The sequence below is a fragment of the Cibotium barometz genome, chromosome 32 (genome assembly GCF_041138505.1).
Source record: "Cibotium barometz isolate CiBa-2024 chromosome 32, ASM4113850v1, whole genome shotgun sequence".
Taxonomy (NCBI): domain Eukaryota; kingdom Viridiplantae; phylum Streptophyta; class Polypodiopsida; order Cyatheales; family Cibotiaceae; genus Cibotium; species Cibotium barometz.
Genome location: NC_141077.1, coordinates 9,539,863 through 9,684,041, shown reverse-complemented (window position 1 = coordinate 9,684,041; position 144,179 = coordinate 9,539,863). Strand labels below are relative to the sequence as shown.

Below are 144,179 nucleotides of genomic sequence, written 5' to 3'. Positions count from 1 at the left end.
TCCCTCATCCTTCAAGAGATTCCAAACACCGGGAAGTTCTTCCAACCTTCCGCCTCCAAAGAGACACCAAGGTCCCAAACAGAATCTAGACATAGGAAGTTTCAATCAAATAAAGGAAGACCTTTTCCTCAAAGCTCTTTCTTAGGAACTCTGGCTCTTTCAAGAATGCAGAGGGAAGAGCTTTGAAGTGAGAACAAGTGTTTTGGTTGTCAAGGGATTGGGCACCAGCTCAAGGATTTCCCATCTCCTTCTATGGGACAAGGAATCCAGGGTCCCAGAGTTTAGAGACAGACTCCTTCGTATCAATCCAATTAGGGTCCCCCGCGCCAAAATCAGGATAGCCCTAGAAGAGTGCCAGCTCAGCCTCCTGTAGCCTCCATGCAAAGTAGTCTCCAAACTCCCTCCCAGAATTGGGGAAACCAAAGAGAAAGAGTTCCACCTCAGACTGCAGGCAACTAGAGCCATCACTATAGCTAAGGAAGTGGAGGAAGAAAAAGGATAGATTTATGCCGCGATTGAGCATCAGGGGCAGAATCGTCAATTCTCAGTCCTCCAAACCCCAGCAGAGTACCAGGGTAAGCAATTCAAGCTTTTGATTGATTCAAGCAGTACTCATTCTTTTATTTTCCTAGAATGTCTGCGTAAGTTAGTCCTAAATCAAAAGTCAGGGAAACCTATGCAAGTGGAATTGGCCAGTGGAAAGATTCTTTTTACCCACCTTGAGATAGACCCTGTTCAGTTTAGTCTAGATGGGAACGTAACAGATTGCTAGTTTAGAGTCCTGCCCTTGGGAATCTATGATGGAATCCTTGGAATGGATTGGCTCCATAAGAATCAAGTTGACATTCATTGTCACAATGGAACCATCTCTTTCCTTGACCTTCACGGGAATAAAGTTCAAGGAACTGGAATTTTCGGATCCCCAGTGCTGCAATTAGTCAAGGCTTCTAAATTGTTAAAAGGGCTCAGAAAGAGGCAAGTTGTTTACGTCGTTAAGATGAACCTGGTAGACATAAAATGCAAGGCTAAAGAACCATAGTGGTTAAGTGAGTATGCAGATGTGTTCCCAGAAGAGCTGACTGAGATGCCTCCGACTCACGAAGTAGATCATGAGATCAAGTTAACCCCCGGAGCTCAGCCAGTAGCCCAGCGTGCATACAAAATGCCAGTCCTTGAAGCCATAAAACTTAAAGAGCAGTTAATACAACTGTTAGAGCAGGGATTCGTCAGACCTAGTGTTTCACCTTGGGGTGCGCTCATTCTCTTTCAGAAGAAAAAAGATGGAACGTTAAGACTATGTATTGATTATAGAGGATTGAATCAGTTCACAATTAAGAATAAGTATCCTATCCCTAGGATTGATGAACTTTTGGATTGGTTAAGTGGGACCCAAATATTCACAAAGATAGATCTCAAATCTGGGTAGTACCAGATCAGAATCAAAGAGCAGGACATCCCAAAGATAGCATTCAACATTCGCTATGGGCATTATGAGTTCATAGTCATGCCGTTTGGATTGACTAATGCCCCAGTGACATTTAATCGTCTTATGCAAGATATTCTCAGAGAATACTTGGATGATTTTGTTCTTGTCTTCTTTGATGACATCTTGGTGTACTCGAAGAATGCAGCTGATCATGAAGATCATGTGCGCAAGGTCCTGGAGATCCTAAGGAAGCACCAACTCTTTGCAAAAAAGAGCAAGTGTTCTTTCTCTATTGACCAGGTGGAATACTTGGGATTCATAGTGTCTAAAGATGTGATATCTCCTAACCTTGCAAAAATCCAAGTAGTCGTAGATTGGTCAGAGCCCAAGATGATAAAAGAAGTCAAAGGATTCGTAGGATTAACCAGATGGTATAGAATCTTTATACCTAGGTATGCTCAGATAACATCCCCTTTAACTAACCTTCTCAAGAAGAGTACCCTATTTCAGTGGACTGCTATGTGTCAGAGTGCCTTTGATAAGCTGAAGAAAGCCTTAGTAACCAACCCTATCCTTAAATTGCCAGATTTTACCAAACCTTTTGAGGTAGTTACTGATGCCAGTGGTTTCACCTTAGGCAGTGCTCTTATGCAGGAAGGTCATGCAGTGGCCTATGAATCCAGAAAGCTCAGAACACATGAGAGAAATTATGCCATCCATGACTTGGAGTTACTCTCAGTAGTTTATGCTCTGAAGTTGTGGAGACATTATCTTTTGGGACAGAGGTTCACCTTGATGACAGATCATCAAAGTCTGAAGTGGATCTTCACCCAAAGGGATCTCAACATGCGTCAAAGGAGATGGATGCAGAACTTGCAGGAATTCGATTTTGAAATTAAGTATCGACCAGGGAAAGAAAATGTGGTAGCAGATGCGCTCAGCAGAAAAGCCTCCTTGCTTTTGCAATTACATTGGTGTTAAATCCATTGATCAGTGAAGCAAGGGAGAGAATCATACAGGACAAATTCTTTGCCCCTATTGCTACCCTTCTGATGTAGGAAAGCAAGACTCCTCAAGAAATGGGTCAAGTTCTTGGGTACAAATTGGATGAAGGATGCATGTATTATAATAATCGGCTATGCATTCCCAATGATGAGGGAATAAAGGGAAGGATTCTAAGAGAAGTCCATGATAGTCTGATAGCTGGACATCCAGGGTTTATAAAAACCTATATGTCTGTGAAGAAAAGCTTCTTTTGTCCAGGACTCAAAAAGGATGTACTTGATCATGTGCGCCAATGCTTAATGATGTCAGAGAGTCAAGGCAGAGAGAGTCAAGATGCCAGGAAAACTACAGCCCCTAGACATTCCACAAATGAAGTGGGAATGTATCAGTATGGATTTTGTCACTGGACTACCTTCAGTGCAATCAGGTTACAACTCCATTTTTGTGGTAGTTGACAGACTAACCAAAGTTGCCCATCTGATTCCAGTGAAAGAAACCTACACTGCAGTGAATGTTGCCAGAGTTTTCCTTAAAGAGATTGCATGGCTTACCCCCAGGAGGATAGTAAGTGACAGAGATTCCAAGTTTACATTGAAATTCTGGACTGCATTCTTCAAAGCAGTAGGAACTTTCTTGGATCTCAAGACAACCTATCACCCCAAAACAGATGGCCAGACTAAAAGAGTGAATCAGGTAATAGTAGAAGATATCCTTTGGTCATGCTATGTCGGTAAGGAATCCAAGAAGTGGTTAAGCCATTTGCACCTGGTTGACTTTGCTTACAATGCTTCTTATCATCAAAGCATTTGGATGAGCCCTTTCAAAGCTCTGTATAGACAAGATTGCCTTACACCATTGACTTGGTCTGACCCATTGATAAGAGTCGAGATGTCTAGACAGATGCTTGATGACATGGACCAACAATGCAATCAATCCATAAATATATTAAGGCAGCCCAATGCTATGTCGGTAAGGAATCCAAGAAGTGGTTAAGCCATTTGCACCTAGTTGACTTTGCTTACAATGCTTCTTATCATCAAAGCATTTGGATGAGCCCTTTCAAAGCTCTGTATAGACAAGATTGCCTTACACCATTGACTTGGTCTGACCCATTGATAAGAGTCGAGATGTCTAGACAGATGCTTGATGACATGGACCAACAATGCAATCAATCCATAAATATATTAAGGCAGCCCAAGATAGGCAAAAGCAGTATGCAGATAAAAAGAGATCAGAGAGAGTGTTTGAAGAATCAGATATGGTCTTCATTCGAGTACGACCCAAAAGAAGTTCCTTATCTTTAGGGAAGTACAAGAAGCTCTCTCCCAAACATTGTGGACCGTATGTTGTTATAAAGAAAGTAGGCGATCTAGCTTATAAACTTCTTCTGCCTCCCCATCTCAAGGTACATAATGTATTCCGTGTCAGTTTGCTTAAGAAATATGTACCCAGCTTGAGTCACGTGCTTGATGAGACGAACAATTGATTTCTCTGACTCAAGGCAGATGGTACTCCAACTTGAAGAAATCCTGGACGTTCAGGAGAAGGTTCTCAGGATTAGAGTCCTCAGAGAGTTTTTAGTCAAGTGGAAGTTCTTCCCTCTAGAAGACGCCACCTGGGAGGAGAGAGAAGAAGAGTTGGTAAAAGATTACACCCACTTTGCGAGATGAGGACATCTCGCGTTTCTCAAGTGGGAGAGGATGTAAGATTCCTCCTCAGCCTGAATAATGAATAATCTTTTACCTCAATCCCTTGTAATCATTCCCTATTTCAGAATGCAAGAAAATATTATTTTTCCTTGTTTTTGCCTAGAGAGAAGAAAAATTCTAGAGAGAGGTAATTCAATATTGAGATATTTTTGAATATATGAATTCTCCTAATAACTAAAATATATTTCCCTGAAACAGAAGTTCAAAATAAATTATCCAATGTGAATTAGGAATCAATTAAAAATGGTATAAGGAACCTTAGCCTAAGGGTCCAGATTTTTAGAAATTTTTGGATTATGGTCCAATTAAGGTTCCAATGGACCAATAGGATTAACCCAAGTGTTGGGATGAGATAAATCCAAAGTATAAAATAAAAATACCCAAAAATGAGTAAATGCTCACATAAGATGAAGAGTTGACTAAGTATAAGTTTTATTAGTTAAAAATTAAAAGATATTAGTAAAAAAAAATGAGATATTTAGGAGAAATGATGCATTTTGACACCTCAGTAAGGAGGGAATGCCACATCAAGGAGGTGCCTTTTTCTTCATGATTACTTGAGTTTTTTAATCCAAAAATGGGATATTTTTCTCTCTCCTCTCTCCTAGACCAAACTAGATAAAAAAGGGAGCCAAACTGGTCCAAATCTTGTCCAAATTGAGTCAAATTGAAGCTTGAAAATTCTAGAACCTAGTTGGACCTGGTTAGTGGCCTCCCTCACCTATAAAGAAACCCGCATTTCATTGTATTATTCACATCTTTGAGCTATACCATGCCAGTATTACATTAAAATAATCATGTTTCTATTATCCCTTAATTTTTCTCTTCTTTTGGGGAGCTTGGAGCTTCTCTCTCTCTTCAACAACTCTTGGAGTTCTCTTCTCCTCTTGCTAACAAATTGATTGGTTGGGGACTTCACTATTAAAGAAAGAATCAAGCCAATCTTAGAGGTAAGATGGATTTTATGGTTTTTTCTCAATTTCCTCAATGACTTCTTCTTCTCAACCCCTCTCAAGCTTGAGAAGCTTTCAAAATGAGTGTTTTAATTCAAATCAAGATTCCCCTAGGATTCTTAATGTTTAATTAAGAGAAAGTTAATCTTTATGTTTAATTGTAATGCTTTCTTTAAGTAAATCTCTCTCTAAAAAAGAATAGTCATCTCTATGGCTAATTCTTTAACAAAAGAATGTTTCTCAAGGATAATCTCCTATTTCAAAACTAAACTCTAGGCTTGATGAGCTAGAGATTAAGAAAATGATATTTTCATGATTTTGTGCTATTAAAATAATGGTTAATTCTTTTAGATTGTTTATGGGTAGTTAAAAAACTACTTTAACTCATTCTAAATGAGAAATGAATTATCCTAACAAATTGGGAAAAGAGGAATGTTGAAATTAGCTTAATCGAGTGGGATAATTATAATTATGATTTAAATTATGATTTAAATTCAAAGTTTAAATTTAAGCTTAAAAGTAGAACTTCTATCATATTTTCATTACAAGCTTTTATTCTTTTAGGAAATTTAAAAATTATCAGAAATAGACTGAAGCTATGGTAATTTTTTTTTCAAAAAAAATACATATCTTATTTTTATGCATAATACTAAAAGAGAAACCCCTACCATATTGTAGGTTTAGAAATTTTAAGTAAAAAGAATGATTTTGACCATATTCATGAAAGAATACTTTTTGTATTTATGCATAATTATTTAATTAAGAAAAAAAATAAATTTATGATAAATTTATTTTATGCATAAGAATTTTTAAATGATAAAAGAGGAATTCCCATGACATTTAGAATTAAATCATTTAAATGCAAGAAGAGGAATTTTTGGCATATTCAAAATAATGGATATTTTTATTTAATTTAAAAAGAGAAATTTTTGATAAATTTATTTTATGCATAAGAATTTTTAAATGATAAAAGAGAAATTCCCATGACATTCGAAATTCAATCATTTAAATGCAAAAAGAGGAATTTTTGGCATATTCAAAAAAATGGATATTTGTATTTAATTAAAAAGATGAATTTTCATGGTATTTTAAGTAGAAAAAGGTTTAAATTAATTTTGATATTAAAAGAGGAATTTTCACCATAATTCCACCTAGAAAATTAGGGTATATTAAAGTTGATAATTAAATTGGTGGAAAGAATATTCTTAGACATTTATGTGGATAAATCACCAAATTGATATATACCCAAAATTGGATTAGTGGAAGAAGAGTATTTTTATAAAATTTTGATATTCTCGTATAGAACTATTTTTTTAATTCTATTGTGGATAGGAAGGAAAGAAACTCATGAAGTTAAAATTTTTCTTACGGTTAGAAGTTCAGTAGATTTTTATCTGAAGAAAATCCTTAGGAATCAAAGTTAGAAGTAAACTGAATAATTTTGGTTAGACTAGGATTGTGAGAATGGCGGCCAGTAAATTACTTGCCCATCTCTCAAATCTGAATCAAGCAAAAACCTCATGAGTGACCAATTCCAAATCTTGACACAAAGAATAGATTACCGTTGAATTAGAATAGTTTTCCCTTAGCCGAAATCACTAAGAATCAAGTTGAAAATTCAGTCAAATGATGGGTGGATTACCCTAATGTGAGATCAATGATTCTCATTAAGAAGATCTGGATTACACGAAAAAAGGGTTTTGTGAAATCAAATTCAAACCGGGAATACTACTTGCATAGAACCTCTGTTTTTAAAGGACTGTTTTACGCTAGAATGCTGGAGGAAGCATTTGGTTTGTGATTTAACTAAGGAGAGACTCGTTGTAATAGCTGGCGGGGAGTCGTGAGACGAGGGACGTCGCTTGTGGGAACGCCTGCCAAGGTCTTGACCAGCCTCGGTATTATTAAAATGGTGTGCTTCCAGTACAATGGGCAAGGATTGACGAAGCGGTCCCTGAGTGAAGTTCTAGGACACCTAAGTAGGATCCTGGAGGGTTCTGACCAGGTGATACACAGGCTCGCGGTTGTTAGGACACCCATGCGTATGTCGAGGAAGATACGGATGAACTGGAAGGAATTACTTTTGTGAACTGAATTTTGATATTGGACCTCGTTGTTGGTTGACCAGCTGGTCTTCAATGGAGAGTCCGGATGATATATTTTTGTAAAACAATGGGCTCAATATTTTGGAGGATTATGATCAGTAATACTATGACTTCATTGAAAGGTTGTTTTAAAGATAGCCAAATCTGTTAAAATGATAATTTCATATTGGGTGTGTAAGTGGTATGACTACCTTGAATTTTGCTTGAAGCGTCGGCTAGGGGGCCTGGGAACTCTTTTCCTCGGCACCCGAGCAAAATATAACCAAATTTTTCTAAAGTAATCCCACCAATACAGTGGTTGGGCGGTTGGCTAACCCATGGGCTGCTAGTTGGGGTTAGGCTGGATTGGGGGATTCCTGCGATACAAATAGTTACGATTAAGTTACGTTAGTTAGATTAAGTCCTAGGAAGACCTTGTTCTGTGGGAGGGAATCAGCGGCGGCGGCTGTGCCTCAGTAAAGGGGGAGAAAAGCGGTGATTCTATGGACCAAGTGCAAGTCTCTTCCTTGATTCGGCCATGTGACTTTTGGGTTCGGTCGGATCAGTTTGGTTAGTTAAGACTTTGACTCGTTAGATCAATTCTCCCGTTATATGATTTTCCAGGTGGAATCGCCTGTGCCTTCCGAGTGGGAAGTTTTTTCGGGTTCGGTTTCGGAGAGGAACCGCCAAGCTAGTCCCTTGTCCGGATATCCATGGGCGAGGCCCCGAGTGTGGATCCCTGCCCCGCGCGAGAGGCTAATGCTGCTTCCACCGCCAGTGCCCTTGGGGCATCGCAGAGGGGCGAGGGTCTCACTGGTGACAATTGTTTCTATACGGGAGAAATGCAATCTACAACAGCTAAGGAAGGATATTGTCAAAGAATCCTTGTGCAAGACATGTCGGCACACTTTACTTTCATTCACAATGGAAGAAAGGTCCTCCTTATAAGGGAGCGACTAATACAATGTAAAGAATTGGGTAACACAGTCAAGATCATTCCTACTTGACACTACCCATTTCAATGTACTCTTTTGACATAATTAATCAAGTCTATCTTGTTAATGACACTCCTACTTGACATTACCCATTTGAATGTACTCTTTTAACATAATTAATCAAGAGCCTTTTGTTTGACTTTTATTTTCAAAAAACAAGACAATATATACTATTTTCTAGGACACATTACTTCAGTGAGAATAGGACAGTTGAAGACATTACATTATAAAAATGGGTTTCTCATTACATAATCTTGTACAGAGTCTTTTGATTTGTACAATCCATCTAAATATGGAATCAATTATTCTTCCAAATAAACATCATCTGCATTACCTCCGAAAGGAAGGGGTGATATCCATGTTCCAATGGGATTATACATTGCTTCTCAGGGGTATCATCAATTAAGAATGTATTTGTGGGATCATAGGGATGTTGGATATCCTCATAGCGCTTTATATGCAATAGTACGGGTCCCAGGTTTGTCGGGACGACAAACACCTGGGTCAAGATAACAGTGCCTTTGGTCATATACAAAATACAATTATGTCTCCTCAATCTTAGATTCTCTCAAAACTAGCGTGACAAGAGGCCTCAAATTATGCGTCATCATCGAGGACCAGATGGATAATCTAAAGTGTTTAGTTACAAAGTTGATGAATTGATACAGTTTGGGCCTTAGGCATGACATGCATATCCCCAACTTTGTAATTCCTTGCAACACTTGGTCCAAAGCTCTTGGGTTGTCTTTTGATGAGTAGCAATCCATAAACATCCAAGAGATGATAAGCCTCCTCAATGTCTGGAACCATTATTAGCATGGTTCTCATACTTCTAATCAGTCTAAATATGATTGAAACTTATAATCATTGTTAAGGGACAAAAAGCACCTAATAGAAACAATTCTTAAAATTGAGTTGGTTACATTATATCAGGTACATTAGTCTTGGGATCTTCATCAGGCTTGGGATCCTCACTAGCCTTGGGATCCTCATCAGCCTTAGGTTCTTCATTGTTTGCCTCCTGATCAACTTGGCTTGGTCTCTGCAGTCTGCTTCACCTCTGTATTCTCTTCAAGCTTTGGCTCTGCCTAGGATGAAGTCCCAAGTGATGTACTTCATGGATATATTATGAGAGTAGTCATTGTAATAGCATTAGGCCAATTATAAACCTAAAGTGCCCGGTCGGCCCCACAGTTTAAGTGAGTGTAAACACTTATGGCCATGTATAAGTGAAAATCTCTCATAATATGAAAAACTCTCCCATTGTGCAATAGATTCTTGCTCTTGCTAATCTCTCTCTAATCGACACTATGAGTGTGTGTGAGTGAAGTGAGGTGAGAGGAGGGACGAGTACACGTAGTGTAACGCGAAGGTGTGACAACGCTACGAGAGGCGCGGTGGAATAGTTTCTCAAGAGGTTGTGGAGCTTGGAGACCTCAAGGGTTATGAGCTCGACCAATGGAAAGATGCCCACATAGTTGCGGTTCACCATGTAATCTTCTTGTTGGATGTGTTTCGAAGGAGGTTTCACTAAGCCATATCACATACACACATACACACACACACACACAATGATATATGCATGTGTGTGTATGTATATTCATTTTGTGTGTGTGTGTGTGTGTGTGTGTGTGTGTGTGTGTGTGTACATAATGCACACAATGAATATATGTTCGCCTCTCTCTCTCTCTCTCTCTCTCTCTCTCTCTCTCTCTCTCTCACACACACACACACACACACACACACAAATTTATCTCTCTTTTTATCTTTTAAAAAAAAACATAAGTGCAATTATGAAAACATGTTTCACTCACTCTCTCTCTCTCTCTCTCTCTCTCTCTCTCTCTCTCTCTCTTAAATTTATTGCTTTTTACCTTTAAAAAAAACAACATAAATACACACAATGAAGATGTATAGTTCTCTCTCTCTCTCTCTCTCTCTCTCTCTCTCTCTCTCTCTCTCTCTCTCTCTCTCTCTCTATCTCTCTCGTAATAGAAGATATATTACCAAAAATTAATATACAAGTGGCCACATGGCCACCATGTGATGTACTAGCTTTCCCTCACTAATTACTCCAAACCACACGTGTAGCATGGAGTACCCTCATCCAATATATAGCCATGTCATTCTCCACCAAATGAGGTGATGCCGACCAGCCTCCTTCCCTCCATATTCACCTCTGATCAATCTCTACCTTTTAGCCTGATCTCTAGGCTCTAGCTCTAGCCCTCCACCCTCAAACTTCTCTGCATCTTTTGTTGAGACATGTGCCTCTACAAAATCTATATCTATGGTTCTCTGACTTATTTCCACTACTCAACACCGAAAATTATTGCTTCCACCAAAGGAAGAAGAAGAGTTATGTTTCAACCCTACAAACAAAGAGGAGAATATCCATTGCTCGGATGGAAAATTTATCTGCAGCACGAATGGCTCCAAAGGGGGGTAAAACCCTAGCACAGCTGTTAGAACTGCCTTAGGCTCACCCACAGAGACATTAGGGCAAACACAAACACTGTGCAGGCTATAAATCTGTGTGCAATCGTGATTGCAAATTCCTCTTAACCTCGTAGTTTTATTCAGAAAGGTCAAGAATCAAAAGTATACATATTGAAAAAAGCTTTGTATGGTCTTAAGCAAGCTCCTAGAGCATGGTATGAGAAGATACGTGTGTACTCGGTTGCACAAGGTTTTTGCAACAGTCCTACTGACAATACCCTACATTAAGAGGACTAAAGATGAATTTTTGATCATCGTGCTATACATAGGCCTTGATGATGATTATATTTCAGCTTTTATTCTAATTTATAGAGGTCTTTTGAAATGTCAGATCTTGGCATGTTACACTATTATTTGGGCATTGAGTTTCGACAACGTAATGATTGCATTCTTATGCTGTAGACATAATAAATAGAGACATTGTTGAAGAGGTTCAATCTTAGAGACTGCAAACCTATATACCTTTGAAACCTAGTTTTTGCGACTTAGTCTTGAAGATACAGGTAACCCTTTTAATGTTGGCTTGTATCAAGAACTTGTTGGATGCCTTATCTTATTATGTAACACCAAGCTTAACATTCAGTATGAGGTCCCACTATTGAGCAGATTTAAGCAGCATAACCTAGCTACAAACCCTAGGTATAAAGCAGTGGTAGTCTGTCAAACAGGTGTTCCATTACCTAAAGGACACCAAGCACTTTGGTTGTTTTATCCCAAGGGGATGTCATAGCTACATGTATTTACAAACTTAGACTGAGCTAGATGTTATGACACACGATCCACAAGTGGTTTTTGCTTTCGCCTTGGTGATTCATGTATATCATGGCTCAGCAAGAGGCAACCCACTGTGGCCACTTCTAGCAGAGGGCAGCTGAGTATAGGGTAGTGTTTACAGCTATAGTTGACTGTGTTTGTCTTAGAATCCTTATTGTTGATTTAGGTATTAGTGGTGACTAACAATCATGGCACTATGGCAGTTGGAGGAATCCATTTTTTCATAAAATCACACAAAGCACATTGAGGTGCATTATCATTATGTCAAGAAGAGATGCTCTATAGGAGAAATTAGCTTGGCTTATGTGCCAACACAAGACAACATGGGTAGAGTTATTCATAAAGACTCTCTCACAAGAGAAGTTCAAGGCTTTTTTTGCAAAGCTTTGAACTTACTTCTCTTTGGGGATTAATTTGGGCTCCCTCTCATAGTCCAAAGAGCCAGACATATCTCTGTACTTTTATTGCCAGCTCATCCCTTGTTCACATCATCACTCCCAAGGGAAATTTGTAGCCATATTTAGTAGTGATGTGTGAATGTGAAGAGATTCACAATGGTGGTTAAGCACTTGCTTGTGCTCTTGTGTGGAGGACAAGAAGAGTAGGTACTGAATGACACACATAATCACAAAGAGAAAGGACTCAATGTGTACAAGAAGATAATCTTACTCAAATACAAATGGGATCACACTCATATGTGAGATTGAAGCATAATGTGCCTTTATATAGGCATAGTCACCTAGGTTTAGGGTTTGCATCCCTAGGGTGACTTCACACACACACCCACTTTTTCAACACCCTTGTTCACATGCCAAGCTAATATTCTAACACCCTCCTCAATGCTAGCCTCCTCAATGCGCATGGCATAGATTGGGTGTCATTGGTTTACATGGCAAGATCCCCCCTCCCCCCCAATCTATCAATGGAATGCATTTATAACATAGGCTTACAAGGAAGTTTTTGGTGATGTAAGGTTAGAAGAGATTATGTGATGGAGGCTCAGAGTCATAGTTGGCCTCTTGGCCCATAGACGAAGTTGCATTTAGAAGTGATGTGGCCAATTTTCTTACATTTTTTGAATTTCATCTTGTTGGGGCACTTAGATCCAACAATTTTCTTACATTTTTTGAATTTCATCTTGTTGGGGCACTTAGATCCAACAATTATTTGCCTCATTATTTGCATGGTGCCCATGATACATGACCAAAAAGACCTTGGACATAATCTTGTATTTAACCAAGAATTGCCACGTATGGAAGCCCTCACCATTGAACTTCTTGATTTGCACCTTGGTGTCCTCTTTTTCCATTAGAGAGATGGAGAAGGTCTTACCACTTGTGTGTGCACAAGGGCAATGTCTAGTCTCCTTACAATAAGGTGGCTATGAGGATACACCTTACAATAAACCAAGTATGGTGAAGGTGTGAGAAGTACAACGAGGCCCAATGGGAATGATTAAGAACATGATGAATTCAAATGAAAAACCTGCAAAAAATAACAAACCTCAACCAAGTACAGTAAGGGGTGAGAGGATAGGAGGAATAAGGCTTGAGAAAATTACACTTACGGTTGATGTCCCACCTCCAAAGATGATGAAGAAGCGTCTCCTAGGTGTCAACAGACACTTACATTGAGGTTAAAGGTCACAATTAGTGTTTAATAACACCATTAGTGCTTATGAACACTCTGGGGAGTGTTGATACATGGACTAGTTGATGAAGCCTTGAAAAAAATGACCCTTCAAACTCACCCTTACTCGGAGAAGCACAAGTCACTTCCAGATATCTAAGCAAAGGGGCCCCACTCCCACAATCTTGGCTTGATGAAGTCCACCACTTATTATGCTAAAAATAGAAAACGCCTAAGGTGGGTGAGGCAGACGCGAGCTCCAGGAGAGTATTGGGGAGATACATCCAGCCAACAAACTACGTAATGCTATGGCCGCATATGTTAGATATGCCGAGATGGAACCCTCGAGATGATTTGACCTTAAGGAGTTCTCTAAACTGGGTCGGTTCACATCTTATTTTTTAGGGCCTAAATGCAACCAACAAACGTGATTAATAGAAAGCAATTTCGATATCCAACTTACGTACATCCCAACCTTTATGTGTTGCTAATGTAATGATACTACGCATGGTAGTCATATGACATATGGGTGAAAATGTTTCACCATAGTCAATGCCTTTCTCTTATGCATAACTGCAAGAGACTAGGGTTGGCCACTCAAATCATGGAGTGACAACATGTGTGTGGGTCACCATCCTAGGGCAATAGCCAGGCCATGAAAGCTTGGGCAAGAGCACCAAGAAGACATGAATGTCTATAGAGTGAATATGATCAAAAGGGTACAATGTCCATGAGCCCTATGCCTAATTTAGCCCAAGGCCCCCAAAAGTACACATGTAAATGTCCCTAAGCCCAAGTGCCTAGGCCCCATTCCCCATGTGCATGTGCACCCAAACCTACTTCATTATAAACCATCCCCTCTTACAATGATTTCATCCTTGAAATCGAAAGGTGGTCGTGCCCAAAAAAGACATGTATAAGTGGCTATGTACGAAAGCCAAAAATCACATCCATGACTGAATGTTGATGTAGCGAAAGACCCACACATGAATCATATGACCCCCTAGGTCAAATGGAAAGGATAAAGGGATCCCGTTTTGATGATGAGGCTATCTATGCAACCACCTGGATCAAAAGGAAATCCAAGGCATGCAAAATTCAAGGCAATGGTCCCATGATAATTCGGTTCAAGTGGAGAGGATAAGGAACCACATTGTCGATGATGAAGCTAGTCGAGTATCCTCTAGGATCAAAGGGATATGTATGATATACATCCTGAACCATCGAAGCTGAAATGGTAATAGCTCCTGGGTCAAAAGGAAAGCTCAACTCCAAAGAGATAGTAGCTCCAGGATCAAAAGGAAAACTCATAAACCTATCCTCATGACCACAGTGTGAATCTGACACAAAAGGAATCCGCCGAAGAAGCTCGAAACTCTTAGCTAGAATGTCAAATGGTCCTAGCACAAAAGAATCATCATGTAGGCCAAGACTGGACTATGACATAGATGCATTTGAATATCGAGCGACATATCCAAAAACTGTACTCCTCCTCAAATGGCAAAGAATGCATCCAAAGGAAAATGTCCTGGCTCCAAAGAACATAGGTTCCTGTCGACATCCGTAGGAGCCAAAAGAACATATCTCAAGGTCGGCCTCATGTAGAGTCAAATGCGAACTCATGCCACCGTCACATGTAGCACCACTCAAAAAGTCAAAGGCATGATCCACCATATCAATGTATGTATGAGTATGATCCGACCCATTCACAATATCTCCATGTACAAAACACTCTATATGTGTGTGTCCCTCTAAAATAAAAGCTCGATCATCATAAAGATCATCATCACTAAGTATTGACAAAGTGTCTACACAAGAGAGATAAGTGGCATCAGCCAACTCACTATCAATGGAATCTCCAAGGCCACCCCCAAAGTTATAAACAAACTCTATCACTGGTGTCCCTATATGACCTAAATCCCATGATAGATCAATCTCCATAAGAAAATACCTAGATCAAATGTAAAGCTCTTAAGGTCAATGTTATAGGATATGCTAAAAAATATGATCGATATGCATACTCCTATGACAACTCTAGAGTGGAGTAGCCCAACACATCGAATACTGAGAACCCCAGGTCTATGCTCCTCATGGTCTATGATGTGCTCAACATGTGAGGTGTCATCCCCATGTGTAACTAGGGATGTATGACTAGCCAAATGATCATGACTAGTCAAATGCCAACAAGATCATGGAATGCATCACTATGGTCATCTAATGTATCCCTATGATCACTAGGAATAGAGATAGGTAGCTCTATGATGCTCGTAATGCTCGTTGCCATCTCTGCCCTCAAGATCATGCCCACATGATCTAACTCACACATATCACGCTCGCTATCACTATCACATACATCATCATGATGTGCATATGTGTCAATGGCATCAAGTGCACATGTATCACTATCATCATGTGTATGTGTGTGTGATACATCAATATGATCATGTGCGTGTGATACATCAATATCATCATGTGTGTATGTGTGTGCAATGCATCAATATCATCATGTGTGTGTGTGTACAATACATCATCCTCATCATCCCCATCATAATACAATGAATGAGTCGGTCTAAGTAAATGAGAATCAATGAGATGATAGCTAGTCAATGTCGTGGATGAGTTGTACAAGCTCTCAAGGCCCATGCGAACACCACTGTGATAGCGACAAAAGTGGCAGCATGCTTGATCCTTGTCCTCCAAGGATCCAAACCTGTCATGTCATAACTCAAAAAATATATCCCATGAATGATCACTACGACCATCATCACCCATATAATCATCTGTAGTCATAGCATGGTCATCATCACCACTATCCACATCATCACCCACCACTATATGCATGTCATAATAATACTTATCCTCAGGTATATAGTCATCTCTGCTCACAAATGTAGAGCACTCAATCAAGTCCCCACATACATCATCCCATACAACAAGCAATGCTGAACCTTCCCTATAAAGATAACCACATAGATCCTCAACAAAATCACCATATGTAGAACGTCTGGACCATCTGCACGGACATCCCCCTCATCAAATAAGTGTCTAAACTGGCTAGGCAACAACATCTCAAGCTCAAACATCCATAAGTGACATGAATATGATGTGTCATCATAGCATGATGTCAGTAAAGAAGGATCTAGAGGTCGAAGCCGTGATGTGCCAAATGTATGTATGAACTTGGCAAATGATATACATCTCCTCACCTAAAATGGTAAATCAAGATGATGGGCATAAAGCCATAGTGATAGGGTATGAGCGGATGTCGCACGATCAACGCCTGGGATGGAGTCATAGTGATGTCGACGATAATGATGGTGGGTATAGCACGGCGATCGTAGGCGAGGTAAAGGTAGTAATGGATCCCCATGTCATCTCGCCAATGCCTAAAAGTATGGAAACACCCCCAAATGTGCTCAAGAATGCCACACCGTGCGTGGAAAAAAAGGCACCAATATGCTCAAATGGCTGAAAATTTACGTGTGAACGTCCAAAAATAAACCAAACGGCCAAAAGTGTGCACGTTAACGCCCAAAATGCACCAAATCAACCACATGGCACACTAACCACCTCGCTGAAGCTCAAACTATGTGAACTAGCCCCAAATACATGTGAACATATCCAAACAAATCCACAAGCATGTGAATAATACTGACAATGTATGTGAACTACCCACATAGTATGTGATCAATGTGAAAGAAACCCCAAACTAGCGTGTGAACACCCAAAAATATCCACCATGCACCAAAATCTCACACAACGTGTGAAAAATCTGAAAAAGATTTAAGGGTGAGAAGGAGTATGGAATATGGGCAAGGGTAAGTGGTCAAAAGCACTAGAATGTGGGCTGGACCAAACGTGAGAAAAAGAATGGTGAAAAGAAGTGTGAATGGACAAAATGTGAAAAAGGAGGTGAAAACCCTACGTCTTGAAAAAATATTTTTCACGTCACTTTTCTTCCCTCTGGATGACTAGCGACAACAGTCTTCCTGGAGAGCTGAGAGCTTTCAAGCTCTCTGTGATGCTTGTGTCTCTGCTTGCCAACAAAACCTTGTTGCTCTCTGTCGTCTCGCTGAGGCCCACAACACACCACATAGCTGCACAGTTTACTTTTGACGCTAAACAACACGGCGACAATCCGTCCCAGTAGCTGAGCTTCCCACTCTCACTCCTAGAGACTGAGCCAAAATCAAAGGTGATGAAGTGCTTGATGGTCTTGAAAACGCGCTAAGTTGTTTGTTTCCACTTTAAGCGAGTCGCTGACCGTCTATTTACCACCAACTCAGGCAATTTTCTTGGCTTAAAAAAATAAAATAAAATCTATATTGCTGAATGTTGATGATTCTAAAGCCTCCACTGCGGTGGTTAATGATGATCCCTAGGGTATGTGTCTAGGGTTCTGTTAACCTTACTGGTACCGAGAGCTTATGTGAAAGAGCTCGATGATGACCCTCAAGTGATGCTCACTATGTCTTGTGGCTATGGCATCCTGTGAATCTGCAAGAGCTTTGATGATATGAACTTGCTAGGTTGAGTCTTGAATGATCAAGGCTATGAAGCTTTACATTGAAGCTCTAGTCTACAAATTTTTACCCTACTGCATTTAAATGGTTCTCTGCACACTGTCTGAGAGTTGCTAAAGCACAATGAAGAAACTGTGTGAGCTTGCTGCAAATCCTTAAAGGAAACTAGAAACTCATGGCTTAATGATGTCAAAATCCAAACTGCAAACTGTTTGCTTTCTCAATCATCTATGCACTAGTTCTTGGAGATCTTCACATTCAAGAAACCTTGTATGCAGGTTAGGAGAACCATGTGGTGTATGGGGCACACTAGCTCACACCAGTGGATTGAGTTCAATTCCCAGAAGGGCCATACTTGCAAATAGTATAAATTAACAAACTTTTTGAATCTTTTCACTCAAAATTGTAAAGCTTATACACTTTTGTATTAACTAGTTATCAACGTGCTCTCTGCATAATACTACTAATGTTCATATCTATAGTAGAACATTCTATACATCTTCTTGATAACAATGTGCTAAAAATGTTGTAAACTAGGGTATGTGCTTTGTAAACAGTGTTTTCTCACCACTTTTCTTTCTTTCTTTACTTGTAATACATCAAGATTTATACTAATCTGTGTAGATTTGTACTACTCCAACAGATTTGTAATCTTTGTCTATTTTCTTTGCAAGAAAGTATCAAGATTAAAAATATTTGATCAAGAATCACTTAATGTCTTGTTTTTGCATCAAGATTTGATCTCAGCACAATAAACTTTGCATAATTTATAAATTGCTTTGTTTTGCATTGTAGATTTGTACCAATCCTTGGAAATCTGTATCAATTGCACATAATCTTGAGTTTGTACCAAGATTTTGCACACGTTCTTGAAATTGTATCAAATTTTTGCACACTTCTGTGAAAATACACCTTTTTGGATAGCAATCTGAAAACTCTGCACACAGAAATCTGTAATACTCTGCACAATAAGCTTAATTTTTGCACAGCAACTTGCTTCTTGCAATGTTTCTTCCTCCAAGAACTCAAGAATTGGGAATCTAAGATTTGTTCTTGAAGAAATAAGAGCTTAAAGAATTAAGATTTGAAACTGTAAGCTCTCTAAGCAAAATAACGCAAGAAAATCACTCAATATTGGTTGCTAAATTCTCTACAAACTCTAATTTTGAAAATCAAGAAATTTTTTTTAAGAAAATCAAGATCAAGAAGATCAAGAAGTTCAAGACATAAAATAGTAAAGTGGATTAGGATTTTGAAAACAGTGCTTAATACAAATTTGAAAATGATTAATAAAAATTTCATTGTTAATCTTGTTAAATAAAAAATTAGTAAATTTAAAAATTATATAAAAATTAATTTCGAAGATGATTAATATTAATCAAAATTAAGAAAATGTATTTTAAAAAATTGAATTAATAGTAATCCAGAAATGATTATCATTAACCAAGATCAAGAAAAAGCATTCTAAAACTTGGATTAAGCATAATCTAAAAATGATTCACTAAAATAATCACTCTCTAAGCAAGGATCTAAGCCAAGGACTCTAATCCTAGGGATCTAAGCCAAGAGCTCTGATACCAATGTAAGAGACTAGGGTTGGCCACTCAAAGCATGGAGTGACAACATCGGTGTGGGTCACCATCCTAGGGTAATAGCCAAGAAAGTGGGTAAGAGCACCAAGAAGACATGAATGTCTATAGAGAGTGAATATGATCAAAAGGGTACAATGTCCATGATCCCTATGGTTAATATAGCCCAAGGCTCCCAAAAGTACACATGTACGTGTCCCTAAGCCCAAGTGCCTAGGTCCCATTCCCCATGTGCATGTACACCCAAACCGACTTCATCAATAACCCTTTGCAAACAAGCCTAGCTTTGTATCACTCAACACTGTTGTCCGCTCTACGTTTGAGCTTGTAAACCCATTTCGTACCAATGGCCTTCTTGCCAAGAGGTACGTCCACCAAATCCCATGTATCATTTTTAAGTATTGAATCATACTCGGATTGCATAGTACTCATCCAATTTTCAGATTCCGTTGCTTCATTAAAGGAGACATATTCCTCTTCCTTACATTGGCAATAAGAGCATGTTCTACATCAACATGAGATGCGTGATGAGAACCTGCACATGTTCTACTAGGCAAATGAGTGGCCAATTTGCTATCACATGTTTTTTGCACCAGCCATTTTGGAGAAATTTTTGACTTCTCAATTTCTCTTCTTTCCACATCAACTGCATCATCCATAATTTACTCATCGATAGGCTTTTCTATGGAGTGAAAAACATGCTAATTTGTAACTTGTGTGGGTTGATTTTCAGCATTCCTTTGATTACCCAAATGCTCTACATCAATGTATCTTACATTGAACTATGGAAGGAGAGTATTGAATATGTCTTATAAACATACATTTTGTTATATTTTACGTGAAAGTAAGGGTTGAATTGCATCTTCCACAAATACACATCTCTACTTATCACAAGAATCCGCTTGGTAGCAGGATGATAAAGACGGTAACCTTTACTTTTTGACATGTACTCCATAAAAATACATTTAACAACCTTATTATCAAGCTTACTGTTGTGAATTTACTTAGGTAGCAAGACAACCAATATTTGTGAGTGAGCCACAGAGGGCTTTCTACCATTCGAAGCTTCAAAAGGCATAATTGTATACAAAGCTTTTGTAGGACACCTGTTGAAAATATATGTTGCACACGACTGCTTCTAGCCAGAAATCATAAGGTAACTCTTGAATTTTGACCATACAACATGCCATCTCCATGAGAGACCTATTTTTGTGTTCAGCTACACAGTTTTATTGAGGTGTATAGAGCATAGTATATTGGTGTTTTACCCCATGATCAGCCATGTATACAAGAACATATGCTCCCCGCCTTGATCAGTATACAGTGTACCAATCTTACATATAGAAACATTTTCAATCATAGAAACAAGGTGCTTAAAGCACATAAAAATTTTGATTTTTGTTTCAATGGATATACCCAAGTATGTATGGAGTAATCATCAAAATTAATGTGATAAAATAGAGGTAGCCCCCAATAGATGGTGTCCTCATAGGACCACATACATCATTGTGTATAAGCTACAATTTTCGGATAGCTCTAGTTGAACCATCTTTGGCATTTTTCTACGATTACATCCCTCACAAACATGTTTGATAGGGGCTTCAAGATGTGGAAGCTCAGACACCATGTCATGCTTATGTAAATGTAGAAAACTGCCAAAGTTCAAGTGACCAAAGCATGTGTGTCATAGCTTAGCATCACCCATCATTGCCTTTGTGATAGAGACTATACATACAACATGCTTTTGTCTTTCATATACATCTAGCCTATAAAGGCCATGAGACAAAGTACCAAAAGTAACAATTTTGTTGCTATCTTCATTGTGATCATGAACAATTCATCCACAAACTGAACCATTAAGCCAACCTTAGTAATTACAGAGACAGATAACAAGTTCTTCTTAATCCTTGGTACATATAATACATCTGAGAATATGATTGTTTCACCATTTGCAAAGGAGTGAGAACAATTTTACCAACTCCTTTTACATGATATGAGGAGTTTTTTGCACATGTAACAGTGTTTCCCATGTGGAGTAGATTCAAGTGTGTGATGAGAAGTAATGTGCTTACTAGCACCATTGTGGAGCAGATTCAAGTGTGTGATGAGAAGTAATGTGCTTACTAGCACCATTGTGAAAAATACCATACATGTACATTTGTAACAAACAACCATCCATAGATCCTTATGTGAAGGGTCAAAACTGCATTGCATAATGAAAGCCCAATCAACACATGTGCATAGTTTGCAAATTCTTTATTTTTTGCATTAGATGTTGACACATCAGCTACAACCTGTTGAAATGAGTGATGCTAGAGTGCCAAGTCACCTAGCCAAGTTTATCCCATATAAGCTATCATAGCTTTGTTGTACTTTCCTCATATAAAAGGAGCACATTTGAAGCATTGGAATACAAGCACAACATCTCAAGTCTTTCTATGAGAGTACAAGTTTCCATCTTGTAACCTAACTGAACTTGAGTCTAAACTTAATTAGCTCACACTCATCACCATGAGTATTGTTCATTTTTATCCACCTTAGATTAGTATTGTCATTAGTGTAGGATTAGATTAAGATTAAGATCTAATTAGGTAGTTGATTAGGGAGCTTGATCCATGATTACAACATGGTATCAGAGCTTGGTTTAAGCTCCCTATAGCTTAGCATTCATCTTCCCTAACCCCACATTAATCTAATCTCTTTACAAATCATCTCATTAGTCGCACGAATCACATCCTTATCTTCTTCTTCTACTTGTGGCCCAAACTTGCTCAAGCTTGTTCTCCTCAATCTCTCCACCATTGGCCAATCCTTTCAAGAGGCATCTCACACAAGCCTAGGCAAACCTCCAACTCCTGCCATTCATGCCAATTCGATGCCAGTAGCCCGCGAATCGCGAATTAACGCCGATTGGTTTTCTACACCATTCCTCGCATGTACTTCAAATTGGGGCAAGCCCCTTTAGGAGCTTGTTAGCAATATCAAGAGAAGTCTACAACTTGAATTTGGTAGCGTATTATCCACTGAGCTGGTCACGGCAAGTAGAAAACCAGTCACCGTGTTTAGGGCAAATAAGCTTGTTTGTTGGGGTTTAAGCTAAGGTTTCCTACATAGGCATCTTCCACACTTCAAGCACAATATCCTCATGCAAAAATCCCCTTCAATGATAGCTTCCACAAGCTCAATTGAAGCCTCCAAAAATCAAGCTACTAATTATTATGATTAAGCACTAATTACCATCATTAGTGTTGCAGTACCAGAAATTGAGCTGAACCAAAGGCAAAATTGAAAAATTAGAGTGCTATTCCATTGTGGGAAACTTTTGTTGCATCAAAATTCATCTCAATCACTTTAATTGCTCAACTTAAGTGAAATTTCACCGCATTGGGTTTATCTCTAGTTTGCAAATCGCTTGTAAAAAGGTAAGACACTGCCTGAGCACTAAAATCAAGGCTCAAGGTAAGACCTTCTTCCAATCATGGAGCATGTAGAAGTCATCTCAAGATTTAATGGTGATGGTTTTTTTATATGGCAAAGCAAGACCATGTACTTGCTTATGCATAAGGGGCTTTGGCAACTTATTGAGGATGAAGAAGTGGAGGTTGAGTCACTTCAAAACAACAAAGCATTGGGCCTCATCGCTCAAAGTCTTGGTGATGATGTGATTAGTCACATTGCTAGCATCAAGGATGCCAACTTGGCATGGCAGGAACTTAACAAGATTTTCGGCACTGACTCAAAGAGCTCAAAGATCAACCTTCTCATGCAGTTCTACAAGCTCGACAAGAAGGAGACAGAGACCATGGCACAACACATCAGTAAATTCAAAAGTATCAAACAACAACTTAGTGCATTAAAGAAAGTCATTAAGGAAGATGAATCTATTGCTGTATTGCTAAAAAGTGTTGACAAAGAACCTTATGAATCAATTGTTGCTACACTAAACTTCAAGATGTAGAATAATCTCTACTTGAACAAGAATCCAAATTCAAAAATAAAGAGTCATTCAAATCACATTCAAGTGAGCAAGCACTGTATACAAAGGATGGGAGATTTCAAAGGACAAATCAATCAACATCTCGACTTCCAAGATGCTATCACTATGGAAAGCCTGGTCATACCAAGAATGAATGTCACTAAACCAAAGCCTGTTTGTGACTATTGTGGAAAAATTGGTGACCTAGAAGAAGATTGCTATCACAAAAGAAGCAGGCAAACTACATCAAGGTCAACCCCAATTGAAGACGCACTCTTCTAGAGAAAGAACCATTGTACTTTTCACCCCTCTTGTCTCTACAAAAAGTGTGATGTAATCAACCTCTGAGGCCATATGATGCACTCAAGGTGAAATTCATAGCCAAAGTAGCTATAATGCCAAAGTAGCATTAAGGCCAAAGCAGCGTAGCACAAGGGGAGAGAGAGGAAGAGTGAAAGCCTAAAAACTATACCCAATCTAGCATCAAGGGGGGGGTGTTGAAATGAGTGATGCTAGAGTGCCAAGTCACCTAGCCAAGTTTATCCCACATGAGCTATCATAGATTTATTGTACTTTCCTCATATAAAAGGAGGACATTTGAAGCATTAGAATACAAGCACAACATCTCAAGTCTTTCTATGAGTACAAGTTTCCATCTTGTAACCGAACTGCAACGCTTTTTTCCTCATTGAGAGGCACAGCCGTTGATTCTTTTCCATAGAACAATTTTTATCCAGGATTTACCTCATCTATCGTACTATACAGAAATTGGGTCTCGATTTACGGATCCATCAGCCAGCCATCCAGTCCCATGGGTTAGCCAACCACTGTAGTGATGGGATCTAATTAGGAATTTGGTTAGGTTTTGTCCCGGGTACTAGGGAAAAGAGTTCCCAGGCCCCCTAGCCGGATATTCATGCAAACATAAAACTAGTCACACCACTTACATACCCAATATGAACTTGCCTTTTTCACAGATTCAACAATCTTTAATGAAACCATAGTGTTACTGATCATAATACTCTAATTATCCAGTTGAATCCTAATTTCCAATTCCTTCCTTCATCGGTGTACCTATGCAACCAGAACGCTCACTCAGGGGCCTTTTCAATAGTTCCTAGCTCATAGTACCCGACAATATAATCACATAAAAATATCCAGATGGAATCTTCATTGAAGATCAGCAAGATCAACCAACATCCATATAAAAGAGCCATGGACTCATCCGTTGGTCAATCAACCAGATCCATGCCCGAATTCAGAAAACAACTCTTACTTCTTGTTCCAATATCTTCCCCGACGTACTCGTGGGTATCTTCGACGACCCAGAGCCCGAGCATCGTATGGTCAGCACCCTCTAGGATCCTTCACAGTTCACCTAGCGCTTCACTCATAGGCCGCTTTCTTGGTCCCTCATCCATCGTACCGGAAGCTCCATTGTACCGGAAGCTCACCATTTAATGGTCAAGACCTAACCTTGCTACACGAGACGTCCTCTGATGACTCTCCGTCAAACAGCAGTTGCAACTTTAATAGATAGGTCTCCACGACCTCATTCACAAGACGGTCAAAATGCTTCCCCAACATTCTTGACATAAAACAGTCATTTAAAGACAGATTGCACAAACAAATACAGTTCCAACAATATTTCTATCTTTTCTCATTACTCCGCATCCTTTCACATTAGACCCCATCTTTTTTTCATCTTACCACAATTTTATTTTCATCATCGATCCCTATCACATCACATCATTCCTACATCAAATCACATCCAATCGCATCACCCACACATCAATCCACATCATCCATACATCCATCCACATCAATCCACACGTCAATCCACATCATTCAAACATCCATGCACATCAATCCACATTATCCACACATCAATCCACCTCATCCATACATCCATCCACATCATCCACATCAATCCACATCATTCACTCATCATACACACACCAATCCACATCAATACACATTATCCACACATCCATCCATATCTTCCATATATCCATCCACATCAATCCACACGTCAGTCCACATCATTCAAACATCCATGCACATCAATCCACCTCATTTCATAAGTATTCCCATTCTCATCTAATCACATCTTTTTCTATCTCATTACTTATTTCCTCATCAAATCTCACCCACTTGCATCTACCCATATATCTCATCACTTCACATACATTAACATCTATCCCGTTTACATCGCATCTTATCACATTCATTTCACATCACATCTCATTCATTCACATCCTGATTCACATGCTAACACATTCATTCATGTCCCTTATCGTTCATTCACATTTCGATTCACATCACATCACATCCATTCACATCCCTTATCATTCATTCACATCCAAATTCACATCACATCACATCCATTCACATCCCTTATCATTCATTCATATCCTATATCATTCAATCACATCCCGATTCACATCACATCACATCCATTCACATCCCTTATCATTCATTCACATCCTATATCATTCATTCACATCCCTTATCATTCATATCTATCCAATTTACTTCACATATCATCACTTCAATTCTCATTCATATCCATCACATTTACATCCACATATATTCTCCCACATACATCCACATCCATGCTTATCACATACACATCCACATCTATCCTTTCACATACATCCACATCCATACTTATCACATACACATCTATTAGAAGTCATCTCCTATCTATTTTTATACACCAGGGCCTTTGATGTGGGTGTGCCAGCCCCCCTTATGAGGTGTTTTCTCATTTCTCCCCACTCTCCATATTTTTTCCCTTTCTTTCCATGGTGTGGATGGATGCCAGATGGTTGGCAGGAGCACATGGTGCTGGCCGACTGCACCTCATGGCTAAAGACCTGTTTTACACTGTTGTGGAGGTGCTGATGGCTGGCCGACCTGTTTTACACTATCATGGAGGTGCTGATGGTTGGCCGACTTGGTTCCTACAGTCGTGGAGGTATTTACTGCTGGGGCCAACTGCTTCATGTAGTCGTGGAGAGCCGCTAGCGCTGGCCAACTGCATGCATGGGGCATATAAATAGGTCCCATGCTCCCCACCACTTTCTCATTCAGTTTTCTGCGGGATCTTGTGTATAGAGACGAGTTTACATGCCTATTTCTCTGTGTCTCTTGTGCTGTCTATTTTTTGCATTCTACTTGCTCTTGTCAACCCAAGTTTGGTTATCATTTCCGCTACATATTCTGACATGGTATTAGAGCCCTAGGCTTGTGATAGATCTTGGGAGTTTTTTGAGCAAGAGGGGGATAGTTAGGCTACTGTTTGGTGGACTGTTTTGGGCTATTTGGGAAGAGAAGGTGCAAGAGGAAGGTGGGCTAAGGTGCTGGACAGCCACTTGCAGGTTTTAGAGATTTTTTTTCCCACCCACCCACCCTTTTCAGTTTATTCCCCATGATGGCAGATTTACTAGAGATGGCTGAGAAGCACGTGAAGATCCCGACTCTCCCCACGTTCCCAGTGGACCGTTAGTTGGACGGGTCCAATTACGGCATCTGGAAGGTTATGATGGAGTCTGTGCTGGAGTCATATGACCTTGCTGATTTCATCATCATCGGGGTTCCACGGTTTGGAAGCAAAGGAAGGGGAGTTACTGTCGATGAGGAAGGACCGAGAGGCACAGGCACACATGTGGGATCGTGTCAACGCTAGGGTCCGTTCGTTTATCTTTCTCAGCTGCACAGCGCAGGTAATCAATCATGTAAAGCATATGATGCTAGCCAGAGGTATATGGCAGCATTTGGCCTCTCTTTACAACAAGGTATCGCCCATGAAGAGAATTTCCTTGGAAGTACAGATATATGCGGGTTATGAGCCCTGCAAAGTCGACGACGATGAGGGAGCATATTAACAAGCTACAGGCTCTTCAGAGCGCTCTTCAGAGCAGGAAGTTCTTCAGGGTGGGAAGGAGATTGTCAGAGGACATGCCCATAACGTTGCTGTCACACTTGCCCTCTCAGTACTCAGCATTTTACTCGTCTTTGATTACCAGTGGTGGCAGGCTCAGCACCATCACGTGGGAGGAGCTTGTGCCCATGGTCCTGGACCAGGAGGAACGATTCACGAACCCTCCTCATCAGGGTGTAGGTTCGGAGGCCTTAACTGGCCAACGGTCGAAAGGCCGTAACATGGGCAAAGGGAAGGCTTCGTCGAAGAAGCCTTCTGAGAAGAAGTCCATTTTACTGACCGCGAGAGACTAAAGGCAGAGAGGACCTGTAATGATTGTGGCGAGAAAGGCCACTATTGAAGGCAGTGTCCCAAGCGAAAGACCGAGAAGGGTGAAGATTCCTCAGCAGCAATCATGAAGACTCCGGCTTTTGTGCACCTGGAGGTGGTGGACACCGATGTTTCATTTTCTTCAGGCAAGGAGGAGATTGGAGGACTCTCTGCAAAACGGATACGCGGGAGTGGATTCTAGATAGTGGTGCTTCCAAGCACATGACTCCTTCCCGTTCCGGTTTACAGGATCTCTGCAGGCTTTCTGGTCACATTCTTACTGGGGATACATCCACTATCCCAGTTCACAGTGAGGAAGTGGTTTGGGAAGGCGGAGTGGAGAATGGAGTTTACAAGCTTTCAGCACTCTCTCTCCCAGGTCCTCAGGTTTGTGATGAGTGGCAGTCTGGTAATGGCCACTTAAGTGTGGATACATTGCAGGTGCAGGCTTTCCGAGACTTGCAGGCTTTCCGAGACTAGATGGTGGATAGCTTACCAGTAGTAGATGGAAGCAGTTGGCAGGAACTCTCCAGTACTGATGTTGGTAGTTCTTGTGTTAGTCAGTCAGAGGAAACTGAACAAGTAACTTATGCTCTGATGTCTTGTAGTATTCGGGACAAAGAACCTCCTGTAGATGAGGATGTTCTTTCCACGGGGACCTTTCGGAAAGCCAGGCAGGTGGCAGTTGATTACTTGCAGAAGGAGGTGCATACTCCAGGCTTTGTGGTTCTGGATTTAGAGGGGGTGGTTGACAGGTTTCAGAAGGCCTTGCTTGGTCTTCATAAGGTTTCCACCAGGACTTGTTTTTGCACCGTAACAGGTGTTGATCCTTGTGAGCAGTGTGATGCCTCTTTGACTCAGAAGAAAAATGGTTCATTGATTTGGTTGATGGACACCAGATTGGAGAGGAGCTTCCTGATGAGGCAGTTGAGCTCATGGTTTGCGGATGACTCTTTGGGAGGCAAAATTGCATTTCCTGTGGTTTCTGCGGCATACGAAGGATCATGGACTCTTGTACTACACAGGAGGAGGGGGATTGATTGATGGAGTCCGACTCCACGGTTGGAGCGACTCAATTTGGGGAGGAGATCCGGACATGAGGAGATCTACTTCAGGCCCAGGAGCAGTAAGAGGCAGTCATCTTTTACCTTGTCGCGCAGACAGAGGCAAAGTACCGGGCTATTTGTGATGCTGCTTGTGAGGTGGTGAGGATGCAGAGGTTGCATTGCAATTTTGGGTTTCCACTGGAGAAACCCATGGTCATCCAGAGGCACTTTGTTCGTGAACAGATCGTTGTTGATGACATCTTGCTAGAGTTCTGTTCGACGGAGGACAGTACAGTGGACCTCTTCACAAAGTTGCTATCTCAGGATTTGCTCACGCGGCACCCCAGCTCCCTGTGGTTGGTTTCACAGCCAAGCGCTGAGAGGGGGTGTTAGAAGTCATCTCCTATCTATTTTTATACACCAGGGCCTTTGTTGTGGGTGTGCCCACCCTTATGAGGTGTTTTCTCATTTTTCCCCACTCTCCGTATTTTTTCCTTATTTTTTTTCCTTTCTTTCCATGGTGTGGATTGATGCCAGATGATTGGCAGGAGCACATGGTGCTGGCCGACTGCACCTCATGGCTGGCTGACGTGTTTTACATTGTCGTTGAGGTGCTGATGGCTGGCCGACTTGGTTCCTATAGTCGTGGGGGTATTTACTGCTGGCCGACTGCTTCATGCAATCATGGAGAGCCACTAGGGCTGGGCCGACTGCATGCATGGGGCATATAAATAGGCCCCATGCTCCCCACCACTTTCTCATTCAGTTTTCTGTGCGGGATCTTGTGTATAGAGAAGAGTTTACACGCCTATTTCTCTGTGTCTCTTGTGCTGTCTATTTTCTGCATTCTACTTGCTCTTGTCAACCCAAGTTTGGTTATCATTTCCGCTACATATTCTGACATGATATAAGAGCACCGAGTTGAGGCTCTTCTATAGAAGGTGTTCTGCGTTTTTTTTAGAGAGAAGGATTTCTGCGTTTTTCTATACTGCTGGTTGCAGAGGAGGAGGGAGCATTTTGGCCTTGTCTAGGCGGCTGAAGTAGGTACATGGCAATCCCTACTGGCTGCGTTTTCTGTAGATATGGAGCAGCAAGCAGGGCAAACAGCCTGGCTGCGTTTTCTACAGATATGGGGCAGCAAGCAGGGGAGACACCATGGCTGCGTTTTCTGTAGATATGGGGCAGCAAGCAGGGCAGACAGCCTGGCTGCGTTTTCTGCAGATATGGGGCAGCAAGCAGGGGAGACACCTTGGCTGCGTTTTCTGCAGATATGGGGCAGCCAGAGGAGGTGCTGAAGTTGTTGTTTTTTTCTCTTCCCTCTCTTCTTCTTGGTACACGTGCTACTGGTTGTTTACAGCAGCATTTTTTGCATTATCTCATTTGCGTTCTTGGAGGCAGTGGAGGCAGGTGTTCTTTTTTCAGGAATGGTGCCTTCCCAATATTGGCCTTGAGCCCTTGCTCGGCCAATATTTGCTTTGTCAGAGTTTTCAGACTCATGGGTGCACACTTGGATTCTCATCCTCGAGGTGTGTGTGGAAGACAGTTAGCCTTTCTCAACAGCAGAGGGGGTCTATGAGTTTGTGCCAGTTCAGTATATTTTTGCTGGTGTACAGGTGTTTCCTTTAGGTTCTCAGGGTGTTCACCTTGAGAGGGGGATGTGGTTACTTGGCAGTGAGCCACTCCTATTCCCTAGGTAGATGGCCTTCTGGATTACAGGGTACAGGCACAAGAGTCTTCATCCCTAGGATAAGCATTGATTTGGGAGCTTGGTGTACATGGTGATATGGGCATTCATGCAAAGGTAGGCTAGGTCACTTGGTGAGACGAAAGCTGTTGTCGAGGTTCATAGGTACTTGCTTAGTTGCAGGATGGGTACAGGATGCATGGCATGTGTACAGGTTCATTGGATGCAAGTAGGTACCAGTGAAGCAGCAGCTTGGAGAAGATGATTGACATCAGATTGTGCTTTGGGATGATGAGTTGTGGATGGTTGGTTCCACATGGACACGTGACTAGTTGGTTGGGAGCTTGCCAGCTGGGGGTGTCAGGTTTTGGCAAGAGAGCTTTCTTGAGCTCAATGCCATAGTTAAAACACCAAAGAGCTCAAGTGGTGTTGCCATCTGATTGGGTGACTCATAGGGGTGTGTGAGTAGTAGTCCCATCACGCGACGGTGAGTTATGGATACAGGTTTTAAAGGCCAGGTGCCAACAGGATTGTCAGCTGCAGTGTTGGAGGTATGTTTTCTTCCACTTGGAGTGTTAGTATTAGCAGGACAGAGAGGCATTCTTGGACCGAGGGATACATGGAGATCCGGAAACCTTGTATTTGGAGATTGGTGCTCAACAAGCTCAGAGTTGGAGGCTTGAGTACTAGGGTTGATGTAGACATTGTGGGCCTCTAGGGTGTCTAGAGGGGGTGCCAACAGGGAGACAGTTTGGCGGTGTTCTCTAAGGAGCAGGTATTTTTTCTTGGAGGTAGAGTCAGACGACATCCTTTCTTGGGCTAAAGAGGGAGCACATTGTGTGACAGGTGTGATATAGATTGGGTTGGAGATATGGACATCTGGTGGTTCATTCTTTGGATTTTGTTGGCCTTCTGGATTGGGAGCAGTTTCTTGGAGAAAGTGGCAGAGGCGGGAATAGATCGACTTTTCGCTTTGGAGGTTTCCTTTTCCAGCTCCTTGGACCGGTTTCACTCCCAGGATCTGAGAGGGGGTGTTAGCATTATTCATCTCCTAGCAGTGTGCCCAAGTTGTGTATCAAGGGTGCCCAGATTTGTCCCGGGTAGCACCTTATTTTTTCCTCATGTTTAGGCCCTTGGTTGTAGGGTTGGCCACCCATTATCACATGTTTATTTTTGTCTAGTCGTGAGACTTATCTTGGGGCTATATAAGGCTTGCCTCCTCCTCATATGTACTCACTCTGACAGGGGCTTCCAGGCCCGGGTCCTCCCTTAGGGGAGTAGTTCATCATGCCCACACATACGGGACCACCCCTTGCACAGGGCTGATTGTATCATTGCTTCTTCATCATTATGCATTCATCATTATGCAGATTTGTTTTCCTTCTCTCTGTGCCTATGTCTCACGCTTTTCGCTGCGCACTTTTGACATGGTATCAGAGCCCTAGGCTCGTGATAGATCTTGGGAGTTTTCTGAGCAAGAGGGGGATCGTTAGGTTGCTGATTGGTGGACTGTTTTAGACTGTTTGGGAAGAGAAGGTGCAAGAGAAAGGCGGGCTAAGGTGTTGGACAGCCACTTGCAGGTTTTAGAGATTTTTTTTTCCCACCCACCCACCCTTTTTCAGTTTAATCCCCGCGATGGCAGATTTACCAGAGATGGCTGAGAAGCACGTGAAGATCCCGACTCTCCCCACGTTCCCAATGGACCGTCAGTTGGACGGGTCCAATTACGGCATCTGGAAGGTTATGATGGAGTCTGTGCTGGAGTCATATGACCTTGCTGATTTCATCATCATCGGGGTTCCACGGTCGGAAGCAGAGGAAGGGGAGTTACTGTCGATGAGGGAGGACCGAGAGGCACAGGCACACATGTGGGATCGTGTCAACGCCAAGGTCCAGTCATTTATTTTCCTCAACTACACACCACAAGTGATCAGTCATGCAAAGCACATGACGCTTGGCGAGAGGCATATGGGAGCACTTGGCTTCTCTTTATAACAGGGTATCACCCCTTGGAAGTGCAGATGCGGGTTATGAGCCCTGCAAAGTCGGCGATTATGCAGGAGCATATTAACAAGCTGCACGCTCTTCAGCAGGAAGTTCTTCAGGTTGGGAAGGAGATATCGTCAGAGGACATGGCCATAACATTGCTGTCGCACTTGCCCTCTCAATACTCAGCATTTTACTCATCTTTGATTACCAGTGGCAGGCTCAGCACCATCACGTGGGAGGAGCTTGTGCCCATGGTCCTGGACCAGGAGGAACGATTCACGAACCCTCCTCATCAGGGTGTAGGTTCGGAGGCCTTAACTGGCCAACGGTCGAAAGGCCGTAACATGGGCAAAGGGAAGGCTTCGTCGAAGAAGCCTTCTGAGAAGAAGTCCATTTTAGTGACCGCGAGAGACTAAAGGCAGAGAGGACCTGTAATGATTGTGGGGCGAGAAAGGCCACTATTGAAGGCAGTGTCCCAAGCGGAAGACCGAGAAGGGTGAAGATTCCTCAGCAGCAATCATGAAGACTCCGGCTTTTGTGCACCTGGAGGTGGTGGACACCGATGTTTCATTTTCTTCAGGCGGCAGGGAGAAGATTGGAGGACTCTCCGCAATGGATACTCGGGAGTGGATTCTAGATAGTGGTGCTTCCACACATGACTCCTTCCCGTTCCGATTTACAGGATCTCTGCAGGCTTTCTGGTCACATTCTTACTGGGGATACATCCACTATCCCAGTCCACAGAGTGAGGAGATAGTTCCTGATATGGCAGGGGGGGAAGCATTCCTCCCAGGTGTTGTATGTTTCGTCACTTGGTTTTCATCTGTTGTCAGTGCATCAGGTTTACAAGACTGGCATACGGGTGGAGTTTGTGAGCATTTTTTTGCTCTCTGGGACAAACCAACAGGCCAAGTGGTTTGGGAAGGTGGAGTGGAGAATGGAGTTTACAAGCTTTCAGCACTCTCTCTCCCATGTCCTCAGGATTGTGATGAGTGGCAGTTTGGTAATGGCCACTTAAGTGTGAATACGCTGCAGGTGCAGGCTTTCCGGGACCAGATGGTGGATAGCTTGCCAGTAGATGCTTGCCAGTAGATGGCAGCAGTTGGCAGGAACTCTCTAGTACTGATGTTGGTAGTTCTTGTGTTAGTAGTCAGTTAGAGGAAACTGAACAGGTAACATATGCTCTGATGTCTCGTATTATTTGGGACAAAGAACCTCCTATAGATGAGGATGTTCTTTCCACAGGGACCTTTCGGAAAGCCAGGCAGGTGGCAGTTGATTACTTGCAGAAGGAGGTGCATACTCCAGGCTTTGCGATTCCAGATTCAGAGGGGGTGGTTGATAGGTTTCAGAAGGCCTTGCTTGGTCTTCATCAGGTTTCCAGGACTTGTTTTTGCACCGTAACACGTGTTGATCCTTGTGAGCAGTGTGATGCCTCTTTGACTCAGAAGCAGAATGGTTCATTGATCTGGTTGATGGACACTAGATTGGACGGGAGCTTCCTGACGAGGCAGTTGAGCTCATGGTTGCGGATGACTCTTTGTAGGATTGCGAGGTTTCTGCGGCATGCAAAGGATCATGGACTCTTGTACACAGGAGGGGGATTGATTGATGGAGTCCGACTCCATGGTTGGAGCGACTCAGTTTGGGGAGGAGATCCGGAGACGACACGAGGAGATCTACTTCTTCAGGCCCAGGAGCAGTTTTACGGAGCAGTAAGAGGCAGTCATCTTTTGCCTTGTCGCAAACAGAGGCAGAGTACCATGTTGTTTGTGACGCTACTTGTGCGGTGGTGAGGATGCAGAGGTTGCATTACAGGTTTGGGTTTCCACTGGAGGAACCCATGGTCATCCAGAGGCACTTTGTTCGTGAACAGATCGTTTGCTGATGACATCTTTCTAGAGTTCTGTTCGATGGAGGACAATACAGTGGACCTCTTCACGAAGTCGTTATCTCAAGATTTGCTCAGGCAGCACCCCAGCTCCCTGTGGTTGGTTTCACAGCCAGGAGCTGAGAGGGGGTGTTAGAAGTCATCTCTTGTCTATTTTTATACACCAGGCCTTTGTTGTGGGTGTGCCTGCCCTTATGAGGTGTTTTCTCATTTTTCCCCACTCTCCGTATTTTTCCCCTATTTTTATCCCTTTCTTTCCATGGTGTGGATGGATGCCAGATGGTTGGCAGGAGCACATGATGGTGCTGTTGGCCGACTGCACCTCATGGCTGGCCGACCTATTTTATACACATCTATCCTTTCACTTACATCCACATCCATATTTATCACATACACATCCACATCTATCCTTTCACTTATCCTTTCACTTACATCCACATCTATATTTATCACATACACATCCACATCTATCCTTTCACTTACATCCACATCCATATTTATCACATACACATCCACATCTATCCTTTCACTTACATCCACATCCATATTTATCACATACACATCCACATCTATCATTTCACATACACTCATCCACATCCATAACATACATCCACTTCTATTCTTTACATACATCCACATCCATACTTATTACATACACATCCACATCTATCCTTTCACATACATCCACATCCATACTTATCACACATACACATCCACATCTATCCTTTCACATACATCCACATCCATATTTATCACATACACATCCACATCTATCCTTTCACATACACTCATTCACATTCATTACAAAACAGTCCTTAAATGGCAATTCCTAGGAGCTAAGATCGACTCTGATACCAATTGTAAGGTTCCCCCCTTCTAAAATAGGAGAAACACTTAAGATAGTCCACTAAGTCTTAACTTGGAGAAAATTTCCTATTTATCTACACCTTGACCATGTAGAGATTCAAGGATATGATTCATAGGTAAGACCTAGTCCTATCCTGCAGGGGAAGCATAATCTTCTAAAAGTCAAATCACCCATAGGGTAATTTATCATAAATTGGACAACTACTAGACTTGATTTCTAGAGGCAACGCTTTTTTCCTCATCCATGCAAGGCACAGCCACCGCGCTGACCTAGTCTTCTAGAGTAGAGTTGTCCAAGAACCTAATTATCTAGCGTAGGGCTTTTACTTAATCTATTGGAAAGCTACCCGACTAATCAGGTCCATCCGTCCGTAGGATGGTGCCATCGGGGCATTCCATCCTCCCACTTTCCACCCTACTCACGCGTCAATTTGTTTTCTAATTAATCCTACCACACTGTTTGACATAAATAAACATGTTCCTTATTTAAGGCCCTTTTCACAAGGTTTGTTAAAACAGCCTTTTTACACAATACAATCATGCCAAAGATAAGATATATATATATAAAGTTTATACATGAATCAATTCCATACAAGCCAAACCGGCTCTCTTATTCTTTTCCTTTATTCTGCCAATGATCTAGAATTCGGTCTTCCAGCCTCTACATGCTGGGCAAAACCCTACGGGACCATACACCTCATCGTCGGCCGCTAGCGAGGACTCAAGTCGGCCTGTCGCCCTTTCAGGCTCCATCGCTCGATCCTCCCGCCCCTCAGAGGGATGTCTGCACACTAGGGTGGGCTTATTTACCGCACTAGCTTGGGCCCTCAGAACTAGGCAGCATCATAACCTCTCACCTCAATCGGCGAACCTTATTCTCCCAATGGTATGAGGGATACCTTGGGCCATTCCCGTTCTTTGCTAACGACGCCGCCCGGCTACACAAGCACGGAATGGAGTTAGCATTGAAGCTAGGAAAAACTTGCACTCTTTAAAGATAACAATTTCAATGCAATTTACTGAATACAGCATCACACAATTCGTAACTTCATACAATTTTATGTCATTATTTTTAAAAGGAAAAGATACACATTTATTAGCACTAATATAGAAAAAAAACTCTTCTTTAAAATATAACCAAGCTAACCTGGCCACCATTTCCTTGAGGAGCTTGAAAAGGGAGGGTTGGAGCCGCATCCGGGACATCTTCCCTAATCTCGTTGTTGCGTGCTCCTCTCGGGGCAATATTTTGACGTTTTCGGGATGGGGCCATCTTGGACGTCGACTTGTAGGGCTTGCTGCTACAGTCGAAACGCTTCAGTCGGATCTCAATTCTGAGATTGTTTGCTCAGCGTATGAGCAAAAGACTATAGCGCACGAACCCTTTCTTAAGGCAAAAACCTCTTATTAAAGTCTACGCAAATGGGGGGGGATTGTGAGATGTCCTTAAGATAAAAACGTTTTGCAAAAGAGGAGAAGGACTGAGGGCTGCTATAAGTCTATTCACACGGGGGAGAGAAGAGCTAAGGACACTGCCTTCTAGCAAGAGGGGGATGGAATCGGCTTAATATCTGAAAAGAGGCAAATGAGGGGGTGTGAGAGGGGCGGCTGTACTGCAACAAGTACACTACACAGGGAGACGAACGGCAATACAACAGGGCATACGCTGCGCAGAAATGCGTGTAGCCTGTGGAGCACCCCGAGGGTTTATATAGCTGAGGGGTAGGGTACGGGCGCTGCGCAAAGCAAGGACGAAAGGATGGTGTACCATCAAAGGCTATGGATCAGTGTCTTGCATGGGTCCAGGGGAAAGGCACGGTGTCGGTTATCAGGGAAAGGAGTGGTACGCATGTATCTTATCTGGTCTGGGACAGCATGGGTGTCCACGTAGCGGTACGTGTGGACCACACAGTGGGCGGCTGTCCTTTGGTTCTTGTGCGGCCATCATACGGGCACCCTAGTTGTGTACAGTCCAAATTTTGGAGTGGGGTCCCCAAATTTGGGACGCCCGCCTCGATTTGCGTGCCGGACCGTCCCAGCGGAGGGAAAAAATTTTTTTTTTGTCCGGAAGGTTCTCCTGGTCATTGGGGTTCAGATTGTTTGTCAATCGGACGCCCGGTCGTGCATTTATTAAGGTTTAAAGGTCGTCGCTTTTTAACTAAAATGACTAAAATTTACGTATAAGCTTGATCCGGTGTCCGTTTTGGATGCTGTAAAATCCTATATAAGGGTAAAATCGCACGTATATTTCAAATTTGGGCTCAAAATTTGAAGATTCTAAGTAGAAATGACTCAAATAATAAAATCATTGATTTTTATACCATAAAAACACATAAATTTATCTATTACATGAACATTTCTTTATTAGTGAAGATGGGTATGTGTTAAAACCCTAAGATCTCTCTAGATAATTGTTATGCATAAACATGCATAAACTCAACCACCCAACCACCCCCGACGAGCCCAAGGGATGCACACATGAATAATAAATGAAATACATCATACCTCTATCTTAATGTCCCATACCATCAAGAGGTATAACTCCAATCCAATAGCATGTAGCTAAAGTGTGAAATGGTAGAAGAGTAGATATGAACCTCTACACAAGAGAGCATAACATAGCCCTGGCCTCATAAGCCTCCAAGCCCCCCAAGCTCCCTTGAGTGTGCCCCATGCCCCTATTTTATAGGAGGGCCCTCAAGTGACTCGACTTTCCATTTCCCATGTGTGACCCTTGGATGCTTGACCCTAACCTTAACCCTTAAGGTTAGTCCTAACCCATGCTCCACTAGAGCTTGTTCCCATGCTCCCATGCTCACAAGCCTAATGTGGGTTAGCCTCCTAGTATATGCACACATAATGTGTATATAACATAGCACACATAATGTACATATAACATACTTTCCCTCTCTCAAAACATTGCACTCTTGCAATGAAAAGAAGGAGAATTGCGCTAACCAATCTCAACCGACTCCTAAGTCAAATCCTCAATTTTCCTATCTTTCCACCTAATTTTAACCTCAAAGGATTAGTCAACTACAAAGTTTCCTTTCCCTGAATTCAAGTACCTTATCAGGTTCATGTGGAACATAGGATAAATAATCGACTTCAACAAGTTCTTGAGGAGTAACTGTGTTATCCTCACCTCCCAGTTTCCCTTTCAATCTATTGATATGAAAGACTGGATGAACTCTAACATGTGTAGGTAGTTTTAAGTTCAAACGCAACCGTGCCAATCCGATGTATAAATCGAAATGGACCACAAGATGTAGGAGATAAATTCGAGCATTTTCCCATTGACAAAGTCTGAAAATTTTTAGGAACATTAAAATAAACCAATGCTCCTGGTTCAAATGACCGAGATGAGCGTCCCCTATCAGCATATACCCGTGCCCTATCATGAGCACTCCTGATAGAATCCCGAGCTTCGGTCAGCATTTCCTGCATATCTTGCAAGAAATCCCTCGATGCATCAAGCACGATGTCCTTAAGACCGACATCAATAGGTGCCCTGGGTTGATACCCATACATAAGTATACACGGACTAAAACCAATAGCCGTATATTTAAAACTGTTATAGGCAAATTCCATCATTGGAAGATATTTTTCCCAATATAATGATTTTCTAGAGACATATGCACGAAGCATATACTCGACAATCTGATTCATACACTCTGTTTGCCCATTAGACTGCGGATGATAAGAGAAATTCACATTCAAAGTAACTTCCTCATTGTAAACCTTTCGGAATAAAGTAGGAAAACATGGCATTATAACAACAGAAACCAGGGATTCATCGGCGCCCCGACATACCCACATCTGCATATGGAATAATCGATGTCTCGAGTTACCCATATCAACATAGAGTCATCAATGTAGAGTCATCAACGTCTCGATGAGTCACATATGTCCATCCGTAAACCTATCAGGTTGATTGTGTAAATCACCTAAAGTACGGAACTAGAGAAAGAAATGCCAACAAAGAAAGAATCCAAATTTCCTTATCCGAACACAACAAGATAAACTTGTTTGAACTCTAAAGAAAGAGATTTCAACAAGTGAAAATGCCGATGAGATTACCCTCATCAAAACATGTAGGCTATAGATAAAAGAAATTTATCTAGAGAATGCCTACAATATAACTTCTAGTGAATTTTAGAAAATAAGATTGTCTTTGAATATTGAGGTCAACATGCTAAGTGATGTAAGCAAAGCAACAATCTTGAGCCCAAATTATCCCATAAGATAATATATATGAGGGATCACTAACGTCCCATACCACCATGATACCACCCATACATACCTTAACAATTTGAAACTCCCTAGTATGCCGTCTAGGAAAATATGAATAAAATCCTGTATAAAAGGAATAAGATGGCCTTATCCAGACTTTCACATACTAAACCTGTCTCTATATACTTGAGACTACATCAAGGAATGACTCCTTCTGAGTACATCATTAGAAAAGAAATTGAATTATTGGCATCTTTCTAATGATAACTACCCAAAACACAATAAAGTTAGGGTAGAAAAATAACTCACCTAGATATATAAGCAACTAAGTATCCGAGTTGGAATATATACAAGAGTATAAGAAATATACTCCAAAATTATGTGCAAAAAACGAAGGCAAATGAAATTATCCAAAAGATCAAAATATCCTTATAAAACCATGGATAAAAGCATAGAAGCTCCTTAAATCCATAAAAACCATAGTTGATCATAAAAATCAATGCATACCATCTAATGGACATAAATCATGCCAAAAGAAGCATTAAAATTGGTGGCCAACTCATCAATCCAGAGTATATGAACGTTGTGTTGTTCAAATAAAACTCCAAAGTAAGAAAGTGAAACACATGTGTGTAGCACTCAATAAGAAAACCCTAGACACAAGTGATCTAGGCAGAACTTGATGAGTCCATGTAAAACTTAGAAAATATCCAATAAAAATCCACCAAAACAAAACGATCAACTGACCCATGATAGAGGCTTAAGAAATTAAGCACAAACCACACTTAAAAAAGTGCAAAATAAATTATCATGGAAAAGTGTCAAAGGTGAAACACACTTTGAACGTAAATTATAGCCATCAAAAGAAATTAAGGAACATGTCCAAAAAGAATGGCTAAAAAATGGTAAAAAATCATGAATACATCGTTTAGAATTAATCCAAACATAAATATCCATTAATACGAGGTATAATTATATTAATAATATGCGAATAACCCGCATCTATCTAATGTCAGCACGAGAAAACATACTTCAACATTAAATAACCCTCGAAAATATTAAATTCTCGAGAAAAATAATTATCATGATTTTTTCCTAATTTTTCCTAATTTTATAGGGCCTCAAAATATAATAATTTTGAATTCCACCAAACCTATCTCATGGCATTCCAAACCTATATTTTTTCAGAAAATTTTTAGCAATTTAATTTGCCAAAATACCATTGATATTTTAAAAATACCAATTATTAGGATTTCTAAAAATAATATCTAGAATATTCCTAATTTTACCCGAGAATCCCATCGTTCACGAAATTTTCAATTCCGCCTGACAATTCTCAAATCCAATGAAAATTTTTAATTTTAATGGATTTTTTAAATTTTTGGGTCAAAAAATATATTTTTAAAGGAATTTGAATGGTCATGGGCGTCTGAATGGACACACCACATGCCAAACACCAACTCCACATTTTTCCAAAATTTAAAATAACCTTTGTCTAATTTTCTACTAATTTACAAGAATTTTTAGAAATTTTTAAATTACCCCGAACGCATTTAGAATACGAACGATCAAAAAATTTCAGAATTCCAATGGTTTTCCCGGAATACGGAAAGCCAAAAGTTTTGGGAAAATGAAAAGACAAAAAAAATCGAAATGTGAAAGGTCAAAAGTTTCCAGAATACGGACGGTCAAAAGTTTTTCTGGAATTCGGAAAGCCAAAAGGTTTCGGGAAAACGAAAAGCCAAAGGTTTTCTGGAAGTTGAAAAGCCAAGAAATTTCAAGAAAAAAATTTCAGAAAATTTTCAGGAAATTTTTTCCTCAAATCCCATATTTTTCAATATTTTCTAGGCTTTTTCCAAGCTTTTTTTTAAATAAAAAAACTTATTATTTTTTAAAAAAATAAGCTTTTTTAAGCTTATACCAATTTGATTTTTTTAGGGAGGGGGCGTTTTTTTCCGCCGGCTGCTATGCGCAGCCCCCCTCCCGTCGCCTGCGCGTAGAGATGTGAGAGAGAGAGAGGGACTCTCTCTTCTCCCCTCTCTTCTTCCTTTCCTCTCCATTACAATCCTTCTCCTCCAATCTCTTCTCTCTCTCTCTCTCTGCTAATCAGAGAGATTAACTTAATCCATGATTAAGTTTTTAATTAAACTTTTTAATCATAATTATCATTAATTATGATTAATGCTTAAAAAAATCATTTTAAAGAGATTTTCCCACGAAAAAAAGAAGAAAAAATCAGATTTGAGAGGCGGAGAGAGTCCCACGCACACGAGAGAGCATCTCATGCATCAACACGCTGTCCCCTACTGAATTTCAGTAGAAACTGATAGAAATTTGATCGCATTCCCGTGGAAAAAACTTGTAAAAATGTATAAAAATACATTTTAAATCAAAAAAAATGCTCAAAAAATTTGTAAAAAATCAAGAAAAAATCTAAAAATTCTAGAAATTTAGGGAATCCATTTTATCAAAAATATCCACCATAAACTCTATGGTATTTTTATAAAAAATTCCATTAATGCTTGATTTTAACCATAAAAAATAGAAAAAAATAGCATTAACTCACGGAATTCCCCCGCAACGTCGATTCGTCCATTGAATTGTAGTAACACACATTCCAATCACCATATCGATGATCCACGTGCAATTCATCAACACAAATCAACAAAATAACATTTTATTTAGTAAATATTAAAATTTACTAAAAAAAATCAACAACAATTAACTAGAGATTGCTCTGATACCACTGTTAAAACCCTAAGATCTCTCTAGATAACTGTTATGCATAAACATGCATAAATCAGGCATAAATTCAACCACCCAACCACCCCCGAGCCCAAGGGATGCACACATGAATAATAAATAAAATACATCATACCTCTACCTTGATGTCCCATACCATCAAGAGGTATAACTCCAATCCAATAGCATGTAGCTAAAGTGTGAAATGGTAGAAGAGTAGATATGAACCTCTACACAAGAGAGCATAACATAGCCCTGGCCTCATAAGCCTCCAAGCCCCCCAAGATCCCTTGAGTGTGCCCCATGCCCCTATTATATAGGAGGGCCCTCAAGTGACTCTTGACTTTCCATTTCCCATGTGTGACCCTTGGATGCCTGACCCTAACATTAACCCTTAAGGTTAGTCCTAACCCATGCTCCACTAGAGCTTGTTCCCATGCTCCCATGCTCACAAGCCTAATGTGGGTTAGCCTCCTAGTATATGCACACATAATGTGTATATAACATAGCACACATAATGTACATATAGCAGTATGTTACACTCAACATCAAAAGCCATCAACAATACTTGTAAATAAAAAGTCTTCAATGTGATTACAAGGACGCGATCGGCATTAGGAAGGATATTAACCCATTTCTAGGGTTAACAAGATCTACTACCATTATCTTACATCGAGGAGTCAATGTAGATACACCAAAAGGTCATACATTCAAGATATGAAGAAATGGTGTCCAAATCTACAACTTGGACGGGTGCCCGTAATGGTCCGACGGAATACTTATGGCGATTTCCGCTTCAAGAGCATGTGGTAGCAAGTTAGGATGAAGTCCCAAGTGATGTACTTCATGGATATATTATGAGAGTAGTCATTGTAATAGCATTAGGCCAATTATAAACCTAAAGTGCCCGGTCAGCCCCACAGTTTAAGTGAGTGTAAACACTTATGGCCATGTATATAAGTGAAAATCTCTCATAATATGAAAACTCTCCCATTGTGCAATAGATTCTTGCTCTTGCTAATCTCTCTCTAATCGACGCTATGAGTCTGTGTGAGTGAAGTGAGGTGAGAGAGGGACGAGTACACGTAGTGCAACGCGAAGGTGTGACAACGCTACAAGAGGCGCGGTGGAATAGTTTCTCAAGAGGTTATGGAGCTTGGAGACCTCAAGGGTTATGAGCTCGACTAATGGAAAGATGCCCACATAGTTGCGGTTCACCATGTAATCTTCTTGTTGGATGTGTTTCGAAGGAGGTTTCGCCGCTGAGCCATATCACATACACACATACACACACACAATGATATATACATGTGTGTGTATGTATATTCATTTTGTGTGTGTGTGTGTGTGTGTGTGTGTGTGTGTGTATGTACATAATGCACACAATGAATATATGTTTGCCTCTCTCTCTCTCTCTCTCTCTCTCTCTCTCTCTCTCTCTCTCACACACACACACACACACACAAATTTATCTCTCTTTTTATCTTTAAAAAAAAACATAAGTGCATTTATGAAAACATGTTTCACTCTCACTCTCTCTCTCTCTCTCTCTCTCTCTCTCTCTCTCTCTCTCTCTCTCTCTCTCTTAAATTTATCGCTTTTTATCTTAAAAAACAACATAAATACACACAATGAAGATGTATAGTTCCTCTCTCTCTCTCTCTCTCTCTCTCTCTCTCTCTCTCTCTCTCTCTCTCTCTCTCTCTCGTAATAGAAGATATATTACCAAAAATTAATATACAAGTGGCCACATGGCCACCATGTGATGTACTAACTTTCCCTCACTAATTACTCCAAACCACAGGTATAGCATGGAGTACCCTCATCCAATATATAGCCATGTCATTCTCCACCAAATGAGCTGATGCAAGGAAGAGACTTGCCATAATAGTAGCCCTTTTATATGACCTATGTGAGCTGTAATACACCGAACATGAAATGAAAAGATGCGAGCACGTTTCTAAGCATGTAGTACAAAACACACAATTACCAAAAGCAATCCGCCGGACATGAAATGAAAAGATGCAGGCATGTTTTCAAGATGTAGTACAAAACACACAATCACCAGAAGCAATCCACCGCTTTCCCAATTGGTCATGAAATGAAAAGATGCAGAAATCCCACACATTCTTTGCCACCAAACATGAAATGAAAATATGCAGGCATGTTTGCAAGCATATAGTACAAAACACATAATTACCAGAAGCAATTCGTCGCTTTCACAATTGGTCCCCCAATGGTAGGCCTCCAACTAGCATGTGCCATAGAAACACCTTCCCTTGATATGGAATATTATACCACTAGCCCTATAAGATTACTTCCTTCCACCAAGCCCTACTTTTCATGATGTTCCATACCCTATTAGCCTTCTCAGTGATCCAACGCTTATCTTCCACCAGCATATGGTACACTTGATTTGTTGTACGCTAGACAATGTCTTAAGGCTTTCTAAATGCCCAATCTAACCAAGGTTGCTGATCCTCCAACAAATGAACATCACCAAACATTGTAAGGCCTGCCCTCACCTTCTCCCATAATTGTACATATCCACATGGAACCCAAAAATATTGATGTATTTTTTTAAAAGATAATTAGCGTCCTCTATGTGTGGCAATAAAGCATCTATAATTCTCACTAGTCCCAATCGAGCCATGCCACTCAACAAGTTTGTCAGGCCACTCCAGAAGTTGTAAAGTAGCCAACACCTCACCTGCTCCCATAGAATTCAACTGCAACCGCTGATCTGAAGGCTTCCATTTAGTGTGTGCCAACACCTCCTTCCATGAGATCATCAAATGAGAAAGGAGAGGTGAAGCCACCACTCGAACCTACTGGGAACCATTCACTACATCCTACCATGTATCATCAATCCTAGTACTACCATGCACAAGTACAACCTCCTCTATGGGGTTCTTAGCCATTACCACCCATGGCTCTTGAGATACACACATATCTTGTAAACAAAGGCCGTCTCCTAACAACCATATGTAATCTGACATCTAATAGGGCTGCCCATCCACTCCTCTTCAGAGTAGTAACATGTTCCCAGGAAATACACATCTACCCTTGGCTTAAAACCTGCTCTTTTCCATAGTATAAATCTAATTGAATGTTGTATCTGATGTAAATCTTTACTTGTCCATGGCAATAAAGGTAAGAAAAAAGATATCATGCTAATCATAATTGTAAGATTCCTCCCCAGCCTCTCAGGATGTCTAGTATCTTCCCCTGTAATCAAATCCCTCTTCAGAAATATAAAAGATCTTGTTTCTACCTGTTCTCGCTTAGAGAGAGAAAATGCTCTAGAGAGAGATTATTCAGATTTTGAATATTTTTGGATGAAAAAATATCTCTTCTTATTAAAATAAGTTCCCCCGAAACAGAAGTTCAAAAAGATTTTCAGAAGGTGCATTAGAAATCAAGTATAATCTGTTCAAGAGGCCTTATCCTAGGAGTCCAGATTTTTGAAAAATTTTAAATTAAGGTTTTGAGGGGCCAATCACGGTCATCCAAATGTGTGGAGAAGATAAATAGAAGAAATAAAGAAAATCCCCCCAAAAATGAGTAAATACTCACATAAGATGAAGAGTGGACTAAGAACCAAAGGAATTACTAAGGACCAAAGGAATTACTAAAAAATGGATTTTTGACACCTCACAATGGGAATTCCCCCCTCATGAAGGAGGCGCCTACTTCACATGTGTGGTGGAGTTTAAAATTATAAAAAATTGAGATATTTCATCTCTCCTCTCTCCTAATTCAAGTCTAGTTCCAAAAAGTAAGCTAAACTGACCTAAAAATGGTCAAAAATTGACCAAACTGATCTGGAAAATTCTAGAATCAGTTTGCTTGGTTAGAAGCTCACTTTTTCCTTTAAATAGAAGCCTCCCCCTTTGTTGAAGCTTAATAGTGTTTTATGCGCTATTACTCTACTCCTCCCAAGAGCCAAGAACTGTGAGTTTCTTAATAATTCACTAGTTTTTGACCATGGCCTCTTCTAAAGAATTGGTGGCCACTCTTGTTGCAAACAAGAGTAGACCCCTCAAACCATCAAGCCAAAGGAAAGCTCCCAGAATTTCATGTAAGTAAGAAATCTTACTTTTTCTTATTCTTTTAATGGTTTTCTAAATTGTTTGTTATCTTAAAATGATAAACAGATGCTATGCCTTCTAGGAAAGGCTTTCCCCCTCTCTCATTCTTAAATTCAACCCTTCTTTATCCTAGTTAAGTAATCTAAATGTTGGAATTAAACTTTTCATATTGTTTCTCTTTTAAAAGTGAAATTTGATTAGTTTAGAGTGCTTAAAAATAATGGGGATAATTTTTAAGTAATTTTAAGTTAGGAAAAATTAAAAAATGGTCAGCCATACAAAGGAGGTTATGGCAAAATTTTCTAAAAATTGGTGAAATAAGTTTATCTTTTATTATCCAGAAAAGAATAATCCGCACCAATTGTGTATTCTAAAAGTGTAATTTTGATTTTATGCATAGAAAAGTGCATAAAGAAATTTATTTTTATTTCAAAAGAGTTATTCTCATCAATTTTGATTTTATGCATAAATAGGTGCATAAAGAATTTATTTTTATTCCAAAAGAGTTATTCTCATCAATTTTGATTTTACGCATAGAAAGGTGCATAAAGAAATTTATTTTTATTTCAAAAGAGTTATTCTCATCAATTTTGATTTTATGCATAAATAGGTGCATAAAAATTTTATTTTTATTTCAAAAGAGTTATTCTCATCAATTTTGATTTTATGCATAGAAAGGTGCATAAAGAAATTTATTTTTATTTCAAAAGAGTTATTCTCATCAATTTTGATTTTATGCATAAATAGGTGCATTAAGAATTTATTTTTATTTCAAGAGAGTTATTATCATCAATTTTGATTTTATGCATAGAATGATGCATAAAGAATTTTTTTTATTTCAAAAGAGTTATTCTCATTAAAATTAAATTTATGCATAGAAAGATGCATAAAAGATTTATTTTTATTTTGAAAGTGTTATTCTCCTTAAAATTGAAATTTATGCATAAATAGATGTGTAAAGAATCTTTATATAAAAAAAATAAGGATTCTCTTGCATTCTAAGAATGAATAGAGAATAGATGTGATGAAAATTGAAGTAATGAGAATGAGAGGTAGATAGATGTGATGATATGTGATATGAATCAAATAGATGAGAATGAATGGATGGATAGATGTGATGAGAATAAGAGGTAAATAGATGTGATGATATGTGATATGAATCAAATAGATGAGAATGAATGGATGGATAGATGTGATGATAATGAGAGGTAAATAGATGTGATGAGATGGGATGCGAATCAAATAGATGGGAAAATGAATGGATGGATAGATGAGAATGAGAATGAGAGGTAAATAGATGTGATGAGATGGGATGCGAATCAGAGAGATGGGAATGAATGGATGGATGGATGTGGATGTAAGTCCTCTCCAGTAGCCTCCTCTCTAGCAGCACTAGTACTAGCTGCAGCCGGCCTCCCTCTCCTACGACGACCACCACGTGTGTCGTGAACTGGTGTTGTGGCCTCCTCGTAAAGCAAAGTGTAAAGATCTCGGTCCTCTTGTAGAATTGTGGGAATATCCCGCACCTTCTCAATGTCAATCTTGTCGACATTCACTTGCATTGGCTCAGGACCCATAGCTGCCCGCTCAAGAAGCTTCAAGTTACAATTGCAGAAAACAAGACGCTCAAGTTGGGCTGTAGTCAACTTGTTCCTCCTCTTCGTATGGTAGAGCGCCCATGTGCTCCAATTCCTCTCACAAGTTCCAGAGCTACAATCTTGTGAGAGGACTCGAATGGCAAGACGTCTCTGTTCAAAGAGCAGATTTAGGATTAGTACATTATACAAATAAGGTCTCGCCGTTAAAGCTTAAGCGGAGGGGCTTCTTACTCACCAACGTAGGCACACCATGTCCATATTTCTCCCACCATGAGACCGGCTGAAGCTGCGTTTCTCGAAGTTTTGCAGTAGGTCTTGTGAAGTAGCCAGTGTTGTTGCGGAAAGCAAGGAGATCATCCTCTAAGCATCGCAACATTTGCAAATTGCCACCACACCATTTCTCCACATAGGTTTGGAAGTCATCGTTTAGCTCCTCACACTCAAGCTGATCCTCGCTACGCCATAGAGGATGCAACACATGAGCCACAGCATGGATTGGTCTATGAAACCAAACCCAACGGTTTTGACAAATCTACTTGATCTCCGCGATTCTACAAGTTACAAGTAACAAACAAAACCAAAGAAAGACTTTAAAGTTATAACTTAGAAAAGAGCCAAGACAAAAAGGCAATTTGGCAAAGGCTCATGAGCCATGAGTCATGAGCAAAGAAGTACGTACCTCTCTACAGATAGGTAGGCATTGTTGTCTAGTGCCTTCCCGATCCTATCCATGTACTCATAAATGAGGCCTAGTGTACTCCCCTCCATGTCCGTGATGCCCAAGACCGTGTAGATGAGATTTAAGGTCTTCACTAATGCCTCTGCCTCTTCCCACCATGCTTCATTGAGGATCTTGCGTCTAAAATCCACAAACTTTGGGGTCATACTCTTACCCGACTGGATCCATGCATCACAACTAATAGTGCGAATCAGATTTGGCCACACACGAAGAAGCCACTCAAGCACTATGAACATGTATGCAAACCTCGTAGTGGATGGCTTGAGAAGCTCCAAGGTACTATTAGCCCTGTACATGCTCAAAACCTTTGGTCTTTGTGTCACAAATTTGACAATGCTCCTCGTGGTGGCAAAGATTTCGCTGACCCAAAAAATTCTCCCCAAATCCTCAATCAATAAATCAAGACTATGGGAGGCACAAGGGGTCCACACAATTGTTGGGAATGCATCCTCCAACATACTCCCCATGGAGACACAATTGCTTCCATTATCTGTAATAACCTGCACAACATTTTGTGAGCCAATCTCCTCAATCACCTTCTTGATGTGTGTCCAAATAAAGAGACCTGTAAACGGTGAAACCCGCAGTCGATGCATCAATGGCCTTGTAAAACATGGTGCCTTTGCAAGAGGAGATAAGCACATTATACACATTCCTCTTGCGTACATCTGACCATCCATCACATAAGATAGTGCAGCCATATTTCTTCCATGTTTCTTTCAAAAACTCAAGCTGGCCTTCTACGTTGAGTTTCTCCTTCTTTAATTCTCGTGTGCGGATTGTCTCAGCCGAGGGACCCTCCCACTCACAACCAATGCGGCTAACGGCCCGCATGGTCTTCTTCCATTGTATGGTGCGAGCCACATTGAAAGAGATAGCACACCGTATAAACAAGCGCGTGACCTCCCTTGTTGCCTCCTTCATGGCTTGCTTTTGCAAGCCTGCTGTAATGCTTGCTCTTTGCAATGAACCCTTTGCAGGCACTTCCACACTAGGTAAAGGTGTCCTCTTTGCACTAGGGCCCTCACCCACACTTGAAGATACATCTGTCTGGCTCTCAACTCTAGTCCTCTTTGAAGAGGCCACTTGGCTCGAGGATGCTTCACCTGTTGCATGTGCTGCCATATGTTGCTCACCAACATCTAAACCAAGGCGTTGCTTTCTCCAACCCTCAAGTGATGCCAATACATCGGGCGGCACATTTTGACATAAAGCGACATCTCTGCCTGGGACATGCCCCAAATGGTCTTTTACCCGGGTCACTGAACCTGTTTTTTCATATCCACAAAAATTACATTTCCACTTGCGGGAACCCCCACCTCCGACATATCCATCCCCTTTTGTTGCATACTGCCAATAGGGATCTGTAGGCATAGTGAGACTTGAAGTTGAAAGCACTTACCCTCGAGAGTACTTGCCCTTGGAGGCTTGGAAGTTGGGCTTGAGCCTTGGCCCTTGAAGCCTTGAAGAATAGGCTGCCCGGCAGCCACCTGTGAGATTGGAGAGCAGGCTGCCTGCAGAGTACAGGCCTTGGGGCCTTGTGGGGGGCACTGGGGGGCAAAGGCTTGAGCCTTAGGGCCTTGGCCTTGAGCCTTGGCCCTTTGTGGTGATAGGCGCAAGGTTCGAAGAAGCGCAGCGCCGCAGGAAAGGAGAGCGAAATGGAAAAAACGCACGCGGCCCCCCCCGGTTAAACCTGAAAAAAAAATGCACGAAAACGGCGTTTCCGCCGGCCTGCCGTTTTCGGAAACGCCCGAACCGTTTCCAGGGGGCGGAAACGCCGTTTCGTGCTACTATGGATGTATGTGAAGAATAGAAGTGGATGTATGTTAAAGAATGGATGTGGATGAGTGTATGTGAAAGGATAGATGTGGATGTGTATGTGATAAATATGGATGTGGATGTATGTGAAAGGATAGATGTGGATGTGTATGTAATAAGTATGGATGCGGATGTATGTGAAAGGATAGATGTGGATGTGCATGTGATAAGTATGGATGTGGATGTATGTGAAAGGATAGATGTGGATGTGTATGTAATAGGTATGGATGTGGATGTATGTGAAGAATAGAAGTGGATTTATGTGAACGTCTGGATGTGGATGAATGTATGTGAAAGGATAGATATGGATGTGTATGTGATAAATATGGATGTGTATGTGTATGTAATAAGTATGGATAGATATGGATGTGTATGTGTATGTAATAAGTATGGATGTGGATGTATGTGAAGAATAGAAGTGGATTTATGTTAAAGAATGGATGTGGATGAGTGTATGTGAAAAGATAGATGTGGATGTGTATGTGATAAATATGGATGTGGATGTATGTGAAAGGATAGATGTGGATGTGTATGTGATAAGTATGGATGTGGATGTATATGAAAGGGGCGATGTGGATGTGTATGTGATAAGTATGGATGTGGATGTATGTGGGAGAATATATGTGGATGTAAATGTCATGGATATGAATGAGAACTGAAGCGATGAGATGTGAAGTAAACTGGATAGATATGAATGATAAGGGATGTGAATGAATGATATAGGGTTTGAATGAATGATAAGGGATGTGAATGGATGTGATGTGATGTGAATCGGGATGTGAATGAATGATATAAGATGTGAATGAATGATAAGGGATGTGAATGGATGTGGTGTGATATGAATCAAAATGTGAATGAACGATAAGGGACATGAATGAATGTGTTAGCATGTGAATCAGGATGTGAATGGATGTGATGTGATGTGAATCTAGATGTGAATAAATGATAAGGGATGTGAATGGATGTGAATCAGAATGTGAATGAACGATAAGGGACATGAATGAATGTGTTAGCATGTGAATCAGGATGTGAATGGATGTGATGTGATGTGAACCTAGATGTGAATAAATGTAAGGGATGTGAATGGATGTGATGTGATGTGAATCAGAATGTGAATGAATGATAAGGGACATGAATGAATGTGTTAACATGTAAATCAGGATGTGAATGAACGATAAGGGACATGAATGAATGTGTTAGCATGTGAATCAGGATGTGAATGAATGAGATGTGATGTGAAATGAATGTGATAAGATGCGATGTAAACTGGATAGATGTTAATGTATGTGAAATGATGAGATATATGGGTAGATGCAAGTGGGTGAGATATATGGGTAGATGCAAGTGGGTGAGATCTGATGAGGAAATAAGTAATGAGATAGAAAAAGATGTGATTAGATGAGAATGGGAATGCTTATGAAATGAGGTGGATTGATGTGCATGGATGTTTGAATGATGTGGATTGACGTGTGGATTGATGTGGATAGATGTATGGAAGATATGGATGGATGTGTGGATAATTTGGATTGATGTGGATTGGTGTGTGTATGATGAGTGAATGATGTGGATTGATGTGGATGATGTGGATGGATGTATGGATGAGGTGGATTGATGTGTGGAAATGTGGATTGATGTGCATGGATGTTTGAATGATGTGGATTGACGTGTAGATTGATGTGGATGGATGTATGGATGATGTGGATTGATGTGTGGGTGATGCGATTGGATGTGATTTGATGTAGGAATGATGTGATGTGATAGGGATCGATGATGAAAATAAAATTGTGGTAAGATGAAAAAAAGATGGGGTCTAATGTGAAAGGATGCGGAGTAATGAGAAAAGATAGAAATATTGTTGGAATTGTATTTGTTTGTGAAATCTATTTTTAAATGACTGTTTTATGTCAAGAATGTTGGGGAAGCATTTTGACCGTCTTGTGAATGAGGTCATGGAGACCTATCTATTAAAGTTGCAATTGCTGTGCCGGAGAGTCATCGGAGGACATCTCGCATAGCAAGGTTATTTGGCCGAGGTCTTGACCAGCCTCGGTTTGATTAAATGGTGAGCTTCCGGTACAGTGGATGAGGGACCAAGGAAGCGGCATATGAGTGAAGCTCTAGGTGACTTGCGAAGTATCCTAGAGGGTGCTGACCATACGGTGCTCGGGCTCTGGGTCGCGGAAGATACCCACGAGTACATCGGGGAAGATATTGGAACAAGGAGTAAGAGTTGTTTTCTAAATTCAGGCATGGATCTGGTTGATTGACCTTGCTGGTCCTCAACGGATGAGTCCATGGCTCTTTTATATGGATCTGTTGGTTGATCTTGCTGATCTTCAATGAAGATTCCATCTGGATATTTTTATGTGATTATATTGTCGGGTACTATGAGCTAGGAACTATTGAAAAGGCCCCTGAGTGAATAGGTGGTGAGCGTTCTGGTTGCCAATGATCCCATAGGTACACCGATGAAGGAAGGAATTGGAAATTAGGATTCAACTGGATAATTAGAGGATTATGATCAGTAACACTATGGTTTCATTAAATGATTGTTTTAAAGATTGTTGAATCTGTGAAAAAGGCAAGTTTATATTGGGTGTGTAAGTGGTGTGACTAGTTTTATGTTTGCATGAATATCCGGCTAGGGGGCCTGGGAACTCTTTTCCCTGGTACCCGGGACAAAACCTAACCAAATTCCTAATTGGATCCCATCACTACAGCGGTTGGCTAACCCATGGGACTGGATGGACTGATGGATCCGTAAATCAAGACCTCAATTTCTGTATAGTACAATAGATGAGGTAAATCCTGGATAAAAATTGTTCTATGGAAAAGAATCAACCGCTATGCCTCTCAATGAGGAAAAAAGCGTTGGTCTCTATGATCCAAGTACAATCTTTTTCCTGATCTGATTATGGGACTTACGAGTTCGGTCAGATCAGTTCTGTTAGTTCAGGCTTTTGACTACGTTAGAGAAAAGTTATCCTGGAGGAATCGCCCGTGCTTTCCGGGCAAGGTAAGTTTTTTCGAGTTCGGTTTTGGAAGAACCGGTGGATTAGTCCCTTGTCTGGATATCCGTGGGCAAGGCCCCGAGTGTGAGACCTTGCCCCGTGCAAGAAGTGCTACTTCCGCTGCGAGCACTCCCAAATTCGTTGGGAAGTGGGGTCAGGGATCTTACACTTGGTATCAGAGCAAATTTGGCTAATGAGGATCAACTGAGAAGCCAAAAATGTCAAAAATTTATGAGAAGAAGCAGTAAAAGGTTGTAATTGTGTGATAAAATTCATACAAATTAATATTCAAACTGAAATTCGTAAATTGGTAATTGGGTCTTCAGATGGAAGTATCGCAATTGTATGGAATCCCTGACTTGCTTGAGGCCTAGACATGATGGTATTTACCTTATAGTTTCAAGGACCGTGACTACCCGTATATACCGTCGAGGGTATAACTACAGCTCTTTACTAGCAGTATATACGAGTAAATCTAAGACTTGAAATTGTAAGCATTAATACTATCTAGATGATGAATTCGAATGTGGTTGATATGATTTTAAATTCTGATTGAGAACTGATGAGTTGATTTGGATTCTGATTGAAAAATAAAGATTTCTGAATTCTGGCTGAATTGTAATAACTAATCAAAACCACAATAAGGATGAATGGGACGAGTCCCTGTGATAATGTTCGTAGCTGGAATGACATTAATGACTTCAACAAATCACTATGAGATTAGTGGATTGTGCTAGCAGATTGCTGCTGTTAACACTTGACCCAGTGGATCAAGTTAAGGGCTGTCAAATTAAAACTCTGTAAAATTAAAAATTTCCATGGCGGACTGTTTAGATAGAAATCTCGGTCTAATGGACCATTACTGTGATAAGGATTGAATGTTACGATCTGAGTGAATTATTATCTGATGATGAGTTTTATATAAGGGATCTTTATCCTAGGATTCTGTTGGGTTCTCCAGACTATAAGGAACCTAGAATCAGTTGGATCTCTTAAGGAAAAGAATTCTCCTCTAGTTTTGCGAGATGAGGACATCTCGCATTTTTTTAAGTGGGATAGAATGTAAGATTCCTCCCCAGCCTCTCAAGATGTCCAATATCTTCCCCTGTAATCAAATCCCTCTTCAAAAATATAAAAGATCTTGTTTCTACCTGTTCTCGCTTAGAGAGAGAAAATATTCTAGAGAGAGATTATTCAGATTTTGAATATTTTTGGATGGAAAAATATCTCTTCTTATTAAAATGAGTTCCCCCGAAACAGAAGTTCAAAAAGATTTTCAGAAGGTGCATTAGAAATCAAGTATAATCTGTTCAAGAGGCCTTATCCTAGGGGTCCAGATTTTCAAAAAAATTTAAATTAAGGTTTTGAGGGCCAATCAGATTCATCCAAATGTGTGGAGAAGATAAATAGAAGAAATAAAGAAAATCCCCCCAAAAATGAGTAAATACTCACATAAGATGAAGAGTGGACTAAGGACCAAAGGAATTACTAAAAAATTAGATTTTTGACACCTCACAATGGGAATTCCCCCCTCATGAAGGAGGAACCTACTTCACATGTGTGGTGGAGTTTAAAATTATAAAAAATTGAGATATTTCATCTCTCCTCTCTCCTAATTCAAGTCTAGTTCCAAAAAGTAAGCTAAACTGACCTAAAAATGGTCAAAAATTGACCAAACTGATCTGGAAACTTCTAGAATTAGTTTACTTGGTTAGAAGCTCAATTTTTCCTTTAAATAGAAGCCTCACCCTTTGTTGAAGCTTAATAGTGTTTTATGTGCTATTACTCTACTCCTCCCAAGAGCCAAGAACTGTGAATTTCTTAATAGTTAACTAGTTTTTGACCATGCCCTCTTCTAAAGAATTGGTGGCCACTCTTGTTGCAAACAAGAGTAGATCCCTCAAACCATCAAGCCAAAGGAAATCTCCTAGAATTTCATGTAAGTAAGAAATCTTACTTTTTCTTATTCGTTTTCTAAATTGTTTGTTATCTTAAAATGATAAACAGATGCTATGCCTTCTTGGAAAGGCTTTCCCCCTCTCTCATTCATAAATTCAGCCCTTCTTTATCCTAGTTAAGTAATCTGATTGTTGGAATTAAACTTTTCATATTCTTTCTCTTTTAAAAGTTAAATTTGATTAGTTTAGAGTGCTTAAAACCAATTGGGGATAATTTTTAAGTAATTTTAAGTTAGAAAAATTTGAAAAATGGTCAGCCATACAAAGGAGGTTATGGCAAAATTTTCTAAAAATTGGTGAAATAAGTTTATCTCTTATTATCCAAAAAAGAGTAATCCCCACCACAATTGTGTATTCTAAAAGTGTAATTTTGATTTTATGCATAGAAAGGTGCATAAAGAAATTTATTTTTATTTCAAAAGAGTTATTCTCATCAATTTTGATTTTATGCATAAATAGGTGCAAAAAGAATTTATTTTTATTCCAAAAGAGTTATTCTCATCAATTTTGATTTTATGCATAGAAAGGTGCATAACGAAATTTATTTTTATTTCAAAAGAGTTATTCTCATCAATTTTGATTTTATGCATAAATAGGTGCATAAAAAATTTATTTTTATTTCAAAAGAGTTATTCTCATCAATTTTGATTTTAAGCATAAAAAGGTGCATAAAGAAATTTATTTTTATTTCAAAAGAGTTGCTCTCATCAATTTTGATTTTATGCATAAATAGGTGCATAAAGAATTTATTTTTATTTCAAGAGAGTTATCCTCATCAATTTTGATTTTATGCATAGAATGATGCATAAAGAATTTTTTTTAATTTCAAAAGAGTTATTCTCATTAAAATTAAATTTATGCATAGAAAGATACATAAAAGATTTATTTTTATTTCGAAAGTGTTATTCTCCTTAAAATTGAAATTTATGCATAAATAGATGTGTAAAGAATCTTTATATAAAAAAATAAGGATTCTCTTGCATTCTAAGAAATGGATGTGATGAGATGGGATGTGAATTAGATAGATGAGAATGAATAGAGAATAAATGTGATGAAAATTGAAGTAATGAGAATGAGAGGTAGATAGATGTGATGATATGTGATATGAATCAAATAGATGAGAATGAATGGATGGATAGATGTGATGAGAATGAGAGGTAAATAGATGTGATGATATGTGATATGAATCAAATAGATGAGAATGAATGGATGGATAGATGTGATGAGAATGAGAGGTAAATAGATGTGATGAGATGGGATGCGAATCAGATAGATGGGAATAAGATAGATGAGAATGAATGGATGGATAGATGTGATGAGAATAGATGTGATGAGAATGAGAGGTGAAATAGATGTGATGAGATGGGATGCGAATCAGATAGATGGGAATGACTGGATGGATGGATGGATGGATGGATGTGGATGTATGTGAAGAATAGAAGTGGATGTACCTTCTAGCAAGAGGGGGATGGAGGAAAATTGGCCTATCTGAAAAGAGGCAAATGAGGGGGTGTGCGAGGGGCGGTTGCAAGGGGCGGCTGTACTGCAGCAAGCACACTACACAGGGACGGACGGCGGTACAACAGGGCATACACTACGCAGAAATGCGTGTAGCCTGTGGAGCACCCCGAGGGTTTATATAGCTGAGGGATAGGGTACGGGCGTTGCGCAAAGCAAGGACGAAAGGACGGTGTACCATCAAAGGCTATGGATCAGTGTCCTACATGGGTCCAGGGGAAAGGTACGGTGTTGGTTATCAGCAGGGAAAGGAGTGGTACGCATGTATCTAGTCTGAGGGCAGCATCGGTGTCCATGTAGCGGTATGTGTGGACCACACAGTGGGCCGCTGTCCTTTGGTTCTTGTGCGGCCATCGTACGGGCACCCTAGTAAGTGTGTATGGTCCAAATTTTGGGGCGGGGTCCCCAAATTTGGGGCGCTCGCTCAATTTGCGTGCCGAATCGCCCCGGGGGCGATTTTTTTTTTTGTCCGGGAGATTCTCCTGGTCATTGGGGTTCAAACCGTTCGTCAATCAGATGCCCGGTCGTGCATTTATTAAGGTTTAAATGTCATCGCTTTTTAACTAAAATGACTAAAATTTACGTATAAGCTTGATCCGGTGTCCGTTTGGATGCTGGAAAATTCTATATTAGGGTAAAATCGCGTGCAAATTCTAAATTTGGGCTCAGAATTTGAAGATTCTAAGTAGAAATGACTTAAATAATAAAATCATTGATTTTTATACTATAAAAACTCATAAATTTATCTATTACATGAACATTTCTTTATTAGTGAAGATGGGTATGTTACATCCTTCCCCCCTTAAAGAAATCGAGATGTCCTCATCTCGTCATGAATTGGGGATAATCCTTTAAGAGTGTAGCTTCATCTTCCCAAGTTACATCATCTTCAGGGTAATCTTTCCACTGTACTAGATGTTCTACAAGAGTTCTATTTTGGAGTTGCCTTTCCCTACAATCTATGATGCTACTGGGCTGTAATTCAAGGACTCCTTGAGTAGGGATTACAACTTGTTCATCATCAAGAATATGATCGAGACTGGGTACATATGGTTTTAACAAACTTACATGAAATACATTGTGGACTTTGATATGGGCTGGGAGTTGGAGTTTATAGGCACTTTTACCTAGACACTTGATAACTGTATAGGGACCACAATACCTAGGACTGAGTTTCTTATATTTCCCAAGTGATAGAGAACTTCGTTTGGGTCGCACTCATAGAAGAACTCTGTCTCCTTTCTTGAAGATCCTTTCAAACCTCTTGGTGTTAGCATAATGCTTTTGTCGATCTTGGGCAGCTTTAATATCCTTTTGGATTGCCTTGGTTCGTTCCTCCATCTCTTCGAGCACTTTCCTGGATGCCTCAACTCTTATGGTTGAATCAAAGAAATTTAGAGGAGACAAGCATTCTTGCCCATAGAGTGCTTTGAATGGTGACATTCCTATGCTCTGATGATAAGATGCATTGTAGGCAAATTTAGAGGAGACAAGCATTCTTGCCCATAGAGTGCTTTGAATGGTGACATTCCTATGCTCTGATGATAAGATGCATTGTAGGCAAATTCTACCAGAGGAAGGTATTGAATCCACCTTCTTGGTTCCCGTCCACAATATGCTCTCAGAATGTCTTCAATTACTTGATTGACTCTCTCAGTCTGGCCATCGGTCTCTGGATGATAAGCTGTGCTAAAGCAAAGTTGAGTTCCCAGGGCTTGAAATAAGGACTGCCAGAACTTTGAAGTGAATTCAGAATCCCGATCACTTACTATCCTTTTTGGGAGACCATGAAGTTTGAGGACTTCCTTAATGAATATTCGAGCAACATCAGAAGATTTGAAGGTTTTCTTCGCTGGTATAAGGTGAGCTACTTTGGTAAGTAAGTCCACTACTACCAGGATGGAGTCATATCCTCCTTGAACACTGGGGAGACTTGTGACAAAATCCATACTAATGCACTTCCACTTCATTTGGGGAATATCTAAGGGTTGAAGTTTTCCAGGCATCTTGACCCTTTCAGCTTTGATCCTTTGGCATGAGAGACATTGCTTCAAGTACCGAAGGACATCATTTTTCAAGCCTGCCCAATGAAAGCTCCTTCTTACGGCATTTAATGTTTTTGCATAGCCTGGGTGTCCTCTTGCAGAGCAGGACTATCATGAGCTTCATGGAGGATTGGTTTCTTTAAAGCAGGATCCTTAGGGATACATAGCCTGTGATTGAAGTAGAGGCTTCCTTCATGAGTGGAGTATCCCTTGATTAGATTCTTCTCTCTCTCTAAATTTTCCCCTTCTTCTACTAACTTCATCATCCTCTGATAATCTGGATCATGAGATGAGACTTCTTCCACCTTGACCAGTATGGGATTATTTGGCATTGAAATTGCACTCAAGAAAGATTTGCGGCGGCTAAGTGCATCTGCTACCACATTATCTTTCCCAGGGTGGAATTTGATGTCGAAGTCATATTCTTGTAGAATTTCAATCCATCTCCTTTGCCGCATGTTGAGGTTAGGCTGGGTGAAGATCCACTTTAGACTTTTGTGGTCAATTACAAGCTGGAATTTGCCCCCCAAGAGATAATGTCTCCATAATTTGAGGCAATGAACAACTACTAAGAGCTCCAAATCATGGGTGGCATAATTTGCTTCATATTGCTTCAGCTTGTGGCGGGAAGTATAAGCGACTGGTCTTCCTTCTTGGCCTAAGACACCACCAAGTGCTAGACTACTAGCATCAGTAATCACTTCAAATTCCTTGGCGAAATCAGGAAGTTTCAGGACTGGGACAGAAGTAATAATGACCTTGAGCTGATTAAAACTGTTTTGATGGATTGGCAGCCACACTATTTTACAATCCTTCTTAAGAAGATTCGTCAAAGGTGCAGCTACCAAGGCATAATCTTTGATAAAAATCCTATACCATCCCGTGATTCCCAAAAACCCACGAACTTCACGAATTGTTTTAGGGGGTGGCCACTCTAGAATATCCTTGACCTTGGTGGGGTCTACTGAAGTGCCATCTTTGGAGACGATGAATCCAAGATACTCAATTTGATGAGTAAAGAAGGTACATTTGCTCTCTTGGCATAGAGTTTGTGTTTGCGCAACAATTGCAGAACTCTACGCACATGCTCCTCATGCTCTTCCATTGATTTGGAGTAGATTAAGATGTCATCAAAGAAAACAAGCACAAATTTATCCAAGTAAGGACGGAATATATCTTGCATTAGGCGGTTGAAGGTTGCAGGAGCATTGGTTAACCCGAATGACATTACAGTAAACTCATAGTGGCCATAACGGGTATTGAAGGCTGTCTTGGGTATATCTGCTTCCTTGACTTTGATTTGATAGTAACTAGACCTCAAATCTATTTTTGAGAAGACTTTGGCCCCATGAAGCCTGTCAAGACGTTCATCGATGCGAGGGATAGGATACTTATTCTTGACAGTGACTTGATTTAGCCCTCGATAATCTATGCAGAGACAGAGAGTTCTATCCTTCTTTTTTTGGAAAAGAATAGTTCAATGGCTTCATGAAGGGACATTTTATAAGGCATTTTTGAGACGGGTTGAGCTCCAGGGATCACCTCGATTTCATGATCGACTTCTCGAGGAGGCAGTAGCCCTGTAAGCTTGTCAGGGAGATGTCAGAGAATTCTTGGAGCCAAGAGGGTTCTGTCTCCATACTAGGTTCAATGGCTTTGTTGAGCTTGACTAAGAAAACTTGCTGACCCTTACGTGTTCCCTTGAGAAGATGTTTTGCCTTGACTACCCCAGATTTAGGTTTTCCTGTTATCCCCTGAACAGATATTACTTGGCCATGCTCATTTTCAAAAGTGATACTCCCCTGGTTACAATGAATGCTAGCTTTGTTTGCAATTAACCTTTGCAATTAACCAATCCATCCCAAGGATTCCATCATAAATTCCTAATGGCAAGACTCTAAAGTGGCCATGAGTTTACTCATTACCCAGCTCAAAATCAAGGTTTCTTATAGAGTGGCGAGATACTACTTCTTTCCCACTGGCTAACTTTACAGTCATTCTTCTAGCTGTTTTTTGACTCAAGTTCAATTTTTGCAAACACTTAGGAGAAAGAAATGAATGGGTACTGCCACAATCAATCAAAAGCTGAAATGGTTTACCGCCGTGATGAGTGGCTGGGGTTTGGATTACACCAAATTGTTTATTCGGACCTTGGTGTTCTACTGCCGGACGGTGGCACGCTCTTCTTCAGCCATTTCCAAAGTCGATTCTTCACGTGGCCTTTGCCATGCCCATCGCCTCTTGCACCTTGGTGGATAGGGGTTCCATGGGCCTTGATTTCCTCTGCTACCTTGGGGAAATGATGTTGCCATCTTGGGACAGTTGGCTCTAAAGTGTCCCGGCTCATTGCACTCAAAACACAGAGGGCCTTCTCTGGAAGAAGCAGCGTACGAGCGGGGGATAAAAGAGTTGCCTTGTCGCCCTCTGTTGTAGTAGGGGAAATTCTGTTGGGGTTTCTTGTAGGGTTGATCTTTAGGATTTGCCTCAGGGTAAGATCTCTTTTGATGCTTAGGTTTGTCAGTCTTCATTTCTTTCACAAGGGGCTTTGCTCATATGAGAGCATCCTATAATATGCTTGGCCTCATTGCTTCAGGGCGGGAATCTAAGGGTTCATTTAACCCTTGGCAGAAACGAGCCACTTGCTAGGAAGTAGTCATAGCTAGGGCATACTTCCGAAGAGTGATAAATTTGGAATAGTAGTCCTCAAGAGTTAAGCTGCACTGCCTAAGACTAAAAAACTCATTCATCTTTATGGATTCATGGGATGGGGGAAGATATCTTTCCTTCACTGCCTGCTTGATGTCTTCCCACGTTTGAGAATGCTCGGTGACTTCCTTGTCACGGCACCACTGTTTCCACCAGAGTTTAGTATCTCCGATGAGGCGAAACCATGCAAGCACAGACTGATTTGCTACTCCAGTACCGGCGGCAGAGAAATAATCGTCCATCGCCTCAATCCAAACTTCAGCATCCTTCTCAATCTTTGAACCTTCTCCTTTAAAGGAGGGAGGTTGCATTTGCTTGAGCAGGAGCTTCTTCTCCTGGGTATCAGTGTAAAGCGCATTGGAAAGTGGAGGGTGATCGTCCTGGGCATCATTGTAAAAATAATTTTATTTGCACAACGCTTATTTTTGGAGAGTAAAACATTGAAATTATTTTATTTCCAAATATCTACAAGGATGAGTTTTATTACAAAGATCTGAGACTAATATAATTAGTCTTATTTGCCATCAAGGGAAATTCCTAAGCTTGACTATGACATAAGGGTAGAGCGGTCCACATAGGTGAAATATGGGGGTTCCGCTGTAGTTTTTAAGACTCTAAAAATTGATTGTAAGGGTGGTAGACTCTGGATTGAGGTAGGTCCCAACACAGCTACTCTATCAGCAGAGCAAGTAAGATCTACATCACTTGGTCATACACCCAGCGATCCTGAGGTATCCCATCTATAGTCACAGAGGTGTCGACCCTGGGGTACCAATGAACCAAAATAAACGGATCATCTTCAACTTTTCAATCCAATGAATCTGCTTTAGGTCGGTGGTAAGGTTCCCAATTCAATCTGCTCGGATGAAGAAATATCTCGGCCCACGACTCCAGAAATAAGGATGGACGTAGTGATGGCAATGAACACAAGGCATTTTGCTCACCACTTTGAGAGACCACATTGGGATGGACGTAGTGATGACAATGAACACAAGGCATTTTGCTCACCACTTTGAGAGGCATTAAGGATGTTTGGTTTTAAGGGAGCTCATCCTCTCTTGGAGATTCCAGTTCAAAGCTTTTAAGCAAGGTTGTGTAGAATTCAGGGAATGACAATTCCGAGATCAATTTTTCTTTAGTCTTTGCTAAGCAAGGTTGTGTAGAATTCAGGGAATGACAATTCCGAGATCAATTTTTCTTTAGTCTTTGCTTCACTTGGTTTAGATAAGCAACATCTCATATCATGATCATCCTCCATCCTATTGTCATCTAAATGTATTTCTTCTTTACAAAATTTATTGAATGTTTTCGGGTTGGATACAATGATCAAGTTGTGTAAGCTATTTTGCTTTATGCCCATCATGAAACATCTCTTCAATTGAGCATCGTTTAGTTTCTCCCATGGATCACATCGTGAGTCCAAGATTTTTATCTGAAGGATAAAATCTCTAATGGTTTCATTTTATTTTTGCTCAATTGAATAGAGTTCTTTTTCTACACTCCATCGATTAAGTTCTTTTTCTACACTCCATCGATCACCTTGTTTTGAAAAGCCGTGGATAAAGGCTATTTTCAAGGTCCTAAAGTTTGTCTTAATCGTAGGCATCAATGTGATGAATCATGGACTAGCCTTTTCTCTAAGCAAAGGTTCAATACATGTACCTTGGTGGGGCAGTTTGGATCTCCAAAGGCTTCACATCTCCATTCAAACATTTGCATAAATAGAACATGATCATTCGTTCCATCATACTTGCCCAAGATTTTGGAAATCTGTACGATCATGTTTTTGGATGAATCATTGAGGCCGTGTGTGGAAGCTAATGTCGTTATAGGATCTTATTTAGTCCTTGGGCAAACCCCCTTCCTAGATTAGTCAATATCTCCAAGGTTTGGGCATTTAGGGGTTGCAAAGGGTTGGTATTTAGCACTTCTAAAGGTTTAGGACTTGTGGTAGTGCTAGGCAAGGGACCAAATCCCGGAGGGATTGATGTGACACGGGATGTAAATCCCAATGACACTCTTGTTGTCGGCATGGTAAATGGTATTGAGAGTTGCATTTGGGACATGGATCTCAATGGCTCAAAGATTTCAGCCATTGGGTTCACTTTGGGTGTGGGCCCACGTAATCCCTCTATCATTGCCATATCTTGACGTTGCCAACTCCTCCTTAAGCACAAATGTGTTTTTTTTCTACTTAGGTTTTCTTATAGCCCATTACATCGGCAGGAGGCCTGACACACCTTTCTCTGAGTCAAATGAGGGTTTGTTTACCTTAATTTGCTTAGGCTCTAAGCGCACGTGAACGACCTCTTAGAGATGTTTTTCTGAAAAAAGTGTGTGCCTCTGGTGTCTCATATGGAAGCCGAGGTCTTAAAAGTGCATGTGAACGCCCTTAGGATGAACTTTTTCACAAAAAGTGCATGGTAGTAGCATCCCAAATGGAAGAGGAGGTCTCAAAACATATTTTTTCACTGTCTCAAGATTTTTTTTAAAAAATCCCAGAAAGTTTTTTCCTTTTTTGTAACTCATTTTTAATGTATTCCCAAAGGAATTTGGAAAAACGTTGTATGAGAGAGTTGTATTTTTTGAGTACTATAGCTTTATCTCTGATGTTTTCGTGATTTTGTCGTTTAGACACTCAAAAAGTACCCCGAATATGGTACGCGATCTTTTTCGGGCTATTTTAGGTGATTTTTAGTGCTTTAAGGCTCGTTTTACCTCGATCTTCAGGTCAAATTTTGAGGCTGCTGGTCAGAGGCCAAAACGGTGGATTTTGCCCTCGGAAGCTCAAGATAAGAGGACATTTTGGAGGTCATTCATAGGGCCTTGTAAGAAAATCATCAATTCTTATTTTCTCTCTCTAGAAAAAAATCTAGAAATGTTAAAATAAAGAGAACGTAAAAGTCATAAAAGTGTAGTCTCTGAGCCAGAGAGGTAAGTTTTCTCCTAGGCGGCCGTCATAAAGTTTGTTGGAAATGATACATTTGAAACTGCAAGAATAAAGTTAGTTTAGGAGGATGTTATTGCACGGAAGACAGTTTGGAGGGAATTAGAACCTTCATCTCCAATTTCAAAAGATAAATACAAGCCTTCTCTCACCATAGTGAGTCATATTCTTTCACTCTGCCTCATATAGTATACTTACTCATTTCTAGAACACTTCAATGGAGAACAACCATGTACATACTCATTCTATTGAAGAGTCTAATCATGAAAGCATTAAGAGAAAGTACTATCTGCACATTGATCTAGATAGTGCGTATGCGCCCAATCAAAAATGCTTAAGTGGTCAACTATTGCTGTCATCAGATGTCAAAGATCATATGAGGTTGTCGGGGAAGCAACACATAGACCTTTGGTGTGATGGCTCCATCTATCCTATTGACCCCCGTACTGCTTCACATCCTCGCTTTTCAAATCCCACAACTCTCTTGCGTTTTGTAGGTGATGGCGCCAAAGGCTTACTAGGATATTGCAAGTCAATTTCTTACATGCAAGAAAGAGAGAGGCATTATTCACAACATTTAGCAACTGAGCTTCTTGGCTTGTCAGGTGAATGCAAGACACAGAAATTTAGATTGGAAGAACAACAGCATCAAATCAATAGACTAAGAAGTGACCTCCGCAAATATAGAGAAAAAGACACAATCACTTCATCTGGGGGATGTCTAATGGATGTAACTTCCTAGGCATTTTTACTCTCTCGGCTTTGACTTTCTGAGAGGTCAGACATTGACGTACATGATTAAGTACATCCTTTATTAGACCAGGCCAAAAGAAGCTTTTCTTCACAGACATGTAGGTTTTGATAAAACCTGGATGTCCTGCAAATAAGGCTGTCATGGGCTTCATTCAGAATTTGACCCTTAGTTCTCTTATCATTGGGAATGCATAGCCTACAATTATAATACATAATTCCATCATCCAGGCTGTACCCTTGAACTCGGTTCAACTCCTGTGGAGTTTTGCTTTCCTGCATAAGTAGGGTAGCAATAGGGCCAAAAATCTATCTACATGATCTTCTCGCTTGCTTCAATAATCAAAGGATTTGACACTACAGTAATTGCAAGCAAGGAGGCTTTTCTACTAAGGGCATCTACTACCACATTTTCTTTGCCTGGGCGGTACTTGATTTCAAAATCAAATTTCTGCAGGGTCTGCATCCACCTTCTCTGGCGCATGTCGAGATCCTTTTGAGTGAAGATCCACTTGAAGCTCTGATGATCTATCATCAAAGTGAATCTTTGACCCAGTAGGTAATGTCTCCATAACTTTAGGGCATATACTACTGAAAGTAGTTCCGGATCGTGGACATCATAATTCCTCTCATGCGTTCTGAGTTTTCGGGATTCATAGGCCACTGCATGACCTTCCTGTATGAGTGCACCTCCCTGGGCAAAACCACTGGCATCAATTGCTACCTAAAGGGTAAAGAGAAATCTGGCAGCTTCAGAACGGGATTGGTTTACCAAGGCGGTCTTCAGCTTATCAAAAAGCACTCTAGCACCTGGCAGACCATTGAAACGGGATATTCTTCTTGAGAAGATTAGTCAGGGGGGAAGCTATGAGAGCATACTTTGGTATAAAAATTCTATACCAACCAGTCAATCCCAAGAATCCTCTGACTTCTTTCACTGTCTTTGGTTCAGGCCAATCTATGACTGCTTAGACTTTCATGCAGTCAGGAGAAATTCTATCTTTGGATACCAGAAAGTCCAAGTATTCAACATGGTCGGCAGAGAAAGTGCATTTACTCTTTTTTGCAAAGAGTTGGTGCTTCCTTAGAATCTCAAGAACTTTTCTGACATGAACTTCATGGTCAGCTGCATTCTTTGAGTAAATCAGAATATCATCAAAGAAAACAAGAACAAAATCATCCAAGTATTCTCTGAGAATGTCCTGCATTAAGCGATTGAATGTAGCTTGGGCATTTGTCAGTCCAAATGGCATGACAGTGAATTCATAATGCCCATGCCGAGTATTGATGGCTGTCTTCGGGATATCTTGCTCATTAATCCTGATATGATAATACCTTGATTTGAGATCTATCTTTGTGAAGATCTGGGCTCCACTTAACCTGTCCAGAAGCTCATCAATTCTGGGGATAGGATTCTGATTGAGACCTCTGTAGTCCACACAGAGTTTAAGCGTTCCATCTTTCTTTTTTTGAAAGAGAACTGGCGCACCCCAAGGTGAAACACTAGTTCTTACAAACCCTTGTTCTAACAGCTATCTAAGTTGTTCCTTGAGTTTGATGGCTTCAGGAACTGGCATTTTGTATGTGCGCAAGGCTACTGGCTGAGCTCCGGGGGTCAATTCTATGACATGATCTATTTCTCGAATTGGGGGCATCTCTGTTAACTCTGCAGGGAATAAATCATCATATTCACTTAACCATTCAGGTTCTTTAGCTTTTAACTTTGAGTCTACTGGATTCATTTTGACAAGATAAATGCGTTGCTTCTTTCTAAGTCCTTTTAGTAACTTAGAAGTCTTTACTAACTGCAGACTAGGGGATCCTGAAATTCCGGTTCCTTGAACTTTGTTTCCGTGAAGGTCACGGAAGGAGATGGTTCCATTATTATGACAGTGAATGTTAGCTTGATTTTTATGGAGCCAATCCATTCCAAGAATCCCGTCAAAAACTCCTAAAGGTATAACTCTGAACTGGCTCAGTTAAATTCCCATCTAGATTGAAGTGAATATGATCTGTCTCAAGGTGAGTGAAAAGAATCTTCGCACTTGTCAATTCAACTTGCATAGGTTTCCCTGATTTTTAATCTAAGACTAGCTTACGCAAGCATCCAGGGAAAATGAAAGAATGAGTACTGCTTAAAAGCTTAAAAGGCTTACCCTGATACTCAGCTGGAGTATGAATGATGGAGAATTGACGGTTTGGCCCTTGGTTTTCAATTGCAGCATAAATATGTCCTCTTTCCTCTTCCACTACTTCTGCAATTGTGACTGCTCTGGCTGCTGCAATTCGAGGCAGTTCTGGGAAGGAGTTCTGAGGCTACTCTGGATAGAGGTAAACGGCTAAGCTGGAGTTCTTCTGGGATTTCCTTGAACTCTCAGTCCTTGACTTCCCTGTCCCCTTGACATGGCAGGAGTCGGGCAGTCTTTCAGCTGGTGACCAAAACCCTGACATCCAAAACACCGGTTCTCACTTCTGAGCTCTACCCTTGATTCTGATTTGGGCCTTGCTGCCTCTTAAGGGGGAGGAAAGTTTGAAGTACTTCTCGGGCTTTGGATTTTAAAGTTAGAGGGTGTAGGCTTTGGCAGGATCTTAACAACAAAGGCTTTCGCAAAGTCCTTTGCCATTCTTACTGCTTCCGCCATTGAGACAGGTTTGGCATTCTTTACTAAGGTGTCCAATGGCTCATTCATTCCTCGAATGAACTTGGCCATTAGCTGCTCTTCATCCAACTGAGGGGAATATTTGAGGAGAAGGGCAAAAGCTTGATGGTACTCTTCAATTTTTTGGCTATCCTGCTTTAATTCCAAGAATTCATTCATTTTAGTTTCAAGGAAGCTCGGAGGATAAAATCTCTTTATGAGGTAAGCTTTAAGATCGGTCCAGGTCTGGGTATTCCGGTTGAGACAATTAGTCTCGCAATGATTCCTCCAAGTGACCTTGGCCGTTTCCACAATCTTTAACCTGGCGAGAGCCATCTTGCTTCTCTCATTGTAGCCAGTTACATCAAAGTATTCCTCCATTGTAGCCAGTTACATCAAAGTATTCCTCCATTGCTTCAATCCACTTTTCCACTACTTCACCTAACTGTTCCCCTTCACCCTTGAAGGGGAATAGGTTGGGATCTGTGCAGGGCTTTTCGAACATCCGGATCTAACTCTTCGTCATCGGTTAGAGGATTCGGTTGCCTTGCACGGACCGCGCGCCTGACAAAACGAGATTTTTGTCAACTTAACTTTGACAACAGATTTATGATTATTTAATTTTTACGATTTATTCTTTAAACAGATAATTATTTCATCATACTTCATGAAACAAGATTAACCATATTCACAATCATGAAAACAATTTGGAATTTTTTTGTAAAACATCATTTACTATCAAAAGTTTTTGATATATACATAGAGAATCACGGCTCCCAAAATCACTGCCTCGCATAAAGAAGCGAAACTACGAAGGAGACATGCCATGGTACACATGATTCATTACAGAAAGAGGTGCTGTAATTCTATCTCTAGGGATAAAAGCGGCTAAGAAGCCTAAAAACTCGGCATGAAGTTCTGAAGTTCCTGGGTGAATGATCAAAGAGTTACACATGCTGAACAAGCCCTAGCCTTATCAGAATCATGGCTAAGGAAATATTCTACCTGAGCCTCTGACGTTGACTGGTACTGACATTAATACATCGTGTACTCCACAGAACCACATATACCGACATCGCTCTCAAGAGGATCAGGAAAGTAAAGACTCTCAAAATGACGTGCGAGTCTCACTCTGCTTACTCAGGTCGTAGCAGAGTTGATGAGGTGCTCAAATGCAAAGGTTATCATATCCTGACTCTCGAAGAGTTTAGGAATGCCAGATAGATTCGGGGTATCTATCTATAAATTTCCAATTCAATTTATGAGTTTTCAATTTTTGAAGTTCATTCAACATAATATAAACAAGTGAAAACATTATTTCTCAGATTTACTTTAAAAATTTAAGCAATTTTCAGTTGTACTGTTACGTAGATTATAAACAGCGCTCTGATACCACAACTGTGAGATCCCACTGCCCCCTCTGTGCACCGGATTCCCGGATGGTAGCACAGCAGAAGTAGCTTCCTCTTGCGCGGGGCAGGGTTTCTCACTCGAGACCTCACCCACGAATGTCCAGGCACGAGACTAAGCAGGTGGTCATTCCGAAAACCGAAACCGGAAAAATTTTCCATGCCCGGAAAGTGGGGACAATTCCACCATTTTGAATTTCTTAACAAATTTTCTAACGAAGTCAAGACTAATCTTAACCTTCATCTGAATAAACCAGATAGAAGGGAAACTATAACAGACTTAACTTGAAGGAATCAACGCTTTTTTCCTAATTGAATTAGGCACAGGCGTTGATCTATTCGTTTAAGAAGTCTTCAGGTTAATATTTAACTATTCGAGTTCTAAGCGTAATCTTATTAATCAAATTTATTATTAAAACTCTACTAATTCTAGCCATCCGGCCCATGGGTTATCCACCGCCCAACCACTGGAATAGTAGAACCAGACAAGTACTCACCCACCCATAATTGAAAGCCTTTCTTAACTTTTGCTTTAGAATATAGATACTCACACACTCCTCTTTAAACTTTAATCTATAAAACAATCCATTGACAAACAATTACTGGGTACAGATGTCACAACTCAAAATTTCCATTCAATCCTTGTTTCTCACAAAATAGTATCACTCTGGACTCTCCGTTGAGACCAGCAGGTCAACAACAAGATCCAGTAATAACAGATTACAATAAGTTTCTCGTCATCATACATATATATCTTCCACGACATACGCATGGGTGTCCTCGGCACCGCGAGCCCGTGCATCGCGTGGTCGGAACCCTCAAGGATCCTCCTTAGGTGCCCTGGCACTTCACTCAGGGAGGACCGTTTCGTCGGCTCTCGTCCATCGTACCGGAAGCGCACCATTTGAACCATACCGAGGCTAGTCAAGACTTGGGCAGGCTTTGCCGCGTGAGCCATCCTTTGAACACTCCCCGCCGCCAGCTATTGCAACCGAACTTCCCTTAGAACACACATATACCAAACGCTTCCTCCAGCATTCTGGCGTAAGACAATCCTTTAAAAAAACAAGATTTCTATGCAAGTTTTCAATTTTGATTTTCTTTTGAACACAATGAGTATATCTTAATTCCGTATCCCAAGACTTCTAGGTCTGGATTCTCAAACAGAATTCCTCGAATTCAGTAATCTTGATCCTCATATCAAAATCAAAGGTCTCAACTTAGTTTCAGATTCAGTGGGTGATTTGAGTGTAGATTACTGAACTGGTCACATCGTCATTTCTTGAAACTGACGAAGGAGTTACGTCTTGGTCATAGTCTGATTTAGGGTTTGAGTATGGAAAGGTTCTCCTCCCTAAACTATCTTTCTCGAAGGTAATATTTCAATTACTACTTTACTGAATTCAAAACTAAACACGAATTCCTATGAGGAATAAATTAATCATTTATCTAAAATTCTGACTTTGATAATTTTTTTGAATTTTCTCATTACCATCCTAGAGAATATAAAACGGTATAATTTTCCTTCATTGAGTATTTACTTATTCATTTTTCCAATATTCATGGGATTTAAACATAGGATTAAAGTGAACTCTTATTTTGATAAAAAAAATCTTTTATGCATCATTTTATGCATAAAAATCAATATTGGTGAAAGCAACACTTTTGTAATAAAAATTTCTTTTATGCATCATTTTATGCATAAAAATCAATATTAGTGAAAGTAACACTTTTACAATAAAAAAATTTCTTTTATGCATAAAAATCCATTTTAATGAAAATAACACTTTTATAATAAAAATATTATTTTATGCATCTATTTATGCATAAAATCCATTTTGATGAAATTAACACTTTTGTAATAAAAATAATAATCAATATGCATCTTTCTATGCATAGAATTTAATTCTATTGAAAATCACTCTTTTATAATAAAAAAATAATCAATATGCATCTTTCTATGCATAGAATTTAATTCTATCAAAAATCACTCTTTTATAATAAAAAAATAATCAATATGCATCTTTCTATGCATAGAATTTAATTATATTGAAAATAACTCTTTTATAAAATAAAAAAATAATCAATATGCATCTTTTCATGCATACAATTTAATTCTATTAAAAATCACTCTTTTATAATAAAAAATTAAGATTAAACTTTTCATATTGTTTCTCTTAAAAGTGAAAATTAATTAGTTTAGAATGCTTTAAACCAATTGGGGATAATTCCTAAGTAGATTCAGGTTAGAAAAAATAAAAAATGGTCAACCATACAAAGGAGGTTATGGCAAAATTTTCTAAAAATTTGTGAAATAAATTTCATTATTTACTCATTTTTGGGGGGGATTTTCTTTATTTCTTCTATTTATCTTCTCCACACATTTGGATGAATCTGATTGGCCCCTCAAAACCTTAATTTAAATTTTTTCAAAAATCTGGACCCCTAGGATAAGGCCTCTTGAACAGATTATACTTGATTTCTAATGCACCTTCTGAAAATCTTTTTGAACTTCTGTTTCGGGGGAACTTATTTAAATAAGAAGAGATATTTTTCCATCCAAAAATATTCAAAATCTGAAGAACCTCTCTCTAGAACATTTTCTCTCTCTAGGCCAAAACAGGCAGAAATAAGATCTTTTATATTTCTGAAGAGCAGATTGATTACAGGGGAAGATACTGGACATCTTGAGAGGCTGGGGAGGAGGAATCTTACAGCTACCTTAGCCTTTTTTACAACAGGTGTCCTAATATATGGAATCCCAAACTCCACACATCAAGGCTTTGCTTTAAGCCCATAGACGTTTAACGTTTAAATTCCCTGCTGAAATGTTAGCAAGCATACCAAGAGACTGATCAACCTTCTCTTTACCTTTATGTAATGAGGATTGATTTTCTAACGTAGCAGCCTGCTACTCCATGGTCTATCAATAGATGAAATGGAGTGATCATAAAGATGATATTGGGGACAATCACCATGGATGAATACAAGATTAAGGAGATAATCTCATAAAATAGCCATGATGCCTAAGTGAGTTAACCTCCCACCCAAGAGGATGGAAATATCCTTCCACAACCAAGGTATGAAAGCCATGAGGCTCCAGAGTCAAGATGACCAAATATCATGAGATGTCAAAAAGGTACAATAGTCGTCCATGAGTCCCATTTTATACTTGAGCCCATGACCATGGTCCTAAACCTAATCTAAAGATGTTGCTTCATTATATAAACCATCCCTTCCTATAATGATTTCATCCTTGAAATCAAAGGGTGATCATACAAAAATCAAACATATATAAAAGGCTATATATGGAAGTCAAAATCCCCCACAGTCATAGTATCAACGCCCGAGTATGAAGATATGCCAATAATGAATCCCTAAAGTTGCAAAGCTCCCAAGATCAAATGGAAAAGATGATGGACTCCTATCAAGGAAAACCAAGAAACCACCTGGATCAAATGGAAATGATGATGGACACCCATTAGATCAAAGGGAAATCCAATCCATAGAACAGAAGGGCACCACTAGGAGTGGAGCGTGCTACTTAATTTTAAAGGGAAACTTACCAGGTCCAAACATAGTAACAATTGATAGATTGAGAACTCTTTCTTGATTCTATGGGTGGTGGTGGAGTGATTTGTCTGGTTAATTCCGTTAACAAATGAGCCCTCAACCTGCACCCCCCAGCCCCCCCTGTGCCATGCACTCACATCCCCCAACCTCCGAGAGCCGTGCCATCCCCCCCCGGTGCCGTAACCCCACCCCCCCTGCCGTGCAGTGCCCCCCGGCCCCCTGCATGTTGTGCTGTCACACACCTCCCAGCCCCCCCGCCCCGGAGGGAGCTATGCCCTCACCCCCTGGCCCCCCTGTGTCATGCCCTCACACCCCTTGCCCCCCCATGTCGTGCCCTCACACCCTCGGCCCCGTGGAGCCATGTCATCATCCCCCCCCTTGTCGTCACCCCAACCCCCACCGTGCGATGCCCTCACACCCTCGGCAGTGCCATGCCGTGCCATCACCGCACCCGCCCCATGCGGTGTCCTCACACCCCGCAAACCCCCCCTGTACGGTGCCCTCACACTCCACAACCCCCCCAGTGACGTGTTGTGCCGTCACCCCATCGTAGCCCCTCCTCCCCCCCAGTGCTATGCCGTCACCCCACCCCCTAGCCGTGCCATGCCATGCCGTAATGTCACCCCCCGGCCGCCCCGTGTGGTTCCCTCACACCCCGCAGCCCCCCCTCCCCCTGCGATGCGGTCCCCTCACACCCCGCAGCCCTCCCAGTGCCATGTTGTGCTGTCACCCCCTGTGCTATGTGGTGTCCCCCCCTCGTGCACCGGTGTGCAATGCCGTGACATGCCGTCACCCCCCAACCCGCGGTGGCCTCACACCCCACAACCCCCCCTCGGTGTCATCACCCCACCTTGAAACCCCCCGGTCCCGGCCGATGTGGTGCTCTCACACCCCCAATGGTACCATGCCCTCGCACCCTGCAAACCCCCCCGAGTGCAAATGAAATGTTTAGCAGATTTTGAACCCGTATAACATTCACATTTTCACATTTAATGGATACATTCACGCAATGTGAGAGCTCGTCGTCGTCGCCAACACCTTTTTTGCTTATGCAAGTTCTAGGCTTCCATTAGGGGGCGTTTGAGCATAAAAAGGGCCTTGTAAGAATCCCTAATTTTAAGGAACTAAGACTAATTTTTTTGAGGTTTAAGGAGACAAAGTCATAAATGAAGCCTACTTTTGGCCCTAAAAGTAGGGGATCTCTCTAGTTTTCCCTCTCTAGGATTTTCACTCTAGGATTCTCTTTCTAGCCACTAAAACTCTTGAAACATCATCAATCTATAGGGGCCCCAAAAATATTTTTTCTGATTACATCCAAAAATTTAATTATCCATCTCATCCATGCTATCAAGGTGATGTGTGTGTGTACATGGTACGTGTGCGCGCGTATTTTCAAAAGGGTCGTTTATGAACTAAAGAGCTAAATGGACATCATTTAAATGAATGATATAGCAAAAGATGTTCATAAGTGCACAATTGAAATATGTTTATATTTATTTAGATAGGGCTCATAAACAAGGTACTTTGACTTATACTCTAGGCTTCATAATCATTAACAACTATGATCCATAGTAAGGATTTAATAAAAGGCATTTACATCAAATGCTATGATATTATACATGTGTCTCATTCTAAAGGAACACTCAAGGGACACTCACATAGACTAAACAGGTTAAGAAGAGGCATTAAAATATAAATGCTATGGTATTGTGCATGTGTCTCCTACTAAAGGTACACTCAAGTAGTGTGCATACACTATCATCATGGATTTCTTGGTGGTCCAAAGCCATGAGGGTACCCTTAGCCATTACACATCAACAAGCTCCTAACATGTGAATATGAATGTCTATGCCACTTATTTTAATCATTGGTAAAAACATTCTAACCTTAGAATACTCCCCCCCCCCCCTTGTAAGGAGTTGTAATATCCTAAGAAAAATGGATGAAACCCTAAGAATGATGTCTTGATAAGACCTCGCCAGGATACTTGTGCAGGGCTGGAGGCATGTGTCTCCTACTAAAGGGACACTCAAGTAGTGCGCGTACACTATAATCATGGTTTGCTTAGTGAAATCCAAAGCCATAAGGGTACCGTTAGCCATTACACATCAACAAGCTATTAGCATCTGAATATGAATGTCTATGCCACTTCTTTTAATCATTGGTAGTATCATGAGAAAACATTTTGCACATGGCTTCAAATTATGGATAAAGGCTGATCTTATTTTTGAGCTAGAATATTGATTTATAAAATAGATTTTGATTTCCCAATCTTGGAGAGAGAGAGAGAGAGAGAGAGAGAGAGAGAGAGAGAGAGAGAGAGAGAGAATTCAATTTCTAAGGCATAACAATGTCTTTCATTGTCCTTGAAAACTTACTATGTTCTAGTGTGTGGAAGAAATGTTCACTTACTTTGTATGTAAATGATATTTTAAATTAGATTAGCTAGTAATAACAACAAATATTTAGTGTAAAGTGAGGTAATTTTGTTTATCATTTATGTCATGTTTAAAAAAGAACAACAACAATGAGAGACAAAGTGCACATGTAAAATAATAGATTTCTTTCACATTTTGCACCCTTACTGCAATGAGAATAAAAGAAAATCACTCAAATTTGTTACAAGAAGCCCTTTATGATGACTTTTTATCAAGTTCTACAATAATATGATCTAGCATCAATGCACATCTATTCATCTTAGAAAATTTTAGGTACAGAGACAAACTTTGCCATATCATAGCATATCATAAAATTTGGTGATGGCAACACAAAGTAATAAAATTTAATTGTTGGGACAACAACTATATTTGATTGATTGTAACTATATTGTGATGAAACTAAAGCAAGATTTGATTAAGACAACTATATTTGATTGATCATAAATATATAGTTGTTGATTTCAACATAACAAGGTGATGGCAACATAGAGCAATAAAACTAAAGCAAGATTGATTCGAAACAACTATTTGATTGATCCCACAACTATATTATGATAAATGCAAGGGGTTAATAATCGTTTAAAGATGTTCTCTTCTCACCCACACTTTAAAAAAAAAGTAATGTGACCATGTTTACCAACCTTGATGCTAAAATGAGCTTTCATCCATGATTTAAGGAATGATTGCATGATCATCATGTGAGTTAGAGTGTTCACCAAAAAACAAAGATGAAAATTTTTTCATGGTCTATCTACCAAGGCACAATTGATCATTCAATCAAATAAAAAAATCCACTTCACAACAATATGTATTGTCTCTTATTACAAGGGAAAATATACCAATTTTCAAATGGGTATATTTTTTGGCGAGCATTTTTGAGCGAGCGCTTTTTGGTGCTTATTAGGCGAGTGGTTTCTCTCTCTACACTTCCTTCCCTCTATTGTCTCTCTATTGTCTTGCACATAACGACTCATGGTGATAGTAGAGGAGAGGAGTGGATGGATACAAGAGCACTATACACATTGCAACTCGTTTACAACTATCAATGCATATCAAAAACTACCATTGCAACTCGTTTACAAAGTCACCATATTATGATCTTAAACTTTCATTTTATATTACCTAGAAAAGTTACAAGGCCACAGCATTACATGACAAACACCTACGAAATGACACGATCATTTGTACTTCTTTACAAAGATACCATATTAGCTTAGAAGTTGGTAACTAGTTTTACAGTATTACTTGGTTCTTAATAGCCAAATGAACTAGTTTTCTAGTAGAACATTGGTAAAGAAATATTTAAAAGTTTTCTAGTAGAAGATTGGTAAATAATTATTTAAAAGTCAGTATCTACTTTGTACTACAAACAATCTTGCACTTTGTAGGGTTGTGTTAATGCATGCGTGCATGCATATATATGAGAGAGAGAGAGAGAGAGAGAGAGAGAGAGAGAGAGAGAGAGAGAGAGAGAGAGATTAATTGTCTATGACACCAAATAGGTGTATAATTATTTCCATGGAATCTCATCATCATGGAAACAAAAAAAACACAACAATAACAAGATGTATACAATGATGTCCAAAGGATTGAGTGATGTATAAAGCATCAGTCTATCAATATGCATGAGCATGTCTCTCAACATTAGTTGAATAGGTCACTCGTGGAACTAGGAGCAGCTCATCTAGGATATCTAGGATGGGAGTGATAAGTAGAGTCGATAAGATCGCTCAATAAATTGGGTGTGGGAAAGTGACCCTATGTCACTCAAAAATCTCCCCGAGGTATACATAGAATCAAAAAATCTCCATCGATGGACTACCCATGTAGGTGATCATCTTGGATGCAATGGGGTAGAATGTAATGAAGACCATAGCCTTGGTTTTCCCGAGGTTCACTAAGAGGTCCCCTTACTATATACAAAAGTCCAAGTGCCTTTGTAGAGCATCAAGTGCCTTTGGAGAGCCTTCAAAGAATCTTTAATAAGAACAATACCATCAGCATATATGTTGGTTTTATGTGATGCTCCTTCTCCTCATGTCCTGTCACAAAACGAAGTCTGAGATCTCATCTATGTAAAGCCTGAAGAGGGTGCGGACAATGGGTAGCCTTGTTTCACCCCAATGGTGTTGAAGATCTTCTCTATGTAAAGGCCAAAGAGGGTGGGGACAATGGGTAGCCTTGTTTCACCCCAATGGCGCTAAATATCTCCTCTAATAATCCTCCTAGGCATCTCACTCCAATGATTGACGCATATAAGGTGATGATACCCCAAAGCATGTTAGACGAGACCCCTAAATCTTGTGGGTATTGGAGAAGATGGGACCCCTACATCCTGTGGGCATTGGAGAAGATGGGAACGGGGCATCATATCAAGAAGTCCACAAAGCAGCAGTAAATCCGGTGGCTATGGGCTTTGGTATCCTCGATGATGGCACGAAGGGTAAAGATGTCCATAATGGGGAAGGTCCTCTAAAATCCTTCTTGTTCCGGTGCTCTGTATCCCTCTCTTTCTCCACTAGCGTGTTGAGCTCAGACTTAAGTAGTGATGCATAGAGTTTGGCTAATGTGTGACCAATCATGATAGTCTAGTAATTATTAGGATCCATGGGGTCTCTAGCTTTATGGATGGGGAAAATAATGTGGAATGACCAGATGGGTGGAAAGACTTTTAAAAGATCTCGATTAAACATATCATTAGAAAAAATTTAGACTAAAAAAGGGCATATAAGAAAGAATTTAAAAAATAATGGTCTAGCTAATGAGAGAGTTAGGATTTAAGATCCATGTAACATGTACTTGAATCTTCTTCTAAACAACTGTGAGTGACAAAGTAAAGTTTCTTAAATAAAATATTGAGAGGTCAATAGCCTCAAGTCTTTATGATTCTAATATTGATATTGATGTCATTATTTGAATATTTTTGTAGGTTCCAAGTTATTGATAATGCATGTTATGTTGTAAGTTTAAGCTTTTATTTTGAAGTATTGGTACTCAGAATTTTTTAAAGTAGGTAATATAAGCACTCTTTAGTTTTTTATAAATAAGTTTAGACTTTAAATTTAGAGGTTAATGTTCCATGATGTTTGTAGATTTTTTTTGAAGTAGGTAATAAGTAGGTTCTTTTGTAGATTTTTTTGGAGTAGGTAATAAGTAGTCTTTAGGTTTTTGGAGTAGGTAACAAGCAGTCTTTAGGTTTTTTAGGAGTAGGTAATAAGCAGTCTTTAGTTTTTTTAAAAGTTTACGCTTTAGATTTAGACAAGTTAGGTCTATGGGTTCTACTTTTTTGGTAATCTTCCATGATGTTTGTCTTTGCGTGGTTGTTGCTACATGTTTAAGGATTTGTATTGTCTATCAACATCTTCTTTAAAGATCTATAAGGTAACAAGTTGTACATTTTGCATATTCTTTGATTGTTAGACTTATTTTTAATGTAATATCTCGAAAACATGCAAATGCGGGAAAGATGAAAGATTATAAGTTCTATACATAGTATTGAGGTCCAAAATAGAAGAGATGATGAGGATTAAGGACATATACAACAAGTTTGAATGGGTATTAATGTACCCCTGTAGCCAGTTTTTTTTGAAGTCAAGACAAAGGTCAAACGGGATTGCACAAAGCATTGGAAAGGTAGACTAATAGACTTTAGAAGTAAAAATATTCATGGGAGTACAACAATGGAGGTATTAATCCAACGTGTGTATATGCACAAATAAATCTCCCTATATCCAAACAATTGAATTGCAAAGCACAAGTCTAATGGTGGTAAGAATATGACCTTCCAACTAATTAGCACACTATTTTTTGTTTGGATTTTCTATTCTTATACACCACCACTAAGCAAGTTTCCCCATTGGATTAACATCATGTATTCCATTTCCTGGGAAGGCGGCTACGGTGGATGTGTGTATAACAATGGTAAGTTGAGAGGTGAGGGTGGCTACGGGTGTAGAGGGTTCTATATCTACGAGGTGGCATAAGATGTGGCTAGAGTAGTTGTCATCACAATCATGATGGAAGTGAATGTGCTGAGGGGCCCGTATTCACGAGGTGGTGGTAGATGTGGCTGGAGTAGATGTCATCACAGTCATGATGGAAGTGGATTCGAGTGTAATGTGTGGCGGGTGGGGGTAGTGTGGGGGCAGAATGTGTGTACTGAGGGTGAAAGAAAGGTAGGGGTGGTGGGCAAAGTGGGATGATGGTGAAAGCAGGTATCAATGAAGTTAAAAGCGGAGTCCCCATCAAGTAGTCAAATGTGCTGGAGCTTGCGCTATGTGGGAAGCATGTGAGTGCACCCGAGGATGGCCAACGAGACATCATGTTATAGATGAAGAGTTCAGGGTGTGGCTCCCAAATCTAGGAAATGTCTCCCAAAAGATGTGATTATATCTCTATCCTATGAGGCACTCTAGAGAGAGAGAGAGAGAGAGAGAGAGAGAGAGAGAGAGAATTCACATAAGATTTTCTTCATATCAAGAAGGTACATGAGGGAATAGATACACAAGGGACTGCGATCTATACATCACATGTGGTATTATGCAAGTTTAATTATGACATTAAAAGTCTTTGTCTGAGAGAGATTAATAATGTCATGATTCATTCCCAAGCTAGCACCAGGGTCCAGAAGTCCACAAGGATACAAATGACAACAACAAAGCTGTGTGTGTGTTGAACAGACAATGAAGTGTGTGAAGAAGAAAAGGGTCCATGCTGGCGTGGTTGTTGCTTTTGAATATCCTCCACCACCACCATCACCACCACCACCACCACCACCACCATCTTCATCGTCTTGGCCGGCAACTGCCTCTCTCTCTCTCTCTCTCTCTCATCTTGGCCGGCAACAACCCAACTGCATGTCCTCTCTATCTCTCTGTTACCCTCTTTTATGCATGAAAACCCAGCCCGAGAGACAGAATAACGCGTTACGTAAAGAAAGTGGAATCCTGCCTTTCTTTTCATTTACTTGCAAGAGAGAGTAAAGAAAGCTTTATTCCCAATTTCATCATCCTTTTCTGGCCCATCTTAAGCCCAGTTCTCCAATCTGTTTTTTTATTTGAATCCTCAATCTAAGCCCAAAACTAACATTTCTTTCCTGAAAATTTTTGGTCTGTTTTTTTGGGCAAAATATTACGCATTTTTAGCAACCCATTGCTGCTCTAATCAAGCCCAAATCCATCGTTTTTCTTGATTCTTTCTTGCCGTTTTGTTTACTTTTACCAGCAACCTATCTTGGGATGTTGGCTTCTTTTGCGTCAAGCAAAACTTAGTTACCTTGCCGGTTCTTTGTTGCCTTCAAAAAATTCAACACATCTGTCCCAAAGTCTCTCTACAACAGTATTTCTTAGTGATTTCTGTTTGTTGATTGAATTGCAGGCCAATCACCATAGTTACATTTTGCCTTTTGATTCAGTTCAAACAACGCCATATTAATCTTCTTCTATAGACTCAACTGTGCCCTTCTGCTTAACAATACAAGTAAGCCCCACTAGATTTTGAAAACAGAATCATTTAACATCGTGTTATGTCAATGCAAGATGCGATAATCATTGCATCATTCAATCAAATCTATGTAACAGGTGCTCATTCTACTATGATGATACAGGGCTCCTTTGGATCCTTGAAGCATGGCTGCAGCCAATATAGGGATGATGGATGCGGCTTATTTTGTGGGTAGAAATGAAATCCTTGCTTGGATCAACTCAACTCTACAGCTTAATATATCCAAAGTGGAAGAGGTAAGAATGACTTCTCACAGTTTTTTAGATTCCTTGTTGGATTTCAAGTTATCTTACTGCCCTTGTGAGCTAAAAATTCTCCATTGATACCACATAAGCTATGGACCTTATAGATAGGAAAAATTATTTAAACACTGCGAAAATATTATCATTAGACATAAACCAGCGCCTGTCCATGGGCGGGTGATGAATAGGGATGTGATAGTCTGTGGTAAGTAGGGATGCCATAGTTTGCGGTGAGTGGGATTTTGCAGTCTATGGTGATGATGTGTGTATGGATGTTGTAGTCTATGGTGATGATGTGAGTGGGGATGCCATAGTCTCTGGTGTGTGGGGATGTCTAGCACTTATGCTATGTTATCCATAATGCAGTTGATGGTGGGTAGGGATGACATAGTACTCAAGCTATGCCATGCATAGTGCAGTGCGATGACCTGAAAGTCTGAGCAGCCTCTCATATGGAACATGGTTAAGATTCCGCTTTTTTCTCCTTAAGTTTGGAAAATAACTCAAATGTGAACAAGGTAAGATATCTCACCCTCTTGCTAATTGAGTTGGTTGAGCGGTAAAACCAGTTATACCCTTAATGATGCATAGTGAATTACTTCTTGTGTGTAGTAGCTTTAATGAAATGTTTCCAACTGAAGAAACTCTTGGATGGCTATGGCTGTTGCAATAGACAGATAATAAACAGACAGTGAGAAAGAAGAGAGAGAAACACAAGCTGGAGAGAGAGAAGAAGTACAACACGATTTAAAATCATGTGACATGGAGTAGTTGTATTTTTTTCAATGAAGTACATATACCTTTATATGTACAAAGGTTCTCTTCTCCTGACATCATTGCTTATGTCATCACACACAAATATCTAGATATTATTATAACCCCTCTAAAAGGTGGTTCACACACACATACACATACTATCACATATTTGACCATGCTTAGAAGCCTTTTACACGTAGATAAGACTGGATTACCTCATACTATGTCCATGATAAATCTAGGCTCATGGTTTCCTCAATGTCCAAGTTCTTGCGTCCCAGCATGGCACTGGCTAGGTTGGGTCCAGAGTTGCTTAGGGAAGCGAATCCAGTCAGGGTTGAGAGACTTGAATTCACCGGTGATCTTTGGGTCTCGGCCAAGTCACTATAGTCTCTATCTTTTTGGGGTCCACATGAATACCATCAGCAAAAACAATGTGACCAAGGTATTCAATCTTTGTTTGAAAAAAGAAAGAGTGGCGGCCAACTGGAGAAGAGCATGCGTAGCAGTTCAGGTGGTGGCAGCCGCCTTTGGATGCAAAGCACCACTTGTTGGAGATGTACACGCAGCCTGAGGGTAGAGAGAGAAGCACCTTGCAAGGGGAAAAAGACGACTAGCTGCTGCCTGTATTGGCCGCCTACAGAGGATCACGTAGCCTGCTGGGAAACAGGTGCAGCCGCCTGGGAGAGTATAGAAGTGCAGAGTAAACAGCCGCTTGAAGTGCAGAGTAAACAGCCGCCTGAATTTTCTCAGCCGTCAGCAACAAGAGATGAAGCGCAGCACAACCAAGGGTGATGGAGGCGCACCAATCGTCTCTCCAAAGGTGGTCGTGGAGCTTTTTTTAATTAAGGATGGAGGAGGAGTAAACAAAATGTGCTGGCTGGCTCCCCACGCTTGCATGTGGGCGGCCAGCTCTTTGGGAGTGTGGGTAGGTGACCATGCACCCACCCCCACACACACACAACTAAAGTGTGGCTCTCCACCTTGGCCCCTAAGTGGGTGCCCAAAAGGGGTGCCCACTTTTAAGTGAGTGAATATAAAACCTTATAAACCAAAGGGTTAGAAATATAAAATATTAAACCAACATGTGCAATATACTTACCACCTGTTCACATGCACCAAAACTCGTCAGAAGACAGAGCAGACTTCACGACTCATTGGCAGAGGTCAGTAAGTAACACGTCAAGCAGGCAAACACAAAAATACATGTCATGCGAAAACAGTTTCAAACATGCAAAACATGTGTGCATGTGCAAATAGTAACATGGACATATCTCCCGTTCATGGAACAAGTACAAAATATCTGTCGGCACAAAAATGGCACGACGTAAAACATAAAAACCTGGTCTTCCTATGGAGTGACAGTCCCATAGGTAAGACACAGTTCCAGGCACGAGCCTCCCTATGGTGTGACAGTCCCATAGGCAAGACACGGCACGAATACTGGCTCTTCCATGGCATGACAATCCCATGGGTCGAACATAGTCCAGGTCATACATGGGTGGCACCAGTCTGGCTTCCGTCCATACGACACCATCATGCCAACACACGGGTGGCACCAGTCTGGCTCCCGTCCATGTCAGCAAAATACTGGCCTCTTCACATGAGACACTGGCCTGGCCTCAAGTGAACGAGACACAAAAACTGGAGATGGACCAAATGGTCGGCCAATTGGTGACAAAATGCGTGGTGGTTTTCTTAGATGACATTTTGATATACAGTAAAACTTTGGTTGAGCATGAGGATTATCTTAAAGAGGTTCTAGAAAGGCTCACGAAGGAGAAATTGTGTTGCAAATTATCTAAGTGTGATTTCTTTAAGAAGGAATTGTTATACTTAGGTCATAAGATCTCTCGAGATGGCTTAAGTAAAGATTTGGATCTTATCCAAAAGGTTTTGAAATGGTCAGTTCCGCGTACGGTCAAGCAGTTAAGATCTTTCTTAGGTTTCGTAGTGTTTCTTCGAAAAGCTATCAAGGATTATTCGAAGTTGACAGTGTCTTTTACCAACCTTCTTAAGGGTAAAAATAAGAAGTCTAATTCTCCGATTGAGTGGAATGAGAAGCTACAGGAAACTTTCGATACTTTGAAAAATAAAGTTTGAGATGCTCCTGTGTTAGCCCTGTCGGATCCTAGCAGACTGATGCTAGTGATTTTGCAATAGGTGTAGCTTTGTTCCAGGATGGGAAGCCTGTGGCCTTCGAGAGTAAGAAACTCAATGATGCACAGACTAGGTACCCAATTCAGGAGAAAGAGTTGTATGCGATTATTTATGCTTTAAAGGCATGGAGACAATATCTCTACGGGTCTCAGTTTATGGTCTTGATAGATCACCAGTCTTTATAGTACATTTGTGATCAACCGGACTTGAAGGGTAGAAAGGTCAGATAGGCTGAGTTGATGCAGGACTTTGATTTCATGATTAAATACAAGAAAGATAGCTTGAATCGCATTGCTGATGCGTTGAGTCGAATTGGTGAAGTCAATGAACTTAGCTTCATGGAAATTACTTCTAACTTGTACGATTCACACAGGAGAAAATGCAGTACATATATTTTCTTTGAAAAATATTGGAATTTTACAAAATCAGGGTCCAACTCTGAGGTAGATCAAAATCTGGTGAATCAAGGAAAAGCCAATCAATTTTTTATTCGGAATGGTCTCTTATTTCGAAATGGTAAAGTTTGCATGCCGGATGTGCTGGAAATCAGACTTAGGATCCTCTTTGAGTGCCATGATGCACCATCGGCAGGACATCTTGCCATACAGCGTACTTTGGCTTTTGTTAGAAGGACATTTTATTGGCCAAAAATGAAAGATTTTATTCAGAGTTATATGGTTTGATGTCATCAATGTTAGATAAACAAGCATGAACGCCTTAAATTTGTTGAGTTATTACATCCTTTGGATATTCCATCTCAAAAGTGGGAAAGTATTTCCATGGATTTCATTACGGGACTTCCACGTACTGAAACCGATCCCGTCAAGTGGGAATAGACTCCGTTGGACACCTACACGCGAAATAGCACAACTTAATATCACAATTTGAAATGGACAACTTAATAACAACTGAAATTTGAAATGAAATAGATGGACACCAGCACTGGGGTCGGAACGGGCCGACCCCCCCCTCAATATATGATATATTATTGGGAGTATTTAACAAATACAATGCTCCATGGATATTGTATTCATATGCATTGGTATGGAAATCTGCTTGACTCGCTGAAGCTCCCGCCCCCCTCCCTGCTCGCGCTACCTGCACACCTGCGCCCCCCGCCTTCCTGCCCCCTCATTCCTCGCGCCCCCCCTTGTCCCCCCCGCCTGCCTACGCTACTGCGCCCCCCTCCCTTGCTGCACTGCCCGCCGCCCCTCCTTTTGCCCCCCCCCCCGCCTGCCTTCGCTGCTGCACTCCCCCTCCCTCGCTGCATTGCCCGCCGCCCCTCCTCGCCTTCGCCCCCCCCCCCTTCTTTCGCGCCCACCTTCACTCTGCAGTGCCCCGCCCGCCCCCCCTCCGCCAGCTCTTTCTCCACCCCTCCCCTCTTGCGCGCAGCTCCCCCCCCCCCCCCCCCCAGGGTTTCTTCTTAGCCGCTTCACCCCCCCCTCCTTTTTCTTGCTGACTTCCGCCCCCAGGGGGGTTTTTTCCTTTTTCGTCGGCCTTCGTCTTCCGCCTCTCTGTGTGCAGCTCGGTTCTTGCAGGATCTCCGCTTTCGCCTCGCCTTCGCCATAGCTTCAGACTCTGATGGAGGCTCCTCCCGCCCCGCCTCAGAGGGACTCATCCGCAGCTCCCTCGCCCGCCCCTGAGGACACCCCCATCAGGCTTTCTCTTTCGCCAGAAGAGGAAGCGAGCCTCACCGCCGCAGAGGTGGAACGCCTCCAGGCTAATTCCACCATCTGCCGTATAGTCGGCACTCGCCCCAGCAGAGGGGAGATCCGGGATCTTCTCCCGGCCCGCCTTCTTGTAGATGTGGGCAAGATCCTGGACGTACAGCTACTGGGCCGTGGACATTACCAGATCGAGTTCGAGACCGCTGCCCAGAGCGTGGCCAAGGTCCTTGCCATGAGTCCCCTTGACATCAGGGGTGCTCGGGCTTTCTTCAGACCTTGGCAGCATGGCTTTGACCCAGCAACGGCTGAGCAGGGAGAGCGTCTTTTTCATGTTACAGTTTGCTTCCCTGGACTCCGCGGGGAGTATCTTCCGCTCTTCTCTAGGCTAGGAGCATTGGTGGGCTCGGTACTAGAGACTGGCTCCACAGCAGCTTCAGTGGTGGCCAGAGCAGCTGGGCTACCTTCGGTCAGAGTTTTGGTGTCTGACATCTCCTCCCTTCCTAAGGTCATTCAGCTACCTAGGATAGGGGGGGGATGGATTGATCAGAGAGTGGAGTTCTCGGGGCTCCCGAACCAGTGCTTCATTTGCAGGCAGGTCGGTCATCTGGCCAAGGCCTGCCCTCTCAGGAGACCCCGACCCTCACCACAGCAGCAGGCCCCTGATGGCCCGCCTACAGATGCGGCTCGGCAGGCTGCCTCCGGGACACCTGCTCAGGCCACAGAGACCTCGGAGTGGCAGCCTGGACAGGGGCGCCGCCGAGGGAGACAGCTGTAGCAGCACGCTCAGAGACCGCTGCAGCAGCAGCCACAGTCTCAGCCTCACTGGGTTCCCGTGAGGAACAGCTTTGCTCCTCTCCAGGAGGAGACCCCTGCGGCGACGACTGAGGACCAGGAGATGCCAGCACCCCCTCCTTCACCCCCCCCACCCCCGTCCCCTCCCACCGCCTCGCTTCCACCTTCGCCTCCTCCCGTCCTCGCTCCGGTTTCGGCAGCGGCTCCCTCTCCACCCCCCTCGCCCCCCCCTCCTCCCCCCCCGCCCGCCTCACCTTCCCGGGAGGCCCTGGCAGTCCCCTGGCGTTCACCTGCAGTCCGGAGGGCGCTGAGCACCGACCTCGCTCGAGCACCACAGAGGAGACCTACCATGCCGATTCGGGCTTCACGGATATCATCTATCCGCAGTCGGCTGAGTCGCCTCGGCATTAGACAGCGCTCGGAGGCTTTTGATTACGCCTTCACACGGCTTTTTGGAGCAGAGGGCCCCCATGAGCCCGCACCCATCCGAGTTCATGTAGTGATACCTCCGGCCTGCGGGGAGGAGGCACTTGATTCAGCGGTGGCCTTCAAATTCCCTCTATGTGGCCCTTGCGACCGGGAGTGGACTCTAGAGCTCGCTCTTAGCACTTTGAAGACTCAGGCAGTTGAGTTTTCTCATCATGTGAGCGATCTCGAGGTGACAGATGTGATAGGCTGACTATGGGAGTTGGCTCATTTTTTCTTGGATCCCGGGAGTGGATGCCTCAGGGATTCGTCATTTGGTCGTTTGCATAGTGGCAGACTTAGCATGCGACCCTAGATATGTATGTATACACGAGGTTGCTATGTCAGAGCGGGAGGCAGTTGCCATGGGCCACAGCCACTGGCGCCTGATCCGTGATTCTTGCAGTACACCGGGTGGGCAGATTCGCAGCCGCTCGGATGGGGACTACTCTCCATCCAAGCCGCTTGCGAAGGCCCGCCGTACGGCTGAGACAGCATCCACCTCAACAGGTCATCCATGAGGATCATCTCATGGAATGTACAGGGCCTTGGCGGAGCGTGGTTGCTTGAGGCAGGAGCTTCAGAGATGCCTGGTTGGTGGCAGCATTGATATTTTGATGATGCAGGAGCACCACTTGGGTGAGAGCAGGATCCGGAGATATGGTTCGGTGATGCCTGGTAGATGGGACACCTTTTGGTCCGCAGGGTTTGGTCCTTTGGGTGGACAGGGAGGAGTATGCATGGTCATTGCAAATGTATAGCGGCAGGCCATTGTGGATCGAGGGATCATTGTGCCTGGTAGAGCACAGTATTCTGAGGATGCATGATGAGCTATTGGGCGTGCTCAACGTCTATGCGCCCAATCATGCTAGTGCCAGAGCAGAGTTCTGGACCCAGGTTACGGATGCATTGCTAGAGGCCGCACATTGGTGTGTCGGGGGAGACTTCAACATGCTTGAGGACCCGGCCGATAGGGTGGGAGGCAGTCATGTTACAGTGCACGGCACGGAGCTTGCAGCTTGGGACCGGTTTTGCATGTCACTGAGGATCACTGATGCATGGCAGCATGGGGCCTTCTCCCGCTCTCAGGACAGTCTTAGTTTCTCTCGGTCGGATCGCCGGCAGGGAGGGACTAATCTATCACGGATTGATCGCTTTTATGTGGGCGACTGGTTAGGGGAGCGAGGGGGCTCCGTCGGCATTCTCGCTGGCACTTCATTTTCAGATCATTCGCTAGTTATCTTGACATTGGAGGAGAGGACACGGGAGCCCAGCTTGCAGTTGAGGATCCCAGAGAGGGTACTTACAGATCCCAGTCTCGCTGAGGACATTGAGAGGATCTGGCATGATAGCCAGTGCTCTGACCAGGATGCAGCAGGCCAGTGTGCCCAGGGACTCATCGAGCTTAGCTCTTTTTTGCACGCTGCAGCTTTGACATGGCTGGGAGAGATTCGCGAGCGGGAGCATTGGCTGAGACGCAGCCTTGCTTCGCTACAGCGCCTTCAGGAGCAGCAGCCTGCATGTGAGTGGGTGGCGTCACAGCTGAGCCAGGCACGCCAGGAGGTTAGAGAGGCAGAGGAGCAGAGACATGAGTTTTACTATCGTCGTCAAGCCTCTCAGTGGACGCAGCTTGGTGATAGAGTGACTGGGGAGTTTTTTGAGATCACTGGACCCCGCCATGCTCGAGCAGGAGTCCGTCAGCTTGGTAGACCGGATGGATCGGTAGCTACTGAGCCCGGGGAGATCAGAGCCATTGCCATTGCATTCTATAGAGACTTGCTTTCAGCGGAGCCAGCCACTGAGGATCGAGATGCTTGCAGACAGACTGTGTGGGCCCATGTGCAGAGGAGGGTCATAGATCGTATGCGTACAGTTCTTGGTGCGCCTCTTTCAGAGATTGAGCTTGCCGAGGCCTTGAGGGTCCTGCCGCGACATAGTTGCCCAGGGGAGGACGGACTGATGCCGGTCTTTTTTATGCGCTATTGGGACCTTTTGGGGCCAGGCCTCCGCAGGGGCTTTCAGTATGTTTTGGACACTGGGGTGATGCCACAGAGCTTTTCAGAGGGCTTGATCTTTCTTATCCCCAAGGGGGAGGGAGTATGAGATGATATTCGGCATTGGAGGCCTTTTACGATCCTCAATACTGTCTACAAGGTCTTAGCAAAGGCCTTGAGTTTGAGGATCCAACCCTTCTTGGGGGAGTTGATTCATGCTACCCAGACAGGATTCGTCAGGAGCGTAGTCGAGGTGTCGGCCTTGGGGGTACCGACGAACCAAAATAAACGGATCATCTTCAACTTCTCAATCCAACGAATCCGCTTAAGGTCGGTGGTGAGGTTCCCAATTTGATATGCTCGGATGAAGAAGTATCTCGGCCCACGACTCCAGAAATCTCTACCCCATCCTCTTTGAATACGAGAGAAATGAGGGAGGGATATCTTCTCCAATATATGCACCATGGTGTCGCGGAACTCAAAATTCGAGGAGTGACTAGCAGTCTCGAAGATGCATTGGAAAACTAGAAACTTGGAGTAGGCATCTTCCTCTTCCTACAATCATTCAAACATCAATTCAACTTATTTGTTTTAGTAGGATGTTTTTACTAATTAGCATTATGTTAGGTAAAACATTTATTACAAAACAGTTCTTAAATGGCAATTCCTAGGAGCTAAACTCGGCTCTGATACCAATTGTAAGGTTCCTCCCTTCTAAAATGGGAGAAACACTTAAGATAGTCCACTAAGTCTTATCTTGGGAAAAATTTCCTATTCATCGACACCTTGACCCTGTAGAGATTCAAGGATACGATTCATAGGTATGACCTAGCTCTATCCCGCAAGGGGAGCGTGATTTTCTAAACATCAAATCACCCATAGGGCACTTGATCATAAATTGGGCAATAGAGTTGCCCAAGAACCTAATTATCTAGCGTAGGGCTTTCACTTAATCTGTTGGAAAGCTACCCGACTAATCGGGTCCACCCGTCCGTAGGATGGTGCCGTCGGGGCATTCCATCCTCCCACTTTCCACCCTACTCATGCATCAATTTGTTTTCTAATTAATCCTACCACACTGTTTGACATAAATAAACATATTCCTTAATTAAGGCCCTTTTCACAAGGTTTGTTAAAACAGTCTTTTTACACAATGCAATCATGTCAAAGACAAGATATATTTATATAAAAAGTTTATACATGAGTCAATTCCATACAAGCCAAATTGGCTCTCTTATTCTTTTCCTTTATTTTGCCGATGATCTAGAATTCGGCCTTCTAGCCTCTACATGCTGGGCAAAACCCTACGGGACCATACACCTCATCGTCGGCCGCTGGCGAGGACTCAAGCTGGCCTGTCGCCCTCTCAGGCTCCATCGCTCGATCCTCCCGCCCCTCAGAGGGATGTCTGCACACTAGGGTGGGCTTATTTACCGCACTAGCCTGGGCCCTCAGAACTAGGCAGCCTCATAATCTCTCGCCTCGATCGGCGATCCTTATTCTCCCAATGGTATGAGGGATACCTTGGGCCATTCCCGGGCTTTGCTAATAACGACGCCGCCCGGCTACACAAGCACGGAACGGAGTTAGCGTTGAAGCCAAAAAAATTCTTGAATTCTAAAGATAACAACTTCAATGCAATTCACTAAATATAGCATTCACAATTCGTGAAGATAACAATTTCAACGCAATTTATCGAATACAGCATCACATAATTCGTTACTTCATACAATTTTTATGTCGTCATTTTAAAAGGGAAAGATACCATTCATTAACACTAATTTAAGAAAAATCTCTTCTTTTAAAAATTAACCAAGCTAACCTGGCCACCATTTCCTTGAGGAGCTTGAAAAGGGAGGGCTGGAGCCGCATTGGGAGCATCTTCCCTAATCTCGTTATTGTGCGCTCCTCTTGAGGCAATATTTTGACGTCTCCGAGAAGAGGCCATCTTAGGCGTCGCCTTGTAGAGCTCGCTGCTGCGATCGAAACGCTTCAGTCGGATCTGAATTCTGAGATCGTTTGCTCACCGTATGAGCAAAAGAGTATGACGCACGAACCCTTTCTTAAGGCAAAAAACCCTTATTAAAGTCTACGCAAAGGGGGGGGGGATTGTGAGATGTCCTTAAGAGTAAAAACGTGGAGGAGGGCTGAGAGGGCTGCTGTAAGTCTATTCACACCCGCGGGGGGGGGGGGGGGGGAGAAGAGTTAAGGACACTGCCTCCTAGCAAGAGGGGAATGGAGGAAAATTGGCCTATCTGAAAAGAGGCAAATGAGGGGGTGTGAGAGAGATGGCTGCAAGGGTGGCTGTACTACAGCAAGTACAGCAAGTACACTGCACAGGGACAGACGGTGGTACAACAGGGCATACGCTGCACAGAAATGCGTGCTGCCTGTGGAGCACCCTGGGGGTTTATATAGCTGAGGAGTATGGGTACGGGCGTTGCACAAAGCAAGGACGAAAGGACGGTGTACCTTCAAAGGCTATGGATCAGTGGCTTGCATGGGTCTAGGGGAAAGGTACAGTGTCGGTTGTCCGGGAAAGGAGTGGTACGTATGTACCTTATCTGGTCTGGGGCAGCATGGGTGTCCACGTAGGGGTACGTGGGGACCATACAGTGGGCGGGCGTCCTTTGGTTCTTGGGCGGCCATCGTATGGGCACCCTTGTAAGTGTGTACGGACCAAATTTTGGGATGGGGTACCCAAATTTTGAGCGCCTGCCTCGATTTGCGTGCCAGACCGTCCCGGGGAGCGATTTTTTTTTTGTCCGGGAGGTTCTCCTGGTCGTAGGGGTTCAGACCGTTCGTCAATCGGACGCCCGGTCGTGCATTTATTAAGGTTTAAAGGTCGCCGTTTTTTAACTAAAATGACTGAAATTTGTGTATAGGCTTGATCCGGTGTCCGTTTTGGATGCTGTAAAATCCTATATTAGGGTAAAATCGCGCGCAGATTCCAAATTTGGGCTCAGAATTCGAAGATTCTAAGTAGAAATGACTCAAATAATAGAATCATTGATTTTTATACCATAAAAACTCATAATTACATGGACATTTCTTTATTAGTGAAGATGGGTATGTTACAGTTTGCATGGTCGCCTGGCTGGAGAAGTACACACAACCGCCTGCAGAGTAGGCAGCGCAGCCTGCAGAAGATGGTACACAGTCGACTGTATGAAGAGGCAGCGCAGCAGTTCTTGAAGTGGAGGAGGAGGCACACCCAAAGCGTCTACAGTAGACAGGCGGAGCCTGATGTGCAGCCGCCTGAGATTAGAAGCGCAGCCTGAAGTGGAGGTGGCATGCGTAGCCTGAGAGGAGAAGAAGCGCAGCCTGAAGTGGAGGTGGCATGCGCAGCCTGAGAGGAGAAGAAGCACAGCCTGTGCAGAAGAAACCCAACCGCCTGCAAGAGGTGATGCGCAATCCGTTGTGTGTAGGGAGAGGAGGCGCACCATCGTCCTTTGTAGGTGTTGGAGGGATAGTTCCACGATCACAGCTAGCCGGCTCCGCACGTTTGCATGGGGGCGGCCAGCTTCATGGTGGTGTGGGTAGGTGACCATGCACCCATCCCACACACACAAAAGTTAAGTGTGGCTCCCCACCTTGGCCCCTATGTGGGTGCCCATAGTGGGTGCCCACTTTTAAGTGAATGTGAACATGCAACCTTATAAAACAAAAGGTTAGAAAATAAACTATTAAACCAACATGTGCAATACACTTACCACCTGTTCACACGCAACAAAACTCGTCAGAAGACAGAGCAAACTTCACGACTCACTGGTAGGCGTCCCCACTCAGTAAGTGACACGTCAAGCAGACAAACACAAAAATACAAGTCATGCGAAAACAATTTCAAACATGCAAAACATGAGTGCATGTGCAAATAGTATCATGGACATATCTCCCGTTCATGGAACAAGTACAAAATATCTGTCGGACACAAAAATGGCACGACGTAAAACATAAATCCTGGTCTTCCTATGGAGTGATAGTCCCATAGGTAAGACAGTTCCAAGCACGAGCCTCCCTATGGAGTGACAGTTCCATAGGCAAGACACGGCACGAATACTGGCTCTGCCATGGCGTGACAATCCCATGGATAGAACACAGTCCAGGTCATACACGGGTGGCACCAGTCTGGCTCCCGTCCATATGACACTTCCTGCTAACACACGGGTGGCACCAGCAGTCTGGCTCCCGTCCATGTCAAGCAAAAATACTGGCCTCTTCACATGAGACACCGGCCTGGCCTCAAGTGAACGAGACACAAAAACTGGAGATGGACCAAATGGTCGGCCAATTGGTGACACATACTAGTAGGGGTCACGATGCCATTTGGGTAGTCGTGGATAGATTGACAAAGATGGCTAGGTTTTTACCCACAAAAACAACAGTTAAAGCGTGAGAATTGGCTTACCAATTTGTTGAGCAACTGTTTAAACTGTATGGTCCACCTTTTGATATTGTGAGCGATCGGGAAGTTTACGACTTATTTTTAGCAGGAAGTTTTCAAGAAATTGGAAACTACTTTGAGTATGAGTTCCTCTGATCACCCGTAGTCTGATGGGCAAATAGAGCGTGTGAATCAGATTTTAGAGGATATGCTTTGTGCGTATATCTCTGGAAAACCATCGAGTTGGGAAAAGTATCTTCCAATGATAGAATTTGCCTATAATAGTTCTAAGCATATGGCTATTGGCTATAGTCTGTTCATGCTTACGTATAGATATCAACCCAGGGCACTTGTGGATGTCGGTCTTAAGGACATTGAGCTTGATGCATCGAGGGATTTCTTGCATGATATGTAGGAAATGCTGACCCAAGCTCATGATTCTATTAGGAGTGCTCAGGATAGAGCACGGTTTTATGCTGATAGGGACGCTCACCTTGGTCTTTTGAGCCAGGAGGGTTGGTTTATTTGAAAGTTCCTAAAGATTCTCAGACTTTGTCAACAGGAAAGTGCTCAAAATTATCTCCTAGATATTGTGGAGCAACTATGCTGAATATACTGAAGCAAAACAGTCCCAAGCAAGAGACACTAGAAGTCTCATAAGTGAGGGAGCAAAATATGTACAAGATTGAATGAGAAATGAGAGGCGAGCCTATTTATAGGTGAGGTATGCTGGCCGACTGGTAAAATACCAAAAGGGCTAGGAAAAATTCCAGAAAAATATGGAAAAAAGGGGTGGCTAGTCCACAATCAAGGGCCATACAAAAGGGTCCGAAAGGACACCAGAAATGGGCAGAAACTGGGGATGAATGTGCTAACACCCCCTCTCAGTACCAGATGCTGACCAAACTACAAGAAGCCGAAGAAGTCGTCCTCTGTCAAAGACAAAAGAATGCAGCAACAACAGGTATCAAGAAAGCTCCACAAGCAATCTCCACAACAACTCCGCTACAAAAGTAACAGAACAAGTTGCCAGGTACACTCTTCCTCTAGAAGAGATGTAGGTTGAAACCGATCCCGTCAAGTGGGAAAGACTCCGTTGGACACCCACACGCTTAATAGCACAACTTTAAAACCACAAATTTGAAATGGACAACTTAATACAACTTGAAATTGAAATGAATTGAAATGGAAAGATGGACACCAGCACTGGGGCCGGAACGGGCCGACACCCCCTCAATATATGATATATTTATTGGGAGTATTTAATGAATACAATGCTCCATGGGTTCCAAGAACCAGATAATGTCCATGTACATATGAAAACAGTACCAAACAAATAGACTCGAAGTCGAATTTCGAAGTAGATGCTCGAAGCAAAGTGACCACTAGCGTGGTCCAGTCTCTACGGTCCTGTGCTTTCACTGGACTCCGCGGAGAGCGCCTCACTAGTGTTCCGAGACCACGCACAAACAGGCGCTCTCGCACTAATGCCTGGCTCTCCCGATCTCAGCACCTTTGGACCGTGGTTCTCCAATAAAGCTTGGACAACCCGGCACCGAACGGGTGTTGGCCGAGCGGGATGAATCCCTTATTAGATTTAAACATAAAATACTTTACTTAAATTTGAAATTCACTTACTTGTAGATGGCTGAGGAGGTCCAATACCCATGTGTACAGTCACATAAAAGAGACACCGAGAAGAAGCCACTTGAAGAAAGAAAACACCGCCTATGGAAAGGAAGTGCAACCACCTGTTGTGCTGGACAAAGCCTGCCTTCTTGCTGAGGAGTTTGTCTTGCTACAGCCGCCTAGTGATGCAGCTGTCGGGTGAAGTACACAAACGAAAGGAGAGGATTGTGTAGTTGCCAACTGAAAATAGCCTCCTGCTGTAGGCACAGCCGCCTGAGAGAGAAAAGAAACCGCCGAGTATAGAAGAGGCACGTGGTTGCTGTGCACAGCTACTTGGCTGCAGCCTGCGAGAAGATGGCCTGATGGGGCACGCACACGATCGCCTGAGCCCGCTCAGTAAGTAACACGTCAAGCAGGCAAACACACAAATACATGTCATGCGAAAATAGTTTCAAACATGCAAAATATGTGTGCATGTGCAAATAGTAACATGGACATATCTCCCATTCATGGAACAAGTACAAAATATCTGTCGGCACAAAACTGGCACGACATAAAAACATAAAAACCTGGTCTTCCTATGGAGTGACAGTCCCATAGGTAAGACACAGTTCCAGGCACGAGTCTCCCTATGGTGTGACAGTCCCATAGGCAAAACATGGCACGAATACTGGCTCTTCCATGGCGTGACAATCCCATGGGTCGAACACAGTCTAGGTCATACACGGGTGGCACTGGTCTGGCTCCCGTCCATACGACACCATCCTGCTAACACACGGGTGGCACCAGTCTGGCTCCCGTCCATGTCAGCAAAATATTGGCCTCTTCACACGAGACACCGGCCTGGCCTCAAGTGAACGAGACGCAAAAACTGGAGATGGACCAAATGGTCGGCCAATTGGTGACATCCCTCCGGGCTTCTAAAGAGTTGACCTCAACTAGATATGCCTGCAACAACTGTGGATAATCAACAAAATAGTCTTCATTTACCCACTTGGCATCAATAGGCAAATAATTCTTAAACTTCACAAGGTATCTCCTGGAAAGCTTTCCTGCAGGTAGCTTTCTCTCCTTGTGAAAAACAATCTGTTCTGGCTGGAGGATTTCCTCAAGCTCTTTAATCTCTGGCGGATCTTCTGTGACAGGCTCATCAGGATCTGGCCCCACATATTTCCGAAATAGACTCACATGAAAAGCATTGTGAATCTTCCAATGACTAGGTAAAGCAAGCCTGTAGGACACTTCATTGATCTTGTGAATCACCTTGAAGGGTCCATAATAGCGAGGAGAAAGCTTAGGATATGATCCTTCTCGTCCTGGCCTTTTCCGAAGCCTAGCCTTCTCGAATTTCAGCAATACCCAATCACCTTCTTTGACTTCCATGTCCCTTCTATGCTTGTCAGCAGCCATTTTATGCTTATCCTGAGATCTTGCAATGGCTGTCCGCACCTGACCAAAGGCAACATCCAAGTCACGAACATATTCATCAGCTGCAAAAATCTCATCCTTTGTTCGAAGGATAGGTGGCAAGACCACTCTGCCATAAATAATCTCAAACGGAGCCTTTCCAGTGGAAGCATGGATCGTATTGTTATAGGCAAACTCAACAAGTGGAAGATACTTCTCCCATGCACTCTTTTGATCTGCCACATAACATTTCAACAAATCCAACACGGCTGAATTTGCAGCTTCACTTTGGCCATCCGTTTGGGGATGATAAGCTGATGAAAACTCAAGTTTAGTACCCATATTATCAAACAAAGTCCTCCAAAATAGGCTTGTAGTCCTGGGATCTCTATCCCCAACAATGGATTTAGGCATACCATGATGCTTGAAAATATTAGCAAGAAAAAGCTTTACCATATGATCAGCTTTGATGGTTTTCTTGACGGGCAAGAAGTGAGCTTGCTTGCTAAACCTGTCCACAATAGTCCAAATAGCATCATTCCCATGCTGGGATCTAGGCAAATCCATAATAAAATCCATCGTGATACTTTCCCAAGGTTGCGAGGGAATAGGTAATGGCTGAAGCAAACCTGGAGGCTTTTGCCTGTCAAATTTCACCTTTTGGCAAGTAATACATGCACGCACATAAGCCTCAATGTCTTTACGCATGGTTGGCCAAAAGAAATACCTCTGAATCATGCGAGTAGTAGGCATAATACCTCTATGACCAGCATAAGGTGGGGTGTGACATTCGTCCATAACCTTTGGACGCAAATCCTTCACCACACATAGGCAATTATCCTTCATGAGATAACCCTCGTTGATAACATAAGAGGCATGTGAATGACCAGCCATCAAATCAGTCCATATATGGCAAAAATCAGCATCCAAATGATACAAGTCTCTCATAGCAGATAGATCTCCATGAGAGGCCACTGAGATTGTAGCAACATAAGGCCTCCTAGATAGTGCATCGGCCACTACATTTTTCTTTCCTGGAGTATGCACAATCTGAAAATGAAACATGGAAATAAAGTTTGCCATTCTCATCTGCTTCTCTGAAAGCTTGGTTTGAGATAGAAAGTATCTCAAGCTTTGATGATCTGTCTTGACTACAAATTCAGCCCCAAGAAGGTAATGTTTCCAAATCTTTAAGGCATGAATTACAGCCAAGAGCTCTTTCTCATAGATATCCATATGAAGCTCAGCATCATGCAAACGACGGCTCTCGTATGCAACTGCATGCCCTTCTTGATTTAGGACAGCTCCTATGCAATTACCACAAGCATCACATTCAACCACGAATGACTTGTGCAAGTCAGGAACAATCAATACTGGACCACATATGATTGCATGCTTGAGCTGCAAGAAAGCATCATGTTCCTTTGAAGTCCATTTGAAAGCAGTTTTCTTCTTCGTGAGATCATGTAGAGGAGTGGCAATCATAGCAAAATGCCTTATGAAACGCCTGTAGTACGAACAGAATCCCAGAAAACTACGTACTTGATGTACGTTTTGCAATTCGGGCCAATTCTGAATAGTCTCTATCTTTGTAGGATCCATTGTAACTCCATCCTTGGATACAATATGTCCCAGATAATGAATCTCTGAAAGAAAAAACTCACTTTTCTTGGCATTGACGAAAAGTTTATGCTTCCGCAACTCTTCGAACACTGTGACCAAATGAGTTCTGTGTTCCTGCTCATTCTTGGAGAAAACCAAGATATCATCAAAGAAGACTCCTGTAAACTTGCGATGGGGTCGGAATATCCTATCCATCATACGATTAAAAGTAGCAAGAGCATTGGTGAGACCAAAAGGCATCACCAAGAATTCATATAATCCGAAGGCTGTCCTATCTTGTGGCACCACGTGTATCTGGTGATAACCACTCTTCAAATCAAGTCTGCTAAAGCAAGCTGAACCATCAAGCTTATCCAAGATATCATCAATACGTGGAATAGGAAATCTGTTCTTGATGGTAAGCTTGTTCAAAGCTCTATAGTCCACACACATACGGAATGATCCGTCCTTCTTTTGAACAAGAAGCACAAGAGAGCAGTAAGGTGAGGAACTGGGCTGAACCAAACCTTTCTCTAAAAGCTCGTTTACCTGCTTCATGAATTCTTCTTGTTGTGCAGCACTCACTCGGTATGCGGGTTTGTTAGGTGGAGAACTACCTGGCACAAGATCTATACGGTGATCTTCGGGCCTTTGCGGAGGTAATTCACCTGGCAACGAGTCAGCAAAACAGTCTTTGAATGCATTAAGAAAATTCAGCCTATCATTAGACATAGCATCCATATTTTGATGATTTGGCACAAGACTATCACGCACAAAAACCAAGTACGCTGAAAGACTCTTTTTCATTGCTTTATTAATTTGGATGTGTGATACAACTGGGATGGAATCCCCTTCTTTGCCAGCATCAATAAAATGCATGCGGCCTTTATGCATAAAAGAAATCATATTGGACTTGTAGTCTTTGCGGGGCTCAAGCCTATGGTGCCACGGCTTGCCCAACAATACATCACATCTGTTCAGTGGAGCAACTAAGAAATGCTCATTATCAAGGTAGCCCTGTATATGGATGCGCAACTTCCCAATCAAAGGGGTAACCTGCACCTCTTTACCAATAAATGCAGCTTCGGCTTCAATCTGAGGTCCCATGTTTGCAACCTCAATTCCTAATGCAGCTGCCATTTGCATAGAGATGAAATTATCAGTTGCACAGTCATCAAACATGAAGAGTGCAGGCTGATCCTTGATATGCCCCCAAGCCTTGCAAACCATACGCTCTTTTGCATCATGACCTGTATTACCTTGCACATCAGGAACTGCATGAACATTTGCTTTGGTGTGCTTGTCCTCGTGCTTTGGTTTGCGATCTGGGCATTGCCGAAACATGTGGTCTTTGCTACCACAAGAAAAGCATTTTCCATCCTTAGCATATTGCTCTCTTTGCTCCGGAGTTAAGCCGAATTTGTTCTTTCTTGGGCCCTGTTCTTTAGATGTGTTATTTTCAGCTTTACCACCCTTGTAAGGCTCCCGGAAGTTCTTTTTAGGTGGCTGTCCACCCTTTTGCTGATTTGGGACAGCCTTGTCTTTTCCCTTGGAACCTCCTTGATCCTGCTTAATCTTGAGCACCAATTGCTGCACCCTTTTGCTGATTTGGGACAGCCTTGTCTTTTCCCTTGGAACCTCCTTGATCCTGCTTAATCTTGAGCACCAATTGCTCCGTAGCAAGAGCAGAAGCTGCGAGTTGTTGCAACGTATGTTTCGGGTGCAATTCAATACCCGATCGATATGCTGGTTGTGCAGTCCAGAACGAAACTTCCTCTTTCTTTCATCCTCAGTGATTTGCATGAAGGGAGTCACTTCCACACTTTCCAGAATTTGTTAACATACTATTGCACACTTTCATTATCTCTTTGTTCCAGCTTGTCCCACTTTTGAGTGAGAGTTTGCTCTGCATTTGGTGGCAAGAACTGAGCATAAAATCTATCCTTGAATTCCTTCCAAGTAGAGATGGGATCCTTGGTGATCTTTTCAGTGATCCACCAATGAGCAGCAGTCCCTTTCAAAAACATGCTAGCATGGCGCACCTTTGACTTTTCTGTGAAATCCTCATCGCTAAAAGCAATGTCGAACTGTGCCACAAATGCTAATACCTTAGAAGCATCACGTTCACCATGAAAAGCATCAAATTTAACAGATTTGTCACCTGCTTTGAATTCCTTGAGCTTCCTGGCATGAGGCTCATGGTCTTCTCTTTTTCTTTTCCCCTTGTCCAACGGGGCAGCCCTATCTGCATGGGCTCCATGGGCCGTCATAGAAGTTTCATGGAGCGCACGGTGGCATGTGCTCCACGAACTCGAAACTCAGATGCATGTCACTTAGCTGCATATGGCATTGTCTCTCCATGAGACAACTCAGAAGGCAAAATTTTCCTAGAAGTAGACCTGTCACACCATGAGATACATGTCTTGCATGCATGTGACTTTCATGCCCTCCATGAGCACTAGCATACATATATCTGTCAGGCTTTATGCCTTGTGGAGAAGATGCATGTCGAGAGGTGACTGTCACCTCTTCCTTTTGCATAAAAGATTTCAGCCTTTGAGATGCGGGATTTCCATGCTTCAAACGAGGTGGATTTCTGAATTTCAGCTCTCCGTCATCCCCCTCTTTGATATCACCTTTGAACTCCCTTGGTTTCTTGCCCACTTCATGAGCCATTGATTCAAAAGTTACATCTACCATTGCATCAGCCTTCCTGGCTTCAATAGCACTTTGCAGATGGGGATCTTCATGCAAAAACTTTAACTCTTGCTCTTGAGCCTGCAAAAGTTTTCTCATATGTTCCATTTCAGCCTTCATAGCATCAGGCTCTTGTTCAAGCATAACTGTCTTTCCTGGAGACAGTTGACCCTTTGATTCACTATCAATAACCCTTTCAAGGGGCTTGTTTCTACCTCGCAGGGCATTAGACCCACGAGAGGCACTAGATGGACCCCTCGAATTTGGCACTTCCAAAGGGTTGCCTTGGCTGTCCATTGTGTTTTAAGTTTGCTAAAAGCGGGACGTCCAGTACACAGGTTCATTTCCCCACTAGGAAGAGGGAAACAACCGTGCTCTGATACCAATGAAACCGATCCCGTCAAGTGGGAAAGACTCCGTTGGACACCCACACGCTTAATAGCACAACTTTAAAACCACAAATTTGAAATGGACAACTTAATACAACTTGAAATTGAAATGAAATGAAATGGAAAGATGGACACCAGCACTGGGGCCGGAACGGGCCGACCCCCCCTCAATATATGATATATTTATTGGGAGTATTTAATGAATACAATGCTCCATGGGTTCCAAGAACCAGATAATGTCCATGTACATATGAAAACAGTACCAAACAAATAGACTCGAAGTCGAATTTCGAAGTAGATGCTCGAAGCAAAGTGACCACTAGCGTGGTCCAGTCTCTACGGTCCTGTGCTTTCACTGGACTCCGCGGAGAGCGCCTCACTAGTGTTCCGAGACCACGCACAAACAGGCGCTCTCGCACTAATGCTTGGCTCTCCCGATCTCAGCACCTTTGGACCGTGGTTCTCCAATAAAGCTTGGACAACCCGGCACCGAACGGGTGTTGGCCGAGCGGGATGAATCCCTTATTAGATTTAAACATAAAATACTTTACTTAAATTTGAAATTCACTTACTTGTAGATGGCTGAGGAAGTCCAATACCCATGTGTACAGTCACATAAAAGAGACACCGAGAAGAAGCCACTTGAAGAAAGAAAACACCGCCTATGGAAAGGAAGTGCAACCACCTGTTGTGCTGGACAAAGCCTGCCTTCTTGCTGAGGAGTTTGTCTTGCTACAGCCGCCTAGTGATGCAGCTGTCGGGTGAAGTACACAAACGAAAGGAGAGGATTGTGTAGTTGCCAACTGAAAATAGCCTCCTGCTGTAGGCACAGCCGCCTGAGAGAGAAAAGAAACCGCCGAGTATAGAAGAGGCACGTGGTTGCTGTGCACAGCTACTTGGCTGCAGCCTGCGAGAAGATGGCTTGATGGGGCACGCACACGATCGCCTGAGGGTCTGCTAGCTGGAAAACTGGCGCACAGCCACCTAGAGAAAGGTTGCCTGGCTGCTGTACACAGGCGCAGCCCACCTGTAAGAGGGTAGAAGCAGTCGCATGTAGGAAGTAGAAACAGCCGCCTGTAGGGAGGTGAAAGCAACCACCTGCAGTCAGCGCTAGCCGCCTGTAGAAGAGGAGGCACAGCCAGCAGCAGAGGAAACAGAAGCAGTCGCCTTCATGAAAACGTGCGCCAGAGAGAGGGAGAGTCGTCGGTTGTCTCACGTAAGGTAGAAGCGATTCATGCCCACGCTTGAAAGGGAACATTTTTTTTAAATAAAATTTAGAGTGGAGTTTTCTCTAGTGATTTCCACGCTTGCATGTGGGGGACTAGTGTGAGTAGGTGACCATGCCCACCCCCACACTCACTTAAGTGGGGCTCCCCACCTTGGCCCCTAAGTGAGTGCCCAAAGGGGGTGCCCACTTTTAAGTGTGTGTGAACATTAAACCTTATAAAATAAAAGGTTAGAATATGAAACATTAAAACAACATGTGCGATATACTTACCACCTGTTCACATGCACTAAAACTCGTCAGAATACAGAACAGACTTCATGACTCACTGGCAGGCGTCCCCGCTCAGTAAGTAACACGTCAAGCAGGCAAACACACAAATACATGTCATGCGAAAATAGTTTCAAACATACAAAATATGTGTGCATGTGCAAATAGTAACATGGACATATCTCCCATTCATGGAACAAGTACAAAATATCTGTCGGCACAAAACTGGCACGACATAAAAACATAAAAACCTGGTCTTCCTATGGAGTGACAGTCCCATAGGTAAGACACAGTTCCAGGCACGAGTCTCCCTATGGTGTGACAGTCCCATAGGCAAAACACGGCACGAATACTGGCTCTTCCATGGCGTGACAATCCCATGGGTCGAACACAGTCTAGGTCATACACAGGTGGCACTGGTCTGGCTCCCGTCCATACGACACTATCCTGCTAACACACGGGTGGCACCAGTCTGGCTCCCGTCCATGTCAGCAAAATATTGGCCTCTTCACACGAGACACCGGCCTGGCCTCAAGTGAACGAGACGCAAAAACTGGAGATGGACCAAATGGTCGGCCAATTGGTGACATAGGTTGCATCATGCTGCTCCAAATATTGGTGCCAAACCCAAATGAAAACACAGTGTCACAAGAATCCGTAGAAGCCTGTAGCTCCAAGAAGATAATACCCTTAAAAGAAATAGAGTCCATCTGCTCCAACTCTGTACCAAGAGTAGCCAAATGCTGTACAATAGCACCCTCCTTGAAGGTCGGCATCGCCAGATGTAAGAACTCAACTGCCCCCTCTGAAAATTGATGTCGGGACTTCACAAGCCCAACCAAATCCAAATCCCAATCCTTCAATCCTTGGAAGTACCACTGTGCCTTAGGCACGGTCACGGACACACCTGACCACAATCCAGAATCCTCACACAGAGTAAGGGAAAGAGAAACATTCACAGTAGTGGTAATTGAAGTAGTAGTAGCCTCCTCAATAGCATCACACAGCGTTGAAGCTGGCTTCTCCATAGAAGGTAAAGGGACCAGCAACACATCCTGGTCACTGGGTGACGAAGAAAGAGTCAGAGGCGAAGCAATAGGAGACAAATCCCCCTCAGAAGCTGTGAGTAAAGATAACCCACTGTCTTCCTCAAAAACATTACCAGAGATATCATCTCGGCAAGGAGAAGTATGCACAGAAACCGAAGGCAAGGCAACAGGGGAAACAAACTCCTCAGATGCAGTGAGCAAAACTAGCCCACTATCCTTCAGTGCTGCAGGAACATCTCCAAAAGAAGTATCCATAAGATCACTGGCTGCATAGCACCCAGAAGTAGAAGCCATCTGCCGATCACTGGCATCACCATACAGGTCACAAAACAGCTGCCACACATAGAAAGTAGAAGCATCATCAGGAGCATAGATGAAGTGTCGAAGAACCGAATCCTGACAATTTAGGAGGAGAAAGCCATAGATCTATCCGTTAGTCTTCCTCCACCGACACACATCCTCCGCAGAGGCAAGGTTCGGCAAGCACCGATTCTTGTACGAGAGAAACTCCATCAAACCATACTCCCTGAGAATAGAAGTAACCTGCAACTTCCATGACTGAAAGTTACCACCATCCAACTTGTTTGCCTCATCTAGGAAATAACAAGGAAGTGGTATGGGAGCCAAATCTGAAGCTGTCAACATTGATCCAATCAATAGTACCAACCCTCAGAAGATAGAACTGTCTAAATCAGAAAACGCTGATGTAGGTCCCTTCCTCCCACCAAAACACAACCCTAAGAGGCTGGACAGCACCTGAAAAACCTCCTGTAGCAAAAAACGCAGAAGCTTATGTCGATTGTACCTCCAACCTTGAGGTCACCAGAAGAGGGAAGCAAAAAATGCGGATTTGATTAGAGAGAAAAGGCAGCCACACAGGGCTTGAGAATATGCTGTAAGAGGGTGCAAGAGGGAAAGGCAACAACAAGGACACTAGCTTGGGCTCTCCTCAAAAAAACGCACAATCTCAGAAGAAGAAGTGTCCTCCACAGGTACCAAGGGTGCCACCAAAGCCCGAAACACCACAAACCCCCTCTACAAAAGGGAATGACCACCGGACAGGAAAACGCAGCTAGAAAAGGGCTGCTGTCCTGAAAAAACAGGCTGCCTATGTCCAAACTCCACGTGGAATGAAACGCTGATGAAAAGTTACCTTCTGGCTGCAAGGGATGAAGCCAAACTGAAGGAGATCCAACCAGCAGAAGCTGTCCAGAAAACACAGCAACAAAGAGGCTGCAAATCTGAGAAAAACGCAGAGGAGAGGGTGCTGAAAATAGGGCTGAATCTGGGGCAGCAGAGGAGTCGCTGAACCGGGAGCGATGATACCATGAAAGAGTGCACAGAGCGGAAGCAAAGTGGCACTAGAGTGTGCTGAATAGAGAGTGCAAGAGAGAGAGAGAGATATGGAGCAACTATGCTGAATATACCGAAGCAAAACAGTCCCAAGCAAGAGACACTAGAAGTCTCATAAGTGAGGGAGCAAAATATGTACAAGATTGAATGAGAAATGAGAGGCCAGCACCACCTATTTATAGGTGAGGTATGCTGGCCGACTGGAGCAGATGAGTTGGCCGACTGGTAAAATACCAAAAGGGTTGGAAAAAATCCCAGAAAAATATGGAAAAAAGGGGTGGCCAGCCCACAATCAAGGGCCATACAAAAGGAACCAAAAGGACACCAGAAATGGGCAGAAACTGGGGATGAATGTGCTAACATATTCCACATGAACTTGAGAAGGTACTTGAATTCAGGGAAAGGAAACTTCGTAATCGCTTAATCCCTGAGGTTAATATTAAGTGGAAAGACAGGGAAATCGAGGATTCGACTTGGGAGTCAGTTGAGAACGTTCAGCGCAGGTTTCCTTCTTTTCATTGCAAGAGTGCAATGTTTTGAGAGAGGAGAAGTATGTTATGTGCACATCATGTGCATATACTAGGAGGCTAACCCACCCTAGGCATGTGAGCATGCTCTAGTGGGACTAGGGTTAGGCCTAAACTTGGTTTGAGGTTAGGGTCAGGCAACAAAGGGTCACACATGGAAATGGAAGGCCAAGAATTACTCTGGAAATGGAAGGTCAAGAGTCACTTTGGAAATGGAGAGTCAAGAGTCACTCGAGAGCTCTCCAATATAATAGGGGCATGGGGCACTCTTAAGGGATGTTCTCTTGTGTAGAGCATTGTATCTACTCTCTTGCCATTTCATAGAGCTATGTGCTGCTGGATTGAAGACTTACCTATTGGTGGTATGGGAAACCAAGGTTAGGAATGTGGTTCTTCATTATATTGATGTGTGCACCCTTGGGCTTAGGGGTGGTCGGGTGGATGAGTATATGCCTGGATTATGTATGTTTATGCATAGTGATTAGCTAGAGAGATCTTTTGGAACAGTTAGATTCTATCACCAAGGGGGTGTCATGTGCACAGTGTGTATCTACCGTGTGCTACACGCACGCAAGACTAGTTTCGAGGCTTGGGGAAGCTTGGAACTAGACAGGTTGATTGACGAGCTGAGTTAGGGAAATACTAACGGGCGGGTATCCAAGTATGGACGGGCGGGCGCCCAAGTGTGGACACCCGATGACCGGCCAAGAGCCTATAAAAGGGTGGCCAAGGTTTGTTATTGGGATATAGAGAGTCTCGCGAGTTTGTGAGAGCTCTATGGTCTTGGAGCCTGGATCTAGTGCAGACGTGCACCTGCTTTACGCAGCCGAGGCCGGCAGCAGTCCCAAGGCCCGCGAGGGCAGCTTCGTGGCGGTATGGGACATCGCGAGGAGGAGATTGGTTGGTACGTCATCCTAGTTAGCTCAGCTCGTGGCTCGGTGGGGATAGCCAAGTCTGTGGGCTTGCCCACGGCTGTCATGGTTGGGAGGTGAGTCAGGCTTGCACCCCCTTGTTGTTTGTTTGTTCATTTGTTTGCAGGTTTCGAGTCTCGAACCAAGATCGATCACGAGGGGATCCATGGGGATTTGACAGTGGTATCAGAGCATACCTCGTGAACGAGCAAGTCGGTAGGTAGAGAAGAAGAGGTCGAAGAAAGGTATGTGTTAAAAAGCTTGCTGTTTTTTCTGTGCATATTGCTGTTTTCAGAACCACGTACCCTCTTTGTGATGTCGACCCAAGAATCGGAGTTGGAGCCCCTTGTGGAACGCGAAGGCTTGCCGGCTACGGAAGGTACCGATGCCGATCTTTTTGACGATTTTGTGTCAAAATCAGATTTACCAGGAGTTCAAAGTAGCTCTCGAAGCTTCTTCGACGGAACGTCAGGCACAAATCGCAGCTCAGATGCAAGCTTTGCAGAACTCCATTGCTCTATTGACCACTACCCTCTCTACTTTCTCGGGTATGGATACCTTGGCTTCAGCTTTAGGTCCCAACATTACTCCGGAACCGTTCGGGGGCGAGCAAAAGCAGCGCACCAAGGAGATCGTGGACACTTGGCTACATAAGTGGCAAGTTCACTTTCAGTTTCATCCATATGATGATGGAAAGAAGATCCAGTTAGCAGCAGGTTTTCTGTCCGGCAAAGCTTTGCTTTGGTCGAAGGAACTCAACCCTAAGCCAACGACTTGGGCACAATTCGAAGACGTCTTCAAGAAAGAATTCCACAAGAAAGAGGATGATTATGATGTTGTTGCCCGGTTTTCAGCTTTGACCATGACCTCTCCGCACCTCACTTATGAGGTCTACCTCCAGAAGTTTCGTGACTTGCAGATGAAAGCTACAAAGATGGATCCCACTACTCTTTTGGGGTTTTTCGTAGCTGGTTTACCAGACTCGTACCGTTTATAGTTTAAAAATAACAAATGTAAAACATTGGACAAGGCCATTCATTCAGCTCGTATCTATGATGATACGATGGTCTCTTCCAAGTCGAAACCCGTTACCGAGCAGGGGAACAAGCATAAAAGGAAGTTCTCCGCACCTATGGCTAACACGATAGAAGGAAAGTCTTCGGACCAACCTTCGAAGAGTTCCAGTTCGACACCAGCGAAGAAGAAACGACTCCTTAGGGCTTTAAAGCTCAAGAAGGAAGGACGTTGTTTTATCTGCGAAGAAAAAGCCTAAAGAACACATGCGTAACGAGTGCCCAAAGCAAAAGGGTACCAAGGCAAACGCAGGACCCAAGCCAAAGGCAGCTAACTAGTTGTCTTTGACAGGTACGTCAATTACTGTACTTTCTCGCCCTAGTACTTGTTCTGATTGTCTGTTCAATTCTAAGGTATTTGGCTTGCATGATCTTCTCTGAGTTTATGGAGAAGTGAATGGCCATGAAATTCACATTCTTTTAGACCCTGGCAGTTCGCATAACTTTGTTAACTACAAACTTGTGCAGAAATTGAGTCTTGATACGACACTCAGCGACCATACCTATAAGGTACGCCTACCTGCGAGAAGGCAAGTTTGGGATCGCAAGGTGGAGATGCTTCCAATCCAGATTCAGGACTACAAAGATACTCTGGAATGCTATGTAATGCATCTGGAAAATGTAGACCTGTTATTAGGGATTGAGTGGTTTAAGACTCTTGAAGTCCAGATAGATTGGTCTAGTCATATTTTTTCTTTTCAGCATAAGGACACCAAGTATAGTATTTTAGGTGATTGTATTCATCCCTCTCAGGGACCTCTTGTAAATACAATTGATTTTGGAAATATAATGGATTCTTCTTTTTATACCGCTTTGCATTGTGTATTGATTCCACTTTCTTCTTTTCTCATCCCTTCCATGGATGTGAATAAAGTGTGTTTGAAAGCAAAGAATTACAGAAGATACTTGATTCGTTTCAAGACGTATTTCCTAAGGAACAGCCATCGGGTTTACCACTTGAACGGGCAGTAGATCATCGTATTGACTTGATCCCTGGTGCTCATCCTGTGAGTATTCCACCTTATAGGATGAGCCAAGCCGAGGAAGATGAGTTGGCTAAACAACTCGAAGATTATTTGAGGATGGGCCAGATCCGTCCAAGTAAATCACCTTGGGATGCACCTGTGTTGCTTAGGAGAAAGAAGGACAATACTTGGAGAATGTGTATAGATTACAAGAGATTGAACAAGCTGACCATTAAGAACCGTTATTCTCTCCCTAGATCAGATGACCTGATTGACGGTTAGCAGGAGCAAAATATTTCACGAAGATAGATTTACGTACTGGCTATCACCAGATACGTATTTATGAAAGGCATGTCGAAAGAACCGCCTTTCGGACTAGGTATGGCCATTACGAGTTTCTCGTATTACCTTTTGGGTTAACCAATGCTCCAGTCACTTTCCAGCAAATGATGAACGATCTTTTTCGTGAACATTTGGGGAAATTTGTGGTGGTGTTCCTGGATGATATTTTGATTTATAGTCGTACTCTTGAGGATCATGTCAGACACCTTACGATTGTCTTATCTATTTTAAGACAGAATCAACTATATGCTAAGTTAAGTAAATGTGAGTTCTTTATGACCGACATCATTTACTTGGGACACAAGATCACTAGAGATGGATTGAGCATTGACTATGACCGAGTTCAAAAGGTTCTGGACTGGTCTATACCACGAACAGTGAAACAACTTCGTTCTTTTCTCGGTTTTGTTGTTTTTCTTCGAAAATCTGTACGGGAGTACTCTCAGCTCACACTACCGATGACCGACTTATTGAAAGGTCGTGGACGTAAGTCAAATTAGCCTATCACTTGGAATAACGATTTGGATATGGCCTTCAGACTTTTGAAAGATAAAGTCAAGAAAGCACCTATCTTAGCATTGCCTGATCCTAGTTGGCCTTATGTTCTTGAAACTGATGCCAGTGACTATGCTATCGGGGCTGCTTTATTTCAAGATGGTAGACCGGTTGCTTTTGAAAGTAAAAAGCTAGACGACACTCAATCTTGTTGGCCAACCCTTGAGAAGGAGCTTTATGCTGTGATTCATGCTCTCAAGGTTTGGAGACATTATTTATATGGCTCCAAGTTTGTGGTATTGACTGATCATCAGTCAATCAAGTATGTGTGTGATGCGGATGATTTGAGAGGAAGGAAAGCTCGTTGGGCAGAGTTAATGCAAGATTTTGATTTTGAGATCCGTTATCGGAAAGGGTCCATGAATAGTATTACAGATGCGCTTAGTCGGATTAGAGAGGTGAATACTTTGTCGTTGACCGAGATTTCTACTGACTTATTTCAGTCATTGAGAGGGCTTTGCAGGACTGATAGTTATTTTGGTCCATTTTGGCAGAAGATCCAGGACGGGAGCTCATTGATTGACCAAGACTCGATGACTGAGCAGTCTACTATTCAGGCTGCAGGAGGCCAGTGGATGATTCGGAATGGTTTACTGTTCCGTAATGACAAAATTTGTGTACCACAGATCCAGAACATTAGGTCCAAGATTCTTAAGGAGTGTCACGACGCCCCTTCTGCTGGACACCCTGGGGTACATAGGACGTTATCATGAGTGAAACACACTTTTTATTGGCCAAAGATGAAAGGGTATGTAGAAGATTATGTTCTCAAGTGTCAGATTTGTCAGGCAAATAAAGCTGAACGCTTTAGACAGGCTGGTTGTTGTATCCTTTGCAAATCCCAGGTAATAAATGGAAAAGTATTCCATGGATTTTATTACCGGATTGCCAAGAACACATCAAGGCCACGATTCTATTTGGGTTGTGGTAGATCGCTTGACAAAAATGGCTAGATTTTTACCGACCCGGAAGACTATTACAGCTACGCAATTAGCACGGCAGTTTATCGAGCAATTATTTAGAATGTACGGGTTACCCCAGGACATAGTCAGTGATAGGGACTCTAAGTTTACGAGTGATTTTTGGAAACTTGTTTTTGAAAAGTTAGAAACAACTTTGAATTTGAGTTCCTCAGATCATCCTCAATCTGATTGCCAAACTGAAAGAGTGAATCAGATTTTGGAGGATATACTTCGAGCATATGTATCCAAAAGACAGAGTTCATGGGAGGATTATCTTCCTATGTTAGAATTTGCATATAACAGTACTAAGCATACGAGTACAGATTTTAGTCCTTTCATGCTTATGTATGGTTTTCAACCTAGATCACCTGTTACAGAAGGATTCTCAGGACTTCAGCATGATGCAGCACGTAATTTTTTGCAAGATATGCAGGAAATGTTACAAGTTGCAAAGGAATCTATTAGAAGTGCTCAAGACCGAGACAGGTTTTATTCTAATAGACATCGTTCACTGAGAGAGTTCTCTGAAGGAACGATGGTGTATTTGCGAGTTCCGAAAGATTCTGAGACTTTACGGACAGGTGGATCTCCAAAATTATCCCCTAGATACTGTGGACCATTTCGTGTTACACGATGGATTGGTTTAGTTGCTTATGAATTGGATTTGCCTTCTCATGTGAAAGTTCATCCTGTATTTCATGTCAGTAGACTTAAGGAAGTACTAGGTGGAGCAGATTAGTTAGTTACTCCTCAAGAAATTATAGATGTCGAGGACATGACATTTGTTCCGCACGAACCTGAAAAGATTCTTGGATTTCGTGAAAGAAGATTGCGTAACACGCTTATCACGGAATACAAGATTAAGTGGAAGGATCGTGTTGAGGAGGACGCTACATGGGAGACATTGACTACTCTTCAGAGAGATTACCCTGGCTTTTTAGTGAGCTCAGGAGTGAGCTCTTAGAGGAAGGGGAGTATGTCATGTGCACAGTGTGTATCTACCGTGTGCTACACGCACGCAAGACTAGTTTCGAGGCTTGGGGAAGCTTGGAACTAGGCAGGTTGATTGACGAGTTGAGTTAAGGAAATACTAACGGGCGGGCACCCAAGTATGGACGGGTGGGCGTCCAAGTGTGGACGCCCGATGACCGGCCAAGAGCCTATAAAAGGGTGGCCAAGGTTAGTTATTGGGATATAGAGAGTCTCGCGAGTTTGTGAGAGCTCTATGGTCTTGGAGCCTGGATCTAGTGTAGACGTGCACCTGCTTTACGCAGCCGAGGCCGGCAGCAGTCTCGAGGCCCGCGAGGGCAGCTTCGTGGCGGTATGGGACGTCGCGAGGAGGAGATTGGTCGGTACGTCATCCTAGTTAGCTCACCTCGTGGCTCGGTGGGGACAGCCAAGTCTGTGGGCTTGCCCACGGCTGTCATGGTTGGGAGGTGAGTCAGGCTTGCACCCCCTTGTTGTTTGTTTGTTCGTTTGTTTGCAGGTTTCGAGTCTCGAACCAAGATCGATCACGAGGGGATCCGTGAGGATTTGACAGGGGGGTTGCCCCAAACTCTGCCAAGACAATAGGGTGTGGTACCGACGGTTTTTCTTTTTTTCCCTGGAAAGAGATTCTTCTATTAGTTAAAAAATAGTAGCCCGAGGGCTAAATGTACATGCTCAGAACCCTCATAGGAGGCAAATAACTTTTTTTTTTTTTTTTTTTTTTTGTGGGAGGGGGAGGGGGGGTTCCCTCCATGGCTGGCCGCTCATGGAGGTAAAACTATCTCATACAAGGGGGGGAGGAAATAGCCACATTAGCAGCCTGTAATGCCAACTAATCTCCCCGGACCAATCAATGAGAAAGGAACCCGTGTACCATGTGCGCAGAAAGACCTCTCACCGTCTACACATGCGGTCCGACCCGTCTTGAAGCTTTCCCGACTAGCTGCAGAGGGTATGAATGATGTCAGTCCAAATGGAGCGGATGGACTCAGCTCGAGGGGTAAGGGTACCCTCAATGGCCTCACTGCAATGGGCTGCCATGTAACTATGCTGCTGATTATCTCCCACCTCGGAGTGGTGCCTGGGGGTCAAGGCTCTGCCGACTTGCCGAGGGTGGGGACTGTATCAATCCTGCAATGAGAGAGTCGGGCCTGCCTCCATGCTGCCCCCTAGAAAAGAGCGGGGCGGGCTTCAGTTACCTAGGCTACTCCCCCCTAGGTTATAGTATGTGGTGCAAACCGCACCGTCGTGAATAGGCGAAGGATCCTTTGCCAAACCTATTGTGCTTTGGGATAATCCCAAAAGCAGTGCTGTTGGGGTGGTTGCAACGAACGCACTGTGCCGGCCCGCCTCCAGTGGCCAACCAACGACAAAAAGGTTGCGGTGGGCTAATTGTCAGAGGAAGAGTGTGACCACTAAGCCGGTAGCTGACCCACAGCTATGCGTAGTGATCTGGCGTCACCAGGGTGCCACCAATCTGTGAATCTGGATCCTACAACCCATCCTGGCCATGTAATGGAAAAAGGGGGTGGTCGGGCTCTCCTGGCTCTGAAGGGGTCTTGCCACTCCCACTCGCTGGGATCCCACTGGATGCGGGTCAGAGGTCAGCTCTTCCAAAGCCATTAGGTTCCAGGAACTGTTGCGGGCCACTTTGGCTAGAGGTGGATCGATGTGCCACTGGTGATCATGAAAGCCAATAATCCTCATCCTCTCAAGGTATCCACCATTGTAGTCCTCTGAAGGGGAGAGGGTCAGCCAGCCCCGGGGACCAGAAAATGAGTGCGGCACCCCCATCAAAACCGAGGACTGCTACAGGAATATCATGGCGAGTGAGAGCGCCAACCCACTCCGAGGGGGAAGGATCCTAAAGAGGGAGGGGGGTGCGGTGGGGGCGCTACGTCGATGACGAGGGTAATCTGATTGCGGCCCCGGATCCCCCATGAGGCACCTGTCCTGTGTCTCTGAAGGGGGCCTCCTGAAGCTGCCCCACTTCCAACGACTGAGTGCGACCAGTGCTGAGGGGCCCCCATGCAATGTGAGAGCGAGTGCCCAAGGGGTGACCACTGGGCAACCTGAAGAGGAGGTTCCAAACCAAGGGCTGACGGAGTCTCTCCTTTTCAGAGGTCGGGGATAACTGAGTGAGGGCTGGGTTTAGGTGGACCCAAGCTATGATCAAATTGGCAGTGAAGTGGTCCTCGAAGGAGGAGCTGAGGCCGCGGACTCGGACCTCCTTGAAGATCCACCGCACACACTGGGGATCCAAGGTCCACCGAGAGATGGTCTGCGGTCCATATCCGAGCGAGGAGGAAAGCCTTCCAATGCCCACCCCCTGGCTGAACTCCTCAAACAACCAGCTTGCCCTAGAGGGCTCTGTACTAAATAGCTGGATCAACAATGCCAACCCACCACGATGAGGGGGCTGAATAATAAGCCATCTTGGCCCTAGCTAGACAGCCATCTGTCCCTGCCCAAAGAAAGTTCTGGATCAACCTCTGCACACCTGTCCTAGGCATGCCTTGGAGAACACCCACAACAAGAAGTAATGTAACACATGGTGGCCAAGAGCACCTGGTTGATCACCACCAAGTGAGGGAGATCCGAGCGGTACTCTAGTAAAGGAGCTTCTTCCGAGTGCTCAGAAGAAGAGGGGCATGCTGCTGCTCTGGTCGGATATCAATCCCAAATATCTGACCAGGATCCACTGAAAAGACTCAACTGGTCTCCAAGCCGGGATGGGTGAGGATCCAACCCAAAAACCCCAAGACTTATGCCACTTGATCTGAGCTTCTGACACTAGGCACAAGACCTCGATGGCTTGCACAAATCTTTGAAGCTTCCCTTTCTCTGCTGAAAGATAGGCGGTGGTATCGTCTATAAACTCAGAGTCTAGAAGCTCCTCGTGTGAATGGATGGGGAGCCGAAGACCTTGCAGCCCCGTCCCTTGGGCAGCCAAGAAGCTGCTGTAGCAATCTGTGTGTGGTCGAATGCAAGCCAGGTGCTCGCTGATCCTACCCTCAATGAAGGCCCACTCTTCTCTAGACCTGCTGTGGGCATACTCGAGCCTTGATCCCTCGCAATGCAGATAGCGGTATGCTGGTGATAGATGGACTGTCGGTGCCACATGTAGGAAAACAAACAAAACCACCTCCATGCTTGAAGAGTCCAGAGCTCCATCTTGCTTTCGGAGGCATGAGCCCCCTAACTCTATGCGAGCCAGTGGCCAAAGTGGGTGACAATATCAACAAGCAGTCCATCCCCGTCTTCCAAATGCCGAGAGAGGACGACTGCCTCAGTGTCTGAAACATGACTCCATAAGCCTCTTGATGGCAGGTGTGGCTATGGTGAGGGCATGTCATGTTGTTAGAGAATCTCATGGATCTATCTCTGTGTGGTGGAGATCCATGGTGGGGGCCACCTAGCACGCGAGAGAGAGAGAAAGAAAGAAAGTTATATTAATGTCCACGGGAGGCCGAATCCGACCTATGGGACAGATCAGGTACATCCATTTACATTCCAATTTCCACTCTGGGTATCGATGCCAAAGAGGCATAAAACTGAAAAAAAAATAACTCAAAATGAACTCTTAAGACTCTTAAGAGTTTAAATTACAATGGGTTCTATTGCATCTAGTTCGAAATTGAGGTTCAAAATAAAAATAGCTATATTTCATCCATGGATGGATTTGTTCTTGAGGGGGGTGGGGTACGGAATTCTTTAATGATTGCTTGTCCTCCTCTGTATATTGCCCATTTGCCAGTCTTTCTTGCTTCTTTAACTTTATTCAGCTCTGCCGATCTGTTCTTGAGTTGTAGTGGGGTGAGTTCATCAGCTATCCATACCTTTGTCCCTTGGAGAGACCTTGTTTGCTTCATCACTGCTATTTTCTCATTGTTGTCCATATAGGAGACTTTTGCCTGTGTACCCTTTACTATAATAGAGATAGGGTCTCCTAAGTCCACGAAGGGGACTACTTTGCTCAGTTGTGCTGTAAGTACATCTGTATCTAATATGTAGTCTTCTCGAAGCTCTTGAGCTATGTCTGCCCTATCCCAGCTTTGAGGAAGACCACCGACTCTGATTACCTTTTTGTTACTTTCCATTCGTTCCTTTTCTTTGACCGCTGATATGACTTCTTTAACAAAATCTTGTGAGTTAACTGAATTTACCTTTGAAACATGGTTTGTCGTTTCTGTTTGTAGTGTTGTAGGTATGGAGAGAGAGAGAGAGAGAGAGAGAGAGAGAGAGAGAGAGGGGTGGTGTGGAGAAAGAAAGATTTTATTAACGTTGTCTACTAAAGACCCGAAGGGTCTATGAGACCAAAATGATGTTACATGTGATCCTTGTGTAGACTGGATCTCAGAACACAAAAAACAGAAAGACACGGCCTGCATGTAGGTATCTGTGTGTACAATACTACAATGCAATAATACTCGAATAATGCATGATGACAAATCACAGAACATCACACAATAGTCGAACTAAAACATGTGCTAAAGCCTTTCTTTGCAAGCAAGCCTAAAAAAGATCCAACAGTGAGTTGGTACCATGGCCACTTTGCTTCAATGTTTACACCACATTGCATGGTCTACATTGTGCTCATTGGCTTGATATGTGCCTCTCCATAAATAACTGGTGGTCTGGTAGTTGTCGTACACTACACTGTTTGATCTCTTCAAAATTAGTTCTAACACTTGAGACACCTCTCTTTATATGACAGGTATTATGGTGTTAGGTTGTTCATTTTACATCTTTTTTCTCACTTAAAACCTTGTTATGGTTTTTAGGCAGCATCAGGGGCAGTTCAATGTCAGCTAATAGATGCTACCCATCCAGGAGTGGTTCCCATGCACAAGGTATACTTACAGTATTTACTTGGTCTCTCCAGAAAAGCATCTGGGCACATGCCACCTCCATAACTTCTAAATGTGTAACTCAGGTCAATTTTGATGCCAAGACAGAGTATGACAAGATACAAAACTACAAAGTGCTTCAAGATATATTCACCAAATTGAGACTAGATAAGGTAATATGCTTTCTGGTCAATGAAGAGATCTGGTAAAGCATTGTTACTTGTAGTTTCATGTCTCAAAAGCATTGAAAAATAAGGGTACTTTTATGGTTGCTTTTAGAGCGGCCGTTTTCTTTTATTCCTTTCCGTCCCTATGATCCTAGCTTTGATATTTTCCAGTACTGATGGCTTACGAGTTACTGGCTTGGACAGCATATTGAGGTCAGTAAGCTTGTCAAAGGTCGGCCATTGGACAACCTTGAGTTTTTGCAGTGGCTCAAGCGCTACTGTGACTCAGTGAATGGAGGTGTCTACGATAGGTAATTCTAGTATTGAAACACTAACAAAGGGAACATGGTAAAGCTCGGTACCAGAAGGTGCAAGTTTGTAAAAAGGGGTCATTTCATAGGTTTGTAGGGTTTTCAAAATGTTTAACACATCCCCCCCCCCCCCCCCCCAAATGCTTCACATTTACGTACTTGTTGATTTGTCATTTTGTAGGTTTCATGAAGCAAGGACTAAAATGGGCTGTTGTTGTCTTCTTGATGTGGGGCAGCTACAATCCACTTGAAAGAAGAGAGTTGTGCAAAGGTGGGAAGGAAGCAAACAAGAAAGGAATTGTGGGAAGCAGTGTTTTGCAGCCTTCTGACTCAGTAAAAGCTGTTGTTGGGAACTCAAAAGTAGCATTGACTACTTCCTTGTCATCAATGCGTCGCATAGATGCTGTTTCTACTAATGTCAATGGGAATGGTGTTACTCTATCTGCTATGCGCCCCATGGATGGGAACACTAGCAAACCAATTTTGAATGGTATATCTCTCTTTGTGCATGTGTGCGTGTGTGCGTGCTTCCTCTGCACCTCTACTATGCTTCTATTCATATTTTGTGCACATAAACATCGAGTATCTTCTTCCTCTCCTTTAGTGCCTGTATCTATTTAGTTTTGTCCTTCTTTATGTTTGCAATTAGGTTTGCCTTATGTAGATGTAGCATGACTCGTTCACATCTTGACAAAATGCAACAAGCACATCCAATGTAACTGGGCTTCAATGGTTGCCTCCAAGGACCACAGAAGATGTTTTTACAGAGGGCATTTTGTGACCAGAAGCAGAATGCTTCCAACTGTTACCTATGCAGCTTTCTATTTTAACTCTAATCATCGGCAACAACTAGTCCCAGTGCTCTCGGTTCCAGGTGAACTTCCTCCTTATACAGGATGGTCTATAGTAGCCTCGCCTGCTTGTGACCTATCTTCTCCAATTCAGATAATGTATTTGCTCCCCCTACTTGCTCATGGTTCTCACTAGGGCTCAAAGGCATCATCACACACAATTCCCAAAGCCCCAATATTCGGAGTCCTCAGCTCAGTCTACTACTATAGAGGACCAAACCCACTAGCTTGGCAATCTAGCTCCAACGGATTGGTAGTAGGCTTTGTAGCAATAGTTCCAACAACAACTTGAAGAGTCCATGGCCACATTAGCTTCTCAGATCCAACAATTTCAGACGGATCGCCATTCTCATACCAGTTTTGTACTAGTAATCGACATTACAGCATCAGTACCAGCAAACAATGACGACAACATTCCTCTTGAGGTGAAAGGTGACAATCTTAAGACTCTATATCGTCTTTTGCAAGCTAGTAAAACAAAGAAATTGGAAATTAAATCCCCCGAGTCCTATGGAGGACAACGCAATAAGCGTACACTTGAACAATGGCCTTACAAACTTTGCCTGTATTTTGACTTGATAGTCCTTACCGATGCCAAGAAGATTACATTTGCCGCATCCTTACTTAAGATACTACCTTACTTTGCTGGCAACGGCCATAGCATGTTACGACATAGGAAAAATTTGAGCGGATCATTTGTAAGCAGTTTATCCGTGTCAACGTGGATTTTCAAGCCCAAACTCGTTTACGCCGCTTGGACCAGACTGGTTCTCTAGCTTCTTATATCTCACAGTTCACTAATCTAATATTGGAGATTGATTCTTTGTCCCTAGCGGACGAGCTTCATGCCTTCATTGACCCCACACTTCATACTGATGTGCAAAAGTACAACCCTGTCGACCTTGCTACTGCCAAGTGTGTTCAGGATCTGAATCCGAATTCTCAAACATTGGGCTCTCAAGGTTGTTATGGCAGTAGTTCACATATGGCTTGTGAAGGTTATGAACAATCCTCATCAGGCAACTTTCAATTCTAGCCCAACTCCCCTTGGCAACATTCACAACCACCTCGCTGGCAGAAAGGGTCATCTTCTAATCATTTTGAGCGTAAACAGTCTTTCCAACCACGTGCATCATATCATGGACAAGACTTTGGATGTGACCAATCTCGTACTCCTCGTCTTGCAATAGCCTCACCTTCTCGTGAACAACAAAGGACAGGATTGTGCACAATTTGTAATGGCAAACCATAGATGGTTTGAATGTCCTCAATAACCCAATGCTCCTTAAAACCATAATGTGGAACCTTGAACTTCAGAAGACTGCTCTGAAAAAGGACAACATGCAGTAGCTCATGCACTTCATGCTAGTGCTAGCCTTGCTTCAATCATTTCTTTAGAGAGTTCACATATAGACATGGAACAGATTTGTGGAACTAAAGTTGGCTCTCCTAACCTTGACACAATCTATGGCAAACTTTATTAAGTCACTTGATGATAACATTGACGATTCTTCCAGCATGACTTTAGAAGAACATGAAGATGATATTGACAAGTCCTTGGATTCTTTATCTCAACATGATGAGTCACCCCAACGATGGACTTCTTTGAAGGCACAGAGATTACCAAAGCGGATATAACGCTTGTTTCAACCTTACTACATGGGATAACACAATTGACATCAAGTAAGAGGATAATGTTTTCAACATTCCAAAGAATTTCTCATACATTCTTCTAACAAATTGGATGAGTACTTTACTACTTTTATTCATATCATCGAAAGAATCATGGTTGAACCTTTAGATTCTTCTACACCGCAACATAGCCGAGTCAATTTTAAGCCCAACATTTGGAAGCAGACAAAGAAGAATGATGCTACAACTTGGGATTTAGCATTTAAAGCACGACAATAGGACAATAGAGGAAACTTTTTCAATATTTCATAGTACGAGCTTCACCACAAGCATAAATGGCCTAATGACAGCAACATCAGAAGTCTCAACACAATATAGCTTTCCACTCTTTGCCTTATATTTACTCAATTTTACTCACGTATTTAAGTATTAATATCTTTAATTATGTTTAAGAATATTTAATTAAGCTAAAAGCTTAACATTTATGCCTGGCACAAACAACACATCGTTCATGCAACTTTGCTTCCCATTGGCCAATACCATTTTAGCAATCATCTCCTGTTTGTATATTACACTAGGGCCTCTGTCCGCCTGTTTTTGGTGTTTCACCATTTTTCCTCACTTCCATGTATTTTTTCCATTTTTCCTGAGGTGTGGAGGATTGTCGGCTGACTTCTGTTCTGGCCGACTGTATATTTGCTACTCGACCTGATCAGGTGCCCTGGCCGACTGGCTCTTTTGCTGGTCGTGAGCTTTTGCTGCTGTCGGCGTGTTTTAGATTGGTCGACCAGCTGCCTGGGGCCATATAAAATGGCCCCTTGCCCCCCACACTTCCCAGTTGTATATCTGGGATTTTCTTGAGTGTTTATAGCAGAGTTACACAGCTTCTCTCTCTCTCTTTCATCTGTGTTTTGCTCTCTATAGTAGTTGTCTTCATTTCCGCTGTGCATTCTGACATGGTACCAGAGCCCCAAGTGGCTTGAAGCTTAGTGATAGTGGGACGTCGAGGGTTTACTGATTGGAGATTGTTTGGGCTGTTTGAGACTTGGAGATCGGGTAGAAGGCGGCCATCACTGTTGGATAGCCACCTTGCATATTTTTTGCAGCCTCTTCTTCTTCTTTTTTCCCACCCACCTGTTAGCAGTCATCTCCTGTCTGTACATTTACACCAGGGCCTTTGTTGTGGGTGTGCCCGCCCGGATTAGGTGTTTTCTCATTTTTCCCCACTCTCCATATTTTTCCCTATTTTTTCCCAGATGTGGGAGGCTGTTTTTTGGCTCTTGGCTGATCCTTATGGTGGCCGACTGAGTCTGCTGCCCCCAGATAGTCTGCTGTAGCTGGTCGACTCCACACGTGTGAGGGCCGACTGTCTGGGGCTGGCCAACTGGAGCTGGTGCTGGTCGTGGGCCTTCAGCTTGATGTTGGCTGTCCTACTACTGGCCGATTGCACATGTGAGGGCCATATAAAATGGCCCCATGGGCCCCCACTTGTTGTATCAGTTATTCAAGATTTTCTTGTGTATATAGAGAGCAGAGTTACACGCCTCTCTGTCCTTCTCCATTGCTGTGTTTTTCTGCAGTGCACTTGCTCTTGTGTTCTCAGATTTTGTCATCATCTCCGCTGCATATTTTGGCATGGTATCAGAGCTCTAGGCTCTTGATAAATCTTGGGAACTGTGTGAGCAAGGAGGGGGCTGTTTTGTTGCTGATTGGTGGACGACTGTTTTGGACCATTCGGGAAGAGGAGAAGCAAGAGGAAGACGGGCTGATTTGCTGGACAGCCACTTGTAGGTTTAAGTTCTTCTTTTTTCCCACCCACCCACCCTTTTTAGTTACATCCCCGCAATGGCAGATTTACTTGAGATGGCTGAGAGGCATGTGAAGATCCCGACACTCCCCATGTTCCTAGTGGACCGTCAGTTGGACGGGAACAACTACGGCATATGGAAGGTAATGATGGAATCTGTTCTGGAGTCTTATGACCTTGCTGATTTCGTTGTTGTTGGGGTTCCACGGCCGGAGGTAGAGGAAGGGGAGTTACCCTCGATTCGGAAGGAACGCGAGGCACAGGCACAGTTATGGGATCGTGTCAGTGCCAGGGTCCGTTCTTTCATTTTCCTCAACTGTACACCGCAGGTAATCAATCATATCAAGCATATGATGCTGGCCAGACGTATATGGCAGCATTTGGCCTCTCTCTATAACAGGGTATTTCCCATGAAGAGGATTTCCTTGGAAGTACAGATGCGGGTGATGAATCCTGAGAAGTCGTCGACGATGCGGGAGCACATCAACAAGCTGCAGGCTCTTCAGCAGGAAGTTCTCCAGGCTGGGAAAGAGATATCATCCGAGGATATGGCCATAACGTTGTTGTCACATTCGCCCTCTTAGTACTCAGCATTTTACTCTTCTTTGATTTCCAGTGGCAAGCTCAGCACCATCACATGGGAGGAGCTTGTGCCCATGGTTTTGGACCAGGAGGAAAGATTCACGAACCCTCCATAGGGCGGAGGTTCGGAGGCCTTAACTAGCCAACGGTCGAAAAGCCGTTACAACAAGGGCAAAGGGAAGGCTTCATCGGAGAAGTCTTTTGAGAAGATGTCCGACGCAGACCGTGAGAAACTGAAGGCAGAGAGGACCGGTAATGATTGTGGCGAGAGGCCACTATTGGAGGCAGTGTCCCAAGTGGAGCACCGAGAAGGGTGCCGAATCCTCAGCAGCAACCGTGAAGACTCCAGCTTTTGTGCACCTGGAGGTTATGGACACCGATGTTTCATCTTCTTTGTGCAGGGAGGAGGTTGGAGGACTCTTTGCTATGGATACTCGGGAGTGGAATCTCGACAGTGGTGCTTCCAGGCACATGACCGGCTTTACAGGATCTCTGCAGTTATTCTGGTCACATTCTTACTGGGGATACATCCACTATCCCAGTTCATAGTGAGGACAGGTTGGAGATAGTTCTCGATGGCAAAAGGGGGAAGCATTCCTCCCAAGTGTTGTATGTTCCGTCACTTGGTTTTCATCTGTTGTCAGTGCATCAGGTTTTCATCTGTTGCCAGTTCATAGTGAGGACAGGTTGGAGATAGTTCTCGATGGCAGAGGGGGGAACCTCCCAGGTGTTGTATGTTCCGTCACTTGGTTTTCATCTGTTGTCAGTGCATCAGGTTTGCAAGACTGGTGTACGGGTGGAGTTTGATGAGCATTTTGTTGCTCTTCGGGACAAGGCAACATGCCAAGTAGTTTGGGAAGGCGGAGTGGAGAATGGAGTTTACAAACTTTTAGCACTCTCTCCGAGGTCCTCAGTTTTGTGATGAGTGGCAGTCTGGTAATGGCCACTTAAGTGTGGATACGCTGCAGGTGCAGGCTTTCCCGGACCAGATGGTGGATGGCTTGTCAGTTGATGGCAGCAGTTGGCAGGAACTTTCCAGTACAGATGTTGGTAGTTCGTCAGTCAGAGGAAACTTTACAGGTAACTTATGCTCTGATGTCTCGTAGCATTCGGGACAAAGAAACTCCTATAGATGAGGAAGTTCTTTCCATGGGGACCTACTGGAAGGCCAGGCAGGTGGCAGTTGATTACTTGCAGGTGGAGGTGGATGTTGCACATTCTCCAGGCTTTGTGGTTCCGGATTCAGAGGGGGTGGTTTACAGGTTTACGAAGGCCTTGAATGGTCTTCATCAGGTTTCCAGGACTTGGCATCCCACCGTAACAGCTGTTGATCCTTGTGAGCAGTATGATGCCTCTTTGACTCGGAAGCAGAATGGTTCATTGATTTGGTTGATGCATACTAGATTGGACGGGAGCTTCCTGATGAGGCTGTTGAGCTCATGTTTGCAGAGGACTCTTTGGGAGGCAGGATTGCGTATCTTGTGGTTTCTGCAGCATTCGAAGGATCTTGGACTCTTTTACATAGGAGGGAAATTGATGGATGGAGTCAGACTCTACGAATGGAGTGACTTAGATTGGGGAGGAGAGCCAGACATGAGGATCTTGACATCAGGCTACAGTTTTTCCCTTGGCTTAGGAACATTTTTATGGAGCGGTAAGAGGCAGTTGTCTTTTGCCTTGTCGTCGACAGAGGCAGAGTACCGGGCTGCTTGTGGTGCTGCTTGCGAGCTGGTGAGGTTGAAGAGGTTGCTTGGCAGGATTGGGTTTCCATTGGTGGAACCCACGGTCATCCAGAGGCATTTTGTTCGTGAAAAGATCGTTGTTGATGACATCTTGCTAGAGTTCTGTTCGACGGATCCAGGTGTTAGCAGTCATCTCCTGTTTGTACATTTACACCAGGGCCTCTGTTGTGGCTGTTCCCGCTCGGATTAGGTGTTTTCTCATTTTTCCCCACTCTCCATATTTTTTCCTATTTTTTTCCTATTTTTTACCAGATGTGGGAGGCTGTCTTTTGGCTCTTGGCTGATCCTTATGGTGGCCGACTGAGTCTGTTGCCCCCAGATAGTCTGCTGTAGCTAGCCGACTTGGTGCAGATGCTGGCCGAATCCACACGTGTGAGGGCCGACTCTCTGGGGCTGGCCGATTGAAGCTGGTGCTGGTCGTGGGCCTTCAGCTTGCTGTCGGCTGTCCTACTGCTTGGCCGACTGCACATGTGGGGCCATATAAAATGGCCCCATGGCCCCCCACTTGTTGTATCAGTTATTCGGAATTTTCTTATGTATATAGAGCAAAGTTACATGCCTCTCTCTCTCCTTCTCCATTGCTGTGTTTTTTTGCAGTGCACTTGCTCGTGTTCTCAGATTTTGTCATCATCTCCGTTGCATATTCTGACACACCCTCCCTTCACAAGACCTTGTGAACCCTTGAGATGGAAGACTTGCTTGAGATGGTTGAGAAGCAATGTAAGATCCCAACACGCCCCACGTTCCTGGTGGACCAACAGTCGGACAGGAACAACTATGCAATATGGAAGGTAATGATGGAGTCCGTTTTGGAGTCTTATGACTTGGCTGATTTCATTGTTGTTGGTGTTCCATGGCCGGAGTTGGAAGACGGGGAGTTACCCTCTATACAGAAGGAACGAGAAGCTCAGGCACAATTATGGGATCGTGTCAATGCCCGCGTCTATTCTTTCATCTTCCTAAATTGCACACCACATGTGATCAATCACATAAAGCATATGACGCTGGCTAGAGGGATTTGGCAGCATTTGGCTTCTCCGTACAATAGGGTATCACCCATGAAGAGGATCTCCTTGGAAGTTCAGATGCAGGTGATGAATCTAGCAAAGTCGTCGATGATGCGGAGGCACATCAACAAGTTTCAGGCTCTTTAGCAGGAGGTTCTCTAGGCAGGGAAAGAGATATCGTCAAAGGATATGGCCATCACGTTGTTGTGCCATTTGACCTCTCAGTACTCAGCATTTTACTCCTCTTTGATCACCTGTGGTAGGCTCAGCACCATCACGTGGGAGGAGCTTGTGCCAATGGTCTTGGACCAGGAAGAGCGATTTACGAACCCTCCACAGGGCGGAGGTTCTAAGGCCTTGATTGGCCAACGATCAAAAGGCCGTAACAACAACAAGGGCAAAGGGAAGTCTTCGTTGGAGAAGTCTTCTGAGAAGAAGCCCGATTCCGACCGTGAGAAACTGAAGGCCGAGCAGACCTGTAACGATTGTGGTGAGAAAGGCCACTATTGGAGGAAGTGTCCCAAGCGGAATAACGGGAATAGTGCTGATTCTTCAGCCTCAGCCGGAAAGACTCCAGCCTTTGTGCACTTGGAGATTTTGGACACAGATGCTTCATCTTCTTCAACCGAGGAGGCAGTTGGCTTCACCGCCAGGGATACTTGGGAGTGGATTCTTGATAGCGGTGCTTCCAGGTACATGACTCCTTCCCGTGAGTTTTTACAGGATCTTAAACAGCAGTCAGGTCACATTTTCATTGGCGACAATTCCACCATACCGATTCATAGTGAGGGCAGGATGGAGATCATTCCCGATGGCAGAGGGGGGAAGCATTCCTCTCGTGTTCTTTACGTCCCCGCCCTTGGTTTTCATTTGTTGGTTGTCAGTGCATGGGCTTCCGGGTGGAGTTTGAGGAGCATTCTGTTGCTCTACAGGCCAGAGAAACAGGCCAGGTTGTTTGGGAAGGCGGAGTGGAAAACGGTATATACAAACTCTTAGCACTCTTCTCTCTTGCAGGCTCTCAGATTGGTGACTTGTGGCACTTTCGGTTTGGCCACTTGAAAGTGGATGCACTGCGGCGGGCTTTCCGGGACCAGATGGTGGTTGGCTTGCCAGATGTTGGCAGCAAGAGGGATGCTGTAGTTCTTGCATTCGTGGTAAGCAGCACAGGGAATCTTTTCCGAAGCAGGCTTCCAGGCGGGTTTCAAAAGTTTTGGAGTTGGTACACACTGACTTGTGTGGACCTATGCATACGCCATCCTTGGGAGGTTCTTTGTATTTTATGCTGCTTGTTGACGATTATAGCATATTCACTTGGGTTTATTTCCTATCCCAGAGGACCAAGCTTTTGCTCAGTTCAAGGAGTGGCATGTGATGGTGGAGAAAGAGTCTGGCTTGCAGATAAGAACTCTTCGGGTTGACAAAGGAGGAATCTCTATTGCTTGGAACCCGGTCTTCCAGGCCCGGACCAAGCATATAGAGATACAATATCACTTTGTTCGTGAGAAGATCTTGGCTGGTGACATCTTGCTTCTTTATTGTTCGACGGAGGACAATGCGGCGGACCTCTTCACGAAGTCTCTACCTCAGGCTATGCTCCGGTGGCACTCCAGCTCACTAGGGTTGGTTCCACATCCAGGAGCTGAGAGGGGGTGTTAGCAGTCATCTCCTGTCTATATATTACACCAGGGCCTTTGTTGTGGGTGTGCCCGCCCGTTTTTTGGTGTTTCCCCATTTTTCCTCACTTCCATGTATTTTTCCCATTTTTCCTGAGGTGTGGAGGGCTGTCGGCCGATTGTAGATTTGCTACCCGACCTGATCAGGTGCCCTGGCCGACTGGCTCTTTTGCTGGTCGTGAGCTTTTGCTGCTGTCGGCCTGTTTTAGACTGGCCGACCAGCAGCCTGGGGCCATATAAAATGGCCCCTTGCCCCCCACACTTCCCAGTTGTATATCCGGGATTTTCTTGAGTGTATATAGCAGAGTTACACAGCTTCTCTCTCTCTTTCATCTGCGTTTTGCTCTCTACAGCAGTTGTCTTCATTTCCGCTGTGCACTCTGACATACCAAAGGCACCTTTGAACAAGGTATGTTGAGTGATTTGCACAATAGACACTCCGATGACCTGAAATAGATTGCATAAAGCTGAAAACATCACTCCTAGATGTTATGTGACGCATAGCACCACTGTTTATGTGCCAAATAGGAGAACTCTTCTCAGAAGCACTGAGAGATACATCACTAGAGACACAAGCATCATTATTGATCTCTTTGATGGCCAAAAATACCCAATCATCATCCACAAGGTTGGCTTAATTTTCTTACTTAGCCTCGGATGCATCAGCTACATTACCAAATTCCTTGCAAGAATCCTTCTTCTTGGCTTTCTCTTGAGCAATCCTTTTATGACACTCATTTCCTTTTATGACACTCATTGATAGTGTCCAGGCTTGTGAAAAAAGTGGCATTTACCCTTCTTCTTCTTAGAAGCCTCACCCTTAGAAGAAGACTTTCTTACAGTCGGCCTTGGACTTCCCTTTGCCTTTCACTGCAAAAGCCTATTCACCACCATGAGTACTGTTGGCTCTTGTTTTTGCTCTTCTTGTAAAAGCAAGCCCACAAGCTCATCAAAAGTGATTGGATCCCTACAACCTCTCATTGAGAGATTAAGAGGTGTATGAAATCCAAAGATAAGGTGGCAAAGAATTCAGAGTATTAGTAACAAACTGCCTGTCTGGTATAACTTCATCAATGTTCAGCAGTTGTTCCCTCAAATCCTTGACTTTGGTGAGATGCTCTATCATAGAATCTCCCTCATGCATCTCAAGAATATCAAGTTGCCTCTTTAGCCACCCGTTTCACTTGGTCAAGATAGTCAGCAGCAACATCACAGTCGTAAAGCTAACCAGCTCCGATACTAAATGTTGGTGAAAGCAAGGGCAATGGAGAGCTGAAGGCAATGAAAGAAGGCAAACAGTCGCTAAGGAGGTGATAGCCCAAGTGGTGAAGGTGTTTGCCTAGGACTGAGAGGTCTTGGGTTCAAATCTCCGCAAGGTGCTTCCTTCGGCAACATCGCCTACAGGCGGTGAAAAACGGTAACTATGGGAGGATCTTGGGCCTAAGGCTAGTCCTAAAAAAAAAGAAAAAAGAAGAAGACAAATAGTCGACCAACATAGAGAGAGTTGGCGCTGGAAGAAAACTCACACGTAAGTATATTTTGTGTGAGAGTAATGCATTAACAAAAGGTTACACACCTAAAATAAAGGTTCAAAAGTGGTCCAAGTAAAGTGTGACAAGTGTGCCTATAAAAGTGGCTATAAGGTTTAAAAACCGTCTAACTAATGCCTATTTTGCCTAGCTTTAATAAAGCCTAACTCCTACATACATGTCCACTACAAAATTTATAAATCTCCTACACCCTCGTGGACTTTGTAGCCATAGGTTGTGACCCTCTGCCCTTTTCAATCCACTTCCTTCATTCCTCTCTCCTCTTTTCCAAGGCTTTTTTCCCAAGTTCTACATAGAATTTATATTGACTCCCGATAAAAAGCCATATTGTTGTCGACCATCCATGCTGCAGCACACCCTGCCCGCACCCCCCCTCCCCTTGAACACTTTTTAGGTGGCCAGCATACCCTAAAGGAGTGGGAATCTTAGCTAAGACTCTCCAAAAAAATCACTGCGTGGCAGGTACTTCATCAAGAGGTGCTTGATTGGAGAATTTGTTGGGACATATATTTGCAGATTCTCGTGTTAACAAGAGGGTACAATGTTAGCTTTAGAACAAGACTCAGAATGGTCTCACAATTCTCAGGACATTCAACAGCTTGGGTGAGACTCCATTGGATTTTTTGTTCTTGTGCATGGCACCCATATGTATACCATACAACTGAGGAACCACTGTCATGTTCTCTCTGTTAAACACTTGCATCTAGCTGGTTGCCTAACAAAAGCACACCAAGATACCTGTCCCAGTGGATAATTCTTAGGCTAACTTTTTTGTCTCATTTAATACCTTACAGGAAGCAAGCCGACAAAACAACTCTCATTCTCTAACTGGTCCTCTCCTTCACAAATGCAGATTCTGAATGAGCAGGTAATATTTAACTCCTCTGGGATTTCAATCTTTAAGTGTTTGTGAAAAATTCGAGTATCAGATACTTGCAGGAATTAAAATATTTTATCCCTTTGTAATGGTCCATACCTTTAGTGCATGAAAGTGGAAATGCATTGTGGAACCTGGTCTGGTTTGAGACAGACTAAGTCTAACCTTTGATTGAATAGGGAGTGTGCACATGCACTTGCACCCACTCACACCTAGGCATATCAGTTTCCTGCATATATTATATATTGAAATGCATCTGTACTCGTAGACATATATTCCTGGGCTATTTAATAGCCAAATCCATAGGTGCATTTGGAGTTAGATAAGTGACTCGCATGCGTGTCGATATGTGCATTTGGAGTTAGATAATTGACTCACTTAGGGGCTTTCTCAATAGGAATTTTTCTTGAAGATGTCCCATCTGTTTGGCGGATGCCGCTAAAAATCTGCAAACCCTACCCTTAAAGGAAGGTGGTGCAATGTAAGCAGGGAACTACCCAATCAGGGCCTTCTTGGGGCTTTCTCAATAGGAATTTTTCTTGAAGATGTCCCATCTGTTTGGCGGATGCCGCTAAAAATCTGCAAACCCTACCCTTAAAGGAAGGTGGTGCAATGTAAGCAGGGAACTACCCAATCAGGGCCTTCTTGGGTTTCTCCCTCATGATGTGGGACTATGCTCACGAATGGGACATAGGCAGCCAATCCAACTGGGTAATGCTGCTTTGTCTTTTGTGCAGATGGCGTACTGTTCTACCAGCTCTATCAAATAGCTAGGCCCCCTAACCCCTCTCAGCAAAAAATAGATTTTTGTGCAGGGGACTGGTGTTTGATTTGTAGTGGACGTATTTGGAGCCATTCTGTCTTACCCATTTGGTGAAAGCTTCAACTTCTTGCAGATCCCATGGTTGGCAGGTGAGAAGATGTAGGGCTTCCCATCTTGCAAACCAATGAGAGGTAGCCGTCATCCATCCTGAGCTCAAGTTTTTACGTTTATTAGCCTTTTGAACCTGACAATTCTCCTCTTATGTTATCTTTAGAAGTCTATAAGGGGGTATGTTTTGAATCAGTCTCTCTATCCCAAGGTCTTCAAAGGGAAAGCTCCTGGTTGGTAATGGGGTCTGTTGTTTCACTTTGAAAAAATTTGTGGGGAATTTTTTTTGGACCTGTTCATCCGAGGGGAGAGTGAGGTGTTGACTCCTCAAGGGGATATGTTTTGAATCAGCGTCTCCATCCCAAGGGCTTCAATGGGAAAGCTCTTGGTAAGTAATGGAGTCTGTTGTTTCACTTTGAAGGAATTTGTGGGGAATGTTTTTGGATCTGTTCCATACTCATCCAAGGTGAGGGCGAGATATTGCCTCCTCAAACTTCAACTCCATAGAGTAGCACCAGTATGACCAAAGTGTTAAACCTTTAAAGACCAGCTCTTGATGCCTGCTTGGTTTCAAGTGTTTTCAAATGCTTAATATGCCCTTTTTCCCGCAACTAGCCTAGGTTCTGCAATTTGCTATTATTTGTGATTAAATGGGACTTTTATTCCCAGATACTAAAATTGCTACCACTTCCACTAATAGGCCTTGGTAAAAAGTAGTGGGAGAAGGCCCTTTCATGATCTTTACCTGCATGACTTTGGTTTTTTGTACATTGACCACCAGCGCACTGTGTACAGAATTGCTTTGTAACAGCGATAAGTTTTGGAGCCTCTTTGACTGAGCATGTTCACGAGGGCTACACAATCTGCATATAATAGGAGAAGTATCACTACAGCCTCGACACAAGGTCCTCGTATCCCCTCTTGGTGTGCATATTCTAGCACCATGTCTCAAAAATAGTGGGGGAGAGGCTATTTGTGCCTCCGCCCTCATCAGCCTCCACTTCCGCCACCCTTTATTCCCGCCACCTAGTGCATCTGCCTGCATTCGCCCCTTCCTGCCCGCATCTTCATCCTCTGCCCCCAGCTGCGCCGCTCCATCTTGGCACCCTGTCCCCTTCCTGCCCCTGCCCGCTGCCTACCCGCTGCCTACCCCACCGACGCCCATCCTTCCCCATCTGCTTCCCCTCCCTCTTCCCCGCTTCACCCTCCCAGTTTCCTTCCCTTCCCCACAGTGCCAGATAGGTGGCCAGGATCCCCTTGCTGCGAATACTTGTAGCCGCCCAAGAGAGTTTATCCCAGCAGGTGGCCATCTCCCACCTCAACGGCACACATTTTCTTGAGCGGGTGGAGTTCTTCGGGCTCTCGGGCTGTGCTTCATATATCACCAGATGTGACACCTTGCCCGCACTTGCCCCCATTGCCGCACTGCAGCACCTAGGGCTCGCAGCACCCCAGAGGCTGTGGCTCCAAGTGCAGAGCGCCTTCCGCGTCCTCACACACCCCTCCTCCTTTCAGTGGCACCTCACCCTGAGGAGCAGGCCCAGGAGTGGCAAACTCTTGGTGGCGGGCAACCGCCAAGGTGCCCAGGACCAGCCTCCACGCTAGGGCTCACCCCGTCGCCACCAAGGCAGCAGCCGAGGGCCCATGCCCTGAGGCAACAATCACATTAGCGAACTGTTTCAAGATCTTAGCCTGGGAGATCTCCGTGGAACCACCTCAAGATTCGATACCCCTGGATCACCCGATCCCCTCCCCCTCAGGTCCTTACACCCAACCCCACATCAAGTGGGGATAAGGAGCTGGACCAGCCCTACCCTGTTACAGAGCCATTCCCGCCTCTCCTCCCCTCCCCAAGAACGTTCTGAACCTCTCTCCTCCCCCTCCCTTGGGCCCGCCCCCCACCTACAGCACAGAGGGAAGCTCCACCTTCCTCCTGGAGGGGCCAACAGCCAGCCCCTCGCTGCAGCTCCTTTCAGAGCTTCTCTGACCCCGTGGCGATGCAGATCGTCTTCTCCCCCATCACCAGGTTTGCCCCAGCCTCACCGGGAGGTCCACCCTATTCATGGGCTTCGTGGATTATGCATTCTTTGCCGTCTTTTGGTGGAGGCAGGAGATTTCTCAGAGGACCTAGTGTCATGTACCATTCCTGCCATCGGAGCGGTGGTCTTCTCCTTCCCCTGAGCATCGCCCTGTGTTTTAGTATGGGCAGATCACCATTTGTTGAAATGTGTTTGGGAGGTTGAAGTCGGTATGGGTAAAACTCATACAGGAGTTTGACTCTGACATCCATTACCAAAAGGGGGAAACCTATCGGGTTGCGGATGCCCTTAGTGAGATCCCCGAGGTCAATGCTATGCCTTTCACAGAGATATCGGCTAACATTTATCGATCTCTCAAGGGGCATTGCCGAGATGATTTGTACTTTGGTAGAATCTGGCAACTGCTTAGGCCGATACCAGCCTGCGAGATCTGAGTTCCGGATGCTCAAAAGGGTGCGGTAAGAGAAAGATATTGACGAAGTATTCCATTTGAGATGGTTTATTGTTTAAAAATAGCAAGATATGTATGCCCAACGATAAGGATGTCTGAACCAGAATTTCGGATGACTCTCGTGACGCACCTAGTGTGGGACAGCCGAGCATACAAAGGATCTCTGGCCCACTCTTTTATTGGCTGCATATGAAATCCTATGTGGAGTATTTGTGGAAGTGTACCGAGTGTTTAGCTCAATAAGGCTCTTCAGCTGAGCTGAAGGTATGTTACATCTACTATGTGTCTCCATGGATTTTGTAGTTGGATTATCTCAAACTAGTAGGTGATATGATTCAATCTAGGTCATAGTGGACCGATTGACTACGATAGCTAGGTTTATACCTGCTAGGTCAAATGTGAAGAGCCATGAATTTGCTTAGCTCTTTGTAGAGCAACTGTACAAGATCTATGAATTGCAGGAAGAGATTGTGAATGATTAGAATCCCAAATTCACTGCATAGTTTTGACAATCGGTGTTCTCTGAATCGGAAACACGCTTGAGTATGCCATCTTCAGATCATCTGGAGTCTCGACTCTCAAGTTGATAGTCAAATGTAATGAACTAACCAGATTATGGAGAATATGCTGAAGGCATATGTCTTGAAGAGACAATCTAAGTGGAAACAATATTCTGCTCTGATGGAGTTGGCTTATAATTGCAATAAGCATACACCTACCGGAGTTAGCCCATTCATGCTTATGCATGGATATCAATTGAAACCACCCATAGCCGTAGGACTAAAAGAAGTAAAAATCCAATCAATTATGGATTTCTTGCACGACATACAAGATATGTTGAAAGTTGCAGAGGAGACCGTAAAGAGTGATGCAAGGCCATGCTCAGTATTATGTTAACCAAAGGACTCGAAGGGTCCTACATGAGGGCATGTGGGTTTACTTTAAGTCTCGAAGGACTCTAAGACAATGATCACCATCAAGCATCACAAGCTGTCTTCATGATGTTGTGGTCCTTATCAGATCACAAAGAAGATAAGTGATGTGGCTTATCGGTTAGTACTACCTTTTTAGATCAAGATCCACCCCGTGTTTCATGTTAGTCATTTGAAAGAACGTCTAGGTGAAGGCAATGAGATTGTGCCGATGGAAGAGATCCCTAACCTTGAGGACATGACCAGGTATATTCCATTAGAATATGAGGTGGTTCCAGATTAGCATACAAAACTATCTCGGAATAATGTTTATTTTTAAGTATTTGATCAAATGGAAAGGACAGTCTAAGGTGAAGGTTACAAGGAAAACTATGTGTAGTTTAAAGAGTTGTTTCTCTAGATTCATTGTGTAGGACATCAAGGGGGGGGTGGGGGGTGGGGGTGGGGTATGTTACATTCCAAGGCCCCAACAGGGTTAACCAAGGGATGGGATCAAGCATCTAAACAAGAGGTTTAAGAGTTTTGAGAGGCTTAGGCTATTATGGCACCTGATTTATGGTGGTCTTAGGTCTATATAAGTGAGTTATTGAGTCAGTTTGGAGGAGAGCTCCTACTACTCCATGCTCATTGGAGGGGTGTATCTTGATGGTATGGGACACTAGGACTTTGCACGTGGAGCCAAGTCTTTAGATGCTTCAAACCTCAGTTCAGGGGTAAGCCTAACGGGCTCTATGCTTGGGTGGTGAGCTAGATGCCAGCCTTTTTATGTTTCTTGGATTTGTTTAACCAGGGGTGGTTTATGAGGACGTAGTCCTAACAACACGACTGGATGCAACCTGGTGTGAAGTGCTAAAAATCATAATCTTGGTCTTGCCAACATTTGCTGTGAGGTTCCTCTCGTCACAAAAGGTCTAATGTGCATCCAAATGTCTCTAATTGCTCATGTGAATCTGATACGAGAACTATGCCAAGATGGGTACAACTGTCTGAGCCAGCCGTGATTTTGTGCCCCCAAGTCTATCAATGAAATCTGAAATCTCATTAATGTATATACCAAAAATAGTTGGAGAAAGTGCAGAAAGGAGACTTCTATTAAGTAAGATAGATTCTGATAAAATCATACAAAGGGAGATCTCAAACCTAAAGGTACCTAGATAGTGCTACAAGTCTCACTAGATATGCTCCTAGGTGCCCGCACACACCCCATCACAGTCTCGTACTATGCCATTGCTCCTCATGTCATCATTGGTGGAAAATGCAACTCCTGTAGGTGAGCAAAAAGTCGCGATCATGGAACAGAGTCGAAGGCCTCCTTTAAGTGCACAAAGCAACGAGAGAGAAAGATATATGCTAATGAGGACTGTTAAGTTCTCTAGTTCCCCCTCTAATGATTGTATTAAACACCTGCAAAAGACCCAAAGGGTCTATGAGACTGAAAATGAGTACATACGATCCATAAAGAACTGGATGCCGGAAACAAAATCTACCAAATAAAACTGGCCCACGTACTATGTGAGCCCATGGATACAAATAGAGAGAAAGTTCATCCTCTTCCTGAATGGTGTACAGTGCAGCAATGTCACCTCCTGGGGCAGTACATCTCTATAGCACCTGAGGATGTCCTGTATCTGCAGCTGGCAGGTCTAGATCTCTCGGGGCGGGAACATCCGGCTCTCTGGAGAGAGAGAGAGAGAGAGAGGGAGGGAGAGAGGTGTTTTGGAATGGATGTGCTTTGCATACAATGGTCTTAGTGATGACCCGTTCTGGGACAATCTGCCTGCAGGTTACAGAGTTGAAGCTCACAGTGGACAATCTTGAGAAAGAAAGAGATTTTTACTTTGGAAAACTGAGAGATATTGAAATTCTATGTCAAAATCCTGATCTTGAGAACCTTCCTGTGAGTATAGATTTTCCCTTCCAAGTGGTTGGATAATTGACGTGGCTGACAGACGGACCCTTTCCAAAGCAACTTTTAATAATGTATGAACCAAGGGTTTATATAACATTTCAAGTCTTCTATGGTTGCAATGATAAACCTTACTGATACAATTGTGGGTTTTATGACAGGTGGTCATGGCCGTTCAGAAGATTTTATATGCGGTTGATAACAATCCACTTATAATTGAAGAAGCACATGCCTTAGTCTCTCCAATTGGTCAAGTAGAAGCAGGAAACATTCAGGTAGAGTATGCTGTGGATGTTGTGGGGGAGGCTTGCAAGCGGAAGTCTTCAGTGACTTCTGAGGAGGTGGATACCATATTGGCAGCAAGTCTTTCCCCACAGCAGCAACAAAGGGGTGTGTTTGGGGGCTCTGCTATCAATGGAGATATGCTACAAACAAGCTCTTCAATGAGTGTACTTGCTGCTTAGCTGGTTGTGTAATCCAGAGAATGAGGCTTTTAAACCAGCTGACTGGAGTGTAATGCATGATAAATCAGGGAGTTATTAGTAGACATGCATCTATGAGTTTTGCTATTGTCGAGTGACCGAACAAAATGAGAGGCCGTAAAACAATTGTCTTCAGTCTCTTTCCATCTTTTCACATCTCTTAGAATCAGAAGCCCTTAATGTATACACAGTGCAATCAACCTGGTCACTTGGATCGTTTGCAAGGATTACAGCAAGGCCGATTGTCCTATTTGTTGGAACATCACACAATAGGGTTTGATAAGCCTCAAATATGTCTGCCCCCACGATAAATTTTTCCATTTAATTCATTAAGAGACGAGACTTGCTTCCCAGGAGTACTTCGTGATGTTCAATATTTTTATTTCCAAAGGTTTCAGGTAGTTAGCTTTGTTATTGAATAAAATCTTCTCTTTTCTTGTTGCATGTGCTGAACTCTCTCTCTCTCTCTCTCTCTCTCTCTCTCTCTCTCTCTCAGGTTGACCCTTGTGTGGCTGAGATGCGCGAAGATTGGCACGAAAGAAAGCATAAGAATCCGGAGAAGGTGTTGAAACATAGCATGAGTCCGAGCCTTCCAAATAGTCTAGAGTGCCCAATATCTCATCCAAATGATGAAAGTGTCAAATCCAGCCATACAAGATGGCAGAACACCAAAAATCTAGAAGGCTTTTCCTCCTTTAAATGATGGAAAATGTTCTCGGAGGTTGTGAGTCGGTGCTTGTAAGAAATTTTTGGACTCCGTACAATGCCAGAACAAACTCTGCATGCCGTCCACATCTACAAGATCTATCATTGGAGATATGTCGTTTTCCTAGAAAAGTAGAAATTGGAAGTATGCCCACGAGGCATCTCCATAAGAATGGATGTTGTTTGAGAGGTAGCTTACAACCCCAAATCATTCGAAGTCTTTGTATGAGGTTGAATCTAGGGTGAAGGAAGCAACAGTTTGTACACATTACTTGCCGAAAGCGCATTCAATGGAAGAGTGATGGTATGACCAACAAGTTGCCAATCATGAAGTTTGTCCTCATCATCAAGGATGGGATGGGTTCAAAAGGCCGCAACATCATAGTAATAGTTTTTCACACGTGCTTGTGATGCAAACCCAAGTTATGTTTCAAACAGGCTTGTGGTAAAGTCATCACAAATCCATTATCCGTGACATCTGCCACAGTGTTAACTCCAATAGGGGCCCAAAAGCATGCCTTTTGTGGTTCATGTACTGCAAGTGGTCGAGGAAACATTGAAGACCAATAGATGCTTTCCAATTGAAAAGAATTCCCAGTTAGCACATCTCTTCCATGCTAGTGAAGAGCAAAAGATAGAGCTAATTCCCAATCACGAAGAAGAGAAGATGCATAAGGGCACCTCGGAATTTTTCCTTCAAATTTTTTGCTTTTGAGTGGAAAATGTGCCAATCGCCATAAGCTCTAGTTTTGATAGCACACATGCTTGTAAGCATTATGGCCCATGGTTGCCAAAGTTGAAAGGAAGTGGGAATCATGGAGGCTTTTCATGCCAAAAGATGATAATGTACATCAAGTATGTTTAGTCCACCATGCATTTTAGGAGTGCTGACCAAAGATCATCTCAAAAGATGTAACGCTCTGATATGATGTTTGGTTTTCTACAACAATTCTAAGGCATTAGACATAAAAGAATCAATATTAGTTTTTATGCCATATCAACAATGGTAAGTAAAATTGCACATAGGCCATAATGGGAGATCATGTCTCAAAGCAGATTCATTGTCAACAATGGAGTGCACACAATTTAAGAAAACTTTTCGAGCATCAAGGGCATCAGAATCCATACGAGATGAACTCTGAAATATGTGCTAATAATGATTGACACATTTAGTTGCGGCTCCATTTTTGTGGATGTCCATGTACCTTCAAATTTCTTTTATGCTTCTACCTATCAACATGCAAGCTTTTGAAAAATTTCTTGGATAAGCAACCTTTATGTTGGAGTTGCTTACATCTTGATTTGATTTTCCACTTCTGTATCTTTCTTTGTTGATTCTCAGAGACACACGCTTTGGCTTCGCATAACACATTTTGTTGGTCTTGTATAAGAGTTTGAAGATGGCTAAGTGAGGTGAGTGATTGGATTTGTCTATTGGTCATTTCAACTCTTTTGATGATGTTTGCATAATACCTACCATCGTCAGCAATGACTATCTATATTCGTTGAACAAAATGAAACCAAGTAGTGTCAACATCATCTAATAACTGAGCAGAATGCGGAGAAATGGCATCATGTACTAAATCTCTAAAGGCATCATGCGAAAGATAACTGTTATTTATGTGTAACAGTCTCTGATGATGTAGAGGAGGTTTCCATAAAGGGCATATGAAAATATTAAGCCAACCATAGTGGTGAATGATCACAGAGTGTCGAGGCATGATCAACCCAAAGCTTGCACGAAAAGGAATCGTATTGTCGAGTATGTAACAAATACCATCTGTCTAATCTAGCCCATATATTGAGTGAGAGCATTATGACGATGAGTAAATCATGGAGTTCCAGCCATAGTAGAAAGCCAAAGATCAGAGGCGTTTGTTTGCAGAATGAAATTGTCCCAAGCTTGACACTCAACACGCAACATATGAGAAAAGCCAGATGTATTGTCCTCCCTTTGTGGAGAGTTGTTAAAATCTCATCAAACAAAAGCATTCGATAACCAGGGATAGAAATTGAAGAAATTCTAAATCCTTTGCCGTTCATGGGGAGATTGAGATGCATAAACTCGTGCAAACTGAAAAATTTGACCCCGCAAAGTACATTACACAATGATACATCGGCCCAATGAATCATAATATTCCAATGCTAGCTCCAGTTCATGTCGCAAAAGGAAAGCAACACTTGAGAATTGTTTGCTTCCGGCATAGAAAATGTCATATCCAGCAAAATGGCCAAACTGGCCGTCATACTCATGTTGATTTTGTTCTTGCAAACAAACTATATGTGGTCTCATCGTATGTACATAATCCCATAAACATCTCCATTTATGAGGATTGCAAATACCCTGTACATTATAGATGACACACTCTATTGGAAGCATCTTATGTACATGACAGAGAAATGAGAGGATTTAACTCTCATCCATATGTGTAGATCCCCTTGGATCCCACAATACATTCCAAACAACATCATGCTTATCAAAGAGCTGAGTACCTCTAGTACAAACTTGAACCCAATTATGTGAGACCGCATTAGCAGTAGGATTCGCTTTTGCATTGAGAACATTAGCGGCCAAGGAATCCACATTGTGAGCTACGTTCTCTTGAGTCTGGGTCCAATTACGAGTTTTGTACAAAGCCAGTTTGAAAGTCTTTTTCGGGGCAATAAAACCATCCTGATCCATTATACTTTTCCCGTTAGACTTGGCAAATGGCGTAGCCTTACTGGTGGAAGCTTGCTGATTAACCAGGCAAAGAGCCTTTTTCACTTTTTCTTGTTGCTTAGGCAATAGTAAAGGGCGACACAAGAATGGCATTTATAGGAGAATTAGAAGGTGAAGCTGATGCCATCGGGGGCTGGACCACATCTGGTGGTTTATGAATGACTGTAGGACATGTATTGGAGATATGTCTAAACTGTTCACATTTAAAGCATGCACCAGTTAAAAGTACCCCAAATAAACTCATAGTTATGACGACCAATCCCAAGTTGTCTATCATTAGTACATTTTATTCCAATAGAGACTGAGGGAACAACAGGTCTAGTTGTATCCCAGAGAATCATAAAACGATTTCCATCTTCAGTAGGTCAAGGAGGACAAATGAACTTACCCAATGAAGCAGCCAACATAGGCAAATGTTCATGGTAATGTTGTGGGAAATACTTCACATGTGATCCACACTGGGCATTTGTGCTTAATGACACTTTCATAATCCTTATTCGCCGACCATGGCAATACATGAACCAACTAAGTGCAAAACATGAGAGGTGACTTTTCTAGCAAAGCTACTCTGTGTTTAGGTTCTTTAAAAAGAACCTCATAAAATCCTCTGGCAGCCCAGTACACACCATCAACTACATTTCCCTGCAATTCTGATTTAATCCATTGTGCCACCTCATTCGCAAGAGGCATCTTGCCCGGAAAAAAGACCATTCCAACATTATCAGAGAACTTCTTCAGTGGTGAGACCATCGAAGGGAGAGAAATATCAAACTTGAATTCACGATGCAGCAATTGCCATTCTTTTTATTGTCCACAAAATCATCAATCAACATATCAGGAACAAAGCATTCATCGGGAGAAAGCTCTTGGAGAGATTTGCCAAGCTCAATACAAAGAACCTTGTTCCTATGCTCATCATTCTTGTGAGCATGATGATAGACCTTGATATTCACATTTTGATTTGATCACAAGCCAACTAGTATGGTGTTGAACCACCCAGTGAAGAGATACAAAACTATTCACTGTACACGAAGTGGGTGCGCGCACACACACACTCGCACCGAGAAGAAACACGAGGGCCAAATGAAGGCGAAAGGAAAAGTGAAGACGATGGGAGGCTAGAGCGAGCAGAGGAAGTGAAAGGCAGGAGGCGGCGTTGGTGGCTCTTAGTCGCAAGTGGCAGGCGTTGCTGCCCTGGTGGGTCTTAGTCGCAAGCAGCAGGCGGCTTTGAGGCGACGTTGCCGTGGAGGCGCTTAGTCGCAGGCACTCAATCAAGTATCTTAGTTACTCGCATGTTTCTAAATAGCTTTCTTTTCCCAAAAAAAGATAGAAGGCAGAATACAAAACTGCAACAGCAATAAATGAAACGCAAGGGTGCTTCCTCCATGGCTGGCCGCTCTCGGAGGAAGGCTACATTGATACTACAAAAATAGGAAGCCACACTAGAGGCCTACTTTGAGTGGCGACACCTTCCTCCCAACCTAGTGTCATCTCGAGGGCGGAGCCTCTCTGCTAGACTGCAACAAAATGAATCGGTAGCGAACTTGGTGGGGGGTTCTGGGGGGACCTCTGTCTGCTCAACCAACTGGGGCAGCGGGCGTTTGAGGCTGGGTCCGTTTGCCTCTCCACCCAGTCCAAGCTCTGGAGATGCTGGGGAGGGGGGCTACTGCTGCTGGGCCGGCTCCCACGGGTCCAGGAGGATGTGGTTTCAGGTACTGCGTGGTTGTGCATGGCTATCACAGGCTGGTGAGTCCGCATCCTAGAGCGGCTCCTGTAAAGCTAGTGGCTCAAAACGGTTCTCTGTGGGAATTGCTGCCGCAACTTGAGGCCACAAGAGTACCGCACACTGGTGTTGACTTGGATGGTGGTGGCAGGCTGCAGCGGCGGTGGTCGACTCGCCGCCAATCTTGGTCTTGCTCCATCGACTGCTGGGGATCCACTGCGCTCTCAGTCGCCCCGTGGGAGGGGTGGAGCGGGAATCGTCGACGGCTACGCACCTGAAGCTGCTACCAAGTTGAACTCGATCTTCATATAATCTTTGCCTTGGAACTCTGAAATAAGTAATCTAAGGGTGTTTAAACACACACTACGGCCCTGCCCACGAAAAAGGAAGGTTGAGAGCTGTGTGCAGTCACTTTTTTGATAAACAATCGTTGGGTGATAATATCCTTTATAGACCGTGGGGATGCTCACGAAAAGGCACTAGAAATATATTGGCTATTTCTTGGGAACGCATGGCGGGAGAAATAAACTATCTGCCACGTGGCAGCTTGTGTGTGGAGATATGGTTTGTGCCCACGATATGGGCAAGCTTTTACGCGTGAAATAAACTATCTACCACGTGGCAGCTTGTGTGTGGAGATATGGTTTGTGCCCACGATGTGGGCAAGCTTTTACGCCTGGAATTGGAGTGGTGGTTGCTAGGGTGCATGGGCGTGATCACAATCTATAAAGAAATGTCAAACAGGTGGGTGATTGTGGTGATCTGATTGGTTGGCCAAAACTTTTTTGTGGGCTTCCACCCAAGTGTGTAAATACCCTAATCATGCTCTCTTGCAGGGGGGCTGACTGTAGGAAATCCCTGATCTGGCCGCACAAACTTGCGAGGCGAGGATGATGTGTTGGCGGAAAATTAAAGACTTAAATTCGCCACAACCTACCACTTAATTCCACAAAACTTTTTTTTGACCAATAATTATGTATATATTACTGCAAAATCCATTTTACATCAAGATCTTTTTTACAGCAAAACAAACCCTTCTTGACCAATCACCCCCTTTACTTGCCAACATTCAACAGTTTACATAACAAGTTCCATCTATCTTCCTCCAATACAAAATAGGATTGTCCCAAGAAACCTGGTAACCCAAGTTCACACGGTAAAAATAAAATTTAAAAAACAAAAAATCAAAATAATAAAAAATCAAAATATAATTTTTCGTGAAGTCCGGTGTGAAAACCGTTTCATGGCGTGAAACACCAGTTCACGCAGCCAAAAAAAAATGAAATTTAATTTCCACGTGAAGTCCGGTTCACGGCGTGAAACACCAGTTCACGCAGTAAAAAAATAAATAAAATAATAATAATAAATCAAAATTTAATTTCCACGTGAAGTTCAGTTCATGGCATGAAAACCGTTTCACGGTGTGAAACACCGGTTCACGCGGCAAATAATAATAATAATAATAAATCAAAATTTAATTTCCACATGAAGTCCGGTTCATGGCGTGAAACACCAATTTACGTAGCAAAAAAATAAAAAAATAAAAATCAAATTTAATTTTTCGTGAAGTCCGACGTGAAAACCGTTTCACGGCGTGAAACACCAGAGTTTCACGTGGGAAAAAAAATAAAATCGAATTTAATTTTTCGTGAAGTCCGACATGAAATTTGTTTCACGGCGTGAAACACCAGAGTTTCACGTGGGAAAAAAAATGGATTTAATTTTTCGTGAAGTCCGGTGTGAAAACCGTTTCACGGCATAAAACACCAGTTTCACGCGGCAAAAACCGTCTCTAGAAAACACCCCTGTTTGGAGGCCTATATCTCCTAAACCGTATATCTGATGAAGGCGCTCTAGGGCTCATCGGAAAGCTGACATCGCGCTCTTCGACTTTGGACTCGATTATCCGAAGTCAAAATCGACTATTTTAGAATTCGACCAGTAGCCTCAAAATTCGACCCGAAAATCGAGGGAGGCAGCCGCTCGCAAACCACGAAAACTCACAAAAAACAGCGCGAAAACGACGACGAGCCATATTCGAGCTACTTTAGACGACAAAATAACGGACGACTCAGGGAAACAAAATTGTAGTACTCTAAAAATACTACAACTCCCTCATACAGAGTTTTTCAAAATTCCGTTTGGAACACCCTAAAAAATGTGTTACGAAATAGTGAAAGTTCTCAGGAAAATTTTTCATCTTGAGACAGTGATGGAAAATAGGTTTTAGGACCTCTTCTTCCATCTGGGAAGTTCCCAGCATACGTTTCTTTTCGAAAAAATATCTCAGAGGTCATTCACGTGCGTATAGCACCTAAGCTAATTAGGGCAAACGAACACCCGTTTGATCCAACGAAGAGTACGCCAAGCCTCTTGAGGCTGTAATAACGGGTGGAGGGAAAGTATAAAAAGCAAAAAAAAAAAAACCGTGGATTGCTTATTAAGGAGTATTTAGGCACTTAAACATGGCCACACACAATAGAGGGATTGCTAGGGATTACACAAGGACTGAATCCAATGGCTGACATCTTCGAGCCATTGAGATCTATGCCGCAAATTCACCTCCCAATGCCATTGTCCATGCCTATAACAAGCGTGTCATCGGGTTTTACACCTCCTGTTACTTCGATTCCATCGGGCTTTGGTCCCTTGCCTAACATTCCCGCAAATCCTACAAGTACTAGCTCTTTCCTAGATGCCCACACCTTGGACATACTGACTAGTCTAAGAAGGGGGGTGACAAAGGACTCACTGAGTCTCTTCCAACACGAGCACTTACATACGGCCTCAATGACTCATACCGAAATACGACCGTTCAAATTTCCAAAATTATGGGCAAATATGATGGAACAACAGACCCTGTTCAATTCATTCAAATGAACAGAGATGTGAAGCCTTTAGAAATCCCAACTGCCCCACTAAGGTACATGCGTTGAACTTATGCTTAGAGGGAAAAGCTACTCGATGGTTCATTGTATTGATGTCGGCGATCAAGACCAGCTTCAAAACCTTGAAATCAGCCTTTATACATGGCTTTTCCAGACAAGGTGATTGATGGAGTGCAGTAACAGAACTCTATTCAATTGAGCGTCAACCAAATGAATCCATTAGAGATTTTATCCTTCGGATAAAACTCTTGGACTCACGTTGTGAGTCATGGGAAAAATTAATTGATGTTTGTTCAATTGAGGAGATGTTTCATGATGGGCTTAAAGAATAACAGCTTACACAACTTGATCATTGTATCCAATCCGGAAATATTCGATCAATGTTGCAAAGAAGCAATACGTTTAGATGACAACATGCTAGATGATCATGCTACGAGGTGTTCCTCATCTAAACCAAGTGAAGCAATGGCAAAAGAAAGATCAATCTCGGAATTGGCATTCCTCGAATTTTATGCAGGCTTGCTTAAAACCTTACAGCAAACATTCCTAAGACAGGTTGAAAACCTTCAAAACCAGACATCCTTAATGCCTCTAATAGTGACAAGCGAAATGCCTTGTGTCAAATACAATCACTACGACCATCCCAATCCTCATTGTGCATACAAGGCACCTGTCCTTCTATACTACATATATTGTAAAACCTTTGACCATGATACTAAAAAGTGTCCCACTTTATCTACAATGGACTCAAAACCTCCATCTCCCATGCACGAAATAGAAACAGTCCAAAGGGTAGAAACTGCTCAGGAGGCAGTTAATCGAACACTTGGTGTTTCTATTGTCGTGGACCTCACAAGGTGGCAGACTGCACAGTTTGGAATACTTCCATGCCCATAGTCACTGACACCTTGCGACCGATGTGTGAACGATGTGGCATTGATCACATGTTCCAAGATTGCCCAAGACGAGTTGCTTCAATGCAACTTGTCTCATAAAATACAACTCTTAATATTAAGTGTACAAAACGGGCAATTGTCCATGGTGCCCTTGAATGTGCTTACACGTTTACAAGCCAAGGCACGACAGACAGTCAAAAAGAAAGTAAAAGATAATACCTCAACATGGGTAGAAGAACATGTTTTAAAACAGAACCTAAAAGAGAAAACAAAACCTTCTAAACCCAAGAAAAACAAGGGACTACAAAAAACTATCGAAACTAAGGTCGAGTTAAAAGATAGGGAAAAGGAGCCTGCAAAGAACAAAGACTCAAAAGGGGACATAAACACGGAAGAGCCAAAAGCTATATAGGATGAAGAAGCATCCACATCAAAGACCACCACACAAACCTCAACACCTATATGTACGACACATGATACAAAAACCCAACAGAAACTTCG

The 144,179-nt window shown here is 42.8% G+C and overlaps 2 protein-coding genes across 6 annotated transcripts; one reads left to right on the top strand and one right to left on the bottom strand.

Moving 5' to 3' along the window:
* Positions 1-47,279: 47,279 nt before the first annotated feature.
* On the bottom strand, positions 47,280-48,443 carry LOC147619795 (uncharacterized). The gene is made up of 3 exons (XM_086772772.1): positions 48,238-48,443; positions 47,794-48,058; positions 47,280-47,708 (listed from the first exon to the last, which is right to left on the bottom strand). Exons 1-3 carry the CDS (start codon positions 48,441-48,443, stop codon positions 47,280-47,282), a joined length of 900 nt encoding a protein of 299 aa, XP_086628898.1.
* Positions 48,444-79,720: 31,277 nt separating this feature from the next.
* On the top strand, positions 79,721-135,100 carry LOC147619794 (microtubule-associated protein RP/EB family member 1A-like). 5 transcript variants are annotated; one of them, XM_086825631.1, is made up of 10 exons: positions 79,721-80,587; positions 80,715-80,847; positions 115,799-115,867; positions 115,951-116,037; positions 116,236-116,342; positions 116,579-116,715; positions 116,815-116,832; positions 127,981-128,054; positions 134,140-134,253; positions 134,424-135,100. In XM_086825631.1, the coding sequence occupies exons 2-10, from the start codon at positions 80,737-80,739 to the stop codon at positions 134,724-134,726; spliced, it is 1,020 nt and encodes a 339-aa protein (XP_086681757.1). In that variant the 5' UTR covers positions 79,721-80,587; positions 80,715-80,736; the 3' UTR covers positions 134,727-135,100. The 5 variants fall into 5 exon arrangements, with proteins under 5 accessions (XP_086681757.1, XP_086681758.1, XP_086681756.1 ...); XM_086825634.1 differs by adding an exon at positions 81,220-81,371 and having other exon boundaries at positions 79,732-80,587; positions 116,579-116,832; XM_086825632.1 differs by having other exon boundaries at positions 79,728-80,587; positions 115,973-116,037; positions 116,579-116,832.
* The last annotated feature ends 9,079 nt before the right edge of the window (positions 135,101-144,179 follow it).

Bases quoted from the DNA above. Each gene is read 5' to 3' on its own strand.
- LOC147619795 (XM_086772772.1), bottom strand. From the start codon at position 48,443: ATGACCCCAAAGTTTGTGGATTTTAGACGCAAGATCCTCAATGAAGCA. The intron at 48,059-48,237 runs GTACGTACTTCT...TTGGTTTCATAG, and splicing joins GCCTACCTATCTGTAGAGAG to ACCAATCCATGCTGTGGCTC. The intron at 47,709-47,793 runs GTGAGTAAGAAG...CTCTTTGAACAG, and splicing joins GACATGGTGTGCCTACGTTG to AGACGTCTTGCCATTCGAGT.
- LOC147619794 (XM_086825630.1), top strand. From the start codon at position 80,737: ATGGCTGCAGCCAATATAGGGATGATGGATGCGGCTTATTTTGTGGGT. The intron at 80,848-115,798 runs GTAAGAATGACT...TATGGTTTTTAG, and splicing joins ATATATCCAAAGTGGAAGAG to GCAGCATCAGGGGCAGTTCA. The intron at 134,254-134,423 runs GTGAGTATAGAT...GTTTTATGACAG, and splicing joins CTGATCTTGAGAACCTTCCT to GTGGTCATGGCCGTTCAGAA.